Below are 144179 nucleotides of genomic sequence, written 5' to 3'. Positions count from 1 at the left end.
AATCAAAGCTGTTATGCAAACGTACAGGTTCAGTGGTCCTAGCAAGGCCACATTTGAGCTGGCATGCAATCACAGAGGATGTAGAATGAGTGGTTGGTAGTGTCTGGTGAGATTAAATCAATCCAGTGAGGGTTTCATTTTTGGATATTACAGACCTGCGATCTCAAATGCGAAGACGCCGTTTTCTGCATCCTCGAGCTGTTTGGATACTGTTGTGTTGGATAATGCCATTCTTCCCTGTGGAAGACAGGAAGGTACATGACAAACTGGTCTAAGGAAATCTGTCATGGATTCAAAAGTCTTGAACAGTTTGAGCAGCAGGTCCTGGGCCACTTCAGATGGCTGAACCCAGGGAAGGACCGGAGCACACAAAAAACGTTTTCAGACTTTAATGTTGGTGCAAGCGACTAATGTTTCAGTATCCTTCCCAAAGTCAACACCTTCAAAAGTCTTAAAAAGTTTGTCATGCATACTTTCTATTTGAACACTGCACTACCATGGCACTTTGTAGATGATTGGAGCGGACTATGGCTCTGACGAAGATGGCTAAAATTACCCAAGTGAAAATTTAGCACAAAATGTGTTAATCGTCAGCATAACGTTCGGAAATTACATGTTTTGGTGACAACTCCTCCTGTGACAAATCTTGATAAGTGTAAAAGCAATTTTATAAAATCTGTCCTGCTGTAAAATTAATTTTCACCACCACACCATACCATGCACCAGCAGTAGTGTCTGGCCTCTATTAACAGGAGGCTGGGACATGTGGAAGGAAGCGGTGAGAACAGTGGACAGCAGCTCGTTGGGGCCAGACCGGAGCTCCCAGCACGTCTGCCCTCTCGTCCCGGCTCTCACATCTCACACCAGGCTGGTGCTGGAGCCCAGCCAATCAGCTCACAGACCTCTCAAGGCAGCCATTAGGCCCTTTGTCTTCGAGTCTTCCTTCTTGAAACCTCAGTTTGAACTAAGCAGTAGGACTTTGCTACCGATGCGACAACTGTTCAAGCTCATTATGCTTCTAAATCATTGTCTGATTGACTTATTTACCTTATGATATTATATAACTGACATATTTTCAGGTCTTATTGTGAGCCAAATGCTCATTTTTAGCATGTATTTTGTAACGTTCCTACAAAATGGCCAGGTACAATATAAAGTATAAAGTAGTATACACAAGTGGATTTTGGTATAAATATAGAATAACCATCCAGAAATTGCATGTAATTGTGTGTAGTTGAGGTGCTTTGAATGATTGGAGTGGTCGTAGTCATATTTGGACAAAAGTGTATCCATAACCATAACCATTTGGTAGATGCTTCTCATGTAGGATGGCACTTCTCATGGTCATGGACCACAGGGTGCATGACAGACGGAGACTGGGTGTGTGGACACCCACCTGGTAGATGAAGCCACTCATGCGGGGGCTGGCGGAGAGCATGACCAACACGTTTGGGAAGAGCATGAAGTAGCGCTCGTCCTTGTCCTGCAGGACACAAGACAGCAAGAGCCTTCAGACTGGAGAAAAGCAGGTGCGTCAAGCCTCATCACAAAAGAGCACCACATGACCACAAGGAGCTTCAAGACGCATGTGGGAACACAGGTAGAATCACCGAAACCCACACACACACACACATTCCATGCACACACTCACATCAAACAAAGGTCAATGCACTTTCAAACGACGTCTGTGAAAAGTCAGGGCCACTTTGGTTGATGAAATATCCTACCTTTGCTTTCGAGTGAGTTTTTTTTTTTTTTAATGCAACCAAGTGAGAACTATTGGGTTGGGCAAAGAGAAACATAAAAGAGAGGGAACACATTTGAATAGAGTTGTCAGGAACACAAAGTTCCAAATTTGTGTCAGTACACAGCTATTAGCATGAACTGTAAGCATTCTTCCTTCTCTCGTGAGCTCCAATTCCAGTCAGACACAATCTGTAGTACCCCTACTCAGGACCACAGCTATAGGTGGTGAGGTTTCTGTTCTATATTTGACTGGCAGTAGGCTTCAGCCTGGTAAACGAGGAGCCTGACAGTCACTTTTTCCATTTTCTGTCAGGGGGACTTAATCATCTTCATTGTTTCAGTATGACAACATACGGCATATACTAGGACACTCTTGCTTGAAATTTCGGAGACTTCTTGTCTTGTCCAAATAAATTAAGCAGACTTTTTCAAATCTTGCCAAGAAAACTTCTATAAAAAATAACTGTTAGTTTCCTTGGCATGTTCCATTCACCTGAGCCTCAGTAGCACTTTCGGTGCCATGATAGGGCACAGAGCACAACTGCTGACTGTGTGAAAGTTAACAAGCACACACTGGTGGCAACCACGTGTCTGCAAAACAGCCTCTGTGGTCGGGTCACACCATGTTCCCCTCTCCCTGAGATTCTGGGGAGTGGGTGTGTGTGTAGGTGGGGGTGTTTGCACGATCGGCTCTCACCTCGCTGGTGCCACTCTGCACCTGCACCTGGGACATGTAGGACACCTGGCCCAGGGACTTCATGCTGTCGCCATCCCAGCCCCGCACCGGCTCCGACAGGATCTGCAGCTCCAGGTTCTTGCGCTTACGCAGGTCCTGACACTGCATCTGTGGGCCAAAGCAAGGGCATGAGCGGCAGGTGTTTCACATGAGCGATTAATCCTCTTACACCAATCACCACATCAAGCGCAAACAAAGACCAGGGAGTAAGGAAAATGATCAAACAGAATTCAGAACAAGTATACATTTCAGGGAGAATTTGCAACAAAACTGCAATACTGCAAAACCAATTAAATTGTTTGGTCATGTCTTGTTTGTTGTGTCGCTTTCCCTTGGAGCACATTGGGCCTGTGCTTGTCACATGAAATGTGCTACATAAATAAAGTTGACTTGATTTGATTTAAATTTTCAAATGTGCCAAATTAGTTGCCTATCTGGTTGTTAAATCGTGATGGCGATAATTCTTTCTCCGGATCCAACTGGTCCCAGAGTTGCTTGTTTTTTCCCATAGACAGTAAAAATTTCGCTCTGAATTGTAAAAAAAAAAATATATTTTTCGGGTGCCTGGACGTTACCTGTGATTATATCATCCAGCTGCATGGCTACACTAATGACTGTGTTACAGTATTACTATATTAGGGTTATGTGGCTTTTTGTTTTACGCTCACTAAAATGAAGGTGATGGTGAAAAGGTTTACAGGCTGTGAAAACCGGCTGGCTGTGCTAGTAAACCTTTTTGGACAAAAAAAAAAAAACTGTTGGGCCCGTGGCGTCAGACTTAACCGAATTATCAACTATTTACCTGACTGGAACCTGACTAACCAACTGTTTACCTGATGAACTACTGGATTTGAAAGCTACACAAAGTGCTCTCCATCAACCTTAAAGGGTTTTACAATGCAATACAAACAAAGTGATGGTCAAATGTTTCATATCACTCAACTGCTGAATACCAGATCAATTTTCCATTTGGTGGAATGGAATGTTTTTTTATTCAGTCATTTCATAGACCTACGCTGACCATGTTTAAATCCTAGTTTGAGATGTCCCATGAGTGTTCAGAGGGAGGGCGGGGTTCCCCCTCCTTGACAGGAAAATGCTGCAACAATGCAACCGCATTACAGTTAAAAGACAGAGAAAAGAAACTTAGGTAAGCAAAGGCGAATTTAAAGAAAATCCTTCCAGACACGTACAAACTTCCAAACAGCCCAGAGTCAGGTGATTCACGCTACCCTCTGTCTCACATACCCTTCTTCCAGCTGATGAAGAAAATGTGCAGTCCACACCTCCACTCCGTTCCATCTTGTATGGAACAGTCAATGAGGGAATCAGATGAACGTTTTGGACACAATTACTGTACGTCACAGTGTCTCATTTCTTCAGTGCATCATTTTTCAGTGTCTAATTTTTTCAGCGCATCATTTTTCAATGTCTCAAAAGGCTTACTGGCAATTCAACCTCTTGGCCTACTGTATCATTTGAACTCTACTAAAGTAGTACACGGTCATACTATACTGTTTGTGTTAAATCTGTAGACCTTAGTATACACCTACAGGTCAGACATAATCCATGTAGGTTTTATATGATGTGAAAATGACTGTCTTGTGCATTAAAGTGAATTCTCTCCAGTCAATAACTCAGGTGGACAGCCCACATATCCAGAGGATAATTAGGCACTGCTGTCTAGAGACAGGTCACTTAACACAGAGCTGCAGGAGATTAGCAGATTAGCAAAGGTGTCTGAATACTGAAACTATACGCACCACGAGGTTCTTGAAGGCAGCGTTTGCTTTCAGGATGTCACTGTAGTCAGGATGGGCTTCCTGAAGAACAGAAGAGCATCAGCCATTTGATACAATCACAACAGGATGTCCCTATATACAACTTGATTGACTGATAACTTGAACAACTCTCTTAAAAAAAGTTCCATGAGCAGGGGGTGGGGTTGGCCGGTCTTACCTCCACGTGTCTCTCCAACTCCTGCAGCAGGGTGGGGTACTTGTCCAGCCTCATGAAGGGCTTGCTGAGGCTGGTGGTCAGGGTCAGAATACCTGGGCTGCTGGCCCCCTGGCTCTCCATGAACTTGTCCAGCTCCTCACTGCCAACATGGGGAGTAGCCCATAAGGTCAAACCCATACGACAAGCAACACAGACAAAAGCTACTGATCTGATTTTTTATAGGGGACTGCATGGAGGCATAGATTGAAATCATGCAACTGTCACAGTCTTACTAAAAGACAATGAACTGCATACTGAAAAACCATGAGCTTGTCCCCTTACTCAGCGTGACAAATGACCCATGGCACTGGGATCACCATGGCACCATGCCCCTCACTTTATTTAGTTCTTTTTATCCCAAATGTTGCATGTAATGTAAGCATGCATTTAACAGATAAAAAAAAAAAAATCAAACTGAACATTACGCATTTTACTGTACTGGTTAGAAACGACCACTTCTTGGAACTGGTTCTTAAGATGTATGAAGAAATGTGCGGACATGTACTTAAACCACCATGACACACTTTCATGGCCCACTGACCCACCACAACGTATGCTAATTACAGAACAGCAGCAATAATGAAGACAGCTCCTCTCTAACTACAAATGAAGCTACTTAAATATAAGGTGTTAAAACATGCAAATTAAGATAACATAATTTCAAATGAGGTGCTACGGCTCAACTTTACATTAAGAATCAATTGGTGTGGCTGCAAATACTTCATGACTTCCTTGTATTAAAACATGCACATATAAGGTCCTCACTATAAGGGCTGAGGTTGCTACTGTTGCCCGACAAGTACATTGTTCTTTAAATCTACAGGCACTTCATCCACACTTGAGCAGCGCCATCTACTATGAGTATTAACAGAAAAACAGGCAAAACTAAAGGGAAAAGGAAAATTGCTTCACAAACCAAAGAAAATGCAGTTATGAACCCTACTGGTTAAATCAATCACCACATTTCCACAGATGTGAAAAAGTAAAAATGAAAGTCATGTGAAGGCATTAGCCCACAACTGCTTTGGCAGACACACTGCATCTTGCAACGTCATGTAATAAAGTGAACTCATGAAACGGGTGCTGATACCGGGTCATTTATCATGTGAGACCTCTGCAGAGAGTGAGGAGGAACGAGAGGCTGCAGAAAAGGTTGCGAGTGGGAGGTGCAAATGAGCATGCATAGAAATCACAAGTGCATCTTCCTTGCTTTGTTCAGCCTAAACCACAACTATAGATATCCTGCTCACTGAGCAGCGGCTTCCTGTGTGTGTGTGTGTGTTTCTGTGTGAATGTGTGTACGCTTGTGTTTGCATGCTTGTGTGTGTGTTTCTGTGTGAATGTGTGTATGCTTGTGTGTGTGTGTGTGTGTTTCTGTGTGAATGTGTGTATGCTTGTGTTTGCATGCTTGTGTGTGTGTGTGTGCGTGCGCATGTATATATGTATGTGCTTGCGTGAGTATGCTTGTGTGTGCTTCTGTGTGTGTGTGTGTGTGTGTGCATGTATATATGTATGTGCTTGCGTGAGTATGCTTGTGTGTGCTTCTGTGTGTGTGTGTGTGTGTGTGTGTGTGTGCATGTATATATGTATGTGCTTGCGTGAGTATGCTTGTGAGTATGCTTGTGTGTGCTTCTGTCTGTGTGTGTGTGTGTGTGTGTGTGTGTGTGTGTGTGTGTGCATATATATGTATGTGCTTGCGTGAGTATGCTTGTGTGTGCTTGTGTGTGTGTGTGTGTGTGTGTGTGTGTGTCTGCGCACTAATCTTCTAGCCTCTCCACTCCTCTCCCTTTCTGTAGCGAGGCTGTGCATTGCTACACGCAGACGGCCTGGGTAATGGGGAGAAGGAAGGGAGAGAGCAGCTTCATTATGACAGAACAAAAGCCCCATAGATGACACGCGGCCCCGGCGAGCATGGCAACCGCTGCCCAGGGGATGGCATGCTGGTGGCGAGCGCCAGCGGGCTTTAGAGTGAAAGAAGAACGATTCCACTTCAGCACTTCTTTGGAAAGGCACTGAGGGCGGTGTGGGATTCACACTGGTGACCACTGACCACTCAGATTAGAAGTGAACTGTGGCCGACTGCAGGCTTCTCAGAGCTCAGGGTTTCCGCTGCAGCTTTGGGACTCTACAGACTGGTAGAGGTGTTGGGCAAGAGCTGCCCTCGTGTAGTCTAGAACAGGATGCTGTTGATGTGACTAACAAAACATCTTCGGAGGAAAGAGGTGTGCACTCACACAGGTTATACTATGGGGAAATCCTGACACCTAGTGGACATCTAGCAGATTTCATTCTTTTTAGATAGATTACTTAATTTAAGAATTTTTTTTAAAACTTTTTTAATACAGTTCATCCGTCTTTTACATGTAGTGTCTACTTTCTGGTGAATGGCTGTCCCAGTAAAGAGATGAAGGTGGAGACTCTATATTCATTCTTTCACCACACTACAATAGACACATCTAAAATCAAGACCACAGAGTTACAGTGTGAACAGAGCCCTTGTGTAAAAGTGTGAGGCACTAGGGTGTAATATCGCAAGTGAAATCTTACAATCTCAGTCCATCTCAAATAAAAACTGAACTACTATACAGCAAAGCTCTTCACGCCACTGTGAAGCCATAAGCTGGTCATGGCCAGAGACACAATAAAGAGAAGACAAATCACGGGGGTCTGGAGAGTCTGTACAGCCATAGATGGCAGATCTGTGACAAAGTCCTGGTGTGCATTATAAAGAGATAATCAGTAAAGGCCTAAATGCCCTTTTGCCTCCCCTCAACATTAAGTTGGTATTATAGCAATTGCTGCACAGCGATAATGTCTCAATAATCTCTTTAAAAAGACCAAAACGTTGTTGTTTATATTAGTTTTAAATGGTGATTAAAGCTATTCGCGGATGTTTTAACATCTGTCTAAACATTCTATGGAGTCATATATCTCTCCCCATTCCATATAGACAGATAGCTGTCTGTAGACATTGCCAAGACATAGCTGTACAAGTACAAGTTAGGATGATCAGTACGAGTCGTCCCTGTGCTTATGTGACAGACTTGGTTGAGTGAGTGTTGGCCTGTGTGAGCACTGACCTGTGATCAGTGAGCACACAGACAGCGGAGGGGTGGCTGGAGCAGTAGGACAGGTAGAACGTGCGGATCTGGCACATGAGGTTGAGATAGCAGGCGCCCAGTCGTTGCTGGCCCTCTGGAACCCTGAAGGGATGGGAGAGGGTGGGGTGCGGAGGAGGTCAAAGGTTAGTTTTTATGTCAAACTGCCATCCAACAGCCAACAATCATCTTATCAATGACAATGCTGCTTTGCATTTTGGCATCGCTGTGAATCATGGTTATGTATGAAACACTACATTTAAGCATCACAGAACCACATAACAAATATCATCACATAATGAGCCAGAACACCAGTATTAACAGAAGAACAGCTAATGTATTTATAATGCAAGATGTAAATATATCATTTTTAGAGGTGCCGTTTCCATTTGAGTGCTGGGATGCATTTCCCTGGCTATAAATCTATAAATGACACGAACGTCTGTCTGTTTGTTATTCGACAGGCAGACAGAGCGACATGTCACTTGTGCTACCAAAGACTGTTTTTGAGTTACATCATTGCAAATTTCATACAATGATGCATCATTCCACAAAATGGTTTGTCGTTTCTATCAGGAAGTTATTCAGTAAGCTTAACAAAAAACATTAACTCAAATAGCTGTTAGGCTTATGTCATTTTGATCTTTAAAAATCTCACATGCAGCCATGCCTAAATTCTGTTTACTGTACATTAATTATAGGCTAATATATTATAATATAATATGCAGTATTCGTTATTGAATGCTTAGCTGGAATTATGTTATTCCTTGTCATCCTATTTTTAAAGCAGACATACCTGCGGGCATGTAATTGGGTTTTCTACAGGAATGGCATGTTTGAATGGGCACTGCACACTAGTTATTTTAATTTCATAAAAGGACGGATGGGTTTGACACAGTACCACACAGTACCTAGGAAACAAGCACACTGGCTTAGAATGTCCAAGCAAAGAGGGAAATGTCTTCTTTTGAAAAACTATTGATAATGATGTAGGACACAGCAAGAGGACAGATACCTGGCCAACAGGTAACATATGTTATTACACCTTTGTAAAAACACCTTTGTGCTTTTGTATGTGGTTTTGAAAGTTTATGCATTGGTTATCATCATTTCCCTAAATTCCTCCAACAATGTGCAAACACTAACAAGCAGTTCCCCATCTGGACCTCATGTAAACCAGCTGGCTGTGATGTCAAACTGTAAATGCTGTTTGTAAATGCTCTTACCGTTTCTTAGGGTTTTGGAGCTGAATCACCTATTGTAGCTACAACAATGCATGTTATTTCTCTTTTACATGACCATATCCTATGCTTTAACGTTTTTCCCCCCTTCTGATTTTTGGGCAACAATTCCCAAGACACTGAAACACCGGGGCTAGGGATGTAATGATTACCGATATAATGGTAAACCGCTATAAAATGTTGATTTTATTGATTATCGTTTTCATTTCAAATATCCTAATTATCACGGTTGATTACCATGGTATGGAAACCGTGTGTTTAATCCTTCCCAGCTTCATTTGAGCCTGCTTTTGACATACAGTAGGCCTGGTACAATGAAACAAAACTGGTACCCTACCATGTCTAATTGATGGATATAACTGAGATTCGGATTAGGCTACACCTGCTTTTAAAAGGCGGAACATTTTCACCACAAAAAGTGCACTGTATCATGTAGCCACAAAGTTCGTTTCGGCAGTCAGGATGTAGGCCTATGAATGTGAATGAAAATATGTCCTTCTCCAGTAGCAATAGGCCACCTTAAAATGCACCCGAATAAAGGGATCACATCTACTCAGTAACAACTATGAGCACTCCCAGGTGAAAATGAGTTCCAGCGTCCCCAATTAACTTTTGACACTTTTAAAAATACCGCGATAATACCGAAAACCGTGATAATTTTGGTCACTATAACCGTGAGGTTAAAATTTCATACCGTTACATCCCTAACCGGGGCACATGAAACTGTGTCTGCATGTAGCCCCACTAGACTGATGGTATATAAGGGGCTTCTATTCTATGTCAAGTAGGTGTACTTGTGCAATGCAAATACAGACGTACATTTAAGTGTCTTAGTGACGTAATGTAACACACACAAGTTAGTGAATATGACTGGAGTGAATAGGACTATGAATGTGGCTTTAGCACCCAAAGAGAGAGTTGTGGTTTACAGGAATTATATTATATATATATTAGATATATTATATATATTGGAGATTGGAGGGTATTGAACTGTCAGATTGGTTAGATAGGTCTATTTAATTAACGATCGTCACACATGTTGAGATTAGAGATTAGTTTGAATAATGACGTGAAACCTCTCTGAACTCCAAATATCAATTCAACACATTACTTTAATGACACAATGACATATTTATACTGTTTTGGACACCCTGCCATGATGTGTAAATGATAGGCTATTTGCAGCCAATATGGCCTCGGTATTTTGGCTATAGCCTACTGTCCTGCTTTGTTTTTCACATAGGACAGCGGAATGTCCCATTCCTACAATAAAGGGATGTTTGCATTTATTGGCCAATAGACAGATCAGAATTTAAGGCTGGTTGCACATGTGATTGGTTTCTTTAAATTCACTTTAACAGAGAGGTCTTGCACATTTTAGAGTCCCAGTCGAAGGCTTGACAAAGGCTACATTCCCGTTAGCGATACCGCTTCGCCGCGAAACGTGCACACAGAGAGTAAAATGTGAGAATAACGCATACTTGGTGCACTCTTCCAGGGCCACGCAGAGTCCTTGTTGAAAGCTGAGGATATCCTCCAGGTTCCCGATAAGGGTGGCACTGTCTGCACTGGACAGCCTGGAAGAGGACAAACACACATTCAGCCTCAGCGCCACCATTTATCACTGTGTCCGACTCAGCTGAATCTGACAGGGCTGCCTCACTTGTCGCTGGCCTGTAGGGGCCTCAGGTAGCAGCTGAGCACCGTCTGCAGCTCCTTCACAAACTCCCGCTCGTGCTCCAGGATGTCCTGCACCACCTGCCGCAGCGGAGGAGAAGAGGAGCAGCAGAAAGAGGAGGAGAAGAGGAGCAGCAGAAAGAGGAGGAGAAGGAGGACATTCATCAACTCCCATAAGGGCGTGGACCGCCACTCAGTCATATCACTCAGATCACATTGATTCTTGTGTTTCACAGCCCCGGGGACAGGGAGGGAGGGAGGGGGGGAGAGAGAGAGAGAGAGAGAGAGAGAGAGAGAGAGAGAGAGAGAGAGAGACTGACTCACCACGCTGTAGTAGTTCTTGGTTAGCTGAGGCACGTCAAACCCCTTTACAGCCTTGGGGGAGACTGGTTTGTCTGGAGAGAGCCAAGTGCAGAGGAGTAAATGAGCAGTAGTGGCAGTGGCACTCAAAGAAACTATTGTCTGCCTCCGAGCCCAGTCCATCAGCTTAATGCACTGCCCACACAGAGGGTGGCCTGGGCCATCCAATCCAGCTACACTCTGTTGTCAAGAGCATTCAAAGCTTTTACACAAGTTCACTTCAACAACTCCAAAGACATTCACCATTCATTAAGCAGGTGCCCTTATCCTCAGTGCACTGGAGGTTTTTAGGGCCTACTGGCTACATCAGCTACTGCGCACACTGCCCACTCAAAACAAGGCCACAGAGACAAAGCCAAGTGAGTAAAAGGGTAAGGGGGGAAAAGGAAATGACACAATGTCTACTGCCCAAATTTAGAGTCATAAACATTAGGTCTGGTCTAGACATCCCTCCGTCTGCGCCAACTCACCACAGGGCTTGATCTCGCGCACGTAGTTGCTGGGGAACCAGCCGGTCCTGCCGTTGAGGGTGCCCTCCCACCAGCCACCCTCCTCCTGCCGCGTCACGTGGATGAGCTCGCCCTTGTTGAACGACAGCTCGTCCTCGTTGTTCTGCTTGAAGTTGAAGCGGGCCTTCACCATCAGCTGACCATTTCCTCCACCTCCGCCTCCGCCGCCTCCTCCTCCTCCACTGCCCCCATTCTCAGCCATTTCCTACCCAATCATAGAGAGGACAGCCCTCAGGTCAAACACAGCCGTTTGGCTTCTTTTGGACACAGTTTTTCCTCATCCAGCCCAAGCAGGAAGGAAAGAAAAATGTGCATGCTTTACCAGAGCTTCACAACGCCTTATTCAGCAAGTTGTCTTCAGCTAATTGCATGTATAAGGAGATGTGACTGAAACAAGATGCCAAAAGGCTCCTCCGAAGAGTCATTCGCTCACCACTGCTGGCTTCGATTGTCTGCGCAGGGACCTGGACCTGGAGGCGGACTGTGTGTGTGTGGACGGGAACTGGCTGCTTGCTGATCCGCTAGACTGGGAACATGACCGCTCCGTGCCTCGATCTGTAAAAAAAAGAAAAGAAAAAAAAAGAAAAAAGAAATAAAAATAAACAACAACAAAAACAATACATGAATCCAGCAGACAGACATGACATGTCTATCCCCTCCCCCCGTGCTGCCCACTGTCAGGGTGAGGAGGCGGAGTGCAGTGCTGCTGACTATGGGTGCAGCTTTCCAGTTCACTGGGGTTTTCAACATTACTCCACGGGCTGTTATTTGCCAGATGTCCTCCTAGGGAAAGGCAGCCCAGATGTCGACAGTGCTTCGGTTTTCACCTCAGTTCCTCCAAAACCCCCTACCAACACCCCCCCCCCAGAAGTCAACTGCAGTGCTCACGCAACCTCAGCTTCTGGGAGCACCTGTTCTCTGGCCTACATCACTCAAGTTGAAGTGACCACAGTGCTAAGGGTTGATTGCTGGGTATCTGAGAACATTCCTCTCCTTAGAGCACTAAGTGAAGGACACATCCACACCGTGCCTTGGTGAGCATAAACTGAGCCCTGATTTAGTGGGACTGTTCTTCAAATACTATATAAAATGTTGTTTTTCTTAAAATGAGAAACACAAAAGTCAATCCACCCAACCGGCATCAGGCCATTTAAGTATTCCTTAACATTCATTATTCACTCAACTTTATACGTCGAATATCTCCAGAATTCAGTTTCACACTTCAATTTTTTTATTCTCGGGGATAAATAAAGTTTTTTTAATTTGAATTGAATTGAATTCAATGTCATGAGTGAAACAGACAGAGATCAAAAGGAGAGTAGTTTACTGAGCCTGGCTTATGGATTTCTTTCAAATCTACTGCGAAACAGATACATAAAAACTGATCACGGTAAGCACTCATGGTGCTCCATTTTGCATTTAAAACTTACATACTGATCTTTAAGTTAACCATTCTATCTTGGCTGCCCATGAACCTATAATTTAACATGGGTAATAATATGTGGTCACTAAGAATGGTATGTGAACCAACTGCCTGTTTGGATCTTGAGACCTGTTTTTCCCTCTCTCTCTATGTGTGTGCATGTGTGTGCATGTGTGTGTGTACGTGTCTACAGTCTGCTCCGTGCCCTGACAGAATGTTTTCTTGGGCGAGTCAGAGTGAGCCTCGTGCTGCCTCACTGCTCCATCACGCAGCATCAGCGCTGCCCGCTCTTGCCCGGTCCCGCCGGTCCTCTCCTGCCCAACACCGGGCCCTCGCTCATCCCCTCCACACCACCACAGCCACTCCGACAAGCTGGAGGGCTCTGACAGCACAGCGCTCACCCAGCTCCAGAAACGGACGGATAAACGGCCAACGACATCCCACTATGCAATTAGAGGCTGCCAGCGACAGCGGTTTCATCCTCTTCCAGTGACTCAGGCTCCGACTACAAAGGGAAACACGGACTAGGAGGAAAATGTATATCAAAATTTTTTTAAAAACCCAACCTAATACTCCAAATTAAATCTGCACCAGGGGCATTTAATCTGCTCTCACTGACAGGAAGGCGCTCCACTCTGACATCTCCGCTTAATCTCATTTCAATTAGGTGGGCAGGCAGTCAAGCTATTTATACATACGTTTTAATCGCCACCACATGGAAAGGAGGATTAGCATGATGTCCAATTAGAGAACAGGACACCGTCACCGTTTCAAAGGCAGCTGTTGTCCAGGGGTGCTCGGGGCGGTTCAGAAACTTCATGGTTATGGATGGGGGAGCCGAGTCGTGAGTCACCTAATCTCAAACAGCCAGGACTCAACTGACAGCGAGCTCGAGCTCGTGCACAATGCGCCCATTTTGTGTGGCTGAGCTGAATGGGCCACTTCAGCAAAACAGCCTAATTCAATTCTTCCTCAAGTCTCCTCATTCAGGCACTGGATGGAAATGCTTTTGGGAAAGCGGGTTGGGGTGTGGTTGTGGGGAGGTGGGGAGGCAGCACTCACAGATCTCACCTCAGCCAATGACGAGTGGTGGCTACGGGGCATGGTATTTTTTCCCTCCTGCGAGCAGCAGCTGGCTGCCTGGACAGGCCCTGATGGAACGGAGCTTCGTGGAGCCTGTGGCAGAGCTCACAGCTGCTGGATTAGAGCATCCAGTGCAGCACACGGTGTTATGCTGCGTCGCTCTCGACACAAATAAAAATAACAACACAACAGGCTGAGGTGGCTGCTTCGCAGTCAGCAGGGACATGTGACCGACATCACAGGGTTCAGAAGGGAGTTTGTACAACTTGATTAGTTTGTGTAGCTGCTTGGCTATTCCTCCAGGGAATAGTTTCAAGTGAAAACTTGCAAGAGGCCACGGCATGTGACTCTCGCCTGTGAATGCTTCCCGGAGGCTATGGGAGAATGATTAGGATCCTGATAAGGACCAAATGCGCAAAAACTAGTAATGAGCAATGAGTACAATGATTCACATTGCCATTTGAAAGCAAAATATAGTCACATAGTCACAACATCATATACTGTCACCTATATCTTTAACTAGCTGTTGATACTTGAATTCCCTCTAGTATCAACAGGTAGTTAAAGATATAGCCATTTAACACACTTTTCACATCTCATTGCTAGACACAAAGCACTCTTCTTATGTTGGCTGGGTAATATACAATGTACAGGACTGCGTACAATAGACAAAAACAGTCTGGGATTCATCACAGCAGTAAGAAACTTTCTGTAATAGATATTTCATTTTCGTATTACTAAGAGGCACCAAAAACAGGCCATGGACTGTAGAAATCTCATTTGTTGACTAATAAATAACAATGAGAGAAGTTAGGTGATATAAGGCCCTGAATGAAATTAAACATTTCACCAAATGAATTAGGTCACATGCATATGATATGAGCAGTACATTCTTCTTTCCCCCTGACAGTAACTGCATTTTTTAGCCCAGCATGTCTTGACAAGTAGCTGCACGATCACAAACTGCAGTCAAGGGCCAATAGGGAGCAGCTTGTATCTGAAGGGTCCTATTGGGAGTTTAGCTGCTCCCTGCAACCTTCCTGACAGTCACGGTCCATCCATCATCACACAAAAGTGCCAATGGACACCAGCCTAACGCACAAGACTCATTCAAACAAACACGCCGGGGCTTATTATGCTGTGATTTGATAGCAGTTCTGGACGACAGTTGAAGACCTACCCTGAGTGGCGATATTCACTGCCAAAAGTGTGTTCAGGACTTTGCCAAAATTCTCCCCTGTATACAGGTCCTCTGGATCAAAGCCCTAGGGATGAAATAAGATTAGTCAATATTTGAGCTGCGTCTGGAAAAAAGATGACTGCTGTTATGACTACACAAGTGAGGATAATGAAGCAGAACAAAAATCAGAAGGTCTTGTGGTGTTAAGTCCAAACAATCAAATTGGTCCAGATGAGAGGGAACTAATGAAATAGGAACCACTGAAGTAATACTGAGAAATACTCAGAAATACTGACGAAAGCCAAAACAAACCAAAACAAAGATGGCTGCCTTCAAATGACCCTAGTTTCACAATTTGTTTTATCCAAGTAATGAGTATGATTGGATGAACAGACCCCTTCTGGACAATTGGCACAGACAGCTATCCTCTTTCCTCTGGGGAATACGGTTTAACATTTTGAATAAAACATCTTAAATACAGAGTTATGCGAGCTGGCCACAGACAGCCCTGCCCCGGCACTATGTGAAAGCCACAGCTGTGGATTTGAATTTGGACTGAGAACAGTACAACACCACAATGACATAACTGTCAATGCATCATCTCTCAAGTCAAACTGGTCTTTGAAGCTTAGTGTCCATGCTGATAACTTCATTAACTCCACTTAAATGGAGCAATGTGGCATCTGACAGTTAAGGAAAGCCATCTAAATACCAGTTTTCGCTACAATCAAAATGTGATATTGCTAAAATGGCTGAAATGAGACATTGTTGTTGCTTGTTAGAGCTATGTATAGAGTAAATACTTGACTAGAAGCTTGTAGCCATTGCTAGGCTGCTTCCTGTTTCTGCTGAAATACAGCAGAAGTGAAAGTTGTGTGACTGAGTCTCTTTGTCTAGGCACATGACTCGTCTTCACCATGTGTTTGCCACAACTGGGAAGATTAAACATTATGCAAAACATGCTTCAGTTAGCCTAATCTGAATGGCCTCATCTTGAAGTTCTCAGCCAAATTCACCATTGCCAGTTAGCCTCTGTGATAACTGAGAAGCCCCCTCAGGAATGCTGCCTCAATCTGGCAACATAAAAACAACCACATGCCTCCTTGTCAATATGTCCAGTCAGATGTTCCTAGTAACAGTTTAGAAAGGTTTCCAAGGGTCCAATCTAAGAGTTCTCTACACTTCACTTGATTTCACAGAGAATGTGATTCTACTTTTAAATTCACTACTGGAAAATGCTTCAGTGTGGAACTGGATGCCATCTCTTCAGCCCTTCTTTCAAAGGGTGTCACCAAGCAGTGCCTAGCTGAGCACAGCTGTCTGAGAGGCAGATTTTCCAGCCCTGGTGTGTCTTCTGCCATTGACCACTTCTCTTATAAAACATCAGAAGAACCATGCCCACGGTCACTTACTGTTTTAAAAGATGCCTTTGGACTCCTAACTGCTACAGATTACAGCGCAACCACAAATTATGGGGGAGATCTGAAAACAGGAGCGAGAGCCCTGCCTCTCTCCTAACCAACCATCACCACCACATGTGCCCAGTTTCCCTTGCAGCAAGATGGGATCATGATTCAATAGCTTTTTATAATACTTGCATTTCCTCTGTGCCACAAGAAGTGAGGAAGGCCTTTCTGTGCTATGTATCTGTCCACGTCTAAAGCCTAGCCCATGGATTCAGGCAGGGAACACCAAGTTCACAATATTACTAGTTTACAGTGCAGAGTGGACACACTGAAGACATGTTCATGCATATTTGATCCAAGAAGATGGAGGGTTTATTAGTGTTCTATGTGAGGAGGGTGTGGCAGCACATGGTCCACTCCAGAGACTTATCAGGAAACAGTACTGTGCTTGAGAGATGCTGGAAATAACTCATTATAGGACTGCGTGAAATAAACGACTTCATCTGATACAACTCTGCCAACATAACAACTAAAGCTTACAGAAAACAACAGATGTTTACATATTGCAATAGGCATGTCTATGCAAAAAGTCTATATTTATAGCTGAGGTGAGTGATCTATGAAATACTAATAGTATAAACAAACAGAACAAGTACTATAAGCGCAGAAATCAGTGCACCATAGAGGGTTATTTTTCATGCTGAACAATGTGCTAAAAAGAAAAGTTAACAGAAAATGCAGTATTGCCTTTATAAATGTGAGGGCAAGTTTATATGAAGATTATTGGAATGAACCGTAAAGTATTGATCACGTCAGGAGCAATGTAAGAAAGTAAATAACACTGATATATTATAGGTCTATCAGCAAACCTCTACAGATTTAAACACAAGCAAACCTTTGACACTACATGTAAACGAGGGAAAATATACTCAAGGTCTTAACCATAGCCTTAGCCAGCTAACTGCTGGAGTTGGAGTTGTACAGCAGAAGAGCATCACTTACCTCAATTTTCAAAGTAGAACATCCTTTTAAAAACTCCCGAATGTTGGCAATACAGTCTGACTCGTTTCTGGGATCTGGGCAGTACTGAAAACAGCGTTATATAAATAAATAATAATAATAAAAACACAGCAGCTCACATAAACAAGAATTTAGGAGTCAAAGTCACCACTGGGACAGAGCGAACGATATACAATTGTGAGATGCATCCACCCGACATCTTTTAGAAATAATACGCTATGCGCAAACAAATCAAAATTATTTTGGATTGCCCCACTACATGTCCCGACCATACGGTTGTTTGGCTACTCTCTCCTGCATCTCCACCACTCGTATCGATGAACTGTCGCACCAGGAAGAAAAGGTTCAAGAGAGGAAGTGACGATAACTTCACCACCAGCACGCAAACTGAAACGTCTAACTTCTTCAGTATTTTAGCCAAACACAAAACTTTTTCATCAAGAAATTAGATCAAGACAAATACCTATTAATAATTAAGGACATTGTCATGTGTTCTAATTAGGTATCATTGGTTGGATTATAAAACTGCTGTGTTAATCTTCTAGAGCACTTATAGTGATATGCACATCCGTGTTAGGCCTCTTAAGTGCACAGAATTCACCACTATTATTGAATAAAATAATGATTAAGGCTCCACCAAAAGGACCCTTGGTTTAGCATTCAGGGTCGGCATGTTTTGATCTCTCTCAGAAGTAGCCTAGTGTAGACATAAAGAAAAAACAACGGGGCTTTGACTACACCCACGTGCAGATAAGACCGAAAATGATTCTTCTGTGCTTAACAGCACACGCACCACCTTTTTGTTTGTAATGTTTACACACAATCTTCTATGAAGTGCAACCCGCAAACAGCTCCACGAATACAGAGTACAAACTGATGCATCAGACACGTATATTTTTATGTAGGAACTTTGACAAGTAGCCTAAGTGAATTTGCTTCCTCTGCAGATTGCGGAACATATTTTTATCCTTGGGACAGGAAGCGTTATAGACATAGAAGTTAAACATTCCGGAGCGGAATGCATAGGCTACTCCTCTGTATTTGTTTTACCATTATGCAGTTAATGGAATCCCAATAAACAAAAAACGTAACAAACTATACCAGAGTTGTCGATCCTACTTTTTTCGCTAGGTATGAAAAAATGCAAGCTACATCACGTGCCAGTTATTACATAGGTTGATTAAGTTAATGTATAGGTCATCCCAGACATGCCAACGTATTCATTTTATGTAAAGAAATCTAGGTCACTAATAACTGCTTACCTTTGGGTTCGTTCCGGGTAGAAGCCGTTCTGTGAGCTTACACAAGACGACCCCATCTCTCAGACACGATTTCAGAAATTCTTCTGGATCGGCAATGTTCTTTTTAGGGGAATTCAGTACTCCTAATGATATTAGCCACGTTACGGTTTGCTCCTCGGGATTCATCGCTTCTGTAGGCCCGTCTGTTCATAAGATACAGCTGCCCAAGCAGCAACGAGTTTTGCGCGCAGTTAGGAGGCAAAGCACATCCGTGACACTTCTGCTTTTTTTTCCCCTTCACGAAGGGGTTGAGGGCTCACGCCCGCTTGACAGGCCACCCACATTCACGCGAGCATCCCAGCCGCCTCCTGTTGTCCAATGATGCAACAAGTGTTTCAGACACACCGACCTCACTAACGGCATACTTCTCTCGCATCCCTCACACCTGCATCATCTCCATAGCCGAAATGTACCTCAAAAGGATTAGGCCTGGGTAAAGATAAGAACCCCTGAAAATAGTTTGCTGCCTAATTTACAAGATTTACAAGATTGTGCATTAATGACAGCAGTCTAAATCACTTAAATGGAACTCAGAAATTTAACACCACAAGAAAACTCTTGTTAATGGCAACGATGTGAGTTTGCTAAATTTATAATGACGACAGACAGCGGTCAAAACATTAGTTGATTTGAAATCTTTATTTTAATATGAACACATCAATGTGTCCATGAAGATGATCGCCATCCTTGCCACACAGCAACACCCAAGGCAAAAAAACGCATACTACTCTTCCAAGCCCGGCCCTGGGATCTGAGGAAATAAACAGACATTGTATGCACATATTAGTTAATTGTAATGCATTAGTTGTATTGGCAAACAAATATGGCAGGCAAGTTGCACAAGTTCAGCCTACCTGTGAACATCTCCTGTGCATCAAGATCTCCTGCGCAACAAACATTTGCCAACAGGACACTGAGATGAGCCAATGATTCAGAGATCATTGCTCAGTCATCCTGCAAGAGATTTACATAACAATCAATGTCCATACATACATTCATCAATATGTAGCCCAAGAAATGAAGGTAGAATTTGTTTGAACTTTGCTCCGTTATTTTTCCCGTTTTCCTGGTTGGTGGCTTCTTTCCACAGAACTTCCAAGTGTCAGGGCATGCTTGCTGTGGGCTGGTTGGAATAAATGTAGTCTTATCGTGTCAAATGATTAGATCCTTCGGGATATGGGCATTACTGAGTATTTGAGTACTATTATGCAATAGGTCCATTCAAAATGTGGGCCAGATCTTCAAAATGTACCTTTTCAAAATTTCTGAAAATGTTCTTATGCTACAACAGATTATGGATCCATGACTTTTCTTACATTCTCAAGCGGCAGTGCAAATGCGTGGGGAACATTTACTGAACGGATCGCGCAGAGCCAGAAGAATTCCAGTTCTCCTTAGTGATAGTCAACTTGTTGCAAGGAAGGAGTTTTTGCTGAAACTATCAATTTCCTGAGGTTGATCTCTTAACAGTATAATTTCAGAATGGAGAATGGAAGGCACGCCAGACTGCCCCTGCAGAGCAAAAGGGGGTAACAATTGACGCCACTCATACCAACCTTTGGGTTGTACCTCATGTTTACTTTCCTCAGCTAATTCCATTAACGAGAAACAAGAAGGTTTGCTTTGCTTACCATCCCGTTGAGACTTTATCTGTGGTGCGGAAAGGTTCTTGCATTTTGGCTGTTGTCTTTGGGTAAGTCGTTGCAAGCCATCAAAGTTTTGACTTTTTGGTGGAGGATCCTTAAACACTGAGGAAAACTACACTGATTTGTTTGGGGGAAAAAAACATTTGCCTTCTCAAAAAGCAATGTGAACAATTCACTGTAGGACATTTTTCCACTTCATTTAGGATCTGTGCCTTTGGGTCACCAATGGAAGACTGAGAACAGCTGTACATGTGTTATTCGTTTTCTGATTGCTTTGGAATATCAGTGTTGCTCAGGATCTTAGTTTAAAAACTTTATTGATAGTTGAAAGCCACATTCCAGGGCATTACAAGGTTAACAGCACTATAATACAAAAACTAACACGCAAGTCAATTAAATTGGCAACAGTACCATTAAATGGGAAATGGGCAAGAAGAACGATAAAGATGTATCACTTAAACACATAGTCAAAATAAACTGACATTTTGAGGATTGCGCAGACCTGAAGCGTGGGTGTCCATAGAATGCAGTCTTTAAAAAGGGAAAAAGAAAAAAAATCCTCTTGAATGACACACGTCCTTTACACGTTTTGAGTAATTTTGAGCTTGAGGGCTTGAGCCCTTTCACTTTGTCATTTCCAAGTAGTCCCTTCTCAGTATCGGCTTCGAGCAATCCCTCTATCGGACCGGCTGCCTCCGCGGCCACCACCTCGAGGTGCCCCGCGGCTGGAACTGCTGTACTCCCGAGGAGGATAGCCTCTCTCGAGGGGGGGAGCTGGCCCCCGCTCCTGCCTGCCCATTCGCTCACTGCGGCTAGCGGAGTATGGGTCGCTCCGACTGCTGGGATAACTGTCGCGACTGCCATATCCGTCCCGGGAGCTGCTGCCATAGTCGTCATAGCGACTGCTTCCGCCACTCCCACCGTAGGATGGTGGGGGGCCCCTTGAGGGTGGGGCGCTGCGTGAGTTACCTGCAGGGTTAATGGGTCAGGTAATTGTCAAGTTTCACTCGTTAAACTTTTTTCCCTTGTTAATTTACTGACATGTGCCCATTTCCCTAGAATGAGGCCAGATAGTTTTCTAAATGTGTTGATTTATCATATTAGCATCTCCAACTGCAGACAAAAATGTGCTTGCTCAGAATCTTTGACGAGAATTAATTTCTAAGCTCAGTTTGACTGGAGGATGTTAACTGCAAATAGCATGCCCCTGTTCCTTGCAATTCCCTTTAGAATAGAACTCCAGTTGATAGAGAATGGCCACTTCAAGTTTGAGAGGTCTTGGTTGTGAATTCTGAATGGACTGAGGGTGGGGGGGAGGGAGACATTTGTCGGAGGTGTTTGACAGACATTGGTCCAGTTGACTGAAAGCGTTTTGACGGTGTCGCTGAATTTTTCTGAGTGTGATCACTCGGTCCAAGGAGCACACTTGAGCAGCTTGGGTGGAGCACTATAGCATCGGTTTCATTTAAACAAAAGAGATCTTACCGTAACCATCATAGGGGTCTCTGTAGGAACCTGTACTTGGTCGATCAACATAACTCCTGGGCTCTCGTCCGCCGCCATAACCATCACGATCGCTGGTGAGCAAGAACTGAGGTTAGATAGTAGTCTTAGAGAAACCAGTCACTTCTACAATAAATGCTGCATCATGTACCTGTAGCCTCTAGACATGGACCCATATTCATCTCTGGAGCTGGAATGGGGATAGTCGCGATAATCACGAGGTGGTGGAGCATAGTCACGGGGAGGGGGAGCATAGTCTCTGCTGTCCCTTGAGCTCATGTAGTCCCGACTGGAGTAACTAGAAAAACAAAGTAAGGCCATGGTTCAACCATATCTTGTACATCAAGCCACACCAAACGATTCAAGTTAGTCAAGTACATGGTTTGAAATGCAAGTATCTGTCCAGCACTTTTAGTATATAGTTTGTGGGTTATAATGTGTCTGATAGATCACATTCTTAGCGCTTCCTGGATTTCAGTTAGTCAAAAAGGCAAAACCTCTGGACGGTTTAATCCTTCATTAACAAAACTATATTAAGACAAATTGGGCAGGGTTATGGTTACTGCAAGTCACTCAAAAAAAAAAAACAAAAAAAAAAAAACACATTTGCTATGTAAGCTCAGGACTTCTTAGAGGTAGTACAGGTATTCTCATATCTGCATTCAAACCATCAGTGTCATCATTGCTTACAGTTCAACATCGAACCACTGGATAGGGAGTATGACCGTACCCAAGGATTAAGTCAGAATTCACCAAGTTGAGGTGTAACAACTTATGTTCTATTTAGGCAAAGCAACCTACAATTTATTCAAAAAATGAATGTAGGTATGTGGCATCAGAGCAGCCATTATCCTGCCAGTCAGTATGATGACTAATACATTCAGTGCAACATCTACACAAATCATTTCGGTGATAGATATTCTTAACCAAACTACTAGGCTATGGATGTGTAGCTCAACACAAACCTGTCTTTTGAAGAATAATGGTCATCCCGTGGCGAGGGGTAGTCGTCCCGCCGTGACATCATAGAATCCCGACGGGGTGGGGGTGGTCCATAAGGGTCTCGGTCACGGGACATGGGAGCTACAAAGCAAAAGCAACTGAAATTAGCATTTGTAGTACTAAGGAAAAAGAAGAACGAGAACCAAACTAGAGCAATCAACTTACGCCTGCCGATGGGTCCAGACGGGGCCTGTCTCTTAGGTGGTGGCCCTTCACTGCGCATTGGAGGTCCTCTTTTCAACGGAGGTGGGCCTCTGGATGACGCACCTTTGAAAAAGGGTTCTACATTCCTACGTTATCATGGCAATCGTTCACATGGTTCACAAACCATCATATCTACATGAGCTCAGGACTTCTTAGAGAAGATAATCAATTCTTTAAAGATCAATTCATAATGGATGTCATCACAGCATCATTTTTTTTTTTTTTATATCTACATAAGCAAAATGTAAGATGTGCTACCTCTGCTGGGTGGACCCCTCATTCCGCTTGGTGCTCCTCTAGAACCGCGAGGGCCTCTTGGTAGACCACGGCTTCGTGGATGCAAAGATGGTGGACCACGGCGTCCAGCAGATTCAAACTGTGGCTTTGTTGCTTGTTCTACTTTGATGGACTTACCATCCAGGGTCTGAATGACAGAAACGGTTGTTAATACAATGCCTCCAACTCAAGACATTAATGTCTAAGCTTTGAAAGCCAAGTGTACCATACCTTTCCATTCATTTCCCGGGCAGCATCCTTGGCATCTCCTGGATTTTCGTAAGTCACAAATGCAAAACCTCTGGACTTGTTTGTTTCACGATCTTTCATTAAGAGAACTATAAAAGACAAATAAGGCAGGGTTAGGGTTACTGCAATTCCAATACCATCTCAGAAAAAAAGAATCCGTTGTGTAAGCTCAGAACTTCTTAGAGGTAGTTACAGGTATTCTCATTTCTGTATTCAAACCATCATTTTCATCATTGCTTACAGTTCAACATCGAACCACTGCACAGGGAGTGTGGCAGTGCCCAAAGATGAAGTCAGAATTCACCAAGTTGAGGTGTAACAACCCAACGACTTCTAAGTACGATTTAGGCAAGCGACCTACAGTTAATTTTAAAATTACATGTAGGTAACGTGGCATCCGATTACCTTCCATTATCCTGCCATATTTGCTGAAGTACTGTTCAAGAGCCTTCTCGGTGGTCTCAGTATTTAGCCCACCAATAAAGAGTTTCCCTGGTCGGTCTGCCTCCGCCATATTGTGCGTTTAATCTAAAAGGAGGGAAAGAGTCCTTTTCTTAATGAAGATGGACAAATGCGTCAAAAATCCCTTTCCTTTGAATCATGCAAACCGTGCTCTCCTACCTACAGCCTATGTTAAAGCTATTGCGCACCGTGTTGCCCCTTGTTTTGTGTAAAGGAGCCAAGGATAGCTGACATCACAATGTCCTAAAACTTACTACAAGACAATTTTAAGCGGCTAACATTTGCTAGCATTAGCGCTCCTGCTGAAAAGCTAATTTTAAGCCAAGCTGACCAAGTCGAAACTTAGCATTTAAATAACTTGTTTAAAAGATAAAATGCCACGTCAACAAACACTTTGCATGCCATGATTAGCCACAACAACGACACATTACAAGAAAACAATACTTCTGAGCATGCTTCACAAAATGGCGGATGGATGCTGCAGAATCGGTTCTGTGTTTGAAGCTAAGAGGATAGCTAGCTAGCGCGTGCATGGTAGTGCCTAGCTAGGTTGCATTTATCCACGAGACAGGCCTAAGCTAAACATTAATTTTCGATCAAATACAGTGGTTCCACAACAGACTGACAACAGACCAAACGTTAATGTGAAATGTGGTTAACCTGTACATATTGGGAGGGAAATTGTGAGTTCAAAATGGCGTCTTTGTCCAGCATTAACTTATTTGACACACAGGTGGTAGAGGATATTGGCTAACATTAAGTTAGCTGACCTTAGCTAATATTCAACACTCGCTGCAAGACCTCATCACTAAAACTAACAATTCATGTTATAGCCATAGGGAGCTAAAGTTAGTTTAATTAGCCCATAACAGAGAACATATGTTAGCGTCAGACAACAAAGCGATCTTGTATGCCATCGTTTGCCATTTATTAACGTTACACCTGCTGTTAGCACGTTACGCTCGTCTGCTAACTTTAACATTACACAATCTATTGTTTTAACATTTAACTTCACAATAAGAGCTAATCAATAGTGGACACTGGTCGAATCAACAAGTTACGCCTAACTAACAAGTTTAGCAAAACAATTTGGTGTTCAGCCCGTCAGTTAACGTTCGCTTTGGTCTAATTTCACTAGCAGCTAACAGTTAACGTTACCGTTAGCGGTTACCATTCTAACTTAGCTAGGATGGCGATACTCAGATAACGTTAGCCATCAAATAATTTTCACCAGTTTGAATGTAATGCTATCCAAAACCTCACTTCAATACTTCACCAGCCCCTCAAACAAGGTCATATAACAAGAATTCAAAAGCAACAGTAAACAACTACAGCAACATTGCATGGTCTAGAAGTTATTAAAAGCCTCATTTTACCCATACCTCAGACACGCATTCAACAGGACAAGACCTCAAGACAAATACGCAACCGTATACAATGGATTATATCGATCACGTGTGAAATGAACACGCCCCCAGGAAGTTGCAATCAACTTTTCTTCTGTGGTATGCTTCTGTGGTGTGGTGTGCTGTTGATAGACTCTTCGCCATCTACTGACAATACTGTATATCGCCAGAGAAATAAAAGCTTTCCTTGTCTTGGTTCTTTTTTAATCTGACCATTGTTAACTGTAATGTCAATCCTACACTATGGTGATATACCCAGAGCCATATAAACGTAGAGTTGCGACAATGGGTGTTCAAAATGCCGTTGGTCACGTGGTTTGTGTAAACCTCAACTAGTTCCCGGAAGTGATTGACAATGGATTAGAATGCATTAAATAGGCTACTGTTGATAATGATAGACAGAGCCACGATTTGGGGTAATTGACAGTCAATAAATGCATTGATATACAATATAACACAGTGTAATTATTGTGTAAACTATGTAGTTATCCTACCATTACAACAATATTAAATTAAATTCCAGACCTTAGCCTGCTATATAAGGTGGCCTTTTCCCGCCCTTTTACGTGTCACTTAATATTAATTTCTGTACAAAATCAAGACGGGAGATTCTTTAGAAAACGCAATTGCACCCACCTCATAAGTGTATCTAAATTATCGCTATATAAAATAAATGACCTCGTACAGTGACTCAAAAAGCTGTAAACAGTGTTTTTGAGACTGCGTGTAGCCTACAAAAGCGCATGGAGCTCCTGTGAATTTTGATTTTGCAACGAGAAACTGTAACACAGCTAGTCTAACATTAGTTGTTTGAGTTTTCTACCCAGCGTTTCCTCTGGTAGTCACTGATTTGAGCTAATGAGCGAATTACCTAGCCAAGCCTAGCCTATCTTCGCGGGAGAATAAAAAAAAGTTTAAACGTTTTTTAACATCTCCAGTGTAATGGCGGGCATTCTAAGTTAACCGTAGCATTAGGCCTATCTATTTAGTAACCCCATGGTAATGCGAGTGATCATAATAAAATATAAAATGTGACATGTAAGTCCTTCGATAAATTACCAGGCTAGGAACTCATAAACATGAACAGCATTTTGTCATCGTTTGTCATTCACCGTGCTGTGAACAGCATTAAGAGCTTGAGATTCAGACAGGTGAGCACCTGGGAATGGTGTGCATCATGTCAGAAAATAGCAATTTGATCAGTGATCATGCATCATCAGCGCAAGCTTGGTTTGAAACTTTCTGGGAATGGGGATTTTACACGATCCTTCATCACTGGGCTAGCCATCACTGGGCTAGTGTGCCCTCCTGTGTTAATATGACCGTGCTGATGCTAACAGCTGCAGCTCCCTCAAATCTAGGTTCTCTCATGCATATTAGGCTAGCTTTTGCCAATGAAAATGAATGCAAAATAAAAAAACAGTCCTGCTCCTAACTGAAGAAACGTTTACGTTACCAACAATGTTAACAACAAACTCAGTTTCACTGCTGCAAGTACAAAGTTGGCTGTAAATATGCTTCGCCATATTTAACGAACCAGCTAGCTTTGTGATAACAAAATCTTACCTTTTATGTGTTTAGTCCACTGAAAGTTATCCACATAACGATTAAATCCACAGTTATGGAGGAATTGTTTTGGGGAAGCAGTTGCACTTTATCCCACTTTTGCTGCCCTTTTTAAAATTAAACCACTTAAATCCATAGCCTAGATGAGCATTGTGCACGTTACAACTATGTTGACATGATGGTAGCAGCTAAAGCTAAATTCCCAAGACACATCACGTCATAAAAGTTGTAGGCTACAAACATAGACATAATATACATAGACGCCGCATTGGCTGCTGGAAACAAGAAATGCGGCCGCCATCTTGGACCGGTCATACTCCTCATTGCGTTGCAGCAGAAAACACAAGATGACAGCACTGTGCAGCATGTTCCTGCTCAAATCGGCGGACCATACTCGGGGGATTTACTTTTCACAAGTAAGATTTAACATTACCGTACTATTGGTTGTATTTTGTATTTTCGAACAATGTGGCCTGTATCATAGCTACATGTATGACCTTTGCAGCAAAAAAAACCGCGTGAAAATCTGTTCGGTATTCAGTGAGATATGATTAATTAAGTGTGCTGACAGCTCATTGCACCGGCCAAACAGATTACACTGAGTGGAGTGGATGACCGGTCCAAGATGGCGGCTCCAAATCTCGTCAGCGCTAGTAGGGAGCAGCGGTCGATGCGGCGTCTATGTATATTATGTCTATGGCTACAAACGCAAAAACTTAATGACAGCTCGTTTGTGGTGTTGCCTAGTGCTGCCTAATTGAAATGGGATAGGCAAGGTTTATCTTATATTAGGTTATTATGTGTGGCACATTTATTGGGCTTTAGCCTCTTTTAATTTATTTGATAAGGAACTGATAAAAACTGAGCAGCAGAAAAGCTGTCAAAGTCGATACATAAATAGTTTATTATTATAATAAGGTTATTAATACTATTACTTTACTACTATTACTATTGTTACTGTTAATATTATTATTCGGATGAGCCAATAATGTAAATCTGAGTCTGAAATGTTGGCTACAAACAGTCTGTAACTGCACTGCTGCTATTATAAATTGTTAACTTTCGGGAACTATTTGAGGCTTCCATTAGCCGCCATTGTTGAAAAAAATGGAACATTAGCATCAATGGAGTTGTCGCAACTCTACCTTTATATGGCTCTGGATATACCTATATGCAGTCCCTTCCACACTTAAATAACTAAATTCAGTTTACTACAGTTCTCTACATTTTATTGCTAGAGATGGTTTTGGAAATTCATCATTTTAAACTTTACCAGAATGTATGGTCTACACTGTATCCTTTTTGTTTACAAAATGGTTACCTTTAGCTAGGCCTACTTTTCTTCTAAAAATTAAATTAATTTGTCACAATACACGCTCACAGGGATTTATATCATTTTGAAAGTCCTCAGAGTTTGGTAAATTAGCATTTCATTTTTCATACCCAACAAATGTAACAAATTCCAAGAGGTTGAATACCAGCCAATCAGAAAAAAATATAATGGAAAACATAATGTTCAGATATGGGACAACATTTTTATAGCCTATTTTATAGTTTTTTTTCTTTTCTTTTTCCTTCCAACTTGCTGTGGCCCCCCTGGCACTTCCTCACGGCCCCCACTTTGAAAACCACCTGGCTATGTGGTGATGTGCTGTGATGTGGGCAGTGCTTTAAAAGAGCTTGCTCAGTCAATCTTCCTAGTTGAGGTGTAAATGAATGATGGAGGCGTAATGTTGAGGATAGTAAAATTGTGTATCAGAATTATTGAGTGTGCTATGACACCCTTTTTTGTTTGCTGATATGAAAATAGAGATTGACAAGATAGTCTGAAAAGGTTTTTGATTTAAATGAAATATCCCATAAGGCATAGACAGAAGATACCCAGCAAACACACGACATTTGGGGAACATTCCCTAAAGGTTCGCCGAAGGTCACACATAATAAACCTTTAGTAGACATTCTGAGGACGTTCTCAAAAGGTATTGTTTTGTGTAGCCTTCAGCGAACGTTTCCAGAATGTCACTGTTTTGTGCAACCATCAGCGAACCTTCAGGGAACGTTCCCTGGCGGTTATATTAAGGATTACAGTAGAAAAAAACAGAGGCGCACTCAAGGATACAAGGAAGTTTATTGTCACATGCATATAGTTACTGGAAGTAAGAAATGCAGTGAAATTATGTCTGGTGTCAGCCTATTTGTGCATTTATGGGGGGGGGGGGGGGGGGGGTAAAAAGTGCAGTAGAAGAGGGGTTTAGTAGATTAAGTGGCAAGGGCTGCATAAGAAAGGTGGGGGAGGATTGGGATTGGGGGGGGGGGCACCAACAAGGAGCACCCAAGAGCAACAGGGGCAAGGAAAAACTCCCTTACCAAGGAAAAAATCATGAGTGCTGAGGAGTGAATGAGTGCAAATTCAGTATAGTGTAAATTCAGAGTTGGGAAATGTTTGAGAGTGCTGAGGAGTGAATGTGTGCAAAGTCAGTATAGTGTGAGTTCAGAGTTCGGATGGCCTGGGGATAAAAATTTCTCCTGAGTCTCTCAGTTCTGGCTTTGTGACTACATAGGCGTCTTCTTGATTTCAGCGGTAGGAATAATCCATTGTAAGGATGAGAAAAGTCCTTCAGAATCTTTTGGGCTCTTAGGAGTACTCTTCTGGAATAGATATCTTGTAGAGCAGGGAGTTGAGTTCTTATAGTACGTTCAGCTGAGCGCACTACTCTCTGCAGAGTACTACAATCTCTAACTGTGGAGTTCCCATACCAGGTGATGATGCTACCAGTTAGAACACTCTCAACCGCTGAAGTGTAGAAGGCCTTCATTATGGATGTAGAAACTTTGAATTTCCTTAGCTGACGAAGAAAGTAGAGTCATTGTCTGGACTTCTTCAGAACATATTGAGTGTTAACAGTCCATGTTAAGTCTTCAGTAATGTGGACACCAAGGTATTTAAAACTTGTGACTCTCTCTACAGGTTGCCCGCTGATCATTAGTGGGGTGTAACTGTAGTTCTGCTGCTTCCTTCTGTAATCCACTACCATTTCCTTGGTTTTATTGATATTCAGTGTCAAGCTGTTAGATTGACACCACTGTGCCACCTCATCAACCTGATCCAAGTAGAGCTGTTCATTGTTGTTACTAATCAGGCCCAAGATCACTGTGTCATCTGCAAACTTGATGATGGAGGTATGACTACTGTTGGCTTTGCAGTCATGTGTGTAGATGTTGTACAGCAGTGGACTCAAAACACAGCCTTGGGGAGCACCAGTGCTGATGGTTAATGAGTCAGATGTCAGACCTCAAGGGCTTGATACTAATAGAATTTGTATTGAGAGCCGAGGTTTTTACAATGAGTCTAAGGACAAAAAACTAGGAAACAAACGTTTCGGGCTTAGCCCATTATCAATGTCTCCATTATGAGATATAATATTAAGGATACATTTTTTATCCTTTAACGAACATCCCCGGAACATTCCCTTGAGGTCTTAATGCTTATTCGTTTGTCAAACCAGTGTTTCTCAAACTTTTTCAGACCAAGGACCACTTAAAAAAAAACAAAAAAACTCATGGACCACCTAGCTAAAAAAATAAATAAAAAAACAGTAGACCTACTAAACTAAACTAGATGTATTGCAATGTGGTACAAAATATGACCTCCCCTCAATCCTGCACATTCTCTCCGAAAAAATATCTCACACTTGCATCTATCTTGTATGTAAAAACATGTGTGTGCGCTTGCTTTTATGTATATGTGTGCCTCTCTGTGTGTGTTTTCACTTGTGTGTGTGTGGGGATGGTGTGTGTCCGCTTGCCTGCATGTGTGTGTGTTTTATGTGTCTGTGCGTCTGTTCGTTTGTGAGTGGGTGTGTAGGGGTAATGGTGTGTGTGTGTGTGTGTGTTTGTTGGTGTGTGTGTGTGTTTGTGCAGGTGTGCGTGTACACAGTGGTTAAAGTGGGATTTGGTAGGTGGGGGAACCCTGAAATCCAGTCTCGGTGCAATGGGGAAAAATGACTCACTATTGGACTCTTGACTCAATGACAAGAATTGCTAGTTTCCTTCCACATTCGACTTTAACTTCCCTCTAACATCTATGTGCTATGGCTAGAAAAGCAACTGTAAACACAGCAACTTCATCTGCATGCGTGGACCGACACATGTGCACTCAAATCAGACAGGAGACCCATGAGAACCTACATTGGGAGGGGACAGCAGGGGGGATAACGGGTGGTAGTGAAGGCGTGGCCAGGGGGTGATATTATATTTTGATTTGTTGAACACCGTGTTCCTGTAGAAGAGGCAGGCTGCAATTTGACGGTAGCCTACACACGAAAAATTAACTCACCATTTATTTTAACAATATCATCGCGCTATCGTTGGTATGACGCAATATATTTATTAATTAATTTATCTGAGGTGGGGGAACTGAGGGGGGAAACCAATTTAACCCCTGCGTGTACATGTTTGTGTTTATGTGTGTCTGTGCGTATGCCTGCATGTTTACTGTGTGTGTTTGTCTTTATTTGTGTGTGTCTTCATGCATGCGTGCATGTGTCAATGCAATCAATGTGGCTGTTCTATAGATCACTTTGACGCCTCCATTTGCACTTCATTCTTCCAAAGGCCTGCTCTACAATGACCCTCCCCCGGCTGATCTTCAAATTCTGCTGATGGTCTGCCACCATGAGAGCCCCATTATCGCGTTTCAGAGTTCTGATGAATGGGAAGGCCTGGCCAATAGGTACTGTCTCCAAGTAGACAGTGCTCCCCCATCTTCTCCTGTCATTGTGTGTAGAAGGTGGAGGCCCTCAGCATCCTGGCATCATGCACCCTGCCTGGTGGTCCAGCAAAGATGTTGGTGAAGCTGCCCCTCCCATCCACAATCCCCTGAAGAAGTACAGAGTAAAATGCCTTGTGGTTCATGTAATCCCCTCTTCTTATGAGTGGCCTCTGGACCCTGATGTGGCAGCCATCAATCGCCCCGATAACTCCATCAAGGCCACAGGAGCGGTGAAAGCAGTGAAAGGCAGCAGCAGAAGCAGCTTTCTCACAAGCATTTGGCCAGGAGATAAAAGTGCTCCCAATGCCTGACATGATGGTCAGCACTTGCCGGATGATTCTGTGCGCTGCTGACTGTGACAAATCAAACTTGCCTGACATCTCCCTGAAGCTGTTTTGATTAGCCATATACCAAAGGAACATTAGCCACTTCTTGGTCTCAGGCACAGGAGTCCTTCCTTGAGTGTGCTCACTGTATAGGCCGTTTTCCTGCAACTTTGTCAATAGATACTGAAACTGGTGTTTTGAGACCCTCAAATGACAAACAAAAGTGCTCATTCATGTTGAGCATGATTTGTTCCCGTCTTGAGGATGATTAATTAATGTTGTCTAAAATCTATTGATTTGTTATATTGTTTTGTTGAAGATTGATTGTTTATAATATCAATAGATCTTAAGACGTTTTCAGGATAGGCATTCTAAACAAACATGTTAGATATAAAGTGGGATATTCAATACGTGAGCCCCAGTCTGCTTTTTTTGTTAGCGTTACAAGATAACATTTGCTTCCTAGTACAGCCCTTTGCTTAGCTTAGAAAACATTTATTCAGAATAAAGTTCCACTATACTGAACATCTTATATCTAACAACATATATAGGTACATAAGCCCTGTTAGGCAAACAATAACAGTTAAATTAAGACTTAAATTAATTTGTTTACCAGGCTGTAACGTTAATGTTAGCTATGAAATGTGTAGGGCCCAGTTCCCCGAAAGCATCATAAGCCTAAGAGCGTCGTAAAGTCCCTCTTACGAACGTCTTAAGATTTGCCGACTGTTTCCCGAAACCATCGTAGCTTAAGAGCGTCGTGAAAACACTCGTAGATCTACGAGTGCTCCAGAGTACTCGTTACCGGCTAAGAGCGTCTTAACAGTACTTCTCACTGAGGTCACCAACAGGACATACAGAGGAATTACAACTTAGAATACATAATCCAATTTACGTTTCCACTCTTTATTGTGTTTAGCCTACCTGTGATGAATCAGATTTTAGCGTGCAAAAATAGCCTACATTTAATGGTCATAATAATGTGATGAAAAGCGGACAAAAATGCAATCAAGTTATGAAACGAGACGTTGCCAGAATAGTTTGACATTATCTTTGCTAAGTGAATATTTTATTAGGCCTATGAGGTAAAAAGCAGAGAACGCAACATGTGGTTTAGTCTGTAGCCTACTGCATAAAAATCTAAGCCTACACATTTCCTCTCTTTCTTACTCGACTTCTTTCTTATCTTCAAACGTGTTCTTAAGTGACACCGCGAAAAATTATTGCATGGTGCAACAATCTAATCTTAAAATAATTACAATTATTTATGTATCTGTGTGGTATATAACTATACGTGGGATGCTTACGTGCAGATGTCAAAGTGTTTCTATTTTCGTATTGATGTGAATTAATAGATCCGAAGTTTAAATGGTAGGCCTATAGCTGTGACGTGCAGTCACCTGACATCACCGTCAAATCAGAGGATATTTCAGAACTATTAACGTGGACAGCTCCCCTTAAGAGCATTTTAAGAGGAGTGCACGCGCGTTCACGCTACGAGCATGTTCGGGAAACAGTCGGAAAAACCAAACGAACGATCTTAAGATGAATCGTAGAAAACCCTCGTAAGACCGTGTCTCCGTCGTTATCGGGAAACTGGGCCCAGTTACGTAAACAGTGGTTAAAACATTATCAGACTATCAAATAAGCTGAAACATGAACTTACATTCTCTGCTTTCTATCATCTTCATCCAGATTTAGCTGATGAACCACACGCTTAGATTGTAGCTCTCTATACTCTTCAAAGGGGAACTATGCAGTTTGTTTAGCTTAATTTACTTCACAGCTTCGGAGTCATTGGAATATGAGTTTTTCTGGGGCAAATAGTGGCCGTCTCCCTTCACCCTAGCGTCTGTGAGCAGAAAAAACAGTCTGGCAACAATGGCGCGTAAAGGGGGAACTCAATGTCAAGCTGAAAGAGGCAAAGGAGAAATACAGAAGGAAGAGCAGCTGCAGGAGAACAGCATGATGCAGGTCTAGTCTGGGAGGGCAGGAAACCATCACAGGCTGCAAGAGGAGCAGTATCTCTGGGGGTATGCCAAGTTTCGTAGAAATTCATCCATGGGGGGGGGGGGGGGGGGGGGGGGGGTCTAAAAAAATTAGGTTATGTGTACATTTAGTGACTGTACACTCATTCGCCTGTAGATGGCGGTGCACACATATACACATGCACACACACACAGGCACCCACATACTATCGGTATTAGAACGGCCGATACATAATTACAAATTCAGTAGGATTAAAAGAAAGCCAAAATAAATATTCATCATCATCATCATGGCTGCATTTCCAGTATTGGCGATAAGTAGTCGTTTGTCCTCCATTATATGGCGCATCGTTGCAGTGAGACGTAATTTTGTTGGAAGTTAAAAGTGGGTTGGAAAAACAATGGACGCTTCCTACAAGGTCTGTAGTTTACCGCAGAGAACGTCTAATAAGGATAGGACGATGTTCACATGAAATGTAATTCCCATTTCTTCTTGAAGCCGAAATAAATCTGAGGATGTTTATCGGACAAGCTTGGTTTTTACTGCAGGTACGTTAATCTTATAATATCAATAAGGACCTAGTTAATGTTACCTTTAGTGTTGGTTGAGTGATGGAGGCCAATTTGATTGATTGCATTTGTAGAAAACTATAAATGCAGTTATACAAAGCAAATTGATAGCAGCACTGTAATTGTATCTTTTGACTGTCATTTGTTGCACGTGCTACAAAAATCATTCTGTGCAATGGAAGATTTACCAACTTTACGTTACACCGGTCTGATACAGTTTTGCCTATACATGCGTGAGACTGAGCGCCTGTTTATTTTGTTTTAAGTGCGTGCAGAATGTGAGAGGGAAATCGATGTGGTTTGATTTCTAGCTTGGTAGTTGTAGTCTGTGAAATTAAAAAGCACGTGTGTGTGAAGTATCCAAACAATGACACCTTCATTTCATTATGGCTGCTTTAGCAACACACCTTAAGCTACTGTGTAGGGGGTCCCATTTAGAAGTGGCAACTTCATTTGCGCTTTCCTTGACCCATGGAGCTGCGTGAATTTTATTACAACTTTTCGCCACGATATGGCAGTTTAAGTCCGCTTGATACTGTAAGGCGTAAGCTATTGGTTTCCAAAGGAGATTTTATTTGTGTCGCCAGCATAGCCTATTGACAATTTATGTTGTAAATATGCCTACCTTATAAGCCTACTTGTAGCTTAGGGAAGCTAACAGCTTTCTATTAGGATCTAGTTTGTTAGTTACAGTTTTGTCATAACTCCCTGATGCATTTTTGCATTTAGAATAGCCAGAGCGTGAATATCTCAATCGGAAAATTAAACAATATCGGATTCCTATATGGACTAGGCTGGGTAAACCCAGCCTGATCTGCCCGCTATTTATTTTTTGATTTCTTAAAAGATTGAGCTTGGTCTGGTGAAAGCCAGACTAGCCATGGACCTCAGTTACACAATGCAAGGGAACATGAATCAGCCTATATTTGCACGAACTATAACGGACAACAGCTCTTCAACTTTGGCGCGTTAAAATGTGAACAGTCTAGCGACGCATTTCATCAAGGCCCATTTGGACATGTCAGTTATTTGCACCACTGGTTAGATGTAAAACAGCATTTCGTTTCAGACTACTGTTACTTAATTTGTGCATTAACAATAACGTTTCAGACTACTGTTACTTAATTTGTGCATTGACAATAAAGTATTACATAAACTAAAGATGACTAAAATCTTATGCAGAAGAAGAAATATTCACAAAAAATCCATCCATACAAAAATGACCTTTGTTTTTGATAGCTGTTGAAAACGGCATGGAACTGACAGAGATGTTTTTGTTTATAAATAAATAAATAAATAAATAAATAAATAAATAAATAAATAAATAAACATTATGCTGATACCTTTTGCTTTTCCCAAATACAATGTACAGGTGTAAGTGACCTTTCATCAATCCAGTTACAATGGATGAACTGTGATGAACTGCCCTACTTGTGATTGTTTAGAGATTTTAAAGGTTTTATAACAATGCTACATCTTTTTTGGCTTTTCTACAATCTATTCACCTTTTTAGCACCAGTAGGCTACTTTCTGTGCAGCCGCACACACACACTCAGGCATGCCAAACAAGCATACACAAAAGTTTCAAGAGTGGGGGATGGAGTAAAATATGGAGACAAATTGAAGTGAGATTTATTTTCGCGGAACGGATGTACAGGACTGAGCGGCGGTCATATTTTGTACCGCTATGCGGTACATCTAGTTTATTAATTTATTAAACACTGCATATTAAATAAATAACCAGCTTCTCAAAATAACAGTTAACAAAGTAATAACACCAAACAAACTATACAACAGTATACAAATATTTTAAAATATTTGTGTAATTTGTGCAATTTTAACAAAGACTATTACAAAAAACTATAGAACAAGTGCAAAAGAAAGTGCAAAACAACAAAATGTGCAAATGTGATCAGTCACTACTTATGGCAGAGCTGACAACTAGCATCGCTACAAGCCATCCTCCTTGGCTTTAAAAAAACATTTCAAGGGCCCTTTGGTAATTGCACTGAGAATACAAGAGTATATACTTATACTGTTTTACTATTGGACCATTAATACCTATCTTCATGCAGGCTGTCAGACTGTTGCCCTGCAGCCTGTTCCGCAAGTATGTCCTGATCTATACACCGAGAGTGAATGAAGTTTAGATTATTTTACAGTTTTGTGTAATATGGATGGAATTTGAGCGCTGAGCGCTTTTAAATTTAGAGGCTGGAGCGACCGCTCTGTTCTGCTCTAATACCGCTCACACCACGAGTCTGAGGCTTGCCCAAAACCCACCCAGAATCCATGTCTTCCTAATAAAACCAAGACCGTTAAATTTCAAAGATATTGGCCATAGTAGCCTAAGTTCGTGGTTGGGGATGGAGTTAGCTAAATAATTTAGAAAGCATATTCGTAGCCACAGTCTTGCCCGTCCGATTAGAGGGCTTGCCTTCGTTTAAACTCACCATCTTAAAAAGACGCTCAAGTCAACACTGCCCTGAGAGACGGTGGCTGTTACTCGGCCGCTCCTCCTCTCAAATTCGCGTCAGGTCACTCTGCTCAATTTTGTTCCCTGCTCCACTTAAAAATCATCCTGCTCTAGTGAAATCACTCCATGCTCGCTCCAATTTAAGAGGGAGAAATAATCTACAAGATGAATTGTCACCTTAAACAGAAAACTTAAATCCCAAAGAACTAAGAGCAACGGCAATATATTTCACTCAGAACATTTATTTTAAAAGATAGTGCAACACAGATAGTGCAACAACAAACACGCTTGACAACGTTAATACACATAAGCCTAAAACTAAAGGGGTCAGTGGGATTAATTGCCTAAAGAATACAGGCTTAGCATCCAAGTTTTACTTTAGCCTACTTGATAAATTGCTCACGTTTCTCTTTGCTCCGTTGCACACTCTCATGTTTCCGTGAAATGTGTCCTCTTAGATTCCAAAACGAATCTTTACTCACTGAAACTGTGTCACCACATGGTTAGTCTTGCTCTACATTGTTAGTATCTAGTTGTTTGTAGGAATAGTACACTTATGACTTATCACTTTCTTTTCTAACAGTAGCGTAGCCAGAAATGTTCAAACGGGTGGGCAAAGCGAATCTGATTGAACATAAGAGAGGCCTAGATTAGATACTCCTGACCATACAAGCATCAATCATGGGCATGTTATATTTCTGACATAAAAGAGGAATTTATTGAACGCATTATCACAGCTGACAAATTACGCAGAAACATTTTCAACTGGAGCAAAACAGTGCATGAATGTAGCTTCTGCGCATCACATGAAACACAATTGAGACAATAGATTGACCATATTGGACAACTGCAAAGCCTTATCATAGGCATGTTACATTACATTCATGACATGAAAAGTGAAACTTATAGAACGAAAATGACAAATTACGCGGTCGGCTAAATATTTTAAACGTGCGCAAAACTGATGAACCCAGCATCGGTGCGTCACATAAATTAAAACACAAATTGAAGCAACAACTTGACCATTGGACAATCCTACCACAAAACCTAGGCCTGCAACGTTTATGACATAAAAAGTGGAATATGAACGCATTTCATCACACCTGACAATTAAACGGAGCTGTGGCTGTTCGCGATTTAACTGATTCTTGAGAGCGAGGAGCGGGATATTTTGCGCTGCTCAGCTCCGCTCACTAGCTCTGATTCGGAGGCATATCACTTATGTAAAGATTTTAAAAACTGATTATTTTTCGATTCATGGCAGGTTTCTTATTATTTTCTTAATGCGTTCTGTGGAGAAGGGAGACTGGCGTTGGTCACGGTTTGGAATGAAAGGGAGAAATCAGGACAGAGTAACACGGTGGACTAGTTTTTTTTTTTTTGACGATGTAGTTAAAGCGGCAGGCATGTTTTGCCAAGGCGGCCGTCTTGACTGCAAAGTGCTGCGGGAAACCCTGTTAGGTTTCTGCAGACTGCATCAAATCGACGGCGTACCCCCCACAGACCCCTCTGCCTCTCCCATCATCACGGCGTATCAGGTCAGAGGAGAGCTGAGGAGACTTCGCGCCAGGATAGCAGCCGGCCCAGACCGAGTGTGTCCTAGACCAGGGGTTCCCAACCTTTTTCATTACACGGACAACAGTTGACATATTTCTGATGGACCGGTGGCAGGGAAGTTGGTAGTATTTTGTGAGAGGTGGTGCTGATCATATTACCGGGAACATTTTAAAATTCTGCCTGTTAAATACACCCTTTTACTGTAATGTAGTTTGGAAGGGGCAGAAATACCCTAATAGAGCAAGCAGGGCCCGTCTTCTGACTCAGGTGACGTGAACATTGGCTACCTGCATAAGGTTATCACTTCATTGCTGCTTGACACTACCCAGCATGCAGACATATTTCACGTTAACAGTGGAAATGTTAGCAATAGCGTTTGGTAAATGGAGACGTAGATCATCTCCCTAATTCATTTCAAAGCAATAGCCCACATTATGCACTCACTTCAGTGAGAGGAGTGAAATAAATGTATTTTAAATCTGTCATTGCCGTAGGCTATTTGGTATGATATGCTACTGTTAGGCCTACAAGTCGCGATTTCCATATTTTAGTGCAGTGAATTAGGGCTATCCAATCACTATGCTGTTTTCATGAACATTACAGGAGTCCACTTCATTCATTGTTTTAAATATCGTTGCTTCTAGCCTACCCACGAGTGGTTCAGTTAAGTCAGTTTCACTTGCGCAGACGCGCATACACATTGAATGAGCACCCATAGCCTACCACTACCACCTAATGTTATGCCTCTACATTTTATGAATTAAGAACTATTTATTGATCAGGGAAACACTTAGTTTTTTTTTCTTTCAGTCCATGTGTTCCATAACACCATTCAGTTGTGCTGCAAATTAACAGAAATAAGCACCGGGCATAATCTAGCCTAAATTCGTGGCTCAGTGGACCAGTAATCTACAGTACTCATCAAGAAGGCTGATAGTTTGAAGATCATAGACCATATGTCATAGACAGAGAAAGCCTATGCGGTTGCTTCGTAAAGTACGTTTTTTTTTTGCGGACCGGATAGGTCCAGCCCACGGCACGTCACCCCCGTCTACTCAAAGGCTGTGCTGTAGAACGGGGGGAGCCTCTGCAGCATGTCTTCAACCTGAACCACCGACTGGGAAAGGTACCAGCATTGTGGAAGACATCATGTCTCATCATAGTTCCTAAGAAGCCACATCCCAGTGAGCTAAATGACTTCAGGCCAGTCGCTCTAACATGATGAAGACGATGGAACGACTGCTACTTCACATCCTCAGACCACAGGTCAGCCACTCACTCAACTGGATCCAGTTTGCATACCAGGAGAAGGTGGGCCGTGGAGGATGCCATCATATACCTACTGCACGAGTGCTGTATCCGAAAGGGCAGAGTCAGCTTTTATTTCCTGAGGAGGCTGCGGTCATTCAATGTCCGCTTACGGTGCCCCTTCCGCTTACGGTCACCCTCGATATTGGCAGCCTTTTCTGTAGCTTGTCTGTTACATGTCTGTTTTTTTTTTTTACTTCTTTCTTTTTTAGCTTTTTTACGCCTTGCATATATATCTTCTATCCTATGGATACAGCTACGATTAAACTGGATCACCGCAGTAAAAACCTTGTTTATTCAAGGGAACAACTGCTTGGACTAGGACAATGGGACATGCCGGCATTGTGCACTCCATCCCAGAGAAATTGAGCCATAAGCGGAGGCAGAGCCGGAGCTAGCGTGAGGGCTAGGCTACTCAGTGCCTGGTTTCTTCCACATACGCCGTTGGGAATTGTGGCCAAATAGTTCAGTCTTTGTTTCATCAGACCAGATGATTTTACTTCTCATGGTCTGAAAGTTGTTCAGGTGCTTTTTGGCAAACTCCCGGCAAAAAATGGCTTCCATTTGGCCACTCTACCATAAAGGCCTGATTGGTGGAGTGCTGCACTGATGGTTGTCGTTCTTTACACTTCTCTTATCTTCTCAAATGAACTCTGGATCTCATTCATAGTGACCATTGGGTCCTTGGTTACCTGTCTGACTAAGGCCCTTCGTCCCGGATTACTCAGTTTGGCTGAGCGGACAGATCTAGGAAGACAGTTGGTTGTTCCAAACTTCTCCATTTGAGAATGATGGAGGCTACTGTGCTCTTGCACTTTCAATGCTGCAGAAGTGTTCTTGCATCCTTCCCCAGATCTGTGTCTTCACACAACCCTGTCTCGCAGGCCTACGGACAATTCTCTCGACCTTGTGGCTTGGTTTTCACTCTGACATACACCATCAACTGTGAGACCTTATAAAGAGATGTGTGCCTCTCCTAATAATGTCCAGTGAATTCATTAGGCACAGGTGGACTCCAATCAAGTTTTAGAAGCATCACAAGGACCATTGATAGAAGTAGGACGCACCAGAGCAAGTGTCATAACAAAGGGTCTGTGGCCGGTTGCACAAAGCACCTTAAGTTTTTTCCCTTAAGTATGACCCTTAAGGCTTAATTTCTCCTTAGGTAAGGGATTTACTTAAGGGTGTTGCACAGAATACCTTAAAATGTTTCCTTAGTTAAGGAGAAACGTTAAGCGATTTACTGCATTGAAAGGGATTTTCCGTCACGAAAATTCTATAGTTTCCACGGAGATTGTACTATAATAATAATAATAATAATAATAATACGTTTTATTTGTATAGCACCTTTCATACACAGAATGCAGCTCAAAGTGCTTTACATTTGAAGCATGTAACACAATAATAGTCGGTCAGTCATTATCAATCACTTTTCTTCATTGCTAGGGGCCGTTTATGATCAACTCAGCAACATATCAAAAATATAGAAAATGACTTGTCATAAGACTGGCAGCCTTAACCCTCTTACCCCCCACAAGCACGCCATATGGCAACTGTGGCAAGGAAAAACTCCCATATTCCAGGAAGAAACCTTGAGCAGAACCTGACTTAATAGGGGGAGCCCATCTGCTTCTGGCTGGCTGCGCCCTCCAATAGCAGCAGATGTAGAATAATCTGAAAAAGTAGTACTAGCTGCCTTTGCCACGATGCCGTTATCTGTGTCCAGGGGTTCATAATCCATCCATGCCATGTCTATGTCCATCAAAAGTTTGGAATAACCTAATTGACTGACCTAACTAACGACTTGTTTGTGATTTTTAATAATATTTTTGCATGAAATGTATTGAAATTCTGTTTGGGGGTCCCTCAGACCCCACCACAGATTTGGTCCCCCCCAATGTTGACAAAATGACTATGGTAGTCTTTTAACTATGCCCCCCGTTCAAGCTTTACTCAAAAGACTCCAATCTTTCAAGAATCTTTCCCAAATCTTGTCAGTTGTTTGGTGTAAGGAGGCCATTAGTTGCCATAGGTAGTTAGCTTCAATTACAGTTTTTTCTGAATGCTTAAACACAACCGTGATTCTTATAGCGCAATTTGTAAAACTATTAATACTTATAGCAAAACCACTCACTGAGTTCGCAAAACTAAAAGCACAAACACTGCTTTGCACTCAGTTTGCAATTTTGTAACACACTTTGCACAACTGCATGTACTGTAGGCATAATCCACTGCTTTACACTCAATTTCCAAATGATCAACACACTCCTAGCAAATCTATACACATGTATGGCTATTATTTACACTATTTTGCCAACTCTCTGGCACACTTTCTCATGTGAAAACTGTTTTAGATAATTAGTTCACTTTGCAATCAGCCTAAGCACTATAAATAAGCCACAAGTAATGTGGGTACAATGGAGGGAGCAGGAAGAGTGAGAAGAGTAAGAATTAGAGGAGGCTGAAGAATAGGATGTGGAGGTGAAGAGGAGGAGGAAGAGGACACGGAGGTGAAGAAGTGAGAGGGAGAGGATGACAAGGACAAGGAGGTGAAGTTAGAGGAAGAGGATGACAAGGACAAGGAGGTGAAGTTAGAGGAAGAGGACAAGAAGGAGCAAGAGGAGGACGAGGAGGGGGAATAGGAGGAGTAAGAAGAGAAAGAAATAGCCCTTGTGGGGATATTGCCATGTCAGGCCTGGATACGTCATATATTTCCCCCGGTGCCTTGGACTAGGACATTGCATGTGATGTAGACAAAGTTTTGAGAGAGATGACACAATGTAGACTGATTTTTTTTGTCTAAGTGAAATTGCAATTTTGTGTTTTGACTTGGGAAAGCACCTTTGTGTTTGTTTTGATGTGTGTAAATAAACACCAATACTTGAAGTTTGGATCCCTGTATTTTTACAGATCATGACATTAAACTGACATAGTCTACCTTGTACACAGAGAAAGCAAAAGCCAGATGTGTTTTTTATTCATACCATCAGTGTGTAGTTGGCACATTGTGTGCTTATTATTGTGATGGCTTGTGTTTACTGTTTGATACAAAAACACAATTTTTACAAAGGTGTGAAGAGTTACAAAGGTGTGAAGAGTCCTGTAGCACTCACGCCCATAATCATGAAGTGCTTCGAACGGCTAGTCATGTCACACATCAAAGCCACCCTACCCCCCACCCTGGACCCCTTCCAGTTTGCATACCGAGCCAAACGATCCACGGAGGATGCAATCTGCTCTGCCCTCCATCCAGCCCTCACCCACTTAGACAATAAAGACTCATATGTGAGAATGCTGTTCATAGACTTCAGTTCAGCATTCAATACCATAATACCACAACAACTCATCAGCAAACTGGACAAGCTAGGAGTCAGTACCTCCCTCTGCAACTGGCTGTTGGATTTCCTGTTGCAGAGACCACAAGCAGTACGCAAGTGCCACGCCTCCTGTCATGACTACATTCTATGATCACAGATCAGAACAGGAAGACCCTCCAGCGCACTGTTAAAGGCTTCTACATACCTGACGCACCCGACCGGTAGCGCGACAATGTGACGTCAAAATGACGTAGATCTCTCTGGCGCGCCAGGGTTTTGGCCGTGTAGCGCGAGGTAGCGCACCACTCATTTTTTTTCAGACGAGCGCGACAAGGCGGAAACAGGAAGATGGACTAGTTCGAGGGCAAGCGAGTTGCAGTGTTTTGTTACAGTCGTGAATTTTTAATAGTTTGCTGGATAAGTTAACAAAGTTACCAGTGAGAGTTGCAACACATGGAATTAAGAGGAAAGAATAGAAACGATTTATTTTCAAACAAAGGATATCTATTAAGGCCTGAACAAAATCTCTTTCCACTTCAGGAAATTACACAAACTCAGCCAGCTGCTAGCTAGCTAGCTAGCTAACTAAACTGTTTAAATTATTAAAATTTCCCTCGGGATGACTAAAGTACCTATCTATATATCCATCTATCTATCTATCTATCTACCTGTGCACACACCTTGGAAACTACATGATAATGATGATGGTAGTTGTGAATAGTAGCAACCAAAGTCTGAAGTACCATCACAGAGGCTAGCTACTGGTGTTTCTTACTGCAGCTTCTTCTGCTGTTTAAGTAGTTAATGTTAGTCTTTTCACAACAGCGACACCTCTGTTCAGGAGAATATTGCAACTAGTGTTGCGACCACCACGCGCGAGTATAAATGGTTACGGTGCTTCTGTGACGTCACATTGTCGCGCTACTGGTCGGGTGCGTCGAGTATGTGGGACGTTTAACACCGCTAAGAGGATCATTGGAGCACCACTCCCCTCCCTGCAGGACATTTACACCACCCGCCTCACCCGCAAAGCACTAATGATTGTTAAGGATACAACCCACCCTGCACACAAACTGTTCAGCCTCCTGCCCTCTGGAAAGCGGTACAGGAGCCTCCGCTCCCGCACCACCAGACTGGCAAGTAGCTTCATCCACCAAGCAATCAGGATGCTGAACACTCTACCCACTCTCCCATCACTGACAGCCCCCCCCCACCCACCAGCCAACCAGGAACCTAGGAAACTAGGATCCTGTCTACCAAACCCCCCCCCCACACCGCCATGTGGAACTGCACTGTGACTGCGCAGCCAAACGTGTTGCTGCTTCACATCAAGCCTGATATACTTGAAATTACTGCATACTATACTGCATATCAATGTACATATACAGGTCACACAAGCACAAGTTTAAACTTCATGTAACTGTTAAGACTATATAAATATACAACACAACTACCTCTATTTTTTTTTTATATATATGTCCTATATTTCTATTTTGATACATACATGTTCTATATTTCAGTCTTGCACTTTAATTTAATGTTTATTGTCTATGGCTATGTCTATAGTATGTCTATGTCTGCATGGGAAAATAAGAAACGAAATTTCAATTCTTTGTATGACCAGTGCATGTAAAGAAATTGACAATAAAAGCCGACTTGACTTGAAGAGTTGAGAAAGGTGTGTTAGCTTTTGCAAGAGAACTACAATGTTTTGCTGATTGGGTGAAAGGTTTTCCTATTTGTGTGTAGAGTTTTGCAAAAATAGTACATAAAATGTGCTTAAGCAATCAGAAAAAACTGTAACACCTGGATGATCCTTATATGGGAAAAGATGGCCGTTTTGGTTCTTTTTTGTAGGCGAACTTCAGAGGTCTAATCCCCCATATTAGAAAGCTAGATACCAGCCCCAGCAGTGGTGCGACTGGCTGGGGCACCTGCACCGTACGCCGGCGACCCGGGTTCGATTCCCGCCCCGTAGTCTTTTCCGGATCCCACCCCGACTCTCTCTCACTCACTTCCTGTCAATCTCCACTATCCTGCCTAATTAGATTAGATACCACATTGTCTGTAGAGTTCTATTAGGTGACATCGTAAACGTGGCCGCCATATTGCTGGGGGCAGCACCTTTATTGTCTATGGGCAACACTTGCAGCCAATCACAGACACCTGTCTGATTTCACATGCTCCTCCATTGGCCTCCAGTGATTGTTGCCCCCACCAAGATGGCGTCGCTATTTACGTACGTTCTGGAGCCAAATGTGGTATAGTTTCTAATATCTATGTATTCACCTTATTCACCCGGCGGCCAGAACGAGGCTACAGGGTACACTTGCCATCACACTTCAGTCCAGCAGATGGTGGCAGTTAACTACCAAAGTCCAGCAGATGGTGGCAGCTAACTACCAAAAACACAGTTATCGCTATCACAGGCATGAGGTAAGTAGGCTACAAACGATTAATATTACACGCAAAGTGCAGGATGAATATTAATAATGAATGAATGACAAATAGATTTGATATGGACTTGATCTCTCTCCCAGGGGCGTTATTATGGGGTAGACAGGGGGGACGTGTCACCCTAAACTCCCTAAACACCCTAAACGGTGGTGTTTGCCCCTACCCTGGAAATCCAGAGTTCTCGCGAGAACACAATGGAATTGTCTCTGCGAGACACTCTGGCAATGAGCAATGATGCACGTTACTTTTACCCCGATATCCCGGGGAACCAGCTAAACTGATGAAGACAGCGCTGCAACGTTGGGGGACAGTACACATTAGTCGTAGTGTTATCCGATTGCGTCGAAGTCCGAAATCATTCAGAGTAAACATGGTCTAGTGTTGGCATCCAATGGCATGCAGTGAGATTTTTAAATGCATGCTTGTTGCCGCCCCTCGAGTTGGGCCATTACATTGTTCGTGGCCAGACCCTTAATCTTTCTAGATTACCAGGGTCTGGATTTTCCAGGCTAGTTTGCCCCCCCCCCCCCCCCCCCCCCCCCGCTTGTATGTATCGCGGTGATACTATTATTTTATTAGGGATATATAATGTTGTTAATAATGGTGAAATGTATGTTGCTTTATTGTTTCTACTGTATGTATGTGTATGATAAGTGTTTGATTGTACATGTGCTGAGCAGATTCCCCCGTATAGTGGTATCAACCAATTGGCCCCTAATTGGTTGGCTTTATTTAAAGCAAGGCTTTTCTGCCTTGGTGGGAGAGTCTTGTGAGAGAGTCTGAGGGGTGTTAGGTTGTATACGGAGTGTTGAATTCATTGCGCTATTGGAAGTAAGAAACCGGTTGGTTGATATTGATTTTGTCTTTTTTGTTGCAATTGTGCCGGAACACGTATTTTTTTAGCACTGTAAATAAACCTGCACTTCTCACCACAATCCACGGTTGCTGTTTGCGGTGTCTTCACCCCATCACCACCCAACCTCAGTGTGTCCTTGTCGCCACCATCCTGTGTGGATGTGGGCTGCAAGGCCCAAATTTTCACAGGCAGAGACAAATCAGAGGGGTATTCCAGAAAGGAGGTTTAACAAACACTGAGATAAAACTTAACCTCTGGGTTGTCTGAACCTGTGGCGACTAAACCCGAGCTGTCGGTTCCAAAACACGGGTTACCAGTTAGTTAAATCAACCCTGTGTTAGATAACCTAGAGTTGTGCGCCTTCACGGCGAACTTATAAAGGCATCATCTATTGAGAGTCGAAACCATGAGTGAAACCGGCAAAAGGAAGAGCACCGTATTTTTCAGAGGCGGAGTAGTCGAGGCTTACGAGGAGGAGAGAACTGTAATAACAAAAAAAGAGCAATACTTAAGCGCCTGTGTCGGAGACCTTGCTTGGCAGAGAATAGCCTAACTGACCGTGTAAATGCGCATATTTAAGATAGCCTATTTAATGTCAAAAGAACAATTAAATAATTCACTGGACATCACGTATTGTATTGACTGCTTTGAATGATGCTTTCTTAAACTAGCCTAGTTGTAACAGATTGAGTGGGCCATAGAATTCTTTGAGAATCCCAAGTGTAATTTTCTATTTCTATATATCCTTTCTATATATCCTGCAGCTGTGGGCCAAGTTAAACTTTTGCGCTCCATCATCGGAAGGGTGAATGTCGGAAGGCATGGTATTGGACACATTTCGGTGCACATTTGGAAAATGTAATAAGTGATGCTGACCTGCCAGTTGGTGAAACTACACTGTAATGATCCTCGTGGGTTTGTGTCCAGGAACTGCTTTAGCGCAAGACAAACTTTACGTACCGACCGGCAGCTTGCCGATATGCTCTGCGTCTCCAACACTACAAAAACTCCCAGTCGGAGAGCGTGTGTAGCCTATTAAAAAAATATTTTATCCCAAATGCCATCAGCATTCTTAACCAAACTTAGTGACAACATGCATACCCGACTGAGCTGTACAGCTATATTTAAACTTATTTATTCATTTTCTAGGCTATGTTTCCCCTTTTTTGTACTGTACTTGTTTTAATTATATCTTCAATGTGTCTGAGATGTTTGTCCATCTGTTTGGTGAGCCAAACACAAATGTCCACTATGGTGTAGGCTAGCTAGCCTACATTAAAGATTTATTTTATTCTATTCTAATCCACCATGTGTAATGTAGGGATGGAGAATGCTTTTCAAGTAGAACCTAGCCTATATTAGGATTCAGCTGAAAAACTCTAGCGCTCTTGAAAAACTCGTTTGGAAAAGAATGGATAGGCATGTGATGTCGTGGTCTTATCGCCCTCTAACGGTGAATTGCACGGATGAAAATTACATTATTTTGTGCTTCTTTGTCAATCGGACCTTCGTCAAAATGAAAGGCCATTGTGTGACAAGTGTAAAAATATCGGCCTGATTGAACATGCACTGAAATAACCGAACATATTTGAACATAACCTGAACAAAACCTACCCCCTACCAGGTTAAGTTCAGAGCCTATGTTACCATAGTTACTTACATAGCGTGATCATTTTTGAGCTTTCTGGAACTGAAATCCCAGGTTTATCGTTTTCTCTGGGTTTACATACCCAGTTCAGTTCAGAGCCTATGTTACCATAGTTACTTACATAGCCTGATCATTTTTGAGCTTTCTGGAACTGAAATCCCAGGTTTACCGCTAACTCTGGGTTAACATACCCAGTTAAGCCAGTAAACCTGCTTTCTGGAATACCCCTCAGTTCTAACTACTGACCAATGATTCTAGCGGTGGGCTCCTCAAGCAAGATAGCCTAAACAAAAACGAGATTGCAAATTGAAAGCAGATAGAAAGTAGCCTACTGAAACAAATATACTACGCACAGTTTTCAGGTGCACAAGGTCTTACATGATTGTTGGCTTCTGGGGCCTGTACTATGAAGGGAGCTTAACCTACCCAGATGTAACCCAGGGTTACTTTGTTAAACCGGGTTTGACAAAACCTGGTTATCTTAAGTGGTGTTAATCGGTACTACGACGCTGATTATGAGGTTGATTTGTTGAGCCGGGGTTAACCTAATTGGAGTTTGTGCGCGTTCACATAAAAGGGGCGGGTTGCAGCGCAAGTCACCACTTTCAATGGTGACGCGATCACCTTATGTTAAGGATGAGGAATGCACAATTATTATGACAAGTTATGAGGAATTGAAACCCACTCTGACAAAAATCAAATACGTCGGCATTGAACAAAGCAACGCTGTTGGCAACGTATTGCAGATCGGGTAGCCTAAATGCCTAAAAGTAAGGTTTTATTCCCACATGTTCTTCAAATATGTGTTACGGAGGATTAGTAGCTTGCGGAATGTCTGAAATTAGTTGAAATAATTAAATAGCCTATTTTGAGTTCATAGAAAGGCCTACAGATGCAACCCAATTCAGAAGTGGGCATATAGATCAGTGTTTCCCAAAGTCTGGGTCGTGACCCACGGGTGGGTCGCAGGAGATTTTATTTGGGTCGCCAGCACAATTTATGTTGTGCTATGCCTAACTGATACCATTTGTCATTTGATACCAGGAAAGCTAACAGTTTTCTATTAGGATGTAGTTTGTTCAGTCACGGTTTTGTCATAAAAGCTCATGAAACTGGCGCATGAAACTGGGGGACGAACGCATCGCAGAGAGGGTGCCAGAGCATGGATATCTACCTCTCAAAATGAAACCGTTCTGTGGGGCGCCTGCCATGTACCTCCCCAGATAGCAAAATTATTATGGCTCAGATTTGGCCCAAAACTGGCTTGCCATTTTGGTAAAGCTCTGGGTGGATGTATGGGCCCTAAATGGCCCAAATTTGGCATGCCAAAATCAACCAAAAGTAGGCCAAAGCTCACCCAAAACCAATTTTGGATTTCCAAACTATAGCCTTAAATGTCCCAAAAAGAATCCTAAATCCCATAATCCAGCCAAAATGTAGCCATAACTGACCCTAAATGATACCATAATTGTGCCACATGTTTGCTTTTACATAGAAATTATGTATTTATTATTATTTTTTTATTATTATTTATTTGTATTATTTATTTTAATTTATTCAGCTGTCTGTATGACTTTATTGCTGGTAATTGTGACTTAATTGCTGATAATGTAATGGTTAGTCTAGGTTCACTATATACTTAAATTATGTTGTACATTATATATGCGTATGTATCTGTTAAAAAACACAGGAAAATTAAATACATTTCATTATGCTTTATTATATGTTTTGGTAGGGTGCTGGATGGCTGGGTAGCTGGGGTGCTGGATGGCTGGGTGCCTGTGGCTGGACAGCTGGGTGGCTGGCTGGGTATCTGGGTGCTGGATGGCTGGTGCCTGTGGCTGGACAGTTGGGCGGCTGGGTAGCTGTGAAACTGAGAAGCCTCTGGCTGCAGCCTGCGGGACGGGGCGGGGACATCCACATCCACATCCATGTGCTACGTCACATTTGTTCTGCGCATGTGCGGAACTTCTCATTAGACATTCGCTGGTAGCGCTTGTAGTAAATTACTTTTAGCAGTAGTTTGCAGAGGTGTCAAGTAACGAAGTACAAATCCTTCGTTACATTACTTAAGTAGACATTTTGGGTATCTATACTTTACTGGAGTAATTATTTTTGAGCCGACTTTTTACTTCTACTCTACATTTTCAAGCAAGTATTTGTACTTTCTACTCCTTCATTTTAAAAATAGCCTCCTCGTCACTCCTAATTCATTTCGGCTTGTTTTCATTCCGACTCATTGTTGAATCCAGATAGAGAGAATTTGATTGTGGTTGGACGAGAAGTATAAACATATCCCATTCTGACACTATTGGTTTGTACGCGATCCGTCACACCACCTGAACGTGACACAAATCATTACTCTCCAACAAGGACATAGCAAACGTAGCAAAGTAGCCTACAAAGATGTCCATGGCAGAGAAGAGAACCTGAGCGAAATGTCCCAACCAAGCACTAGCGAAGAGGTTGGTAGTCAGGAAGACCTAGGCAATCCTTGTAGGCTACATCCCTGGAAGAACTTTTCGAAAATGGTTGGATGGAAAAACAACTCCAGTCCTTTCGGATGCACTGCTGCAAGCTCTGCGCACCCAAGTACCACGAGCTAAGGCTTTCAAAAACTCGCCGTGAAAAACCATATTGAGGTAAGCCGAGAGTTTCTTATTATCAGTCGATTACTGACAAAATATTGTAATAACCTAACGTACTAATGGTAAATTTGCAATGTATGCTATGGCTAGGTACATGCCAAGACATGCCATGGTTGCTTGCTAGTTATCTGAGCTTATGTTATAGCTATATGCAATATTTGTAAGTTAATTGTGCAAGCTATTCTACAGCTAGTTGATAAAGCATACTAAGGGCAGGCATGATCCTGTCTGTGTATGAGAGTGCGTGCGCCTGAATGGGGCCCAACTACCAACTATCAGCCAAATGCTGTTTAAAATTAATATAGTTGGTGTTGGACTATATCATCAATAATGTTACTTTTCAGTCATGCCAGCAGCTGCTTGTGGTCTTAAAACAGCTTTAAGTGGCAATATTCTGGTCTGCTCAACATAATAGACCACCAGTGAAGCTCCCTAACTTGTAGTTTGACCTTAATTCATAACCTTCAAGTATGCTATTTAACACAGCGAAAGTCCTAGATAGTCTGAGCTTCTAGTTTGAGAGAAATATTAATCTCAATCTCTGCCTGTGCATTCATTTTCTCCACAGAAGAAACACCCAACCAGTCTATAGAGGTACACACAACTTACTTCAGCAGCCCTTAAAAGGAAGTCATCCTCTGAAGGTTCTTTGGCCCCTCCCTCCAAACAAACCAATCATTTTTTAATCACCTGGATTAATAATTCATTTTGACAGCACTAATGTATACTTGTATAGACAACCATATAGGGTTATTGTCACTAAGCCTGCCCTATCTCATGAAATATGTGCTCATTTGCTTACAAACAAAATCAGATTGTGTGATAAAACCAGGCTCAAAATGATTTTTATATTTTTATATTATTTATATACTGGGGGGTCTGAGTTGGTGAAAACCTTTAAGGGGCTCTATTTTGACGGTGTAAAATGCATGGTACATTGGCGAATAGCTTAGGGGTTTGTCCAGTCCACATTGGGAGTGGTTTTGTTATCAAACATCGGGCGCCTGACACAAAGTCAAGTCAAGTTTATTTATATAGCACATTTCATACACAGAGGTCATTCAATGTGCTTTACATAAACAAAACCAAACGATAATAACAAATAAAAGCATAGAAGGGCAATATAGTCAAAGAATAGTTAAAAGGTAAAGATCATAATAAAAGGAAAACATAAAACACAAGGTAAAATCATTTAAAAATAAAGAATAATTAGTAAGCAAAAACAAAGGCAAAAGTAGTAAAAAAAGTAATAAAAGACAAAGTAGAATAATTATCGAGGCAGATTCAGAATTTGTAACTCGGCACAGTTAGCAGAAAGCGTCTGAGAACAGTTTGGTCTTAAGTCTAGATTTAAAACTGGCTACAGTTGGGGCCTTTTTAATGTCATCCGAAAGTTGGTTCCACAGCTGAGCCGCATAGCAGCTAAAAGCTGCTTCACCATGTTTAGTTCTAACTGTAGGTTTTACTAGCAGGTTTTTCACCTGGGACCTGAGAGGACGAGAAGGTGTGTACTGCTGAAGCATGTCTGACAAGTATTTAGGTCCTGCTCCATTTACTGATTTATAAACAAGCAATAGTGCTTTAAAGTCAATTCTGTGACTTACTGGAAGCCAGTGCAAGGACTTAAGAATTGGAGTAATGTGGTCAGTTCTTTTAGTTTTTGTTAGAGTCCTAGCTGCTGCATTTTGTATCACCTGAAGCTGTTTAATAGTCTTTTTAGGAAGGCCTGTGAACAGTCCATTGCAGTAATCAACCCTGCTGGAGATAAATGCATGAATGAGTTTTTCTAAGTCATGTTTTGACATCAGCCCTCTGAGTTTGAAAATATTTTTGAGGTGGTAAAAAGCTGATTTAGTTATCGCTTTCATGTGGCTGTTGAAATTTAGATCACTGTCAATTAATACACCAAGGTTTTTAACAGTATCCTTTGCCTTCAACCCTTTTGTGTCAAGGAGAGTGGCAACCCTAAGTCTTTCCTCATTTTTACCAAATATAATTACTTCAGTTTTTTCTTTGTTCAGCTGAAGAAAATTTTGAGACATCCAGGTGTTGATTTGTTCTATACACTGACACATAGATTCAAGAGGACCATAGTTGTTTGGTGATAGAGCTAAGTAAATTTGTGTGTCATCTGCATAGCTATGATATGAAATCAAATTATTATGCAGTTACTTTTACTATTGACTGACAATGGGTTACCACCGAAAACATAGGCTGGAAAAAGCAACACTTACCCTATTGCTCAAATGACCGAATAAAACAACATTTATCCTGCAGAGGAGTTGCTTATATCTCGTGACGGTGCGTCTTCAGCTGTGCTCCATACGTGTCTCTCGCCTCTCCCCTAATCAGTTTTAACAGTCATTACCAATTTGCAAATGATGGTGAATAACTACTCATCATGAGATGTACAGTATTTCGTAATATCTTTATTCTAATTATGTTTCCCATTGTAATCGTGCAATTTGTAATGCTTTGCATGGACGTGCGCTGGTGTGAATGATAAAGGATGGTGCGTGCACCTGCCAATATGACTGTTGACATGCGCTCTTAAAATAGCATATGAACAACTCGCCATTGACTTCTGACCAGGTTTAGGTGGTGTACGATAGTGATTTTTAGACAACGCGCCAGGCCCCTCCCTAGGTTGTTAATTGGCACACCCCTGGGCGCAATGTTTAAAAAATAAACGTGCAAAATACCGAATTAAACTTTGCGTGGGTGAAAAATGAGTTTTACGCCATGCGCTGGTGTCCAAAATACAGCCCGGGGTCTAATTTGAACTCATTGTTGTGTTCCTCAAACTATTCCGTAAACTTTATTTGCCTGGTGGTAGGGTGCATTATCCTGTTGAAAAAGGCCAATGCCATCAGAGAAAACCATTTCCATGCAAGGGTGTACACGGTCTGTAACAATGCTTTAGCAGGTAGTGCATCCTGGTGCCTTAAGCTCCCCCAGGTAAACGCACACACTTCCAGCCATCTACATGATGTAAAAGAAAACGTGCATCAGACCTAGGCCACCTTCCTCCATTGCTTAGTGGAGTTCTATCAGTGGTTATAATGTTATTGTTGATTGGTATACATGTAGAAAGTGAAGAGGAGTAAGGTGTCTGGAAATTATTGCAATAATATTTGTCATGTTTGTGTGACTTCTTTGCCAGATGAATATGCTTGCAGTGATGGGTGGGAAAACACCCATCAAGCGTATAATGGGGAGGCTATTGAGCAAATCCTTGGCTTTGCAATTGAATTGGACAGGTCAAGGGGGAAAGGTGTCTTTCAAGACACTACAAATGAAAACGGTGTTGCACAGTAAGTTGATTTAAAACAGAAAATAATGTTTGAAAATAATAACGATTCATCCCATTGAATATCTTCCCTTTTATTGATTTGATAAATTAAATCAAGGTCAATATAATTTACCTTTACAAGCCTTTATATTCCTTACTGATGGATTGAGTTGCTTTTCTTTTGTCTTCATGGTGGGATTGTAGCCTTGAATACTGATTAACTAGTGACTGGACCTTCCAGACTCGGGTGTCTTTGTACTACTACTGAACAAGGCAATCTTCATTTCACTAATTACTGTATGAGACAAATGGGCAGGACTATTAAGTTAGGTCAGTCACTTTAAGGGGGTGAATATGCAACCACTTATTCTACAGGATACATTTTTATTAGTTAACATTACTTTCTAGAAATCTGCCCATGTCTATCTACCTATCCAAGCCAAGGGCATGAATGTTTTTATAGGCACTGTGTGTTGTAAAAGTTAGTAATGACATGGTCAAAATTTGGATGTAACTGTTTAAGATGAGCTTGTTGTAAGAGCCATTATATTGACATTGCAAACACTCAAAATTCTGGTAAGGAAACAAATATTAACACTGTTCATATTCTGTTATTAGGTGTACACCAAATGGTGGTATGACTTTGACCTTCCTTTGAGATAATAGAGGCGCATATTGAATAAAGAAAATGGTGTTGAGTAGCAGGCACAGGGTGGTTTCACATAATGGCCTGGTTATCCACAAAATCCTACTAATTCTAATCAGTGTTTTGAACATGTGAAACAATACGACATGGCTACTATAACATGATAAAGTAAACTATGAGAGACGTTTTGTAAAATGACAATCTTACAACTTTGTAACATCTAAATGTTCAGCAATAAAGCTTTATTTATTCTGTTGACACTCCCATCCCCCATAACCCCCTGTTCAGGAGCTGGACGCAAGAATCCACCAACCCCGGGATGTCAGAGAAGACATCATTCAGAAGGAGGTGTCCGTGTTTTTAAAAGGGGCAGCCGACCTAGAGGGGGGGGGGTGACAGGAAAGGCAGAGAAGGAAGGAGAGTTTGGCCAATAATGAGCAGTAATATATGAATGTTATATGTTGTTGTTGTAGGCTTATGCATTTTATATATATTGTGCTATAAAGCTGTGCTATAATATATATGTATATTATTAATGTTATCTGTTGTGTTTAAATTAGCATATTGTATTTATATTATCAATGCTGTTTAAATATTTCATGTAATGGCTGGTCTAGCCATAACATACGTAATATTATTAACATTGTTGGTCTTATTGTTATTTAATATATTTATATTACCAATGTTATTTATATATTGCTGTTTAAATGTTATTTATAGCCTACTGCTAAAATATTAAAATCATTATTCTATTTAACGGTGTCATGTATTTAATAGGCTACCAAGACTAATTGTTGATATTGTTCAAGTTGTGTAGGCTATGTCACTTTGTAACTAAGCCGTCAATTTCTTAGACTGTCCTAGCCTACTTTAATGCAGTAGGTCTAAAGTTGTTAGTGTTTAGTGTATGAGGTTAGAGAGAAAGAGATATGCTACAAGCAGAAGGTGCAAACAGCGGTTTCGTTTTACTGCAAGCATTAATGCTGGCATTAGCGAAGCGAATGTTTACTCTGGAACCTCCGGAAAACACTGACGCTCAATGTCGATACGTAATGAAGTAGCATGTGACGTCGCACTTGGATGTGGATGTGGATGTCTCCGCCCCGTCGAGAAGCCTCTGGCTGCAGCCTGCGGGACGGGGCGGGGACATCCACATCCACATCCATGTGCTACGTCACATTTGTTCTGCGCATGTGCGGAACTTCTCATTAGACATTCGCTGGTAGCGCTTGTAGTAAATTACTTTTAGCAGTAGTTTGCAGAGGTGTCAAGTAACGAAGTACAAATCCTTCGTTACATTACTTAAGTAGACATTTTGGGTATCTATACTTTACTGGAGTAATTATTTTTGAGCCGACTTTTTACTTCTACTCTACATTTTCAAGCAAGTATTTGTACTTTCTACTCCTTCATTTTAAAAATAGCCTCCTCGTCACTCCTAATTCATTTCGGCTTGTTTTCATTCCGACTCATTGTTGAATCCAGATAGAGAGAATTTGATTGTGGTTGGACGAGAAGTATAAACATATCCCATTCTGACACTATTGGTTTGTACGCGATCCGTCACACCACCTGAACGTGACACAAATCATTACTCTCCAACAAGGACATAGCAAACGTAGCAAAGTAGCCTACAAAGATGTCCATGGCAGAGAAGAGAACCTGAGCGAAATGTCCCAACCAAGCACTAGCGAAGAGGTTGGTAGTCAGGAAGACCTAGGCAATCCTTGTAGGCTACATCCCTGGAAGAACTTTTCGAAAATGGTTGGATGGAAAAACAACTCCAGTCCTTTCGGATGCACTGCTGCAAGCTCTGCGCACCCAAGTACCACGAGCTAAGGCTTTCAAAAACTCGCCGTGAAAAACCATATTGAGGTAAGCCGAGAGTTTCTTATTATCAGTCGATTACTGACAAAATATTGTAATAACCTAACGTACTAATGGTAAATTTGCAATGTATGCTATGGCTAGGTACATGCCAAGACATGCCATGGTTGCTTGCTAGTTATCTGAGCTTATGTTATAGCTATATGCAATATTTGTAAGTTAATTGTGCAAGCTATTCTACAGCTAGTTGATAAAGCATACTAAGGGCAGGCATGATCCTGTCTGTGTATGAGAGTGCGTGCGCCTGAATGGGGCCCAACTACCAACTATCAGCCAAATGCTGTTTAAAATTAATATAGTTGGTGTTGGACTATATCATCAATAATGTTACTTTTCAGTCATGCCAGCAGCTGCTTGTGGTCTTAAAACAGCTTTAAGTGGCAATATTCTGGTCTGCTCAACATAATAGACCACCAGTGAAGCTCCCTAACTTGTAGTTTGACCTTAATTCATAACCTTCAAGTATGCTATTTAACACAGCGAAAGTCCTAGATAGTCTGAGCTTCTAGTTTGAGAGAAATATTAATCTCAATCTCTGCCTGTGCATTCATTTTCTCCACAGAAGAAACACCCAACCAGTCTATAGAGGTACACACAACTTACTTCAGCAGCCCTTAAAAGGAAGTCATCCTCTGAAGGTTCTTTGGCCCCTCCCTCCAAACAAACCAATCATTTTTTAATCACCTGGATTAATAATTCATTTTGACAGCACTAATGTATACTTGTATAGACAACCATATAGGGTTATTGTCACTAAGCCTGCCCTATCTCATGAAATATGTGCTCATTTGCTTACAAACAAAATCAGATTGTGTGATAAAACCAGGCTCAAAATGATTTTTATATTTTTATATTATTTATATACTGGGGGGTCTGAGTTGGTGAAAACCTTTAAGGGGCTCTATTTTGACGGTGTAAAATGCATGGTACATTGGCGAATAGCTTAGGGGTTTGTCCAGTCCACATTGGGAGTGGTTTTGTTATCAAACATCGGGCGCCTGACACAAAGTCAAGTCAAGTTTATTTATATAGCACATTTCATACACAGAGGTCATTCAATGTGCTTTACATAAACAAAACCAAACGATAATAACAAATAAAAGCATAGAAGGGCAATATAGTCAAAGAATAGTTAAAAGGTAAAGATCATAATAAAAGGAAAACATAAAACACAAGGTAAAATCATTTAAAAATAAAGAATAATTAGTAAGCAAAAACAAAGGCAAAAGTAGTAAAAAAAGTAATAAAAGACAAAGTAGAATAATTATCGAGGCAGATTCAGAATTTGTAACTCGGCACAGTTAGCAGAAAGCGTCTGAGAACAGTTTGGTCTTAAGTCTAGATTTAAAACTGGCTACAGTTGGGGCCTTTTTAATGTCATCCGAAAGTTGGTTCCACAGCTGAGCCGCATAGCAGCTAAAAGCTGCTTCACCATGTTTAGTTCTAACTGTAGGTTTTACTAGCAGGTTTTTCACCTGGGACCTGAGAGGACGAGAAGGTGTGTACTGCTGAAGCATGTCTGACAAGTATTTAGGTCCTGCTCCATTTACTGATTTATAAACAAGCAATAGTGCTTTAAAGTCAATTCTGTGACTTACTGGAAGCCAGTGCAAGGACTTAAGAATTGGAGTAATGTGGTCAGTTCTTTTAGTTTTTGTTAGAGTCCTAGCTGCTGCATTTTGTATCACCTGAAGCTGTTTAATAGTCTTTTTAGGAAGGCCTGTGAACAGTCCATTGCAGTAATCAACCCTGCTGGAGATAAATGCATGAATGAGTTTTTCTAAGTCATGTTTTGACATCAGCCCTCTGAGTTTGAAAATATTTTTGAGGTGGTAAAAAGCTGATTTAGTTATCGCTTTCATGTGGCTGTTGAAATTTAGATCACTGTCAATTAATACACCAAGGTTTTTAACAGTATCCTTTGCCTTCAACCCTTTTGTGTCAAGGAGAGTGGCAACCCTAAGTCTTTCCTCATTTTTACCAAATATAATTACTTCAGTTTTTTCTTTGTTCAGCTGAAGAAAATTTTGAGACATCCAGGTGTTGATTTGTTCTATACACTGACACATAGATTCAAGAGGACCATAGTTGTTTGGTGATAGAGCTAAGTAAATTTGTGTGTCATCTGCATAGCTATGATATGAAATCAAATTATTATGCAGTTACTTTTACTATTGACTGACAATGGGTTACCACCGAAAACATAGGCTGGAAAAAGCAACACTTACCCTATTGCTCAAATGACCGAATAAAACAACATTTATCCTGCAGAGGAGTTGCTTATATCTCGTGACGGTGCGTCTTCAGCTGTGCTCCATACGTGTCTCTCGCCTCTCCCCTAATCAGTTTTAACAGTCATTACCAATTTGCAAATGATGGTGAATAACTACTCATCATGAGATGTACAGTATTTCGTAATATCTTTATTCTAATTATGTTTCCCATTGTAATCGTGCAATTTGTAATGCTTTGCATGGACGTGCGCTGGTGTGAATGATAAAGGATGGTGCGTGCACCTGCCAATATGACTGTTGACATGCGCTCTTAAAATAGCATATGAACAACTCGCCATTGACTTCTGACCAGGTTTAGGTGGTGTACGATAGTGATTTTTAGACAACGCGCCAGGCCCCTCCCTAGGTTGTTAATTGGCACACCCCTGGGCGCAATGTTTAAAAAATAAACGTGCAAAATACCGAATTAAACTTTGCGTGGGTGAAAAATGAGTTTTACGCCATGCGCTGGTGTCCAAAATACAGCCCGGGGTCTAATTTGAACTCATTGTTGTGTTCCTCAAACTATTCCGTAAACTTTATTTGCCTGGTGGTAGGGTGCATTATCCTGTTGAAAAAGGCCAATGCCATCAGAGAAAACCATTTCCATGCAAGGGTGTACACGGTCTGTAACAATGCTTTAGCAGGTAGTGCATCCTGGTGCCTTAAGCTCCCCCAGGTAAACGCACACACTTCCAGCCATCTACATGATGTAAAAGAAAACGTGCATCAGACCTAGGCCACCTTCCTCCATTGCTTAGTGGAGTTCTATCAGTGGTTATAATGTTATTGTTGATTGGTATACATGTAGAAAGTGAAGAGGAGTAAGGTGTCTGGAAATTATTGCAATAATATTTGTCATGTTTGTGTGACTTCTTTGCCAGATGAATATGCTTGCAGTGATGGGTGGGAAAACACCCATCAAGCGTATAATGGGGAGGCTATTGAGCAAATCCTTGGCTTTGCAATTGAATTGGACAGGTCAAGGGGGAAAGGTGTCTTTCAAGACACTACAAATGAAAACGGTGTTGCACAGTAAGTTGATTTAAAACAGAAAATAATGTTTGAAAATAATAACGATTCATCCCATTGAATATCTTCCCTTTTATTGATTTGATAAATTAAATCAAGGTCAATATAATTTACCTTTACAAGCCTTTATATTCCTTACTGATGGATTGAGTTGCTTTTCTTTTGTCTTCATGGTGGGATTGTAGCCTTGAATACTGATTAACTAGTGACTGGACCTTCCAGACTCGGGTGTCTTTGTACTACTACTGAACAAGGCAATCTTCATTTCACTAATTACTGTATGAGACAAATGGGCAGGACTATTAAGTTAGGTCAGTCACTTTAAGGGGGTGAATATGCAACCACTTATTCTACAGGATACATTTTTATTAGTTAACATTACTTTCTAGAAATCTGCCCATGTCTATCTACCTATCCAAGCCAAGGGCATGAATGTTTTTATAGGCACTGTGTGTTGTAAAAGTTAGTAATGACATGGTCAAAATTTGGATGTAACTGTTTAAGATGAGCTTGTTGTAAGAGCCATTATATTGACATTGCAAACACTCAAAATTCTGGTAAGGAAACAAATATTAACACTGTTCATATTCTGTTATTAGGTGTACACCAAATGGTGGTATGACTTTGACCTTCCTTTGAGATAATAGAGGCGCATATTGAATAAAGAAAATGGTGTTGAGTAGCAGGCACAGGGTGGTTTCACATAATGGCCTGGTTATCCACAAAATCCTACTAATTCTAATCAGTGTTTTGAACATGTGAAACAATACGACATGGCTACTATAACATGATAAAGTAAACTATGAGAGACGTTTTGTAAAATGACAATCTTACAACTTTGTAACATCTAAATGTTCAGCAATAAAGCTTTATTTATTCTGTTGACACTCCCATCCCCCATAACCCCCTGTTCAGGAGCTGGACGCAAGAATCCACCAACCCCGGGATGTCAGAGAAGACATCATTCAGAAGGAGGTGTCCGTGTTTTTAAAAGGGGCAGCCGACCTAGAGGGGGGGGGGTGACAGGAAAGGCAGAGAAGGAAGGAGAGTTTGGCCAATAATGAGCAGTAATATATGAATGTTATATGTTGTTGTTGTAGGCTTATGCATTTTATATATATTGTGCTATAAAGCTGTGCTATAATATATATGTATATTATTAATGTTATCTGTTGTGTTTAAATTAGCATATTGTATTTATATTATCAATGCTGTTTAAATATTTCATGTAATGGCTGGTCTAGCCATAACATACGTAATATTATTAACATTGTTGGTCTTATTGTTATTTAATATATTTATATTACCAATGTTATTTATATATTGCTGTTTAAATGTTATTTATAGCCTACTGCTAAAATATTAAAATCATTATTCTATTTAACGGTGTCATGTATTTAATAGGCTACACGGAGTTAATAGGCTACCAAGACTAATTGTTGATATTGTTCAAGTTGTGTAGGCTATGTCACTTTGTAACTAAGCCGTCAATTTCTTAGACTGTCCTAGCCTACTTTAATGCAGTAGGTCTAAAGTTGTTAGTGTTTAGTGTATGAGGTTAGAGAGAAAGAGATATGCTACAAGCAGAAGGTGCAAACAGCGGTTTCGTTTTACTGCAAGCATTAATGCTGGCATTAGCGAAGCGAATGTTTACTCTGGAACCTCCGGAAAACACTGACGCTCAATGTCGATACGTAATGAAGTAGCATGTGACGTCGCACTTGGATGTGGATGTGGATGTCTCCGCCCCGTCCCGCAGGCTGCATCCAGTCATTATTGGTGAAACTGGGTGCTGGGCGGCTGGATGGCTGGGGGGCTGGGTGCTGACTGCACTAAGAACAAAACAGAAAACAACCGGAAACCATGATTAGTTTAACTGCAGTGAAAGGGGGGTACAAAAACGACGTTTTAGGGGCATGATCTGGAGTGTCTTTGTGCCTCTTAACAGAGGTGCAACATGAACAGGGCCTTACGTGACAACAAGATGCGTTTTTAACTCATGAATACATTGCGAAGAAACATTTAACTCAATGAATACATTGCGAAGAAACCATAGGAACATAGGTCGGTGACAGTACAAACTTTGAATTTAAACGATTTCTTCGCAATGTATGAGATAAAAATAGATAGATAGATATACAGTATAGATAGATAGATATATACTTTATTGATCCCTAGGGGTTCAACGTTAAATGCATCTTGTTGTTCATGTTGCACCGAAATTTCAATTGCATTTTGTGTCTGTAAGAGGCCCACAAAACTGGCAATATAGCTAACTGGGAGCTCCCCGCTAACCCTGGCTATCGGCTCAATTACCTCTCTAAACCACAATCTTGTTTCGTAATAGGCAGGTATTTGCTATTTCTTGTTCTAATTATCTAATCCTTATTAACCATAACAGGCTACAAGAGCTGCAGGAATATCGTTGTGGGAACATCTAACGTTAACAGTATCATGGGAACGGCTAACGTTAGCTTCTAACTGTCTCACAACAATAACAGCAAATCCAATGTTACTACGAGTAAATTAATAACATGTAAATGTGTTTAACATGTTTAAAAAGTAGGCTGTACAGTTGCTTGACCAAGGTTATTGAATACATTTTCCTGAATTTAAAAGTTAAAAGATGAATGGAGACATAATACATACCTCAACTGCGATCGCTGGTCGAACTGGGGGCTAGGCTGGGTCTTGTCCGAGTAGAAAGTTTGAAAATTCCCGGTCTTTGCTGAGTCTTTTGGTTAGCCAGAAACATGCCAAAACTCTGTCCCGCTCTTCGCCCATCTTCTGGCTGTCCATAAACATGCCTAACAGCCCGTATGCGTCATCAGATGCTGTCCCCGCTCTTATAGTCCAGGCAAAGTAAGGTCTGACCCAAAACTAATTGCAACAGAATTTATTTTCACATTTTTATATTTCAATTGGTGATCTAAACACCATAGTAAAAGTCCATGAAAATCCAGTTGGTGGAAATATGTTAAAATGAGGGCTGTTTTATGCATTATCCTTCAGCAAATACTGACAAAACTGTAATTAGAATGTTATAGAATAAGCATTCTAAAGAATATCTGACCCCATCTAACTTAACATGGGATTTTAGAATATTGCATTGTTGAGGAACATTCTTTTATTTTCAAAGAGTTAGTACATTTCTCAGGCTTATTTCAGACTGGTTTGTTGCTAATTGGTGTCTATTTTTACATTTTGGCCCTTTGAATCAATGGAAATGGTTGTTGCGTCTTTAAATAGAGCCAGTGTGTTTTTGCATGTAAGTGTTCCACAATGTTAAAGTTGTACAAACACATAGTTAAGCATTATTTAGCCTAGGAAAGTGTTTTTGGTGGTCTGATTTAGAGGCCACTGAATCATATACAGTAGGCCTATCACACGAAAGTATCAGTCCATCATTTTCCAAGACTTATAGACTTATAGTAATTGACCTCTTGCCCGGGGGTTGACTGAGAGACTGTCTATCCAGTCAGAGGGGCCTGTATGATGCCTCTTTACTTTGCACAATTTTGGCTAAAACAGTAATCAGACAGCACAGTATGTTTATGTAAGTGAATGAATAAAGGAAAATTATAAAGGCAAAGTTGAAGATGGACATGATAATGTCCAAATTCGACAGAAAGGTGCAGATAACTGCAGCTAGCCTCCAAAGAGGTGACTGTTGTGACGTCTGGCAAAAGGTGCATGCTATACTAATAAATATAGTTTAAGCTTAATAATTAAAATGCATGCCTATGCATGGGCCATGGTTTTACCAAAATAATAGAACAGCCAAAACTATACATATTCTAAAAGCATATGCCCTGTACATGAAATATAGCATTAATCAACTTATGTCCCATCTTCCTTCATGCATAATACATACTCCTCTATTCTGTATAGGCGAATCAAGTGAACAGCTGATACATTTTGGCCTGCACTATTAAGGGAAACAAATTAAACATCATAAACTACATATTTTCTAAAAGCATATAACCTCTAGAAGTGATGTGACACCAATTAGGACATGTCCCATCTTCCTCCATGCAATGCACAATACATTGCCATTCTGTATAGGCGAATCTAGTGTAAAGCGGACACATTTTAACATATACTGTCTAGGGAAAGCAAATTAAACACCCTAAACTATATATTTTCTGAAAGCATAAACCCTCCAGAGGAGATATAACACCATTTAAGATATTTCCCATCTTCCTCCATGCCATGCACATACATTGCCCTATATTCTGTATAGGTGAATCTAGTGTAAAGCGGATACATTTTAGCCTATACTGTCTATGAAAAACAGAATTAATACCCTAAACTATATATTTTCTGAAAGCATATTACTTGTAGATGAGATATAACACCAGTTAAGACATGTCTCATCTTCCTCCATGCCATGCACAACATATTGCCCTCTATTCTGCAAAGGTGAATCTAGTGTACAGTAGATACATTTTGGCATGTACAGTCAAGGGAAAACAAATTAAACACCCTAAACTATATATTTTCTGAAAGCATATACCCTCTAGAAGAGATATTACACAATTTCAGACATTTCCCATCTTCCTCCATGCCATGCACAATACATTGCCCTGTATTCTGTAAAGCTGAATCTAGTGTAAAGTGGATACATTTTTGCCTATAATGTCCAGGGAAAACAGATTAACCACCCTAAACTATATATTTTCTAAAAGCATATGCCCTCTAGATGAGATATAATACCAGTTAAGTATTATCTTCCTCCATGCCTTGGACATGGTACATATTCCTATATTGCATTTACTCTGTATTAAAACACATTGATTTTAATATATCGCTGAAAAAGCTAGAGCAAAAATGTTCAATGTTAACATTTAAAATCATATTATTGTTTAATTTGACCATCATTTGTCCTCAGATTCACCCCTGTGGGCTGAATAGTAATTGAGATATAGGGCTATATTTGTCTAATATGCATGGTCACTAGCAAATAGCTTAGGGGTTTGTCCAGTCCACATTGGGTGTGGTTTTGTTTTCAAAAGTCCGGCAAAAAGGTGGATCTTATGTTTCTTAATTAGTCATGGGCGTGTTTTGGGCTTAACATCCTTTAAACTAATGAGAGTGACATCTGTCATTCCCTTTAACAGCAAGCAGTGCGCCTTCAAAAAGTGCATCGATATTTTGATAGTCAGCGGCGTTATGTTCCCCATTGTAATCGTGTAATTGGTAATGTTTTACATGGATGTGCGCTGGTGCACGTTCCTGTGGACGAGAAAAGCAGGGTGTAATTGTGCACTCGCCCATCACTGTTGATAATGCACTCTTAAAGGGACACCAGGCAACGTTTAATTACTCATCTACGTAAGTCGGTATATGGTTAAATGACTCATTACAGGGCGAATGAAGACTCTCTCACCCGCCCCTACTGCCTGTAGGAAAAATATCCCGCTTGCAAGTTCAGTGTATCGTACCCGCCGACCGAAGCAGGATCAGTTTACATCCTGCATTCACAGCACAGGGGCAGGCTAACGAAACGCGATTGTTGCAAACGTGTGTATAATGGCAGAGCCGCCGAAGAAGCAGCGAAAACCCTTGACGGAAGATGCAAACAAAAAGGAAAAGAGCTTCAGACCGAGCGAGGGGGAGTTTTGTAGAGAAAAGGCATCAGGCTTGCCTGGTGTCTCTTTAAAATAACATATAAACAACTCGCCATGGATTTCTGACCAGGTATTTCTTGGTCAGTGGCGTAATGCGTTTTAGGTAGTGTACGATAGCGATTTTTAGATAATGCGCTAGACCCCTCCTTAGGTCGTTAATTGCCACACCCCTTGGTGCGTTGCTCAATAAAAGAGACGGGCATAACGATATTGTACGATATTGTACAATAGTGTACAATATTCTAAAGTAGAATAGTGTTGCATCGTGATAATTATACGCTTTGCGCCGTGCTCTTGACTGTCATGATAGGGCCCATAGCTATTGTAACCTCTTGGCAGCCATTTTGGTGACCATCTTGAAAATGACCCCTTTCTCAAAGTCAGATTTTACTAGATTTTTAGTATGTTATTTAGCATGTCTAACAGTACCAGAATCCATAAAAAAACCTTTTGTATCATTTTTTTTGATGTTGAACCCTATATTGACCCACCTAAAGTTACTCAACTTGCACTGGATCATCTTCCTGAATGTCAATATTATCACAATAAGTCAGCACCAGTCAGAGGCTACATTCAATGTTTTGCACTTTTATGTCATCACATAACCAAAAGTATTGGTTTTACCAAAAATAGTTGTCAATATTTTAAACTACAAAAATACATACCTATAAAGTATTTTGATACAAATTATTCAACCCACTCAAATACAAATTACGAATATACGATATATTTTGTATTTGAAATATGGAATACATAAATACTATAAATACTGCTCATCCCTGTTGGCATCACTTGTTCTGAGATACCATGTTTGGTTCAGGAGATATAATGAAGAATATAGGTGTAATTCAGTTATAGTGGAACATTTAATAGTTGCCACAACGACCATTAGGGTTTTTTGATAATTGTTTTATATCTGAAAATGTTCAGGGCTCCAAACTGTACAGGTTCACCAAGTTTCATGCTTATATGAAAGAATTTGACCTAATTTTCACATATCCCCTGTACTATAAAAGTTCAATAAAACTGCCAAAGGTGCAGCTTTTCGCCATTGACCTATGCACACATAATTCCAATTTTGACAATGTTCCACCACTTTTTTCATGGACTTTTGGTATGTGATTTGGGAAGGTTTCATGAACTGAATACAACACAAATCATTTCTGTTGCAATTAGTTTTGGGTTGGGTGATTTTTTCACATAGATTGCCTGGACTATTAATCTAACGCTACGGTTGGCCAGAAATATGCCATAATTCAGCCATACACTACTGGCGCCTTCTTATCTGTTATGGCTGCCCATAATCATGCCAAATTGAAGCCAAAAGTTTTGGTCTGCCAAAACAAATCCCAAAATCGCCAGATGTATGCCAAAGTGCTGCCAGAAAGTCTGCTATCTGGGTCGCAGTTGCAAACTACAAGGGACATGAATCCGCCCATTTGCACGAACATTAACAGATACCAGCTCCTCAACTTTACCGGTTAAAATCTAGTGACCGTGCTGTCAAAAAGCAGACATCCATAGACCGGACATAAGGCCATTCAATTTGCATGTAGGCCTAGATAGTTTCGATTGTAGATGCAATCTTTAAAGTTAATATAGCAACCTCCTCACATTCTTATTTCTGGTTTAAAATGCACAACAGTGCATTATATAGGCTACAATTTAAATGGACATGTTAAACACCATGCCTCTCGTTTTCTACCTAGCTAACTCGAAAGTAAAGGCGCATTCTTCCGGCTATTGCGCAAAAGCCTCTTGTTCTAATATAACGACTATACAATATAATATAATACAACAATCATGGGCGTCGGAGCCATTATACCACTTTTTAAAATTGTTAGTTTGGACCCCCCCACTTTTGCCGTGCGAAATACCAGTGCTGTTTTCAGCATCTGTTTAGTGCTTCATTGTCATTTTCATTGGATTCTCCCATTTGTGCATAAATCGCTCGTAAGCTTTTTTTTTGTTACACGCATTCTCCCATTCCGCTTCCGTCACACACGCAGCGACAAGCGCCAAATCCCCCGCATTGTTGAAGAGATCAGTCGTACCCCTCACTTTTGATAAGGAAAAAAAGCCTTATAGGTACGTCCAATAAATAATAACCTATTTACGCTAGGCTATGTAAAACTCCCCCATTAACAGCATCACGTCACTAACCACAGCTAAGACTGCACAATCTCGTATTCACTCTGTTGGATATCTGAAGCCAGTTTGTCTACTTAGATACTGTAAATCGTCAAATTATGGCCGGGGTCTTAAGACAAAGTACAGGCCTTTAGGGGCAGGATTGTATTCGAGACAGCCCTTTATTTCTTATGCGAGTTTTATTTTGAGACATGCGTTTCTTGGAGGGCATACTGGTAGGCCTTCAAAAGCATGACATTTTCGGTTTAGTTTGATATTTAATTTACTTTTGGACTGTTTAATTATTTTGTTAAATGTTGGGACTGATGGGCACTGAAATCTGGGGAGGTATTTGATGATCACTATTACGTTCCATGTAGTTGAAAGAGTGTCGGGATTTCAAACAAACCATCCGCTTTCATGCATTCATTGAACGTCCACGGTGCTGTAATGGAAACCTTATTACGTAGCCAAGTAGCCTATTGAGTTATTTTTAAATTATGCATAATTTACTTTTTATTAATTTCGTAGGCTGGAATGCCTCGAGTCGCGGCAACAATTGTGTTTAAATGTAGTAGCGTGTTTCAGCCTCTGGCAAGCTCTGGCAAGGCGGCAAGCGACTGAGCTTGAGAGCGACATGTTGGAGACCCAGCTGGAAAGTCAGTGGCCGAATGCACGCAAGAGTTGTATACATAAGAAACACCCAGAGTTTGGGGGTGCCAAAACGCGTAACTCCCTCTATCGCGCGTAAATGACACGGGAGAATTCTGGCAGGGTGAAATATGCGTAGTTACGCGTTTTTTGACTTTACACACGCACTTGGGTTAATTCCCAGCTTAGTGTTTTGTTGTGCCTATACAGTGTTGGGAGTAACGCTGTTGTAAAAATAGCATAATGTAGGCCTAATGGGCCTAATTTGCTGTAACGTGGTAGGCTAATGTAAGGCATTACAAAAAAAATTGGTACATATTTTACTCGGGAGTCGGGACAAACTTCAGTAACGCGCGTTAATGCATTTTAACCCGAAATTAAGTGGTATTTTGTTTTTATAAGCATATACAAATTAGCCAACAACGTCGCGAGATCAACAGAGGAGAACAAATCCGTGTAAATTGTAGAATGTTATCTCCTGTCAGGCCTAGGCTAGGCTACTTTCAAGATGATTGTGGCTGCAGCAAGTCGGACATTTGCGACATGGACATAAAGGACTGCTTGAGCATATGAAGGCAGAACATTCATTCATATCACAGAGGGTAGGCCTCTGACAGACTCGGACTGGGTGGAATGCCGCCTAGATTAAAACAAGTTAAAGCAGATAGGCTACACACCTTCCAAAATCGCCTGTTTTCCACTGGACGGTGGAAGAATAACGATTTCTTTTAACTCTCAATTACTGTAACTGTGTGTCACCCTGGCGTTCGTTAGGACCGTACCACTGGAGGAGGGACATAAACTCCCCTTAATTGTTGCAAATATAAACTAGGTATAGTTGCGACTTCCGAACAGTTTTTGTGAGTGCTAGGGGAGACCGGGGACAGTTGCAACGGGATGGTTGCAACATGTCAATTTTCTCCAATCAGAAACAAGGTAGAGTGATGACACTCACACTGCATATGCTCAGTTGGATGCCCCCCTTAGCAGAGAAAAAGCAAGGAGATTCCTGAACTGCTCCAGGATTTATTGTAAAAAAACTGTTTTTTAGGTATGAAAGTATTTATTTTCTTGAGCTTTGTTTCTGTTAAACTGCTGTCACTGTTTTGGTGATTCAGCTCAAACTTATACGATTTAAATGAGTGATATGTTAACTTTAAGCTACTATAGCATGTGTCAAGGTCCCCTTGTTTAGCTAGCACATGAGGTTTTATCATGGCTGACAGGAAAGGGGACAACTGAAAGGGGACAGTAAGGGGACAACTGTCCCCGTACAGTCCCGTACAATGCATAAATGTGATCATATAAAATATATATTTTAAAAAACATGTTTTACATGACAATAGTCTAAATAAAAGTGAATTGCCTCCCAAATTGTTCCATTCTTCCTATGTCACTAAAGTCCTACTGTATTTTATATCAATTTCAATATTTGACATCTGCACATAAGGCCTACTCATCTAGACAAATCTATAATTGTCATCTAATCAAAGCTGGTGAATAAATAACACTGTAATATTATTATAACTTACATAACTTGTATTTACATACAAAAATAATAATTTTGCTGCACTGACATATATTGTAATATATTGTATTTTTAACATGTTGCAACCATCCCCAAACAATGTTGCAACCATAGACTGTATATATAGAACTGGACAGTGTGCCGTCTGTTAAGAGTGATGCGAGCGCTAGTCCAGAGCCCCCTGGTGGCTGGCTGCAGTACAATGTGTAACTCCGCCCATCCCCATGTATTTCAATGGCCAAGTAGCCAACTTTCCGTGTCACTTTTCTCATCTAAAACTATTTTTGTATCAACAACTTTTTATTAACTATAGAATCTTTGGGTAAAGTAAAAGGGCTCTGCTATATTGATCCGAAGTGACGTTAACCATAGTCACCATCATTTACAGTCCTACTTGTTTCAAATGGTTTAACGTAACCAGTGATTGCCGCCATCATCGTTGCAACTTCATTTGAATATACTTTGTCACTGGAGAAGGCGATGTAAAGTTTCATTAACGTTAACTCTTGCTTAGTTTTGCGAATGGCAAAAAACGCCACCTAGCCTGCTAGGTCGACAACCTCGGTATGCCCATTTATGAATCAGCCCGACAAATAACGTTACTTGTGTTTTAGTGAACACATTATTGGACCATAGCTTAACGTGAGGAGGGATTCAAAGTTACAAATGGCCAATTTGCTTAGTATGCTCAGAACAGCGGTATCTGAAAATGCGTTAAGGTATCGTTGTTACCTGCGATTGCACTGCTGGAGAAGCATTTCGACTACACCACTAGTTAAATGGCGCATTGCAATTTACAATTTGTGTGAGTTCAGGGGCATACAGAAAGTTGAAGTTTGGGTGACATCAATAAAGAAAATAGAAACAAAGAGATGTGTACAGCCTCAAGTATAAATGATGTCACATTAACAGAAGGTTCAGAGCAGAGGCAGACCTTTCTTGGTGCCATGCAAGTTATTGAAAGTCATGTGTTTTCAGAACGTAGTGGTGCTGTGCCATGTCCCATGTATAAGGGGCTTCAGGTTGATCCAGTGACGGTGGGTGATGATGTCAGGGAGATGGATGTCAGGGTACTTGGAGAAAGGGGGAGGACATGCCACCTCAGACCACCCCAGCCAAACATCTTCACGTAGGCATTCCCTTGCTTGCAGACTAATGTAGACCATGGAGACCACCTTGCCGCCACCTCCAGTACATTCAAAAAGGAAAGTTACAATAAAGTTAGTCAGACAATTTTACAACATTACAAAGCATCTAATCAGGCACTCAACACCACTAGTAATACCAATTAATTAAATATATGTGTGCAATAAACTTCACAGCCTACCTATAACTACACATTTAAATATGCGGTGTGAATGTTACTAACTTGCGTCAGCTTGAAAAATAACGTTATCAGTATGACTGATCATGGACGTTAGATGACAAACTATGGTCTTTCTCAAATGTTCACCGATATCCCTGGGAAGTGACTGGTTCTTGGCGTAGCAGCTAGTGTTTAATGCAGGCGTTTCATTTATCGATCATTCACTTATGCGGTCTACAACTACTGACCTACCGATCTATTTTTTACAGTCTATGCTACCGACCTACCATCACAGAAGTAGCTCTAACAGAGGTGTCGTTAACGTTAGAAAAAATGGCTAGTAGTTACATTAACACGAGGTTGATGAGGTCCATGCTTCACATTACGTTAACGTTAACTTGCGTTGCTTTATCACATCATACCGTTGCTTTATCACATCATATACTGTACTGACTGTCTAGTGTTATTAATCCCCATGTACAGTCAATGGTTACTCCATGTTGAGATGGCATACATGATATTTGAAAACAGCAACAACTAATAAAACCAAGTATATCATGCATCGACTGTTAAGGGAGCTGTGTGCTAATCTTCACTTCAATGACTAACTTAGCCTCCCGGTAACGTTAATGTAGCTGCTAACGTTAGCATGTAATTCGCTGTCCGCATTTCTGTTGTTAGCTCATTAGTATTCACCATACTAAATTGTCACAGTCTATAATCAACATAATAAGCTCTCTTAGACGTATTTAAGAACACCAATAGACAAAAAAAAACGTTTCAGTTGATACGCAACACTTACCAGACAAGAACAAACCGATTGTTGTTTGTACTGTTTAGCTAACTCAGTCACAGCCGTAAAATTCATCCAGCCAGCTAGCCTTCGGTGCCGAGTCTACCTGCGTTGTGGAAAGGAGAAGGGGGCGGGTTTCACTTGACAAGGGGCGTGTTTAACTCGCTGAGTGGCAACTGAGTGGGCGTGCCTGACCGCGACTCCTCTTCACTGCGCATGCTTCAACTTTTGCTGCGCAGCCGCACTTCAAATTGGCTCCAAATTTTCCAAGATGGCGTCGCCTCGGCGGCTTCAATTCCATAGAACACTGTAGAATGCAGCCACACTGTCCAGTTCTATATATACAGTCTATGGTTGCAACTGTCCCCGGGCCCGGGGTCAGTTGCAACATCTGACTCCTTACATTCAAATGCAAATTGTGAAAAATGTAGATCCTGTAATTATCTTTAAATGGTTTAGACTATTAACAGGCATATGTAAGTGTATTGTATAAAAAATTGGTTTGTCTAATCCAAACCGTCTCTGAGTAACAGAGCCAAATGCAAAAAGCGTTGCAACTGTCCCCGGTCTCCCCTACTTTGTTAATATTTGGGGAAATTGCGAGTAAGGGGCTGCGACCGTTCTACATGTAGGCTGCTGAAGTGCCGTGAGGGTGCAGCAAATGAACTTCAGAAACAATATATTTAAGCTCACGACATTCAGACTGGCATAAAAAGTTAACGGCCCACCGGGAATCCTCCCGAAGCTCCCGATAGCCACTCCGGGGTTGCATTCAAAGCATTAAATAACTTAATTTAACAGATATTGCAACTGCATGGTTAACTATACCATGAGGTTAATAAAGCTGGTTCCGAATTAGTCATTGAATTAATAGCTTTATTTTGTTATATAGAAGTATCTAAATAACCTGTTAAAATGTACCAGAATTCAGGAAATTGCATCTAGTCCAAAACATTTTTTCTGGGGGAGGACCCCCCATACCCCCCGCTGAAATGTCCCACCCACTTTCAGAATGCCTCCGACGCCCATGACAACAATACAATATAACGACTTGAGTTATTTGCTGTTTACATAGGAATTGACGTCCACAGTGTTATGGACCCATTTGTCTGCAACGCAACGTAGCCTACAACATTTTATTTTAGAAATGCAGGAACAGCTTACTATGCTGACGAATGACGACTGCGCAACAAGCGAGAATTTCCCCAAACTCTCGGGTGCGCATTAAAACGTGTCTTTTCAGTAGTCATTTTCAACTTTTCACGCTGATTGTGCTCAAAATGCAACACAGCCGTGTTCAAAGCAGGATCTATCTATCTAGATCCTATAGCAATGTATGGTTGGGGAAGGCATAGAAAATATTCCTGTGGCCTAAAACAATAGGTTGCAGGGTAGATTTGAGGTGTAATGGGTCGCGATGGTCTGTCATTTTTAAAAAGTGGGTCCCAGAAAAAAAGTTTGGGAAACACTGATATAGATTACAGTAATAAGGATAATTGAATGTTTAAGTAGCCCCCATTGACTGATTTAGTGTATGCCTAATCCTGTGAACATTTCAGATGCAACACCATTGCCAAACGCACATGGCAGCAGGTGAAAATGAAACACAAAAACATTATTCAGAATAGTAGGTTTATAGCCAGATAGCAAACATACACTGGGACGGAACTGGGCCACACCTACCACAACGTCCGGCACGGATCTGCATAATGGACCTGATCCGGCGTCCAAACGCACATCGGTCCAAAACTGGTCTGGATCCGTTTGACGAATCTGGTTCCAATAAGGGCTAAGACTGGCCCAGTTCCGTATGATAGTCTGTGTTACACTGACGTGTTCCAGATCTGCTTATCATATGCAATACGGGTCCGCTTATTGTGTGTGGTACGGACCCGTTTATCAGCTGGCTTTATTTGACATGTGAAATGTGATTGGTAATTAATTATCCTGAAAAATCTGTTTGCTACACATTTGCTAACAGGTTCGTTATAGGTTCACCCAGGCTAAAGTTCGTAACGTTTTCCCAACAGCTCAACTAATAAACATAAGCTAGGCTACAAACACAATAGGGGGGTAAAAAAAACTTTACAAATAAGTGTCTTATTAGCCTATTTTTTTATTCAACAACCTGGCTGTAGTTAGCTTGCATCAATATTTCTTAATTATGAAAACATGTAGGCCTAGCTTATAGCCTTAACTTGGCCTCTGTTTTACAGCTAACAAGAAAAAGGTGTCTTTGAACACTAGGGGAGACCGGGTATGGTTGTAACATGGGGGGAGTCTCCCCCCATGTTACAACCATACCCGGTCTGATCACCAATTCCACCAATCAGGGATAAGATATGTGACAGTTTCTGACTCCTCAGACTTCCTTAACGATCACACATGGACATTTTCAAGTTGTTAGTGCCATTTATCCCAGAGTAAGGAGAAAAATTCAACATCTGAGGTAAGAAAGCAACTTTTTTTTTTTAGATTTATTTTTTTCTAGTGCTTTTACCATTGTAGATACAGTTGTATGAGTTACATCAGGTCAAACTATAGTTTCTCTAGTAAAGAATGGTGTAGCTCTCTCTTGCTAATGTCAAAGCACCATGCTAATACAGCTAGCTAAACAATGGATGACAGTGGTGGGGTAGGTTGTAACACATTTTTTTTAATATGTTACAACCTGTGGAATGGGGCTAGTAGACCCATTTAATGTCTGTTTAATTTCATCTTTGTGTGTGTGACTGTTCAGCCCTCTCTCTCTTTCCATGAGAGACACAAATACATACACACACAAAAGTATAAACGTTGTGGTTTTTATATTTAGTTTAAAACGTTAATATGATCTCCATTCTCTATGTGAAGAACGGATTGTATGGTATACAATATGTTGGTGAATCTATTTTCACACCCTGTGTACCCTGTTTATGCAAAAAATCAGTATATCAAATGGAATTCCATTGTTTTTCTGCATTTTTTTTACCTGTTACAATCTACCCCAATAGGTGTTACAATCTACCCCAGTATTGGGGTAGGTTGTAACAAGGTACACACTGTATTTGTCATAATCTCACAAATTCTGTAATATAGTTGAAGAGATTTAAATGGTTGCCACTTGTAGTAGACAAATGTGGGTACTTTGCCAAAAAGTTCCAGAACTGTAGCTTTAAAAGAAATGGTAGTTTTAGGTGCTGAAGAAAAATGTGTTACAACCATACCCGGTCTCCCCTACTGTAGGAGGAAAGGCACTAGAGTGTTTTACAGTAGCAGAGGAGTTGGCCATCGCAAATAATAGTGGAAGGCCGATTATGGAGGGGGTTGAGGCGGGAGGCATTCGGTCGGATTCTGGTGCTGTGGAAATGTGTAGCCTTTATGTGCAGGTTACAGCAATATGACATTCAATTCAACATTGTTAAAATGGTGATTTTTATTTATTAGGCCTACTGTAGGCTATGTCCGATTTATTGGGGGCCAAGCAGCGAAGCTGTGAGGACCTCATTGTGTTTCTACGTTTTCCTATTATTATTATTATATGCAATGGAAGTCAATGGCAGCCCATAGAACCGTCTGGTAAAAAGTTGGGAAATTTGGCACACTAATTGGGGACGGTCCCATGATTCATGTCACCAAGTTTCATGTCGGCAACTCGAACCCTCTAGCGCCACCAACAGGCCAAAGTTGGAAGTGTGTTCACTCACGTAACTTTTGACCCGTAGGTCCGATTTTCAAAAGTCAGGTATCGTTGGAATCCTTGGACCAAGCCGAGTTCAACGCACCCTATGGCGTCATTTTCCGCCATTTTGGATTTCATCAAAAACACTTAAAATGTATCAGGGGTCACATACTTTCTCTGATTCCCACCAATCATCTTCAGACCAAGCCTCACAAAAGTTATCACTTTTCGTCTTCGGAAGTATTACCGTTCGCCCGTAACAGCCAATCAAAATTTGCGGCGAAGCCGCCAAACAGGAAGTGAGCTCATATCTCAGCAACCCTTGCAGTCATCAAATCCAAACTTGGTATATGGACTCATGACCCCATCAGGAGGACGCTCTAGAAATTTGGTGACCTTTGACCTCTAGGGGGCGCTGTAAATCAGTAACATGCCTTTTGGACTGTAGCTGCTGTTGTGCCTAGAATTACAATGTACTAGTGGTGTCTGGTAATACTGTGGAAGATCCTTATGTCGACACATGGCAATTCATGACATCAACATAATTGATTTGGCCGCCATATTGGATTTAATCAAAACCACTATCAAATTTCCCTAGGTCACAAATTTCATCGGATCCTCACCAAAATTGGCACAGACCATCTTTAGACCATGCCTTATCAGTGCTTTGATTTCCATAACAATTAACGGAAGCGTTTGCCCGTAGCAGCCAATAGAAATTGGTGGCGAAGCCGCCAAACAGGAAGTGACCTCATATCTCAGCATCCGTAGCATCTATCAAAACCAATTGGTGAGCAAACTAAGTACATTGACTCCTGACCTAATTGGGAGAACACACAACCAATCTGGTAACCTTTGACCGCTAGGGGGCGCTGTAATTAGCAAAACCTTTTTTTGCCCGTAGCTGCTGAAGTGTATTATTCTGCCATGGAAGTCTATGGCAGCCCATAGAACCGTCTGGTAAAAAGTTGTGAAGTTTGGCACACTGATTAGAGACAGTCCTGTGATAAATTTCATCAAGTTTTAAGTCGGCACCTCATACACTCTAGCACCACCAACAGGTCAAAGTTGGATGTGCGTTCACGCACCTAACCTTTGACCTGTCGCTCTGAGTTTTCAAAAACCAGGTGTTGTTGGTGTCCTTGGACTAAGCTGAATTCAATACACCCTATGATGTCAATTTCCGCCATGATGGATTTTCCGCTATATTGAATTTTATCAAAAACACTTAAAAGTTTTCATAGGTCACAAATTTTGTCCGATTGACTCCAAACTTGATGCACATCATCTTCAGAGCATGTCTCACAAATGCATTGCTTTTTGTCTTTCGAACTAAAACCATTTGGCCATAATAGCCAATCGAAATTGGTGGCGAAGCCGCCAAACAGGAAATTACCTTGTAACTCAGCCAATCTTGGGTTGTTTGGCATGGAACTTGCTGTGACTGCTTAATGCTATATATCTGATGCAACCGCATTGAGTTACATGACAAATTTGGACTGCTGAACTGACTGCTTGGCCCCCTCATTGCTGCTTGCAGCTATATTTTCAGGCTATTCTTGCTCAGTTCAGCATACTGTAGGCCTATGTCCGATTTATTTTCGGACATACAGTATTCTTGCATCACCGATGGAATACATGAATGTCCACGTACGGGCATTGCTATGAGACGTCTTTCCTAGATCATCTGACAAAGATAACGAATTCCCTCGGCTGGACATAGAGAATGTCGTCCGGGTAAGCTATATATATTTTCTGGCGGTCTCTAAAACCTCTCGCCCTGCGAAGAGAGTCTCTCACGATTTGCGCTCCAATGTCGTATGGATCATCCATTTACGCCGACATGTCTTGGGAGAAATTGTTAGTGGAGGGGTGGTACTTATAAAGGGTGTGGTTAACGGAAACCTCGGGTTAACCAAGAACATAACCAGGGCCCAGTTCCCCGAAAGCATCTTAAGCCTAAGAGCGTCGTAAAGTCCCTCTTACGAACGTCTTAAGATTTGCCGACTGTTTCCCGAAACCATCGTAGCTTAAGAGCGTTGTGAAAACACTCGTAGATAGAGTGCTCCAGAGTACTCGTTACCGGCTAAGAGCGTCTTAACAGTACTTCTCACTGAGGTCACCAACAGGACATACAGAGGAATTACAACTTAGAATACATAATCCAATTTACGTTCCCATTCTTTATTGTGTTTACCTACGCGCAAGATGGATTACTGGCTGGAAAATACGTTGAATATGTTGAAGTACGTTCTATGACTCTATGGGCGCCATTTTAATAAGCTCAGGTGTCGTCACAGACGCTGGCTACCGTAGGAATCCTATGGCGCTGATCCTAAAATGTTATCAATATTTGTTCTTTAAAGCTGTATGTTGAAATTACGAGAAACCCAATAGACCACACCATGTCTAGACCAGTTAAATATATTGTATAAAGACAATGTCGAATTATTTCTGAGGGTAAATTAGGCTAGGGCACTGACATCTGTCCATCATCCACCAAAACTAAGTTCAATAGGCCTATGTTTGGGATATAGCGTCATTAATGTAATTTCGTTACTTTGTTGGGAAACGAAGTAGTCTAAAGGTAGCCTACATTTAAATTTCATTAATTCGTTACAGTTACTGAATAACTGTAATGTCCATTCCTGCATTAGGCCTAGGCCTATTCATATAGCCTATTTTTGTCTCCATGATTGCTTATTTAAAATATGGATTAGCCTTGACAGGCTACATTATTTCATAGAGATGTGCTAGTGTAGGCCTACAGCACGCATTCTCTCCCTGCGCCTCTCTCCCTCAAACGGGTTCAGCCTGCATCTCCCCTAAGCAAATCAAAACGGTGGCTTGTGCAATAACTGTTTATGCAGACTTCAACTGGCGCGGTAGCCTACACAACTTTGCAAAGTCAACTTGAATGTATCAATTTGGAACAAAGTTAGTATTACCCTATTTAACAACGTTGTCTGTCGCGTTGTTAATCGCAAACGGGTGGTTGACATGACATGGCCTTTTTTTGGTCCAATGTGTCAAAGATAGGTAAATTATAAAAAATATATCAAAAACTATGGTGATATTGTTCAGAAAATGCTGTTTTATATGAACATACAGAGCATTCATGGGATTAATCTTCCATTTTTTCACAATTTTCAGCCAAACCAGAAAAAGCTCATATGGCATGACTGTCCCAGTCACATTTTACAAATTTTGATTTTGAATAAAAACAAGAAAATTAATTCATTTTCTGTTTATTCAATCATATATTGATAACCCAGATGCCTACTTGTGAGTCTGCTTGACTAAAAGTTCAGGCATAATATTGTGAAGCCACCCTTAACTAAAACACTTTGTCCCAGAAATGGATATCATATGGTGTGATATTACTTTTTTTAAACGGGCAATTGTTTGGAGACCTTTGGGGAGTAGGGGTCCTCCTTCTTTCAGGAGAAAGAACAACACCTCAGAAGGACACTGAAAGTTACAAGGTGAGTTTTCTCTCTTCATGTTTTCAAAAAAATCAAGTATATCCGGCACTCCTGCTTCAGTTCCCTTTTGCACTGTCTTCTGGTGTGACGCATTTTACGCAAAAATGCCCAAATAAAATTACTTTTCAGTCAATATTACCTTTAAAACTATATTGTCATATTGCAGTTAGCATGTTTTTAGGATGTTAGCATAAAAGCACATTGTTTAATGTCATGCTAAGTACATGAAACCTCATATGGTGTGACCCTATATCATATAGTAGATTCCAAAAATAATTCAGTGGAAATGCATGGATTCCAGTTGCTGCTACTGGAAGAAACTGGAATCCATGCATTTCCACTGAATTATTTTTGGAATCTGATCCCTTATCATACCTGTTCATTCTTACTCGTTGCTCGACTTATCGTGACTAAATTCAAGATGGCTGTAAACGCTAAACTTCGTGAAGATACTGTCTGTATAAATCGTCTTGTAAGTAAACTACCAGTGCTTTTTCAAAGTTCTCAATGTCTCGTTTTAAATGTCAGGGCCCTCGGAAGTCTACCAATGAAGTGTGGAGATACATTGAGCCTCGTAAATGGGTGTAAAACAGTGATTTATTTGCATGGCTAGCTCGATGCCGAAGCACCACTATTGAAAAAGCTGTTGGTAGTATCGGCTAACTAGCGCCAGATTTTGGAGTGCATGGGACAAGCCGAGATGGGCTATGAGACATACGTTCACACTCGGTATCATGTTTCAATACACTTTAGGTCAATATCACACCGGAATTCTCCTTTAAGATGTGCAACTATTGCATGTATTGCGAATCACACACACATAAAACACAGAAATCACCCCCACACACACTCACTCACTCACTCTACAGCCTTGGATACAAAAGATACATATTTGACATTCTAAATATCAATAGTAGTCTGAGAAAATAAATTCTGGTGTTAAAGAAAACAGTAATATTAATGTTGTCTTTAGCACTATAAGTAATTGCAACAATTGAATCTGATTATAATGCAGTAAAACGTTTTAAATTATCTGAATAAATTGTTGAATTTGTTAACAGATAACAAATTTACAGATATAAAGAGAATAAACTCAAAGGGGAACTACAAACATTCAGATTGAAGCCCACCATTGAGAAGAGAAAAACTCAGGGAACCCAAGAGCTATACAATATTTGGTGGCATTCTGTTTTGCATAGTTGTGATTTCTAAAAGTGAACCTTTACATGATATACCTCTCTTAAACTGTCTTTTGTTGCTTGTGAAATACATATAATACACATTTTTGTATTAACAGATTGTTTTGTGGTGTTATTTATCATATGGCGTGACACCATATCATTTGGTGTGACATCAAGAAATTATGAAAATAAAAAGGCTTTTGGGGTCTATATCATACAAATCTCAATGGAACAGATAGAAAATAGGGTCAGCAAAAGTCACAAGCATTTTCTTTCTTTTATATCAAGGTATGTCAAAATGAATATGACGTTTATTGAAAGATTGAGGACATATGCCTTACTCTGTGTATTGATGAAATATACTGTAAAATGTAATAAATTTGCACAAGGAAATGCTAGATCTTGATGAAGTGATAATAGAAGATTATAATACATTGCTCACATTAAAAACAAAATACCCCATTATAATTTTACAAACAATAACTTTCATGTCACACCATATGACAATTTTAGTCACTACCACAACTAATTAGTGAATAAATATGAATTTCAACACAAAATCTAAAAGACCATACATATTTTTGGGAATGGAAGGGTCAGTACAACAGGACTAAGTGATTTCTATGCCTAATATCTGAATTTTTTTTGGCCTAAAACGTCAACCACCCAAACGCAAATTTAGGCTATTCAAACGGCTGAGGAATTAGCTTAATTTGTGGAGATCGAAGAGAAAGCATCTGTTTGACATAGGCCTACGCGTAGCCACGGACTGCACGGTTTACTTGTCAGTCTTGCCCGTCCGATTAGAGGGCTTTCCTTCGTTTACGCTCACCATCTTAAAAAGACGCGCATGCAAGTCAACACTGCGCTGAAACCTCAAGAATCAGTCAAATCGCGAAAAGCCACAGCTCCGTTTAATTGTCAGGTGTGATGAAATGCGTTCATAATTCACTTCTTATGTCATAAACGTTGAATGCCTATGGAAAGGTTTTGTGGTAGGATTGTCCAATGGTCAGTGTTGCTTCAATTTGTGTTTTGATTTATGCGACGAACCGATGCTGGGTTCATCAGTTTTGCGCAAGTTTAAAACGTTTAGCCAACTGCCTAATTTGTCATTTTCGTTCTATAATTTCCATTTCTCATGTCATTAATGTATACATGCCTATGATAAGGCTTTGCAGTTGTACAAGATGGTCAATCTATTGTCTCAATTGTGATTCATGTGATGCGCACACCAATGCTGGGTTCATGCACTTGATCAGCATAGAACAGGAACATTTTGGAGAGGGAATGAGAGAATGAACGCACGCAAGAAACACTTTTTAATTAAACGTAGGCCTAACAAAGACATCGTAAAACACTGAAAGTTAATATTTACACCAAGGGTCTCACGTCGCTCTCAAGATCAGTCGCGTGCTGCCCTCTTTTGAGCTTGCGAGAGGCTTAAGATGCACAATTGCGCAGCCTATAATAAAAAGTAAATAATGCTTAATTAAATAAAGGCATGTGCAGCCTATAAGTAAAGAAAAGACCCCTGCCATAATTTGAGGATTTACAGTAGGCCTAGATGAGATAGCAAAATGTATTTGGCCCGGATCCGGCCCAGATCCACCTTCAGATCTGGGCCGGATTCGCAAAACGGACCTGGGCCGGTGTCTTTTGGCACAACGGGCCAATACCGTTCCGCATCCGTTTTCATGATCTGGCCCAGCTCTGGGACGGCTCTGAACCGGATGTGTTTTTTATTTGGCGGATCCGGGCCAAATGTGCAAATTATCGTCATGATCTGGGCCAGATCCGGACCAGATAAGTGTTCGATAGTGGCGATTGCAGCCCTTATTTGGGCCAAATGTGCACTTTATCATAATGATCTGGGCCAGATCCGGACCAGATGAGTGTTCGATAGTGGCGATTGCGGCCCTTATTTGGGCCAAATGTGTACTTTATCATAATGATCTGGGCCAGATCCAGACCAGATGAGTATTCGATAGTGCCGATTGCGGCCCTTATTTGGGCCAAATGCGGACCAGCTCATTTTACGTCTGGCACCCATTTGTACTATATAGTCAATGTCACTAACAAATCAAGGAGTTACAGTATTTGTTCAGAATTTCAAGCTTTTCTTTAAAAAGTTAAGATTGTCAAATGTATAAAGGATTACTAATAAAGCTTTTTAAACAGTAACATCCAATACCCCTTAGTTGAACTCAGTAGCCAGTAGTTTGATCATGTATATTGAGTGTTAAATTATCAACATCTTGGAATAAATTATCTAAAAATCAAAACCTTGTACTAATGTATTTCAGAAAAGAAGCACAAATTCAAAATGTTACTTACTTTATTAAATTTCATTTATCACACACACTTTCCCTCTCAATTTATTACACACACATATGTAGCATGCACTGGGTGGTGGGTGGATCTTGTCCTTACTGCCCCTGTTGAGACAAGAAAGGCAAATCAGCACACATGACAATCCTTGGCTAATGCTTCCTTTACAAAAATGACATTACTCAACATTATCAAGATAGTTAATGATTTGAGTTGAATTTGAGAATGAATGATTTGTGATGCAGTGTGTAATGCTTCCACTAGATTGGAAATGTAAAAATCTTGTTTGAGAAAGATGACAAGTCTTAGTCTTGGAACAAGAAAATTTGAAAAATGTGAAAATGGAGGGTACAAATTAGAAATCAAAGTGGAACGTCTATTTCTATCCCTGTTCAAACAATTTAACCCTTTCGTGCCCGTGCCGAACATTCCATTTTTGGTGCTGGATGACCTCCTTACACAAAAAACCTTATTTCTTGAGTATAATACATACCATCAATGGGATATACATACCATTGTAATCAGAAGGGTCAGTTCTATCAAATGATGTAAAATACATATGGTAATGTTGATATAGTAATGAACAGTCTTTGAAAATCCTCTCCAAATGTATACCGAAATTCGTTAAAATTGAATTTCATTCGCATAAAAATGAATTTTCATCATATTTCTATATGAGATAGAGAAAAATATAGAGTGTATGACATGTGCAGCAAGTTGTGGGCTATTTAACAAAAAAGACTGAATTGGAATATCATTAACCTTTCAAAAGTTATGATAAATTAAGTGATAAGTGTAAAAAAATGCAGGAAACGGGATTTAGAATGTTGACAGAATTCACATTCTCTTTCTCACCAAAAACATCAAAGTATGCATAAAAACTAATAATGAAGTCAGACACAATGGTTTAGATTTATTTGGTCCATAAGAATAAACCATTTATTTGTATATAAGCAAATGCTAGTCAACAATAATGATATATAAAAGAAAAACATGTACCTTACCAGTAATACAGGAAGTAAGTATACTGTATATTTATTGAAGATCAATTCTGAAGAGACATAGAATACATTTGATTCAACAGATACAACTTCCTTATATAAATTAGTGTAATATGAAAATGATATACATCTATAAAATGTATTATTTATGAAAAGCTAGGAATACAATCAACTTCAACATCACTCAAAAATCAATGTGTCTAAACATTTGAAAGTGGATTACATAGAACAAGCCTGTTGAGAATAAACACATACACATATAAACACAAACACACACACAGAGGAGGATAGGGAAAGGTGGGGTGGGGAACCTGAAGGTTAAACACAGAGGACCTATGACTCATAACGAAACGCATCCCCTTCTGTAGAATGCCAAATCTGACAGCAATTTTGTTTACCAAAAAAGCAGTCACCTACCGCTAAACTCCAGGCCATACAAGCTACTTTAGTGTTATTATGTATTGTTTTTATAACAAAGCCAACCATTTTTCTTTGGCTCCTGCTGTACAGGAATATGTACTTGATGAAAAGATGACAGAGTAGTAGTTGGAGCAGCTGAAGGCGAGGCTGAAATTTTGACGGAAATGCCTGCCAGCTGTTGTGATAGATTTTCGCCAAAATCTTTCTGGCTGTAGCTACCGAACCTAGGTTCAACACCAGATTCTGCATTGCCAAACTTGAAATAATAAGAAACTACTGAAACAGCAATGTCAATGGAGAAAAAGTGTACACAATATGTATTTCTCATTTGGTCAACGCTCCCTGATCCCTTCAGAGACTTGGTTCCCCAGTAGCAATGGATATTAGGGAGGGAAGTGAAGTCCCATGTCAATGATCAATCCCAGAAAACTGTGAAACTCTTCTGGGGTCTCTTCGTCCCATGCCCCTGCACTGTGTGTTTGCATACAACGGCCTACTAAGCACAACCTCCCACCCGTTCCGGTTGGTAAAACCACATATGCCTGGGACAACAACATAAAAATCAACATAACAAGTCTATTTCAGTGTTTTAGTGGCAGTCTACACCACCCTACGCACGCCACCTAAATCTATACCTTCTTCCTCCATCCTCACATGGTCTTCAACATTGTGAGCGCAAGCTCATCAGCAGTCAGCCACCTCTTCAGGCCTGCAAGGAGGTCTGTGTAGGTCTTGTCATCCTCCATCTGAAACAACAGTAAAATCATACAAATGTAATACATTTATTAATTAAAAAAATAAAATCACAAAACTACATATGTGTGCACATACATACACAAGAAGAGGTAGCCTAAACTATTGAAGCATTTTGAGTAACTCAAAAATATTTAGAAGTATGAAAAGTCATTTTTATTACACATGGGTTTAGCTACCCTAAATCTGATTGCCTGGCTGGCATTAAGATAAAGACAGATTACATTTCACCTAGTAACTAACTGCTTAAATGCAATAATGACATTTCTGACATAATATGTGATTTCACATCATGTTTTCTATAAAACTACATATTGAGAAGAGTAGAATATCAAGTCATGCCATCTTAGAAAATGTTGAGACAAGCACGTCTGATGTTTGGCATTTAGAAGCAAGGTAAAACAGTTCACTACAAACTGCCTAGCGAGGTAACAACCCGATGAGAGGCAATACGTTAATTAGCACTACATTTCTGACAGAATCCGTGATTTCACATCTTGTTTTCTACAACTACATATTGAGAGGAGTAAAAATATCGCTCAACTTATTTCATGTAAGAGAACGCAACTTAGAAACGCGGCGCCCATTGATTTATTCAGCTTTGGTATGCTATACTGACTTACCAATATAATGCTTACCTAACAAGCAAATTGGTACTAGAAAACAAACTTACTTACAGGTTATATACTAACAGGTTTTTAAATGAAATTGTCAAATGAAAATAACTGATATAAAAAGCAAACGAGAATACTGCAAGCAGTTCAGAGTAATGCAGCTAGCTAAAGTTACATGACGATGCACTTAGCCCCCGCTATGCCATAATGTTGACGCTGATGAGAAAGCATATTACTGTCAAATAACATGATTTTATGACTACAAATTAAGATTAACCATAACTAGAAACGATGTAAAATATATATTACCTCAGTTTATCCAGCTGTGTGGTTTCCAGTCGAGGTAAACTCCAACGAAGTGCAGGTGGCATCTGGCGGTCCATGTTAAAATGTACGACTGAAGTGAAAAGTTTTTTTCACGACTCATCTTCAAGTATCCAAAACATTTCGCGCCATAAACCCCTTAACCAATCATATCAAATTGAAGCTTATGTTGTCAGCATTACGGGGAAGATCTCAGAAATAAAATCAGTCATTGGACAGCTGAGATATTAGATGATTGGTCATCGTTAAAATTTTAACGAAATTAGAATGGTCGGGCTTGTAAGGGTTAAGCAAAAAAACAGCGTTCCACATTCAGCTTTTAGAGAGACAGTTATCTTTGATTATGAGTGCATCACCGGGGACTCGAATTTCCAAATGACGATTGTCCGTCATACGAACGAGAATTTTAATCCTGATAACACCTTTATGTAATATATTTTGGTTTTTGAGTTTTAAATGTCAGAAACATAGGCTAAACAGTGCTACAAGACTTACCTTACTGAAAGGCAGGATTGCAGACAGGGCATGCCGAATTCACGCCAGTCACGCCACCTCAACGCCTCGGTCCTGGGGCTGAAGACAGACATTTTATTAAATATCTTTTATTTTATATCCTTTATATTTTTCTGAATGACTGATATTTATGACAGCACACTTTATGCAGATTGGCCTATAGCCTAGGCCTACTATTTTTTATTACAACTCTACCTCTTTAATTCAGCTGTCTGGTTGAAGCCTGGAAATGTTGTAAACAAAGTAGCATAGTTGGCTAGTTTAGCCTATCATAGTCTACTGATTGGACTGTTCAGTTTCCCCATGTGTGTTGAAGTTTCAAGATAATACTTGTTCTCCTTGGGACAGGCCCTTTTGGGAAACGTTGGTATTGAGATGATCAGTCAACTTCAATGCAAGAGTTTTAAACAAATATGTGCAGCAATGATAGCTAATGATGCTAAGCGGATTTAATAGTAATTTAGCTAGTCGTCTTCTATGCGTCCTTGCTTTCACGATTGTGAATGTTTTATTTAAGTCGCGCGTGTTCATTGAGCAGTTGAGGGAGGGAGAGGGAGGGAGCGCGAGAGAGAACGGGGCAAGGAGAGGGGGTTTACTTATATAATGTTTGGTAAAGTTGCACACATAGTCTACAATGAAAGCAAGGAGAGGTATGAAATTATTATTTATTTATTTGTTTTTGGACAACGTAGACTACCGATAAGTAAAGCGGGAGATGTGGGTTGCTTTTGCGCCGCGTAAGCTGCAAAGCAGTGCGTGAAACACTAGAAAGGGTGTGTCGCGATTCTGCCTTTTCACACTGCGACACAGTATCGTGGATATGAATGTCGCGATTTCGGGCTCGAATCATATATCGTTACAGCCCTACTGATAACACCTTCATGTAATATATTTTGTTTTTTGAGGAAATATCAGAAACATAGGCTAAACAGTGTTACAAGACTTACACTTACCTTACTGAAAGGCAGGATTGCAGACAGGGCACGCCGAATTCACGCCACCTCAACGCCTCGGTCCTGGGGCTGAAGAGACTGGGGAGGAGGGAGAAGGCATGATTCATTCGATACTTGAATACCCGTCTGACAGTATAAAATCGTTATTTTAACATACTAACACGTATCTCACAACATAAATAACTCGCCAACATCCCAATTCGTTCCATTGTTAGGGACCTGAAACCGGTCTATACGGCTCTGTAAATTTTCATGGTGGAATACGTCGAATAAGTCGACTAATCGCTGCAGCACTACAAAGAATCTGTCACTGTTTATGTTATAACTAGATTGTAACTCTGTAAAGTGTTTTCCATTGCTGCTGCTTCAGTTTTCTCAACCACGATTACCACGAGTTTGAAAATGCTCCCTCCCGCTATGTAGTCAAGATGGCGCACGCTGAGGGCGAAAGATTCTAGAGTGAAATATGTATCCAGCGTTCCACGTTCAGCTTTTAGAGAGACCGTTATCTTTGATTACGAGTGCACCACCGGGGATTCGAATTTCCAAATGACGATTGTCCGTCGTACAAACGAGAATTTTAATCCCTGATAACACCTTTATGTAATATATTTTGGTTTTTGAATTTTAAATGTCAGAAACATAGGCTAAACAGTGCTACAAGACTTATCACTTACCTTACTGAAAGGGAGGATTGCAGACAGGGCACGCCAGTCACGCCACCTGAACGCCTCAGTCCTGGGGCTGAAGAGACGGGGGCGGAGGGAGAAGGCATGATTCATTTGATACTTGGATACACGCCTAGACTGCTAACTGTATAAAATCATTATTTTAACATACAAACACGTATCTCACTACATAGAACACATCTCAATTATTTTCTGGCTTACAGAGGATGCGGTAGCGTTAAGGAATCAGGCTAGCATGCTAGCCTGGAAATTGTGAGTTAAAATCTCAGCCTAAGTTGCTCTAAGGGAGACTAGCCCTGAAGTAACAAGTAAATTGACCAAATTAAGTCGCTTCGGATAAAAAGCGTTGCTAAATTAATTTGTACATGGCTAAAATTAACATTTCATTAACCCTTGCTTACCCCAAAAGCTAACGTTAGCTAATTGTCCAAGATCAGTTTAAAGTAGCGTAAACGTCAACAGGATCCATTAAAATTATATGAAAGCAAAAATAATGTATTTCATTCTAATATAGTTGAAGCAAATAGGCTTACCTGAAACAAATCAAACGAACTCTTCTTTTCACTAGCTCTCGTGTTCACCAACCGCCTCCGTTAATGTCTAACTCAGCTCTGGCTGCAGTAAGGCAGTCGACGAAATCGTAGAACTAAAAATTCGCGCTTGCGTTTCACGACGGCTGGCCGTATCAGTTGTGACTGTGCTTCCCGCCCCCTGTACGGTGTTCATTTTAGGACATCCTCAGACTCAGGTGTCAGACTCAGAAAAACATCTGTCATCTTCAGACAAAACTGCCTCAGCGTCAGAAAAACCAGACTCAGGTGTCAGACTCAGAAAAACATCTGTCATCTTCAGGCAAAACTGCCTCAGCTTCAGAAAAACCTCTGTCATCTTCAGACAAAACTGCCTCAGCGTCAGAAAACCCTCTGTCATCCTCAGATAAAACTGCTTCAAACCAAACGGCCTAAGAAAAACATCTCAAAGGACTCAGGTCTCAGAAAAAACGCTGTCGGAAAAAGTGGAGTCAGGTCTCAGAAAAAACGCTGTCGGAAAAAGTGGAGTCAGGTCTCAGAAAAAACGCAGTCAGAAAAAACAGAGTCAGACGAACAAGTCTCGGATAAAAAGTTATCAGAGTCAGGTATCAGACATCAGATGAAAATGAGTCGGGTCTCAGGAAAACAGCTGTCCGAAAAAGTGGAGTCAGACGAAAACGTCTCAAATGAAAAGTTATCAGAAGCTGAAAAATATCACGCATCATAGCGAAATGATACGTCATCAAAATGCGACCGCCATACAACGTAGCCTCATGCTTACTAGCCAGTGTAAGAGTGCGGGGAAAGAACAACGACGGCTACAGAACGGTGAGTTTAATATTATGTTTAATACTTTATTCTGTCAATGGCATGTTATATTTGGCGCTTGGTTAGATGTAGAAATTATAAGTAAAGGTAGAAAGTGATCCAATGGTGTAGGCTACACATTGTAGGCAATCGATGTATGTATCTTAGCCAACCTTACTTGGCTAGTAGGCTAACATTAGCAGCTGCTGTAAGGCACATACAGGAGTATGCTATGTACTACATACAGCAAAATAATTTGTTTTTCGTAGGACTACGGTACGTTCAATGAGCTAGGGAAAAGTGGGTTAAACATGTTTCCACCACAAAAGTCCAGAACGATACCTGAACGATTATTTCCTACTTTTGCTAACCGTTTCCCAGTTGTACACTGTCTACCAGTAAGAAACCTGCAATCATCATCATTGGGAATGTTCCCATTATTCCCAGACCCCCATAAAGACAAATATGATATGCCATGTAATGCCATATAATACCATTATAATAATACCATTACATGAAATAGCAGGTAGTAACAACACGGCACATTTCTCTAAATAAGTTAAGATAACATTTCATATAAAATTAATTCAACAACACTGCAGTTATTGTCCTCTGGGGATTACATTTCAATTACGTGTCTATCTGTATGCCTGTCTATTATTGTTGTGCAATGACAATGACAACTGCTAACGTTAGCTTGAGCAATGGATAACAAATGTACATTAATTTAGGGTTTTCTTTAATTCACCTTTTTTTTTCTATAACCCTCAGACAATGGACAGAGTTAGAGAGTACGACAACTTAAAACAACAACTTGAAAATGGTAAGTTTTAGGGGGTCATATTTTCAGTTTCCGTAAATCCTCAAATTATGGCCGGGATTCTATAGCCGGGGACATTGTCGATTCAGACAAATAAAGGCCGGTCCCCAAATATAAGCCAGGGTAATAATTGCCTATATCATACCCCTATTCCACCGACACAGCTCTAGTGCTGGTTCGGAGTCAGTTAACCCAATTCCACCAACGCAGGTCTGGTGCTGGTTCGGAGTCACTTTTACCCATCGCCCCAGAAAGACAGAGAAATGATTAATATTTTGCAAATATTTTGAAAATTATTTTCTAGGAGAGCTGACTCAAAAAGGGTTTGACACACGAGTAAAAAAGCTTCTGGTGGCAAAGGAAACCGGTAGGATAGTATTGCTGCATATTTTCAGTATTAACATCAGATATTCGTAGTATAATGTTATGTATATAATAGCCAACATTTGAAGATTGCATATGAATTCAATGTGAGTAATTCTTTGATTTCACTGAGTACTTATTTGTGCCTTGTCATACCACCGCCATTTCTATTGTAGGGCAGAGTGAAGGGAGTTCCAGTTCTAGCAATGATTATTTGAGTAAGCAAGCTCCATATTATGTGTATTCACAATAATATGAATGAGATGTTGGGTTGCTTGGATTTGGCACAGTTGCTCAAATAAATATCTGTGTTCATTTCAGCTGCAGCTGAGGCTTTTGCCAAAGCAAAACATCTTGTACAGCCGCAAGTTGTGAAGAAGAAGCAATATCCACTGGCAGTTAAACCATCAAAGTCGTCACTTCTAAAGGTTAGAAAAGTCTGACCCTAAATAAACACAATATTGCATTAAGAAACAAAAGATGCCTCAGTGAAAAGATTTTACTGTATTTTCCGGACTATATGTCACACTTTTTCATAGTTTGGATGGTCCTGCAACTCAGGTGCAACATATATATTTATATATATGGTTTTTTCCTCTTCATGACACATTTTTGACTGATGCAGCTTATACTCTGGTGCGGCTTATAGTCCGGAAAATACGGTAGTTAGATAGATTGTATTTCTTTTCTTTAAACTTAGGTTAAAATGGCTCCCATGGAGTGGAGGCCACGGACTACAAAGAGGTCAGGGAAATATCAAAAAATTATTTTGGAAGAGATCCCTCCCCGTGTTGTCCTGCAGGGAGATGAGACCTATGACGACCTGCTAAAAATAGGACAAGAAATGTTCTGGCCTGACAAGCACGATCAAAGTGAATTCACCCTTTGCCATGGAGACGGTAGTAGGTGGACCAAGGTGGAATTCTCTGCAGAGTTCAAAACTGTTTCTGATATGACCACTCCTTGGAAAAGGACTCTTTATGTTGGACGAAGAGAATTGGATAATTTGGGTAATGCTAATTATCAATACCAATAATATCATAAGTGTAGAAGTTATTTAGTACAAAACATCTGTTATTTTTGCAGAAGTTATCTGCGTAGATGATGAAACTACAGCACCAGGTATGTTCATGTCAGCCAAAACTAATTGCCATAGTAGAAACATTTAAGTGTCTATATGTGTGGTTACATGTTCTAGTTATGAAGTAATCTGTATATTGTACTGTATGTTCCAATGGAATTTCACTGTGACTGTCATTTTTTGTTTCTGCTGTTGTGTTTTGTAGATGAGGAGGATGAAGGGGATATGGATCAAAGTATGTTTGATGAGGTAATGGCATGATCTGGTCTGATCTTGCACCCACAAATCCTCAGACATCATTAGTGTGATTGTTAGAAGTGTGCCAAGTGGAAAAGAGGATACTTTCACTGTTTGTGTTTGTAGGATTCCAGTGCCGAGTCAGCTAGAGGCAGTAGTGCAGGGACAGCTGTAGCTCAACACATTTCAAATCTCAGGGTCAACAGTGAGTCAACTGCAGAGGCAGCGGTAGGTGAGAATTGGACATCAGAGAGTGCAGTGGAGGGAAATGAGAGTGTGAAGGCTTCACACGATCCCATCCTGCCCTCTTGTAAGTATTTTGTTTTCTATCCAGATAGTGTCTTTTTCCACAAATTATTTAAGGAAAAATTAACATCTCATGTATTAAGGGAAGGGACCACTGCTCCTCAAAACATACATTTCAATCAGTAGGCCTGTTTGATGTCTGAAGTGCTGTATGTAGAACAAAGAACAGGACAATTTTGTACAACATCACAGTGGATCAGCAGATAAAACTAACCAAGGGTAGCGAGTTCACTCTATTTCAGTTTAAGTTTGCCCTATAGGTTAGCTTCAGCTGTCAGTCCACCATTACATCAATCCTCCATATGTACCATATATTTTCTTACTGACCACACTCAATGTTGAGGTCTCAGCTTAAGGTCCCCTTTAAAAGCTTGACTAGTCTGGGACTTGTTTCACCAGAAGCTACACATATTTAAACTTGTGACAAATAAAGAAATGCTGTGAGTCTATTTGTGTCACTGTTGGTTAATATTTTCTGAGGTTGAATAGCATTTCTATGCCATGTTGTATTGCTTACTACCAATATGTGAATGATGCTGAACATTGTTTGGAATGGGCTCCAATAACAAATCCAATTACAATGTAGGAAACATTGCGCTTGATGTGTGTTTGTATCCCTTAGTGTATCTTCCACGTGTCCCATATGTGGACAGCTCCTTAATCAAATACGATGAAAGGCTTCTCCTTGGAGAAGGAACGTTTGGTCAGGTGTACGGAGGCTCGTACCAGGGTACACCTGCGGCTGTAAAAAGAATAGTGTTAGGAAGTGCCAAAGCAGAAGAGCAGGACATCCACCATGAAATAAATGTGTCTCTGTAAGAATATTTTATTTAAATGATTTTTTCTGTGCTCTGTGTAGCTTTGTAATGTGTTACATTTGATAACTTAAAGTGATTTATAATGCTAAGTAATTTCTAATACTGTTACAAATGTGTGCAAGAAACCATTTATTTATTTTTAACTTTTAAGACAGAATGGGGTAGGCAACCTGAGATTACTTTTCTTTAGTTCTGAAAGAATAAGATTGGGTTCTTTTCATTATTCACAGGAGACTGTCACATCCCAACATTGTGAGACTTCTGGCGGCAGCTCGCAGTGACACCTGCTTTTTGTTGGCTACAGAGTATATCCATGGAGCTCCTCTTGATGTCGTCATTAACTCTGACAGCTGCATTGTAAAGGTATTTTTGCTACTGTTCTTTCAGTTGCCTGCTGATATTCTTTAATGTGTCACTGCACATAATTTGTTAGGGAAATAAGCAAAGTCTTATGACTAATTATCTTTGTTAATTATAATTGTCTTCTAAGCTGGAAGGACACGATGACGAATTCATCGCTCTCGATCTAGCAATGGCGACAGAGTATATCCATGCACAGCAGGTTATTCATCAGGACCTTAAGCCAGCCAATGTTATGGTAAGTTATTTTTCCTTCAGAAATACTGGGCATGACAATGGAAGCGCTTCTTTTGAACAATCTCTGAAGTGAAAACATTTTAGAGATGAGTAACGTCTTGGAAATGTGCATAAAGTGACAGTGTACCAGCAGACTTTAGTGTCAAAATGCAGAACTTGTAGATCACAATGAATATGTAGCTTTACAGATGACAAACTGAGCCAACAATATCAATCATTTGGTTGCTTTGCTTTTTATACGTGTAAATATATCTTCCCTGGTAAATACAGTACTTTCATACAACATTCATAATGTTTTCTGTATCTTTCAGATTCAATTACAGTCGAAGAGGGCAGTCCTAACAGACTGGGGTTTGGCCAATATTAGAGACACTGTCCAGCTTCGCCAAGGTAGCCGTGCACAAGGACAGGCTGTAGGGCCCATGGGCGGGACATTCCTGTACATGGCACCTGAGTGCATCCTGCACTTTCAGGATGCCTCCTGGTACACTGACATGTGGTCCCTGGGGGCCACCTATCTGGAATTGTTCACAAGGTCATCCCCATGGCTCATCAGAAAACAACGAGAGCTGGCTGCTCTCATGGCATCGAAGACCCCTCCACACGCTCTCCAAAGTCTCAACGAGAAGTACCACTTTTTGGGTACATTGCTCAACTATGAGCCGCAATCCCGACCCAACGCCTCAGGAGTAGTAGAATTTCTCAAGTCAGGGCTTGGCCTGGATTTAGAGAGCCGATATGGGTATAAGTGGTAGAGAAATGCTGACAGTGTGAGGAAGTGTTTTTGTGTTCTGATAGTTCTAGTGAAGTCATAGTTTAAATAATTGAAAGCTTCCAATTTGTTCTACATTGATGTCCAGTGTGTGTTCAGCTGCAAAAGTATCCACATTAAAATAAAGAGCATGTCATGATTACTACCCAGCCCCCCACCCCCTCCTTTTTTCACTCTCTTTCCCTTAGCATAATTTTATATAATTCGTTTGCCTCTGCAAATGTAGAGGGTGTTTGCAGCATATTTCTATTCATACAATTGGTTATTTCTTCAAATAACTTAAGGTAGGCAGCAAAGCAACCATTTAGGGTGTGTGGAAACCTGCTGTTGGCTAAAATGGCCCCACACAGGTCTTGAAATTCCTCGTTTGCAACACGCAAGTGTTCATTTTCTTCACTGACAATTTGTTGTGAAAAGTCAAGAAGGTCATCATCAACTGGGCACAGCATATCAGCAAAGCCTGTATATAAGGGAGAAAAAGACAAATGGTGGTCTTTCAGGACATTTTCTTCAGAAGGAGGAAACATAATTGAGCATTAATGGCGAGTATGCATTCATAGAAATGTATTAAATAAATCAACCAAATTTTCTAATACCAGGAGGTGGGGAGTTGTACATGACATCTGGCTTCCCGAATGGACCTGGAGCATGCCGTTGTTTTCTAATGTCGTGACTGTTCCAAACTGTCCGCTCAATGTTCAAGTCCTCCTGAAGCATCTCAAGATGTGTATACTGCAGGCAATTTCTATTGAAAAAGAAATAGAATATGTAAAGAGTGTCCGATGAATTAGAGCATGTTTATGCAACCTTCAAAAATATATGCCATTTTCACTTGAAAGAAACTTTGACCTACATGTGTACAGGGTTGTCCAGTTCGAGGATGCCAGACTCCATCATGCCCTAAGCATGTGATAAGAAAAGGACATAAGGTTACTCTATTTTGTCATTTAATGAGTTTATGGTAGCAGCTAAGAAATTATAAATGAACATGATCAGAGGGTAACTTCAGAGTGGAAAACTAACATTTCAGCAATTATGTTAACCAAAGCAAACACATAAACCATGTTAACCATGTGCAAACACATAAAACACCAATTTCAGATATAGAGGTGTTAGATTTCTTGTGCTGTAGGTAGGGGATTTCCCCACAATAGGCAATCAAAAACCATTGTGGTCCAAAAAAATTGCCATCAGCAATGCACTCCTTTTGCTAAATTATACATTTATGGCCGTAGACATAGTTAAGATCACTTCAAAATGGCTTTAACCTCTCAACTGCAGCAATGAAATCATTCTTTGGTTACTGGTTTTAAATGCAGTTAAGAAAATATAGGTATATTTAAGGTCAGTCATCAGCGCAGCCATTGATGGTTGTCCTAGGCTAGTAGTACCTCAAATCTTGTCAGCCATTTCTTGATCCACGTCCGCTTTAACATGCTGTTGAAGCATTCGGCTCTCTTAACAGAACAATAATGAAATACATTTTTTCAACAAAACAATAATGAAATACATTTCAAAATATTTCACCAGACATAATTTCACTGCATTTCTTACTTCCAGTAACTATATGCATGTGACAATAAACTTCCTTTTATCCATTTCATCTACATCCACCAAAAAAGAAAAACCTGGGGAGTTGTGTAAAATACTAATAACAACTGAATGTGATAATCTACAAATGTTGAATGCCATATTTAGTTGGAAAAGGGACATAAGACAAAATATAAATCTTGAAAAAGACATTTGGTATATATGTACTTTTTCAATTTTGATGCTGGCAACATGTTTTAAAAAAGGGTTGGGACAGTGGCATGTTTACCACTGTGCTGCTTCACCTCTTCATTTAAAAACTTGCCTGGTTGTGAACTGATGTGCCCATCCTGAAGCACTGCCATGCCTGGTCCCCAAGTTGTCGAACGTGAAATGCCGTCTGCATTTCACCAACAACAAGGTTCTCCTTTCCCCTGTCACTCCGGATCAATCGGGGACATCCTTAGCATATAAAAAGAACATTTTTTGTGTATGTGACCTGACAAGCTTTGCCACAGACTCAATACCTCCAATTGACAATGCATACCTCCTAGTTCCACAACAACATCAAAGAAGTATCTTGCCACAAATTTTTGCTTGCGGTTCGAAGTGCCAACCTTCAGCCACAGAACCCTTCGAGAAAACCTGAGAGAGGAAAAAAAGATATGCACACATCCATGCACATAAAGAAAGCCAGCTTAGACAGAATGTTGCCCATGGTAACCAGCTAGCTTCACCATACTCTTACAATATCACTTCAGATGTGAAAAAGTTATTAACGTAATGTACCTTATGACACAGCACAAGCGATGCTTTTGTACAATTTACCTACCCATCAATGCATAAATGTACCCAGATCCCAAAGAACTTCAGCTTATCATTACCTGTAGGACAAAATATAGGGATATCTATAACGCATACTATTGTCGCATTGTAAAACTTAATCCCTTTCATTAAGATGATCAAATGTTTACCATCTATGTGCCAGGTGTCATTTGGTCCAGAGCTGTGGTAGTTCCTCCTTTGTATTTTTTTTTTGCCTGGACTCCTTCTCTGCAGACCACTTGCATCCACTTCACGCATAATTTCAGCAACATCAGTCCTACATTCATTGACAGGTACTTATAAGTGACACTCGAAGGTAACATGACAAAGTGCTTGGTGACATTTACATCACTAACCTGTAGCAAGGCCGCACTCCTCTGACATCGCGAACACGTTTTAACATGGCTCTGATGCCTTGGTCAGGTGACCAGTGTCTCATCTCGCTCTGGAAATCGAACATATCAAGTAATTATAACCATTGCATGGACAAGCAGAACAACATTTTTGCACAATGCACAAACATTTTTTTTTTTAATTGTTTGGGGGCTATAGGCTATCTATGCTAAGCTAGGCTAATGGAAGGGTGCATCAGACCGAGTAACTGCATGCACAGATAAGAGAAGGGTATGGGTCATATTATCTAATTTAGTACTGCTAATTATCCAGTAAAGGTTCCACTGTGCAACAGAAGCCATTGTCCAGTCAACCTTTACATAAAGTGTGCACACTGAAGAAAGCACACGCCAAAACGCGTATGTGCAAATAAAAGAGTATATGCATAGTGCGGCCTCTCTCCTACTTTCCTTTATGTATAACTATCCAGGCCAGCACTGATAAAGTTTAAAAAGTAGACAAATTGAGTGAAGCCTGCTCCTATCCTCACTGACCATTCAACTTTTACAAAATTCTGTCCACAGGCCACAGGCTTTATACAGAACAGTCAGAATGAATGAAAGCAGCTGCCTTGTCTTGCAATAAACAAACAGCGGGTGGAAATCCTGATACTCTTTCAACTACATGAAAGTTAATCAAATACCGCCCAGATTTCAGTGCCCATCAGCCCCAACATTTAGCAATATAATCCACTCTGAATGAAACACGTCTCACAATAAATTGCATGTTAGAAAACTTGCTGTTATCTACAATAATTTGTTATTGTTCATGAAGGCGTGTATGGCAAGTTGTTATTTTATGAGTAGCCTTTTACTTTATTTCTAAGAATAAAATTGCAATTAGGCTTAAATTAACAAAAAAAGAAGCCTAATAAGAATAAAGGTCTGCCTCGAATACCAGCCCACCCAAATAAAGGCCTGTGCTTTGCGTAGCCTAAGTAAATAAAAGATCCCAGCCACAATTTCAGGATTTATGATAAGGTAATGTCACTGCGCTGTTTTACCTGCACAGCTTCACGGATTTCTCGAAGTGGTCTCTGTGGGCTTCTCCTCCTCAGCCCAAGCAACTTCAATAGTCTCCTTAAGTGTCGGTCACTGTTAGGTCACAGAACAACCACAATATACATAAGAGCACACTCTTTAGCAATAGACTGTACTTAAGTTGTGAGAGCCCATCAGAAACAGCAATAATATGCAAGGAAGCAACACACCTTATTTTATGTCCATTTGAAGCCAACATAAGGCAAATTTCCTTCTGTTTGAACCCATTACAGAATAGAAACTGTATCATTGCATCTACCAAAAGGTTAAGTGACAAACACAAGATGACTGGTCATGTACCAACTCCATCTGTACTAATGGCACACACACAAACATATACATATACTGTATATAGTCTTATTAGCTGTGTGATATCATGAAACACAATCCTGGAAACAAGACCAACAACATTAAACTAGTAAGAAGAGTAAGAAGTTATCCCCAACTTAGTTGGGCCTCATTAGAACATGGTTATTTATGGATACTTCTTTCATTGTTGTTGTCAGTGGACATCTTGAAACTGAAAAAAAAAAAGCAAATGTCATTGCACAACAATAATAGATAGACAGGAACTTGAAATGTAATCCCCAGAGGACAATAACTGCAGCGTTGTTGAATTAATTTGATATGAAATGTTATCTTAACTTACTTAGAGAAATGTGCCGTGTTGTTACTACCTGCTATTTCATGTAATGGTATTATTATAATGGTATTATATGGCATTACATGGCATATCACATTTGTCTTTATGGGGGTCTGGGAATAATGGGAACATTCCCAGTGATGATGATGACTGCAGGTTTCTTACTGGTAGACAGTGTACAACTGGGAAACGGTTAGCAAAAGTAGGAAATAATCGTTCAGGTATCGTTCTGGACTTTTGTGGTGGAAACATGTTTAACCCACTTTTCCCTAGCTCATTGAACGTACCGTAGTCCTACGAAAAACAAATTATTTTGCTGTATGTAGTACGTAGCATACTCCTGTATGTGCCTTACAGCAGCTGCTAATGTTAGCCTACTAGCCAAGTAAGGTTGGCTAAGATACATACATCGATTGCCTACAATGTGTAGCCTACACCATTGGATCACTTTCTACCTTTACTTATAATTTCTACATCTAACCAAGCGCCAAATATAACATGCCAGTGACAGAATAAAGTATTAAACATAATATTAAACTCACCGTTCTGTAGCCGTCGTTGTTCTTTCCCCGCACTCTTACACTGGCTAGTAAGCATGAGGCTACGTTGTATGGCGGTCGCATTTTGATGACGTATCATTTCGCTATGATGCGTGATATTTTTCAGCTTCTGATAACTTTTCATTTGAGACGTTTTCGTCTGACTCCACTTTTTCGGACAGCTGTTTTCCTGAGACCCGACTCATTTTCATCTGATGTATGATACCTGACTCTGATAACATTTTATCTGAGACTTGGTTCGTCTGACTCTGTTTTTTCTGACCGCGTTTTTTCTGAGACCTGACTCCACTTTTTCCGACAGCGTTTTTTCTGAGACCTGAGTCCTTTGAGATGTTTTTCTTAGGCCGTTTGGTTTGAAGCAGTTTTATCTGAGGATGACAGAGGGTTTTCTGACGCTGAGGCAGTTTTGTCTGAAGATGACAGAGGTTTTTCTGAAGCTGAGGCAGTTTTGCCTGAAGATGACAGATGTTTTTCTGAGTCTGACACCTGAGTCTGTTTTTTCTGACGCTGAGGCAGTTTTCTCTGAAGATGACAGAGGTTTTTCTGACGCTGAGACAGTTTTGTCTGAAGATGACAGAGGTTTTTCTGACGCTGAGGCAGTTTTGTCTGAAGATGACAGATGTTTTTCTGAGTCTGACACCTGAGTCTGAGGATGTCCTAAAATGAACACCGTACCCCTGGTGTCTGATCCGGGTCAATGTCTCCATCACGACAGTAAAACAGAGGTGACAGTTACACGGATTTGCCAGTTTGAAGGCGGAGTCTGTCCGGAGCATAGACTGTATATATAGAACTGGACAGTGTGGCTGCATTCTACAGTGTTCTATGGAATTGAAGCCGCCGAGGCGACGCCATCTTGGAAAATTTGGAGCCAATTTGAAGTGCGGCTGCGCAGCAAAAGTTGAAGCATGCGCAGTGAAGAGGAGTCGCGGTCAGGCACGCCCACTCAGTTGCCACTCAGCGAGTTAAACACGCCCCCTTCTCCTTTCCACAACGCAGGTCGACTCGGCGCAGAAGGCTAGCTGGCTGGATGAATTTTGCGGCTGTGAGTTAGCTAAACAGTACAAACAACAATCGGTTTGTTCTTGTCTGGTAAGTGTTGCGTATCAATTGAAAAGTTTTTTTTTGTCTATTGGTGTTCTTAAATACGTCTAAGAGAGCTTATTATGTTGATTATAGACTGTGACAATTTAGTATGGTGAATACTAATGAGCTAACAACAGAAATACGGACAGCGAATTAGATGCTAACGTTAGCAGCTACATTAACGTTACCGTTAACGGGAGGCTAAGTTAGTCGTTGAAGTGAAGATTAGCACACAGCTCCCGTAACAGTCGATGCATGATATACTTGGTTTTATTAGTTGTTGCTGTTTTCAAATATCTCAATCTTGATGTATGCCATCTCAACATGGAGTAACCATTGACTGTACATGGGGATTAATAACACTAGACAGTCAGTACAGTATATGATGTGATAAAGCAACGGTATGATGTGATAAAGCAACGCAAGTTAACGTTAACGTAATGTGAAGCATGGACCTCATCAACCCGTCATGTTAATGTAACTACTAGCCAGTTTGCCAGCGTTGCATTTTTTCTAACGTTAACGACAGACACCTGTTAGAGCTACTTCTGTGATGGTAGGTCGGTAGCATAGACTGTAAAAAAAATAGATCGGTAGGTCGGTAGCATAGACTGTAAAAAAAATAGATCGGTAGGTCGGTAGTTGTAGACCGCATAAGTGAATGATCGATAAATGAAACGCCTGCATTAAACACTACGCCAAGAACCAGTGCCCAGGGATATCGGTGAACATTTGAGAAAGACCTTAGTTTGTCATCTAACGTCCATGATCAGTCATACTGATAACGTTATTTTTCAAGCTGACGCAAGTTAATAACATTCACACCGCATATTTAAATGTGTAGTTAACATTAGGTAGGCTGTAAAGTTTATTGCACACACATATTTAATTAATTGGTATTACTAGTGGTGTTGAGTGCCTGATTAGATGCTTTGTAATGTTGTAAAATTGTCTGACTAACTTTATTGTAACTTTCCTTTTTGCAGGTAAGATATGGGTGATGGCTGAATGTACTGGAGGTGGCGACAAGGTGGTCTCCATGATCTACATTAGTCTGCAAGCAAGGGAATGCCTACGTGAAGTGGTTTGGCTGGAGTGGTCTGAGGTGGCATGTCCTCCCCCTTTCTCCAAGTCCCCTGACATCCATCTCCCTGACATCATCACCCACCGTCACTGGATCAACATGAAGCCCCTTATACATGGGACATGGCACAGCACCACTACGTTCTGAAAACACATGACTTTCAATAACTTGCGTGGCACCGAGAAAAGTCTCTGCTGCTGCTCTGAACCTTCTGTTAATGTGACATCATTCATACTTGAGTCTGTACACATCCCTTTGTTTCTATTTTCTTTATTGATGTCACCCAAACTTCAACTTTCTGTATGCCCCTGAACTCACACAAATTGTAAATTGCAATGCGCCATTTAACCAGTGGTGTAGTCTAGTTAGTTAGTTGTAGTGGTGGGTATACTGTGAGCAACCCCAAATGTTATTAAATATGTATCCTTGCCTATTTTAAATGGGTATACTGAGATGATTATGCTTTTTAAATGGGTTTACTGTGTAGTCCTGTGTATCATGTAGACTATACCATACCACGGTCATTTAACTGCCTTGGTATTTAAGTCAGAGGCCATTGCTTAGTATTTAACTGTAGCCTACACAAAGATGTAGACGTTACTAAAATAATAATTATTTGTTGATACTAAATCAATATTGAATGTTTTTTTTTATTTCTTTTGTGCGATATATCATTCAGAATGCTGTAACATGACTGGTCTTCAATCAGCCAAAGAGGACACATCGTAACTCCTCTCCTAGTTACTCTCCATTGGCTCCCTACAGTAGCCAGAATTAAATTTAAATCTCTCACTTTGGCCTATAGGACACTGACTGGATCTGCTCCTTGTTATTTTAATTCAATGATCAAGATATACATCCCCAACCGCCCACTGCGGTCTTCTGATGAGCTTCAGTCTTAAACGCTAGGTCAAATTCAAGACTCTTTTCCTCAGTGGTTCCATGTTGGTGGAATGAGTTGCCCAGTGCTCTTCGTTCTTGTGATAGTTTTTGGTCTTTTAAGCACTTCTTATACATTATGGTTTGTATGCAGTAGTACTGTTTTATTTTCATTATAGGCTGTTGATTAATTTTACATTTTTTTATTATTGATATTCTCTTTAATGTAGTCTTACCATGTTTTTGATATTATTGATTGAATGGGCATTATTATTTATTATTGCTTTCCCCCCTCATTGTTTATTTCATTAGGCTATTGATTGATCCCTGTTTTAAGTATTATATTGTTTTGTATTTGTTAAGGGTAACCATAACCATCATCATCATAATGTGGTATTTTCTTATGCACTTGAAACAAAGAATAAAAATGTTTCTTTAAACGTAGTACCACTTTAAACACATCACACACTGAACAGCAAAGTAGCTTCCTTATTATGTGTAAAATGTTTACAGAGTATCCTGATGTAGTAGGTCCATGTTCTCATATTTTTACAGCTGACATGAAGACTGCAGCATTACATTTTTTATTTATAATGGAGCACCCTCTCTGGTGAAAGACTAGCAAGCCTGTGGTAGAGGCATACGATTACAGACATATTGAGAGAGCCTATCAATGAGTTGTCACAGTTTTCAATTTAGACGTATTATTTTGAAATGGGATACGTCTATGGGAGGATTTACACATCACTGGGAATACCTGATCAAATCGTACCAATGCAAAATGCTTCTCCGGCAGTGCAATCGCAGGTAACAACGATACCTTAACTCAGCATTTTCAGATACCGCTGTTATGAGCATACTAAGCAAATTGTCCATTTGTAACTTTGAATCCTACCTCACGTTAAGCTATGGTCCAATAATGTGTTCACTAAAACACAAGTAAAGTTATTTGTCGGGGTGATTCATAAATGGGCATACCGAGGTTGTCGACCTAGCAGGCTAGGTGGCGTTTATTCCCATTCGCAAAACTAAGCAAGAGTTAACGTTAATGAAACTTAACATCGCCTTCTCCAGTGACAAAGTGTATTCAAATGAAGTTGCAACGATGATGGCGGCAATCACTGGTTACGTTAAACCATTTGAAACAAGTAGGACTGTAAATTATGGGGACTATGGCTAACGTCACTTCGGATCAATATAGCAGAGCCCTCTTACTTTACCTATCAACTGGCTAATGCTAGCATGATGTAGCATGCTATGAGCTAATATACTTAGCATCTACGAAAGAACAGCACATATCTTTTTTCACAAAGAATCTGTAACAACTAACAACGATGTCTCTTACAAACAACTACACAATGTATGACTATCAATATGTATTTAGTCAGACTGTGATAAGATATAGCCTAATGATAATGACAGCAACACTTATTTAGGTTAGATTATGTGTCGAAATCAGGTGTCGTTAAAATAAGTGAGCGATGGCGTGGTAGTGTCTGCAGCCTAGACGGTAAAACATAATGGACAAAGCGTCGTGTCTGCAGCCAGCCAGCTGTCAATCATAGGTGTAAACACGCCCTTTTTAGATTTGTTAATATAACATAAAAAAAATAATTTCAGCGAGAAAAGAAAAATTGTGTGTATTGAAGCATCTTGAAAACTATTTTTTCGAATAAAAAGTTGTTGATACAAAAATAGTTTTAGGTGAGAAAAGTGACACGGAAAGTTGGCTACTTGGCCATTGAAATACATGGGGATGGGCGGAGTTACACATTGTACTGCAGCCAGCCACCAGGGGGCTCTGGACTAACGCTCGCATCACTCTTAAAAGACGGCACACTGTCCAGTTCTATATATACAGTCTATGGTCCGGAGTCTACTGCTATCTGGGGTAGGCCTAAATAATAGGACTACAGCTATTTTATAACTCAAGCAAATTGTTTTATTAATTGCACGAATTAAGTCCAACGGTTAGATTCATCTGGACGTGTTTTAAGTTGGCTGCAGCCTGTAAATAGGCTAATGATTTTTGAAAACGAATTCTGTGGTCATATGCATTTTACATAGGCAAGCAGGACAATTTGGGAGTTTTTTACTGCATGGAAACGATACAATAGCCTAGTGTCAAGCACGGTTGTGTTTAGCCTAGGCCTACCATTTGCATTTATTTAAGTTATGAACATCAGACGCTTGAGTGAAATCTCGACCTTATTAGTGGTTGATATAGCCTATCTTATGCGTTGTGTTTAAGCAGGCCGTGAACAAAGGGTTAACTTATAGCCTACAGGTAGAAAAAAGAAAAATGGTGATAATATAACTAACGCTAGCTAAGTTAGTTTGCCTGCTAGCTAGCTTATCAGTAGGCTATACAGTCTCTCAATGGGAATTATAATAGGCCTATTTACCTCTCCTTATTATTCAGTGTAACCTTGGAAAAAGATCAATCGGGCCTTTCACACTGTCAGTTCTTGCAGTTCATTACCGAGGAAGAAAAAAAAAAACAGCTGGTAACGTTAAAAACAGCTGTTCAGGTGGGCTCATAGAATTGGAACTGTATACATTTTGCGCTGAGCTTATTAAAATGGCGCCCTGTCAGGCTCAGAAGGTACTTCATGCCTATGACGTAACTGATCTATCTTGCTCCGCTCTAGAATCTTTGATCTAAACTAACGAGTTAGAAAAAAATTCACCCCCTCACAGTTGTCAGGCACTCGGGAACTACCAACAAATACAATAAAAGTCCATGGGACCAACCTGTAAAAGCATGAATTTATGCTGTGAAAACGGACATTTTAACATGGGGGTCTATGGACATTTGCTCCCTTTTGGGACCTGCCCCTAGCGGATTTTCGATGTATTGCAATTTTTTGCATTTCCGGGTAGGCTTCATTGTTCAAATTAGAATGTTGCCGCTTGGTTAAAACCAGAGCCATATATACCTTTATATGGCTCTGGTTAAAACCTATCCACCTTTCGTAGTACGGGTTAATCGGGAAGTTACGCCACACGTGATCAAGTATAGACAGAGAATGTCTAATAAGGGGAGAACTGCCACTCTCGGAAAACTTTCGGTTTCTGAACTGGTTGCAGTTCCTTCTGTGGCTCTACATGAGGGCGCTCGTCCACGAGTGCAGAATGCATGGAGGTCTATGGAGCTGTACCCCTCAAAATCCACTTTTCTCGGGATATAATTTTTTTTCAAGTAATTTGAATATTGTATTCGAAAGGGGAGGCAAAGAAAATACACTTGGTTGAGTATTATATTTTTTAAAGTTACTTAATTGTTCTAAAAAGCCTTTCAAATGTGTCAATGACGTCATTCATTAGCACAATGCTAGCGTGTTATGTGCAACAACGACCCAACCTGTAAGAAATCAAAAGGACATAAGTACTCGTTCATTCAACTTTTGACCTATAACCCATGTTGAAGTTATACAAACTACAATCAAATCTGAGATTTGTCAACGATAATCAGGTGAAAGAGACAAATTTAGCGGTCTAGCTCCATTGACTCCCATTCATTCTGCACTCATGGCGATCGCCCCCAGTGGAACTCTGGTGGAACTGCAACCAAAATTCGTTACAATGGGACTTACTACGGAGTGGCCAGGCTCTCCGTAGAAGGGCTCTGGTATAGAGCTGGTAAGTCCCGCCCTTTCCGCTATCCCCGCTGGACCTCTAGATTGAAAAATCGTTAATGCAAGTGAATGTGAGAAAATAATTATTTTCTGGCCCCTTTTGAATTTTGCCATGAATGTGAACATATGTTGTCTGTGAATTTTTAATATAAATTTTCGTGTAAAGATTGCTACAATTGAGCGGGTAGAGGTTTGATGCGGTTAAAAGTATAAGTATAAGTATATATACTTTTTTGATCCCGTGAGGGAAATTTGGTCTCTGCATTTAACCCAATCGGTGAATTAGTGAAACACAAACAGCACACAGTGTACACACAGTGAGGTGAAGCACACACTAATCCCGGCGCAGTGAGCTGCCTGCTACAACGGCGGCGCTCGGGGAGCAGTGAGGGGTTAGGTGCCTTGCTCAAGGGCACTTCAGCCACGGCCCACTGGTCGGGGCTCGAACCGGCAACCCTCCAGTTACAAGTCCAGAGTGCTAACCAGTGGGCCACGGCTAAACTTTGTGTGAGAGCACTTTGTGGACTACAACTTTCCGCTAGACGGCAGCTAACTAGTTTCCCATAACAACCATCAGTTGGTCGAGATGTAGAGGGTTATTAAGATCGACTTTGAACACAGTGAACCATACAATTTTACAATCACACTGTATCATAGTGTTAATGTGTTGAGTGAAGCTAGACATGTTTCGAATATTTTTGTTACCATGTGTGTTTATTCCTGCCGTTACAAAAACTAGCATCTCAGTTAATGTTAGCGATTAGAGCTAGCTCACGTCACAGGCGACATGTAGTCTTTCTCGTTATGTCTTTTCCACAACTGATAGCCGAAGAATCATATAATATACTGTCAAACTCGTAACATGAAAAATTATATTAAAAATTCACAGACAACATATGTTCACATTCATGGCACAATTCCACGGAGCCCTAGAGGGGTCATCGCAAAATGTTTTGCATGTTGAGAGAATGTGCGCTCGTTTTACTACATTGTGCGCTCGTTTTACTAAATTGTGCTCTTGTTTAACTAAATTGTGCCCTCGTTTAACTATATTGTGCACTCATTTTACTAAATCGTACGCTCGTTTTACTAAATTGTGCACTCGGTTTACTAAATCGTGTGCACAATTTACTATATTGTGCTCTCCTTTTACTATAGTGTGAGCTTATTTTACTAAATTGAGCTCTCATTTTAAGCATAGTAAAACGAGGGCACAATTTATTAAACGAGTGCACTATTTACTAAAACGAGCGCACGATTTACTAAAACGAGGGCACGATTTATTAAAACGAGAGCACAATTTGTGAACATGGTTATAGAACATTGTGTGCACGATCTACTTAAACGTGGCCACAATTTGTAAAACGTGCACTCAATATTGTCTTGACACATGTAAACATGAGCACGTTATAGTATATTCGAGATCTCGATCTACTAAAACGCACCCACGAATAATTAAAACGTGGGCTCGAAGAAATTAAATTGTGTGCACAAAAACATAGTGTCAAGGGGTATCCCCGGGAATGACGTCGGGAGGTGTGTCGCTTGTAGTGACGTAGAGGGAATCTCATTGATTGCAGTGCACCTGGTTATAGCCCCGTTAGGTAGGCTGTAGGTGGGAGAGCAGATGATTGTGTGTGTTTGTACAGGCCCCTTGCCAACATCGTCCAGCTGAATGTTTGGCGAAGTTTTGAGTGTTTGTTGAGGTCCAAGTGTATGCAGAGCTGTGGTGTTTATCGCGAACGGTGTGAGCTGGGCTACATAGCCTGAGAAGCTGAGCATCGTGAACGACACTGTTTATGTCTCCCGTTTCATAGTCCGTATCAAAGCTTACCTCGTTGTGTGCATCATTGGTGTGCGCGTGGGTTATATGGTGAGGCCCATCGGGCGCTAGAGGGAACCTTATTGTATTGGGTGGGTATTAGGCGATACTACTAATACGCAGTAGCCTATTTGTACCAACAGTAGGTCTACGTGTTGTAATTGTTTGGGAGCTTGTCGCTGTGATGTGCTTCGATTGACTTCTAGACCTCACAGTTAAGTCAACAATCCAGGAGATAGTGGAAACCAGTCATTAGGCTACAACAGAGCCCGCGAGTAGCCTTTGTAGTAGAATTTCCCCATTATGGGTCTCCATAGCTGGCGGTTGACACCACAGTGCCCCTGCTACAAAGAGTAGAAGTCCGCTATAAAACATGACCACCTAAAGTCTTTAATTAGCTGCTTACAGTTATCATCACATTACCAATATGAACTGTTACAGACAGCTGTAGGCCTAGTCCATGTCAAGGTAACACGAAGTTGCCACCACAGCACAGCGAGCGGTGAGAAAATGTCGGGAATTACTAAATGTGAGCACGAAATACATATTTCGAGAGCTCAATTTAGGCCTACAACGGGGCCACGTTGTATTAATTCGAGGGCTCAATTAAAGGAAAACGTGCTCACGTTTTATTAATTCGAGGGATTAATTAAAGGAAAACGTGCTCACAAATTATCACAACCAGAAAAAATATCACTTAAAGTGAGCTCTCCCGGGCTCCGTACAATTCAAACGGGACCAGAAAATAATTATTTTCTCACATTCACTTGCATTGACGATTTTTCAATCTAGAGGTCCACTGGGGGTTTAGCGGATGGGCGGGACTTACCAGCTCTATAGACCTCTCCAGAATAAGTCCCGCCTCCGTAACTTCCGTATCCATCCAACTTCCGGGCGTCGATTGTCTATGGGAAATAACATGGCGTTTCGAAATATCATACCGGTAAAACATCTGTAGGTAGTGAAGTACAAAAAGCTGGTGGGCAGATTGGCCTACACACTTCTGCCATCTAGTTTCCACTGGATTTTTTGATTGTCGGTGCCGTTTAAGTAGTATATTATAGACTATACTACTTAAATGGCACCGAAAATAAAAAAATAGACCGAAGGTTGGATGGATATGGAAGTTAGGAGGCGGGACTTATTCTGGAGAGGTCTATACTCTCGAAGTTACCCAGATAAGCCAGTAACCCCGCTTCGTAGTAGGCCTACAGGGCCCTGGTGATAGCCTTCTAATTACTGAAGAAAGGCCTAACAAACATTCTGAAAACGAAAGGCACAGCATGCTACTCAGAAGGTAGCCTACAGCAAAGAAAAATATTCAAACAGCAATATCATGCGCTTTTCAGCACAGAGTAATCAACCAGGCCCTAAAACACCAGCAGGAAACCGGAAATTTGTGAATTCTCGATTATCACTCCGCTTTGATCAAGGCAATGAGGATAGCGAAACATGGCTGCCACCATACGGGCGACTCGGCCATATTCTGAATGGCAGATTCTACACTTACAAGAATATTTTGATTTGTTGGTGGAAGTACCACACATGAATGAGCACATGTGTTTGGAAGAAGAAAAATGTGTTTTTGCTAAGAATCAACCCAAAAAATTACACAATGTAAATTTAAAGGTTATATCAGTGATGGCGGGGTAACGTCACTTCTGTTGACATTCAAACAAAACAGAGAGCTAGCTCGCTACTCCCTCCCGTGCAATTGAAACTCTCCTGAACGCGCATCTCGTTGGTTATTGGTTGGAACCAGAGCATTATAGATAGGGCTCTGGTTGGAACACTTTTGAGTGTTCGCAACACGTGTTGTAGATGCTTCAAAATAGCTCGATGGTGTTATATGGCCCCAACGTTGTCTTCCAGGCAGCGCTGCCACCATCAGCTTAAAGGCACCTTATCCTAAACCTAGCCCTAACCTATGCCTAACCAGGCAGCGCTGCCTTGAAGACAACGTTGGGGGCATAAAACACCAAGAAACCTTCAAAATATATCTGGCTGAGCTTGATTGGGCTTTCATAAAAAAAATCCCCTGAAGGTTTTGACTGCCTCATTATTACTCGCGTTACTTAAAAAGTTGTAGGAAATCCTGCTTGTCGGCTTCTCGTTGACCCCTGAAAAATCAATCCGGAATGAAACCGGTTATTCAGGCTGGTCAAACAAATTCCGCCTGTGTCACCGCCTTCGCTTCAACGTCACTTGCTAGCTAAGCGACTTGCAGTCGTCGGGAGGTCCGTAGCTAACCAAGCTGTATTTATAAAGCAGGGCTAGCGAGCTAGCCCCCTTCCCCCCTCTCCCTATTAACAACATTTTTTTTACAGTAGACAACGCACAATTAATATATTTTTACATCAAGACATCAACTTTACAATGAAGAAGCAAAGGAACACAGTTTTTGGACTTGCGGTCAGTTTAATTGCGATCTGTTCCTGTTCAGGATTCTACCTTCCGGGTTTGGCTCCTGTTAGTTTCTGCGAAAAGAGCACAGATGAATGTCAGGTAAGAATTTACGGATATTGTCTTATTTCATACTTAGAAATCGTGTGCATTAGAAAATGTGATCGAAGTTGGTTAGTATGTTGAGCACATGTCCAGGAAATCCAATGTTGAAGTGAAATGTACCTATTGCTAGCAAGCCAGCTAGGATAGCTAACGTCATCTGATGATAGCTAACATAACAGCTAGAAGCTACCTGACGGTTTTGTAGTGACTATTTCAGGTGGACACTGGACAGCCAGTGATGCTTGAGTCATGAATGAGGTTAGGCCGTAGGGCAGGTATCAGCAACTACGCCAAATACCATATGAATCAATCACGGATGAATAGAGCTGTTCTGGGAAGTGCGATTAAATGCCAAAACCTGGTCCAATGTATACCAGCTAACTGGCTATAGCATCATAAGAAGATCCCATTAACATTAACGTTACTTAGCACTTAGGTAACTTTAGCTTAATATCAACATTTCCCCGCATATTTTAATGCAATGCCAGGTAACGTATGCAAAATGGCATTAACGTTGAGGCAAAATAGTGTACGCAAAATTCACGTGAGATGACTATATCCGTTTTCTCATCTCTAGTATTTCTAATGCTACTAACGTTACATTACCTGCTCGAACAGCATCAACAGTTTTGGTGGATGTAACCCACTGATCTATAATGTATCTTGTGTCTAACTTATGTCTTTCACCATACGATTTTCGAGCGATTTCAAAGCCGGCGACTAATTTTTCAGTCTAAATGAAATCATGGGAGTTTTACAGGAGTCGCGTCGCGCTCCGGCCAATTTTTCTCAAACTTCACGGACCACCTAGCTAAAAAAACAACACCAAAAAAAAAAACAGTTTATCTACTTCAACAGTATATTACACAATAGGCCTACTCACTGAACCACCTTGATTATTGTCTTTGCACCTTGCTTATTGTGTCAGAGATTCATATGATTTAAATCGGCAGAGTTGCAGAACTGTTTGGATTTATATACAAGTTGGTTCAATATTACAAACAACTCATGTTATTTTTTACCACTTCTGCTCGCGGACCACTTGAGATCCCGGACCACACTTTGAGAAACTCAATCAGATCTTTTTTTTTTGTGTGTAAATTAAGCTGCCAATCTCGGCGGTTTTAAGTCAGTCCGAGTCAGTCTTTTTCTAGTCTTGGCGTTACGACAATATCATCGTAAGTCTTCAAGTCGTGGATAATATAAGAAATAATAGTTACCTCTCTTCAACACCAAACAGGAAGGGGCAAAGTAGACGACAGTTGTAGATTTGATTATTTGTTATTTCGTGTCTTATAAATTATTAGTCGGCTATTCCACGTGACAGACAAAAATATGACTTTGATATGAGTAGGCTATCGTGGAAATAATAATAATAGTTGCAGTCTTGTAAATAGTGACCCTGCAAAATCCCTAGTCGTTGCAAAATCGCCTGTGACTTAAACACTCTGACTTGTCTTTAGATGTGAAATTGAAAGGGTCTGAGACTGTAGTCTTTCAAAAATATTTTCCAAATCTTTGCAAAGTCTCGGTGTAAGGATGGCATTAGACAAATTATGTAATTGTCTATGTAGGCTACAATTGTACAGAAATGATAACAAGTTGTGGTAGGCTACGACCCTGATGGTCATTATATTTGCCTCCTTGTTTTTCTCCTCAGACAATAATTCAGCTCTTCGTAAACCGTTTGGATTCGGTGGAGTCAGTGTTGCCCTATGAATATGATGTGTAAGTTGGCATGATGTGTAGTAAGCTGCTTGGATAACTCATTTTCTGTAAACTTCGACCTGCATCACATCAAAAACATGTTAATTCCCACCAGGTTTGATTTCTGCACAGATGAGAAGGAGAAAAGACCATCTGAGAACCTTGGCCAGGTCTTATTTGGAGAAAGAATTGAGACCTCTCCTTACAAGGTGAGAGGTGACTGTCGAGATCATAGGGAATTGACAACTCTCCTTTCTCTATGTTGTAACTATTTAATGGAGTATCTACACAATGGTCGGCTTGTGTTTATTTTCCGTCTTATTATTGATCCATGGTTTGTTTAAGACCTACACTACTTTCCATATAATTATTATTACAATGATCTATCAGAAATAAATTCTCCCACTTCTTGTCGTTTTTGGAAAGACCTCTTTGGAAGATCACATACAACTTGACAGTGTTATCAAGAGTGTTAGGCAGTATGAGGCAGCACAGTCATATTTCAGCATATATGTCTAATATTACATTTACATTACATTACATTTAGCAGACACTTCTTGACCAAAGTGACTTTCATATGTCAGCTATATTACAAGGGATCACATTGTCCCCGGGGCAACTTGGGGTTAGGTGCCTTGCTCAAGGGCACAATGGTGGAAGCCGGGATTTGAACCGACAATTTTCAGGCTACTGCATGCTAGCCCAGCTCCTTAGCCACTACACTACCACCGCCCCGGAGTGTAGCCGCTGAGCCAGCCAGGAGTCGAACCTAGAATCTTCTGATCCATAGTCAGACGCGGTATCCATTGCGCATACGCAAATACATTAATGCAATAGTTCAAATGTGCTGTGATTAGACCCATGTAGCCATTGCCTACTTTTTAATCATTTGTATGAAGTCCATGTTTGTTATTTTTGGTCCGTTTGAATTGGTTGATGATGTAAGTTTCATTTGAAGAAACATGACTAACGTGATTTATTTCATTTCAGTTGTCATTTAAGAAAGATGAGTCCTGTGTCAAGGTTTGTACAAAATCGTATGCCGTCAACAATAAAGACGACAAGAAAAAACTTGATTTCATCAAAAGTGGAATGCAACTCAATTACCAGCACCATTGGTGAGTTTGAATCAGACCCCATGCTCAGGTCTGCCACCTGGTTGTATGTCTGTATTCTTTATACAATTCAGGTAGTTTTGTAGCTGTTTTTAGCAATTTGCAACATGAAGATAAACCTTTGTTGTGGTTGCTTGGCACAGATGTCGATTTACTCATGACCTTTGTGATTAAAAAGTTATAGGAAAGTGTTTTGGAGATGTATTAACAGTGTTTTTGTTAACTGAAGGATTGTTGACAACATGCCAGTGACCTGGTGTTATGATGTGGAGGACAGTCAGAAGTACTGCAATCCTGGCTTCCCCATTGGCTGTCTAGTCACTCCAGATGGACGAGCCAAGGATGCCTGCGTCATCAATGTGAGTTTCTTCTGTGCTTTATAATGACTTAATTGTAGCCTGACGTAACCACACTCAATTCTATACAGACCTCAAATTTTGTGGGCAATGTTAAATTTGGGCTGGCCTCCAGGCTAACTTGATTGTATAATCAGACCAACTTGTTGGCAGTTTTAAGGTCATTATAAGCTGGAGCAATACCAGGTCTGAGGCTATTGTATGTTATGCATTGTTCCTTAGGCCGAGTTCAACAAGAAGAACACGTTCTATGTCTTCAACCATGTTGACATTACCATTACCTACCACAGTGGAGAAAATGAAGGCTGGACAGGTGCCAGATTGGTAGCTGCTACGCTGGAACCCAAGAGGTAGAGAAGTTAATAGCTTGCTCTTCTGTCGGTTGTACTCTTTTTGACAGTCATATGGACTTCCCCATTTGTCTTGAGAAATGTAACCGTTCTGTTCATCTTTTGTTTGATTGTTCTGTTTGTTTTATGACAGTTATAAAAATGATAAAGACAAGCCTACTTGTGATGGTCCACCCATGGAAGTCCCAGGCGATTTAACCAGCAACCTTGATTTAACATACACATATTCCATCAAATTTGAGGTTAGTGATTGAATCACTTTATCAAAATAAGTCAATTATATTTGTGGTTTACATGGACTTCCATGTTCTTGATTTGCTGTGTTTGTAGTACAGACTTTTTAATCTGATAAACCCCTTCCATTTTAGCAAAATAATGCCATTAAGTGGGCCTCCAGATGGGACTATATTCTGGTGTCTATGCCACATACCAACATCCAGTGGTTCAGGTAATGGCCAGTGATCTGGTTTAATCTGTATTTGTTTTTTGTATTGTTAGTGTTGTGCAGTCTGCTCCCTTGTCAGAGTGAATGATTGGCTGTTCTGTGTTTTCTGCAGCATCATGAACTCCCTGGTTATCGTGCTGTTCCTGTCAGGCATGGTGGCAATGATCATGCTGCGGACGCTTCACAAAGACATTGCCAGGTACAACCAGGTGGATCAGGTAAGTTCTCCACAAACCCCAGTCGTATTCCACACAGCACATGGGCTGAGCCTTGGCTTTGCTTACTGTGTGTTGCTAAAATAAATGCATGCTTATTAATGTGTAGAAATCATGTTGAGTTGGCCCAAGCAGAACATTTCCCTGCAGTCTCTTTGTATACTGGCTGCTGTTTTATAAAATGCATGCATGTGTTTAAAGCTTTTTGAAGTATTTGCTGTATGTGCAGATAGCCAAGCAATAACCTTTGAAGGAGAAATCCGACGAGTTTTCACATAGATCTCCGTTTCTCAAGGTCACTGAGTCGGTACGAAAATGGGGGCTCACAGACATGGGGGCTCACAGACACGGGGGCTCACAGACACGGGGGCTCACAGACATGTCCCCACAGTGTAGCGCTGTAGCTGCCTGGCTACTTGCAACTTGAGCTAGATAAAACAGATTTTCGTTTTTTTTTCCGTACCGATAGTACTCGGTGACTCGGTATACCCGAGAAATGGAGATATACTGTATGTGAAAAACGCTGGATTTCTCTTTTGGGCAGAGCACAGAACATTCCCTGCACTTTACCTTTATTCTGGATTGTGTAAACATAACATAGGCCTAATTCCACTGCTATATGTTGTAATATTCACAGGACATGGTAAAGATTTCACCGGCAAGAAATACCTCTATGTCTTATGTAAGCATGCGCTCAGATATTGGTTTTGAGCTGGAGATGGGCTTTGGGGGTGTCTATGGACATTTTCCCTGCTGTGCTGTCAAACTGAGAGGAGAAACATGGTGTCTGATGCAGACATTACATCTAATCCTTCAGAATGTGATGCAGGGTGGGAACTCCCCCCCCCAAACTCTTTAATGCTTCCATTGTCAGATCAAATATACACAGTATACTGTAACTACACCATGTTGTCTCATCTCAAATGCATGCACCTGCACCTGGAGCTTGAAATTCCCTCTTACATTACTTAATGCATCCTGTGTTTTTAATGTGATGAATAAAAAGGCTTGGGTTGGTGCAGCGTGCTGATTGGTCGACTGCTGTGTTTGATGGACAGGAGGACGCTCAGGAGGAGTCGGGGTGGAAGCAGGTGCACGGGGACGTGTTCAGGCCTCCCAGGAAAGGCATGCTGCTCTCCGTGTTCCTCGGTCAAGGCGCTCAGATTTTCATCATGACCTTCATTACCCTTTGTGAGTACTTTCTAATCAGAGTAACACAGACATTACAGACTTAACTCCAGCAAGCCACTACATTCTATGTCACAGCATTGCTGCCTTGATGTAGATAACCTCATTTAGGCTGTCTCGGATTTGCTATGTTGCGCTACGGTGTCTTAGGCTGTCTAGGTTTTGCTATAGTCAAGTCAAGTCAGTTTATTTGTACAGCACATTTCACATGCAGAGTGCAAACCAAAGCGCTTCACACATAAGACATTGACACAAAAGACAAAATATGTCGGACGGAGCGGCGTAGTCGCCAGCGTATCGGCGACACCAAAACATAAACAAACAAATTTATAAAATAACAAATGACACACAAGACAAAATATGCCGGACGGAGCGGTGTAGTCGCCAGCGTACCCGAGACACCGGTAGACACATCACTGGAAGCAGTCTGAAATCGTGGGAAATCTTACAGATCAGCAACTCCGTGGACTGTTGACAGCGACAGTTTGTTGCTCCATGAGAATGCAGAGTTCTGCTCTATCCAGACTTCAGTGGGGTATTCCAGAAAGCAGGTTTACTGGCTTAACTGGGTACGTATGTTAACCTGGGATTTCAGTTCCAGAATGCTCAAATATGATCAGGCTATGTAAGTAACTATGGTAACATAGGCTCTGAAGTTAACTGGGTATGTAAACCCAGAGTAAACGGTAAACCTGGGATTTCAGTTCCAGAAAGCTCAAAAATGATCAGGCAATGTAAGTAACTATGGTAACATAGGCTCTGAACTTAACCTGAACAAAACCTACCCCCTACCAGGTTATGTTCAATTATGTTCGGTTATTTCAGTGCATGTTCAACCAGGCCGCTATTTTTACACTTGTCACACAATGACGTTTCATCTTGAAGAGGTCCGATTGACAAAGAAGCACAAAATCATGTAATATTTATCCGTGGAATTAGCCGTGAGAGGGCGATAAGACCACGACATCACATGATGGCCCATCCTTTCTTTTCCAAACGAGTTTTTCAAGAGCGCTATAGTTTTTCCGCTGAATCCTAAATTGGGCTAGGCTACTTGAAAAGCATTCTCGACTCCATCCCTACATTAGGCTACGCATGGATTAGAATAGAATAAAATAAATCTTAGCTAGCCAACAGCATAGGACATTTGCCTTTGGCTCACCAGACATCGGATGGACAAAAAACATCTCAGACACACTGAAGATATAATTACAGTGCAGTAGGCTACAAAAAAGGGAAAACATATAGAAAATGAATAAATAAGTTTAAATATAGACTACATAACAGCTTAGCCAGGTATGTGTGTCACTAGTTTGGTTAAGAATGCCGATGGCATTTGGGATAAAATAGTTTTTCAATAGGCTACACTTTTTGCCTCTCTCCAAATACTTGAAATTATGTGCATCGATGATCGCTCTCCGACTGGGAGTTTTTGTAACGTTAGTATTGGAGACGCATAGCATATCGGCAAGCTGTCGGTCGGTGCGTAAAGTTTGCCTTGCGCTAAAGCAGTTCCTGCGCAACTTCATTCGTTTTCCTGGACACAAACCCACGAGGATCATTACAGTGTAATTTCACCAATTGGCAGGTCAGCATCACTTAGGCTATTAAATTTTCCAAATGTGCACCGAAATGTGTCCAATAGGCTACCCATGCCTTCCGACATTCTTCACCCTTCCGATGATGGAGGCGCAAAAGTTTAACTTGGCCCACAGCTGCAGAACCCGCGTTAAAATAGAAAATTACATTTGGGATTCTCAAAGAATTCTATGGCCCACTCAATCTGTGAAAAGGTAGGCTAGTTTAAGAAGGCATCATTTAAAGCAGTCAATACAATAGCCTACGTGATGTCCACTGAATTATTTAATTGTGCTTTTGACATTAAATAAGCTATCCTAAACGTAGGCCTACGCATTTCAGTGGTCAGTTAGGCTATTCTCTGCCAAGCAAGGTCTCGGACGCAGACGATTAAGTAGGCCTATTGCTCTTTTTTTGTTATTACAGTTCTCTCCTCCTCGTAAGCCTCGACTACTCCGCCTCTGAAAAATACGGTGCTCTTCGTTTCGCCGGTTTCACTCATGGTTTAGACTCTCAATAGATGATGCCTTTATAAGTTCGCCGTGAACGCACACAACTCTAGGTTATCTAACACAGGGTTGATTGAACTAACTGGTAACTGGTGTTTTGGAACCGACAGCTCGGGTTTAGTCGCCACAGGTTCAGACAACCCAGAGGTTACGTTTTATCTAGTATTAGTGTTTGTTAAAGGTCTCATCTCATCGTTTTTTCATTAATTTTGCAGTGGTCTGTAGTGTTGATGAATGCCCTGTGAGCCGGTTTTGGTGAAAAAAATGCTGTCCTGCGTCTGTTTCATGCTGTTCTAGTTTGGTGGGGAAGGTGGGCGGGGAGGAACGACTGGATTTCGCCTCTAGTCATGAATATTAATGACATGCTAATGAATTCACCTCTGATTGGCTAACAGTACTGTGACGCTTCCTCCAGTGCGTCCTCATCCGATTCTGCCTGTGCTATGCTCCATATTCAACTTTACAGTGCTAAAACCTGGCTAAAACTCGAGTCAGAACTGTTGCACAAAATGTCTTCGGAGATACAACTTCATGTGTTTGATCCTAGTGTTCGAGTAGGAAGAAGAACCGCTTCCTGATCGTTTGTCGGTGAACGTTGGTTTAATAGAATGGTAACAATTGCCTGTCAGCTTAAAATTTCTCCTAAAAGGTAAACGTTTGTGACAATCGTCTTCTTGCTTTCAAGTAATAAACAGTTGGAAACGTTTTAAAATAAAGACCTATTTCTTTACACAGTCAAAAGTCTTTGCAATCTTCCTAGTAGATATTTTACTTCACAACACAGGTAAGCACCCTAAATGCAGTTCAGCCACTGACCTAGCCTGCTAATGCTATCAGAATAGCTAGATAGTTATGGTTTGAATTCCATGATACTATCATTGAAAGACCACTTGGTCATAGCCCAATATATATATAGATCTAAATGCAAACACGCCTACCTAGCTATATTTTGCTGGAATTGTACCAGAATGCCTACAGAAGCAGAGAATGTGTGCTGCAAGACTTCTCCGGTAATGAGAACTATGATAGCCTGACATTGGCAGAGGTTAGCCTACTCAAGTTGTTTTCTGTCACGTATGACAGAAAAAGTAGCCTACTATAGGAATCTTATAGTATTTTGGGACTAAATATTACAGTAATCTTATAGGAATACTATAGTATTTGGACATACTATAGGTACTATAAGACTACTATAGAAAAACTATAGCGGTTACAGGATATTATAGTTATTAGTAGTACTACTACAGTATGTCCCAATTATTCCTATAAGATTACTATAATATTTTGCCCCAAATACTATAAGATTCCTATACTACTTTTTCGTAAGGGGATTGCTCATGTGGTTAGAAAAATGGGCAACACCAGTACCCCTGTTGTCTGTATGACCCTGTACCCAGGATTAGAACCAGTCTGCCTTAGCATAATGTACTCCCTTCAAAATGCACTAAACATTCGACTATGGCCCTCTGTGAGACAGAAGATATGAAAGGTAAGATAAACCTTTAGCTTAAAAGGGACAAAAACTGATGAAACTTCTAAAACAAATATACAAAACAGGTCAATTTTCTATAAAGAACTTTATTATATTTACATACAGCAGTGGTACTCAAAGTGTGGTCCACAAGCTAGCTCAAGTGTTCCACAAGTAGATGTGGTAAAATATAATAGACGAGTTGTTTGCAATATTGAACCAACAGTTCTGCAACACTGATGTAACCTATGCCAGTTTAAATCATATGAATCCTCTGACACCATAAGCAAGGTGCAAAGACAATAAGCAAGGTGGTTCAGTAAGAAGGCCTATTGTGTAATATACTGTTGAAGTAGGTCTACTGTTTTTTTTGCTAGGTGGTCCGTGAAACACTGACAAATAGTAATATTGCAGTCTATTAAAATAATGCAAACACAAAACAAGAACATCCAAACTATGCACAGAATTAACAATGTCCTCTTTGCCAGACGATGCAGACATCTGGCCTACAGATCCTTTGTAAGATGGTGCTGGGATTATTTAGGGAAAAGTTTGTCTGAGTTGGTCTGAGTTGTTGTTTCGGCTTGTATTGTCCTGGGGATCCGAAGGGACAACACACAAAACACATTCGTTGGCTGTGATGATTTTATTACATTGCTCTTTAATTGCGCTGGGCCATAGGTGGAGCCATCAGGTGTTATTGTGGAGATGTCGCTTTCATCCTCCTCCTCCTCTTGATCAACCCGAGGTCTTCTAGCTGGCCTTGGATGAACAGGCTTGATGGCAGTAGAGGTAGCAGGCCCCCATCCCCATGGTGTATCCGAAGTGCTTGTATCAATACTCATACTTTTCATGAAGTATTCTGTTTGGGTACCTAAAGTAAATAAATGTGTATTACTGTCAAGTTACAAGATACTAATAGTACACAGGACATTCACTATCTCACAAAACTTTACTGGCACAATGGAAACAAAAATATTTTAGTGACTGTGGTAAGGTGTATGATGTACTAAGTAGCATACCCACAAGAAGACATTCGGTAATATCAATTCTATCTGTTATGCAATTCATGGGTTTCATCAGGTCCATTTACACAGGTGTATTAATCAAGCATCATGCAGTCTGCATTCATAATCGAGGTGCTTGATTTTATACACCTGTGGAAAGTGACCTGAAGAAACCCATGAATTGACTTTCCAAAACATTGACGAGCACATAAGAACCTGTATTAGCCTACTAGAAAAAGACTTCTAGAAACTAACTAGCACAACAATAAAAGTTAGATCACAAACCTTTGCTTCTAACGTGATGACCTAATGTAGGCTAGAAAGCTGTGTAGCCTGACATGAGGATGTGCTCTGGAAGACATACAAAACACTAAGTAAACAGCAAGTAATCAAACAAAACATCATTGTATGTCAATGTAATAATGGCAAGAAGACATAAATTAGACTGAAGTGTAAATACCTGAGCTCTAGTGATAATAACTTAGCCTAATAGTGCAGGGGTATTGTGTTTTTGATTTTCCCTGTTTAGACTAGAACAATACCCGTACTTAGTTGAGCATAAAATATTGTTGCTAATATTATTATTTGTGGTTTAACGCTTAGGTTAGAAGATTATAGGTTCAACAAGCTAAATCTCTGGGTAGTGTGGTCAGTTTCTTATGAGTGTAGCTACACCAGGCACGTAACTGAAGCATTCCGTTCGCGTTCTGCAACAATTAGCTTCCAATAGGCCTAATCAATGGAAGTAGCTACACCTGGCGTGTTAGTGGCCTGTAGGCTACGTTCGGGAAAATAGACCATTCCTCTAATGGATTTTACCAGAGCCCTTCCTATTAGGCATTCTCTGATTTTACACGTCGCGAACAGAACACTTCAGTTACGTGCCTGGTGTAGCTTCCTGTAATATAGGCTAGCCTAAGCCTAGCTTGTACCCTTTTCATGCATGTTAACGTGAAGAATATGAACATGCTATTTTGTAACAGACGTTAGGTGGAAAAGTTTGTTTGTACTTACAGCCTGTGAGCTGGTGGTCGATCGTCATGATGGTACAGAACCAGGTTTTCAGAACATCGATGCAAAACCACTTTCTAAGGCAGTGAGTGTTGTCGAAATGATTGGAACACAGAACTAATGTTGCACTACTTCGGTGGTGGTGTTCCAACGATAAATCCAAACAATTTCTTCCTCAACTCATGTTTCTAAGGCAAGACATGCAACATTGATGTGTTATTGCCAGAAATAAAACAGGCACGATTTTTTTTCTGCCATGTTGGCAACTTGCTGTTAGCTCCTACTAGCTGCAGAGAGACAATCCCCTAGCCGCAAAATCTTCCAGTCTTCCTGTAGGCGGTCACAAGCCAAGGTGGGCGAGGCCATGAATAGTCAGTTTCCCTTCGGCGTCATTGGGAAGGGCTCTTTCTGATTCGCTTGTTTTTCCGTGTATTTTCTTTCATTGGCTAATGCGGGCAATGGGGGTAGAAGATCATTTTCACGTGCAGCATGCATATGCAACTTGGAGTGAGCTATAGTATTTCGAAAGTAACAAGTATTAAACGGTTTCTCAGTGAATGTGACCTTTAAACCCCCTTTCTGGAATACCCCTCAGGCAGTTGACACAGCAGCTCGCAGGTCAGCAGCAACAGCTCGGCGGTTGCGGCAGATCTTTTGCAGAGTAGCCTTGGTCCAGCTGTCCCGAGAAATCCCCTCGACCAAGTGCATGTCAAAGGATGTCAGGATTTCAGAGGTCCAGCTAGCCATAGCAAGCTCCCAGTGGACTAACGTTAACGACATCGGCCAACAAGAAAACTTTTGAAAATAACGTAAATAAAGAGAAAATACATTTAACTAGACAAATCAATACAAAAAATGTACATGACATTAAATAAAACTACGAACATTACATAAAAACAAACAAAAACATGAAGCCAGACGGAGCGGCGTGTGTCGCCAGCATCCCCGTAACCTAGCTATGTTGTGCTACGGTGTCGTAGGCTGTCTAGGTTTTGATATGTTGTGCTACGGTGTCGTTAGTGTAAATGGAGCTCATCAGTCTGCTGTTTTTCTTTTTTTGTTCCTCAGTCTTGGCCTGCCTCGGATTCCTGTCTCCTGCCAATCGGGGTGCTCTGATGACGTGCGCCGTGGTGTTGTGGGTGCTGCTGGGAACGCCGGCGGGTTACGTATCCGCTCGCTTCTATAAGAGTGAGTTCTCTGGGCCCAGACACCGGCCTCCCAAGTCACCCGGCTCAGGTTTCTGTCCCTGTGGCAGGCTCACTGCACACACATCTCTTAAGGGGGTGTAATCCTGCTCCGGAGACTTGGCTATGGCCTCGCACTCAGTTGGATTGTTTTCAGATAAACCTGTCAAGCCCAATTCTCCCTCCATTACTCAGTCAATACTTGTGTTTCCCCCCACAGCCTTTGGTGGCGAGAAATGGAAAACCAATGTTCTCCTGACAGCACTTTTGTGTCCCGGGTAGGTTCCCAACATTTCTTCGGTTTCACTTGGTTCTGTGGAATTCCGTAGCTCTGTGGTAGTAAGACTCTTTTTGATCTCCCCAGGATCGTGTTTGCTGATTTCTTCCTGATGAACCTGATCCTGTGGGTGGAGGGCTCCTCAGCTGCTGTACCCTTCGGCACCCTGGTGGCCATCTTGGCCCTGTGGTTCGGCATCTCCGTCCCCCTCACATTCATGGGTGCATACTTTGGCTTCAAAAAACCTGTAAGTCTGTGAGGCACTTACTCTGCATATCTTAAATCTATATTGTGCTGTGTTATATGTGCAACCATGCATTTTGTGATGTATACATGCAGTATCTGACACATTCCATACATTATGTGATGTATACATGCAGTATCTGACACATTCCATACATTTTGTGATGTATACATGCAGTATCTGACACATTCCATACATTATGTGATGTATACATGCAGTATCTGACACATTCCATACATTATGTGATGTATACATGCAGTATCTGACACATTCCATACATTATGCGATGTATACATGCAGTATCTGACACATTCCATATGAATACTAAATGGCTGATTTGGCTGGGTTGGCTTGTGCACATTTTGGAATTAGTTTTATACTACAGCATTCATTGCTAAGCCTTATCTAGACTGTCAAAACATATTGATAATCCTATCTTTGTTTATCATTAGTTTATGTAGTATGTCAGGCTGACTCAAATGATTTGATGACCTGGCCTTGATGGAGGCTATGTGACAATGTTGTAGAATCGGCAATATCATGCCAACTTTACAAGACTGCAACAGTTGAGGTTTTCAATATCATGTCAACTTTACAACAGCGGAACAGTTGAGATTTGCAGTGTTTTAAACAGGCCATTTTTATGATGTGGTGTAATAATTAACTCTGCTTCTCTGATCATGCTCAAGGCTAGATTAATAAAACATACACATTCTCAGCTTAACCCACTTCCTACTCTCAGATCTTCCTCAAGGCCTTTAGTTACCGGCACCTATGTACACTGTGCTGTAGGAATGCAAATGAGTGCGTTGATGACGAAAAGCATGTTTATAATGACACATTACTCACTCTTGGAGCAATATCTGGAACAGGCCTTGGTTTCTGAATGTGTTTCAAAAGGTGGCTTTGTAATCCTTTGTAGTATGCCTATACTGTTTCTATATTTTACATTTACTCACATTACATGTGATGAATGATGATGTAGTGGATGTTACATGCATGACTATTTTGAAATTTGACTTTGACTTTGACTTTTAAATTCAATGTTTATGCTCTGCCCAGGTAATGGAGCAGCCAGTACGAACAAATCAGATTCCCAGACAGATCCCAGAGCAGTCGTTCTTCACCAAACCCCTCCCTGGAATCATCATGGGAGGCATCCTGCCTTTTGGCTGCATCTTCATTCAGCTCTTCTTCATCCTCAACAGTATATGGTAGGCGCAGTGAACAAACCCATGAAGTTCATAGAAAAAACTATGAATGGGAATAATTATTGTCTTAAGCAGACACACACCCACACACACACACTCACACACACACTTATGTACATACCTCCTTGCTTAACACTTCTTGTAGTGTTATGCTACATGAAACTAGCAATGAAACTTCTAGGGCCAAGAAGTCCAGAGCACTTAACTAGGTAGACACAACTTTCTGCCTCAAAATTGTTGGTTATGTTTGTATATTTGGACTTCTATGTAGCTGTTATACCTTACTGAAACAACAGCTTTACTGCCAGCCTTTGACCCATAGCAGTTTTAGTGTTTTTGTTTTATTACTAGTTGCATTAGAACTGAACAGTAAGATATAAAGTAATAAACTTTATTCAAAGCCTCACACTGAATATTTGAACTTGTTTATCAGCGCTGTATTTCGCAGCCTCAGCCGTACAGCGTCCAACACACCATGCAGCTCAACCGTTGTTTTGTTGTTGTTGTTGTTGTTGTTTTTTTTTTTTTTTTTTTGCCATTTGCCGGCACTAATTGTCCCTTTTCTCCGCAGGTCTCATCAGATGTACTACATGTTTGGCTTCCTGTTCCTGGTCTTCATCATCCTCCTCATCACCTGCTCCGAGGCCACCATCCTGCTGTGCTACTTCCACCTGTGTGCTGAGGTCAGACATCGACTGCCTTCTTACGCTGCCATGTTTAGGATGAAACTCTGCCTTCTCCTTACGCTGCCATGTTTAGGATGAAACTCTGCCTTCTTCTTACGCTGCCATGTTTAGGATGAAACTCTTGACGCGGGTGAACAGCCTAGAGGAGCAGATTGTACAATGTGTCTGTAGCTGATGAAACTATAGCTGCTCTTAAATGAGTCATCTTGATCCAAGGCCACGTAGTGGAATGTGCTATTAGCAAACACCTACAGTTCTAAGTGTACCAGAGTGAAAACTACTTGTCATGTGTCTAATCAGAGATATTGAGCCCCTTGTCACTTAGTTAGGTGTAGGCAGCCTCATTGAGTGCTGGAATATACATTTCTGAAGACTCCTAGTGGATGTTTGTGTGAGCTCACATTTTGCCATGTTTCTTCACAGGATTACCACTGGTGGTGGCGTTCATTCCTGACCAGCGGCTTCACCGCAGCTTACCTGTTCGTCTACGCTGTGCACTACTTCTTCTCCAAACTACAGATCGTTGGTGCTGCTAGCACTATATTGTACTTTGGTTACACTCTGATTATGGTCCTCATATTCTTCCTTTTCACAGGTGAGTGAATTGCACCATCCCCGTCCCACCCCTGTGTGTGTGTGCGCTGGATTGTGCTGCCAGTGAGCAAGTGCAGCGCAGGGGATTGCATTATTACGGCATTGAGATGATCTCTGTGGCTGTACATAGCTCAGAGTGTGGGCCGTCTCCCAGAGACAGCGCTGTGTAGGAGGAGAGCCAGAGGTCGGGGTGTGTTTACAGAACACGTCACGCTCACTCCCACTCACTCCCGCTCACTCCCGCTCACTCCCGCTCATTCCCGTGGGCAGATTCCTGCAGGAAGTGTTGACGCTACACACCTTGTCCAGATTGTATGCCAAGCCAGAGGGGGTTATTGGTTGACCGTCACCAGTACCTTGTGTACTGATAGTAATTTTGGTACCATAGATTTAATAGAGGCCAATAGTATGAAAAATCAGGAACAGAGTTTATTTACAATGATGCGCATCAAGGGAGAAACAGCATGACTTCACCTAAAGATCCATCAGCTGCTCTAACTAGACAAGGAAATAGTTAGGGTTTAAAGGAGAATTCCGGTGTGATATTGACCTAAAGTGTATTGAAACATGATACCGAGTGTGAACGTATGTCTCATAGCCCATCTCGGCTTGTCCCCTGCACTCCAAAATCTGGCGCTAGTTAGCCGATGCTACCAACAGCTTAATAATTCAGTAGGAAATAATTCAGTGGAAATGCATGGATTCCAGTTGCTGCTACTGGAAGAAACTGGAATCCATGCATTTCCACTGAATTATTTTTGGAATCTGATCCCTTATCATACCTGTTCATTCTTACTCGTTGCTCGACTTATCGTGACTAAATTCAAGATGGCTGCAAACGCTAAACTTCGTGAAGATACTGTCTGTATAAATCGTCTTGTAAGTAAACTACCAGTGCTTTTTCAAAGTTCTCAATGTCTCGTTTTAAATGTCAGGGCCCTCGGAAGTCTCTACCAATGAAGTGTGGAGATACATTGAGCCTCCTAAATGGGTGTAAAACAGTGATTTATTTGCATGGCTAGCCCGATGCCGAAGCACCACTATTGAAAAAGCTGTTGGTAGCATCAGCTAACTAGCGCCAGATTTTGGAGTGCAGGGGACAAGCCGAGATGGGCTATGAGAAATACGTTCACACTCGGTATCATGTTTCAATACACTTTAGGTCAATATCACACCGGAATTCTCCTTTAAGTATCCTTCCAGGCTGACGGGAGATGGCGTTGGTCATCCCATCTCACGTGGACTACACTGAATCAGACCCTGAATAGTGGCAGCCTGGCAATCCGGAGCAGATAGCTACTGACGCAGCCATGCAGAACAGTTATTGACTATGTGGGCGGTCTTAAGAGGGCTTGGGGGAATGTAGTGAAATATCAATTGAGAGGAGGTGAGCCTTTGACAAAAGGTATTCTAGACAAGAGTATTCTGTGCTGAAAGGTTTGCAGCCATGCAGGTGAGGTGGCCCATACCAAAAAAACAAGCTTGACTTGCACTGCGACTGTCACATTTCAACTCGCTCTAGCTGTAATCAAATCCCTGGCTGAGTGCGTGTGTTGTGTTCTCGGTGTTGTATTCATGAGGCAAGACGGGGAGGGGCCAGTGTGGACCTGCAGCTTTGTCAGGAGCGTTCAGAAGGCAGGAAGTGGTGGCTTCAAAGAGCCTCTGCTAAGCACTTCAGACAGCGCTAGCCTTTTTCTCCCCATTCACAAGGCACCGCTGCGCTCTCCGATGAGCAGTATGCAGGGTTTCCTGTCCGCCTGAAACGTGGAATGTCCACACTGTGGCCTCTCTCCCTGGACCCACGCCAGCGGCCTCCCACACTCACACCTCGTCTGCCATCCTGTGTCCTCATGCTTGTCAGAAGCCATAAAGCAGCTTGTTACAACCCGCTCACGGCCCAGTCTCATTTCAGGCCACTCTCACCTTTTATAACACCTGGCCGTATGATTTGGAGGTTTCTATTGAGCAACTGAATAAATGTTGCCCCCCCCCCCTCCCCCCCATGACCAACCCATCCTCTCTTTCTGCCTGTTTCTGCTCGATTACGTCCATGTCAGTGCTGTGACTTCATAGGTAGTTGCAAGAGTAAGCTGACCGCTGCATGCACTGCCTCGGCCACATATGCACCCCCTTCCAAGTTTTCCAGTTTTGCTTATTGCCATCTATTGGATTAGTGGCTGGCTGGTATGAGGGGATGTTGTGGTGGGTGGCATGGAAGCAGCTTGTGCACCCCCCCCCCCCCCCCCCCCAATCCCCACGCTCTCCAGCTTTCCTTTATGGAGGCAGACAGGGCTGAAGTTGACATGGTAACTGCCAGCTTCAGTCCTGCTCGTTATTAAACCACCCACACAAGAGTTAGTGCTTGGATTTGTGCTTGGCTTGCTCGGTTCCATTGGTCTTGGCCTCTATCTATTTCTCTTTCCTCCATGAGCACCCCCCCCCCCCCCCCCCAACTCTCTCTCTCTCTTTTTCTCTCTCCCTCTCTCTCTCTCTCGTGTTCTGACCAGTAACAGCATTATGAAAGAAAGGCTACCGTATTGGCTGGTTGAGTGCAGAGAGCGCCATGGTCTGTCATTGTTGTAGGCTCGAAATTCTAATCTGGCTGATTGCGTTTCTTTTAATGTTTTTGTATGTTTCTGTCTCATCCACTTCAATGCCTACTTTGATCAGAGTGTGATTTGTCGGTCTGCCCTAAGAATTAATTTCTGGAGTCAAATGGTTCTTCCCCATGAGTCAGCTCTCAGAAAGCACTTAAAGCTCCCAACAGAATTCAGTTCAGTAATCTGAACATCGTTTTCCCACTGGGAAGGTTTTTTTCCCCTTTCGTTTCAAATCTGGTGTTGAGTGTAATTAATTGTGTCACCAAGACAAACTTGTGGAGGAGCTTCTCTCCATGCCTTCTATTGGTGCATTGAGGCTCATTTTGTAAGGCATCTGGCCAGTAAGCCATATCTGTACATTTTGGACATATTTTCTTAGATGTGACTGCACCAGTATTTCAGTGTGTGCCTGGTCAAGCCTCTCTTCTCTTCTAATTTAGGATTTGTCTCTCATTAGGAGGGGTCTTTTAAAAAGTAGACAAATGTAATCTGATTGAAATGCTTAATACTACATGGTGTTGCCATACTCATAGACTGTTGCATGGACTTGACATGAGGCTAATTTGGTGTTCCGTCTCTCTCCTCAGGCACCATTGGGTTCTTCGCCTGCTTCTGGTTTGTAAATAAGATCTACAGTGTAGTGAAAGTGGACTAAGTGGTGGGACCCTACGAGAATCTCCACCACAGCCACCCAACCCAGCCCTCCCCACCAAGACTCACTCGACCAGACCAAGGCAACGCATGTTACTCAAAGCTCTCTCTATGGACGTACCTGCCAAAGCCAGGACTGAAACTTTGATGGAAACCATCCGATCGCTTAAGGGAACAGCAGCACAGCACTGCACAAGGACTGGGGAACTTCCCTTTTTTGTGTTTTAATGCTCTGAAGAGTGTCTTCACCTTCTCCGTTTGCTTCTGCTGTCCACTCTGTTCACTAGCGGCATTGATTTTGACTCGCAGATTGACCCCAAGTGAGTTTCTGTGTGAACTCCCAAAGACGTGTCTTTGGCTGCTGTTCAGAAGAACGAGGGCATTTGGACCCTTGTTCAGAATGGTACCAAGAGCTGAAGGATTCTTTTTTAATTTCCTCCATTATAATGTATAAAAATGCATCTGATCTTGTTTTTTTTATATATATTTTGAAACCCTAATGTCCATTTGATTTTTAAAAATATTATTATTTTAGCACCTTTTTCTGCTGTATGTGAAAGAATTTGAACGTGCGAATACAAAGAATGTCATATTTTCTTTGAAAACTGTCCTGTAGAGCAGATACTGGTTTCTATGTGGTGTTGTTTTTCTCTATCTCTCTTTTTCTTTTTTTACTCTAAATCTGTCGTTGGAGGTGATTTGAGAGTAAGAATCCGAACCATTTTTTTGCCATTAGGTGTGGTTCAGCAGTGAACATCATTGACCATTATCTTGCTGTACTGATATTGTGTCGGTCATATTGTTGCTTTATGGTTATCTTACTGAAGGTTGTTTATATGAACATATAAAAAAAGATTTAATCGGTTATGAAGCACATCTTTATGGTAGATTGCTTTTCTATAAATAAAAGAGGAAACATTCATTCATGGTGTGATTTAATAGTTTCTTATTTCAGCATAAAAACAGTTCCACACCATCATCAATGAAACACAAATAATATATTTATTAATAAAGTCAAAATTGGTGTTAACCTTTGAAATCATTGGGGAGATTGAATTGTAATATTCAAAAATATTTTCAAACATTCAAGTTACTGGTTGGGCATAGACTGAAACCTGACTTATTCTTCCATAGACTCCTAAACACATAGTGTAAATACTCTCACGGTGAGCACACAGCCTCGTACAGTTATCACACAAAACTAGTCAACTGTCTTCATTATTTCACAAAAAACACAGCAATAAATAAGCAGTCCTGTGTTTTTGTATCTGTGACCTGCTGATTGTCAGTAATGTACAGATATAACCTTTGCAGGTGTGTTTATCAAATTCTGTGCATTCTGCGAGTGCTTGCTATTACTGTGGTTTAGGAAGTGAATTCTTCAGCTAGACAATGTTGAAACTTCAGCCACAGATTACAGCGCATTGGGGATTCCTGCAGCATCTTTTTCTGTGAAAGCTGGCACAATCATGAACGACAGACTTAATCTAACTCCAATCATAGCTCTAACGTTGTGTCACAAAGCCTGGGAGAAGAGTACAGTGTCATGAATGTAATTTGTTCAGTTAGTTTGTTACGGGTCAGACCGCGTGTGGAACCTTATGAGGACACTGAAGGTTAGCTGTGTCCGCAGAGCCTACAGTATGAGCTCCTCTCTGTCCTAGCGTTTCTAAAAGGGAGAGAAGGCAAGGACAAAGAGGACAATAAGAAAGGGGCTCTCAGCAGTTGGCCAATCATGAAACCCACATGCTGGGCAGAGGCTGGGCAGATTCTCCCTGTGAACATCTGATAAGTGGGTAGGCACATGGACTGAGCTTTGCCAATTTTCACAGAGTACCTCTCTGGCAATGGACTTGGCAGTGTTGAGGTGGTGAGGGTTTTAACACAAACAGCATCAGAGAGTTTTACTAGAGGAGGCACTTGAACCCAGTGCAGGATAGGCTACTCCCAACTCAACTCCTAACATCCTTGGCCAGGAACGAACCCAATGGCTCGCAACATTAACCTTCATGATTTACAATTCATAATATGGCCATATGTTTGTGAAATGAAATGAGATCATAAAATGATTTGCTTTGGGAGAGGAGATTCTCATGGGACCTTTTGGGAATGTGTGTTTTTCAACAGTACTGTCAATAGTTTCAGCTACTTCCACATTGTTCTTTACCAGAGTATCAAAACGATGCTTTACCAATATCCAACATGTACAGAACTAAAAAAACTCCTTAAAAATCTCTGAGCAGCATTTCCCTTCATCTCAGCCCCTCGAGACTCAATCTGAATGGCCAGAGGTGATAAGTCTATACACATACGTATCCAAAACAGTGAACTGACATGTCTACAAAAAGAAGTACAAAACATCTGAACAGCCATTCCTCTCCTTGGTGCTCTACATCAAGACAACACTGCAACACTTTACATTCATTTGCTAAGTTGGCTAACATCTGCTCAAATGTAATTCTTGCTTCTCGCTAAGATAAAGGTTTCACTTTTTATTATACATCAGCTATGCTTAAAACGTGAATGCATACATCACAAACATATACCCAACAGAATTCCTCAGAACACAATCACATGGCAGTCAGGCACTGTGGAGGGGACAACAGAATGTTAAGGACAGGAATCACAATAGAGGTATGCCTGGGTTTACCTTGGTATCATCTGGACGGTTTCATGTCCACACTGCAGAGAGGATGTTTATCCCAGCTGACCCCGGGCCTCATATTAATCTACAGACTCGCAGCAGTGGTCCATTTACAACCTGTGCTGCTGAGGTCACTTACTGTGGACGGTCAGCTCTTTCTCTGAGCTCAGGCTGATGGAGGTGGTCTCCTTGCGGCTGTCCCTGGACCTCCTCTCCGTTGGCGAGGAGGACACCGTGCCCTCCTCCCAGGTGCGCAGAGGGCAGACGCGGGCCGCCTGGCTGGGGTGTCCCACCGGTCCCGCTTGCCCCAGCCGCCCGTCCGTCACCGTGAAGCAGCTGTCGACGGCCGAGCCCCTCCCCGGCCGGCCGGGCCGGCAGAGCGAGCCGCAGAGCAGCGCCAGGAACTCCTTGCGCACGCTGCGGTGCATGTAGCCGTAGATGTAGGGGTGCAGGCAGCACTGCAGGAAGAAGAGGATGAGCGCCAGCGAGGCCAGCCAGGGCGGCACAGGCCGGCGCGAGCACATGGCCACCGTGCTCAGCACGCTGTACGGCCCCATGCTCACGATGTACGACGCCATGATCACGAAGACCACGCGCGCCGCCTTGCAGTGGTAGTGGAAGCGTCTGTGGCGCGCGCGGGTCGGGTAGCCGGACGAGGGCGCGTCGGGGTGAGGCGTCTGGGGCTGCTGCTGCTGCTGCTGCTGAGATCTCTGTGGGCTGGAGCAGGACGCCTGGGTGGACTCGGGCGGCTGCAGGTGGCTGTTGGCCTGGATGGGGTGCACCAGGGCGTTCTGGCGCCGGGCGGCCCGGAACACCATCCAGTAGCAGCCCAGCATGATGAGCACGGGCAGCCAGAAGGAGAGCGCCGACACCAGGGCCGAGTAGGAGTAGCTGGAGGACCACACCACCGTGCAGGCGTTGTGGTGCCGGTCGAACTCGATGGCGCCCCAGCCGTAGAGCGGCGGCGTGCTCTGCAGCACGCTCAGCAGCCAGGTGAGCGCGATGAGGTTGGTGCCCAGGTGCGGCGTCATGCGCGTCGGGTAGGAGAGCGGGTGGATGATGGCCAGGTAGCGGTCCACGGACACCACCATGATGGTGTTGACGCCCGCGAAGGCGAACAGGTGCATGAGCACCACCAGGGCCTGGCAGAGGCGGGCGTCCAGCGGCCAGACCCCCGGGGCGGCCGCCGCGATGGCGAAGGGCATGACCAGCACCGTCTGCAGCAGGTCGGCCAGCAGAAGGTTGAGCACGAAGCGGTTGGCCACGTGCAGCAGCTGCGGCTTGCGCTGGAACACCAGCAGCACCACCACGTTGCCGAAGAGCGACGTGCACACGATGGCCGAGATCAGCACCATCTTCACCGTGCTGTTGATCACCGACGGGCCCCCGGCGCCCGGGCCCCAGGGCAGGCTGGCGTTGGCAAAGCCCTCTCTGGGCGCCTCCAAGGTGGGCATGCTGACGGCAAGGACTGCAAGTGAGGAGACAGATGCATGTGTGGCGCTCGGGCTCTGATTCGTACTCTGTCCACACGTTTTTTTTTTGTTGTTCTTTTTTCTTTAGATCAGCCACTGGGTTTACCTTGAGGGAGGAGGATGTCAGAGAAATGTCAGTGAGGCACAGCAGGTGGAAAGAAATGTGTTTGCCTGTACTTAAACATGGCAAGCCTGCTGCATCAGTGTGCGTCTACCAAAATCCCTTCCTTGAATACAGCATAAGCTGCTTTATGGAACAATAGCTAATTTGAGACACAATGTGAAAACAAATCAGAGAAAGATGTGAGGGTGCTGCCAACGCAAGCTTTAACGTGAGAGAAAGATTCCCGGCTCCTCTTCATCAATCAAAACGTTATGCTATTTGTCATTTAACTGAAAAAGACCCTCTAACAGGGGCCTTTTGCCATGTAGCGACCACTCACACATGAAAATAGATGCCAAAAGGAAACACGCTCTTTAATTTGATTGTTCGCTTAACACCAGATGTTCAGACATTTGATGACTCGATTGTCGCTTTCGTTTTTCAACAAATGACAACGCTTCTCAGTGATAATTACCTAACGTTATTACCTTTACGTTGTCATCGAGGACAGAAGAATCCTTTTACGGGGATTGTGATTGTCATTATCAATGAGTCTTTGTCGGAGGTATTTGGTGATTGGTATCCCGTTGCTCTTTCCCATTGATGCCGCTTCGCTCTGATCACAACACCGCTCTCCCATTTTGGTCACCGCTGTACAATCAATGGCAGTGGCAGCAGCCCCTTGAGTCCGACGCAGCACATACCACCAAGCATCAGTCAGAAGAGCGTCCAATTCAGTCGTGAAAACCTGATAGACAGTGTTCACTTGTGAGCCATCGTTGCATTTTTTAGATTTGATCAACTAGTCAGTGATGCTTTAGCAAAGAATTGAGAGTGAGTCGTTCCACCACACCATAAACATGACGACATAGCCTATAGCCTACGCGGTAGCCTATAATTTACTGTCCGTCTGTCACCTGCTATAGGCTACAAAATCCAAGCATCACATAGCCTACATACAGACCGTTCGTCACGCTTTTATCATGACCCAAAACACAATTTAGGCTATTTTACGTCGTTATCATAGATTAGCCTATGATGAGGAGTCAGTGTGGTCTTCTTAAGGGCATTTGATGCAAACAATTATTTTATTCCATACCCTAACAGAAGTCCAATTACGTCATTGGTCCAAACATACGTGATATGGCTACAAGGAAATGCACCTTGTAAGCAAAATACATGGATGCAAGACACATGAATAAATAAATTAAAAACAAATAAAATTAGTTCTTATTCATCGTACAGACATTTCCATGTTGGCATAGTTCAATTCAATGTTCATTGGCTAATCAATACAGCACAAACATAGGCCTGTAGCTTTACCAACCAGTACCAACCAGTAATAGGGGCAAATGTCTAATAATTGCAGAGCAATTTTATAATTGAGGTGGTGCCATATGTATGATAGGACAAAAGTGAGCCAGCAATGCAACTTAGATTTACTCAAATTGTTCCCTATCCTGCCAGTCAGACTCTATTTCCACCCAACACTTTAGTTATTTCCCCTGCCAACCTGTGAGCAGTGTGCACAGGGTAATCTCAGCACTGTCATTTGTACTATAACTTTAGGTTAGAAAAGATAACCTGTTTCATCACAGATTAATCTGTTAAAAAACAGCATTGCATAGGCCTATACAAAGCCGTAGCCATTGAGTTTACATGGGGGCAGGGGGTGGGGTGGGAGACCAAACAACCTATACATTGATAAACAGATGGAGTGATATGTTTGTATACATTTTATTTTTACAATAGTGTCAATAGTGTCACATGAAATAGAGTAATAGTGTCTAATAGTAACCTATACTTGGCCCTGTTCTTCCCCTATTTGTGTCATATAGGTTTAGTCAGATTTTTTTTTTTTTTTTTCTGAACCGTAGGGTTTAGAAGGACCATTTTTTTGTATGTTGATCTCAAGGGGCCATGTCAACCCATTCCATAACCACTCATTTCATGTATAGCGCCACCTAGTTAAACACAAAAAAGTAAAAATGAGGTGTTGTAATCGCAGGTATCTGTGACCTAACATAGTCAAAACTGCACGAAATTGGAAGTGTAGGATCATTATGACACCCTCTGAATGCACGCCAAGTTTCGTGGAATTCCGTTCATGGGGGGCCACACAATAAATTAATTTATGTTACTATACACCAACTGGCCTGTAGGTAGCCGGAGACAGTTTTCTGTGAATATCTCGAGAACCGTAGGGCCTAGGAGGTCCACCTTTTTTTTGTATGTTGGTCTTAAGGGGGCAGGTCAACCCATCCCATTACCACTTATTTCATGTATAGCGCCACCTAGTTAAAAATTAAAAAGCAAAAAAGTAGGTGTTTTCATCACAATATCTCTGGCTGACATGGTCAAAACTGCACGAAATTGAAAGTGTAGGATCATTATGACACCTTCCGAATGCATGCCAAGTTTTGTGAACTTTCGTTCATGGGGGGCCTTACAATAAAATAATTTATGTGTACATTTAGTGACCGTACACAAACAAGGATTCCTGGGACACTGAAAGACCGGGGTACACAAAACTTAGTGGGCATGTAACCCCACATGGATATCATGGAACCATCGTTTTTCGTTTTGATCTGTAGCCCCCCCGATGGACTGGACCACCGAAAGGAGGGTAGGGCAGACACAGTTTTCTGTGAATATCTTGAGAACCGTAGGGCCTAGGATGACCAATTTTTTCCGTATGTTTGCCTCCAGGGGTCATGTTAACCCATTCCATGTGCACACATGTGCATAAACAGATACACACGCACACACATACATTCACAGTAATCATACGTATGACACATACTCACACAGTAGACATATGTACGCATGCATGCACATGCACATGCACAAACACACATACGCAGACAAACACACACACACACACACACACACACACACCCACACACATAAACATAAATGTGTGCGCGCACACATGCACACAATTCAAGAATTTCTCAGAATTATGAACAGGCAAGATGGGGGTGGGGTTGTATAAAATCAATTTTACATGTGAAATCTATGAACTAATCATGTTTTGGTACTTGTTGTCTAGCAGATACCAGTGAGAATTGAGTGTGGATAATGCAATTTAGTGAGACAGTTAGAATCATATAGGCCTTTCAGCGTGACTTATTTTTTGTGGAAAAAATGTGCTGGACTGGGCGGCGGTCATATTTTGTACCGCTCTGCGGTACATCTAGTTCTATCTTATGGTATTCCATAATAGGACAATAAGTTCAGATATAGTGGCCCAACTTGAGCAACTTGTATTTTTTTTTCTCCAAAAAGTGTGCACGCAACATTTGCATGCTCTGCTTTCTTCTAAAGAGTGCAATGACTGGTTGGGTTATGCACTCTGACTGCCATACCAACGAACCTGGCTCTTATGGCATTGCAGTCAAGCTGCAGGTCTGACATTTCAGCTGGATTACCTGGGGTTATTTGAACAGGCAAAATGACGACCCATCATCTTGGTCACACCTTTCACGTGCTTCCTTAGCTGCAATGATCTCTAATTATCTCATGACCTCCACTCTCATCTCATCTCATCTCATCTCACAACTGCACTCTTATGTCTTATGTTGTGCTCTTTTTCTCCATCTTTATATAGAATATGTAGCATTTGTTATAGTTACAATTATTACCTTTAGCTTGTGATTACATCTGCAAGAGTAATTATTTTGGACAGCAGTGACCGATAGGCTATTGTAATATAATAATTTATGTCTGTATATTGGTGTGTGTGTGTGTGTGTGTGGGGGGGGGTATATTATAATTATGGCTTTGGGTCTATGCCAGTCTCAAGGGATAAGATGTTGTGTCTCATTGCCTTTCTGTGTTTCTGCTTGGCCTCTTACTTTATGAGCTAAGTATTGATGTGAGCACTGAACTGATCTAACAACTAACGAATATAATTTGGTTCAGTGCTTACTACCCAGATAGAATCCAATGGGATTCCTCCAGTCCACAAAGAATCAAGCACGATTAAAAGATATCAGGAGAAGAGTCCTTTGATGGTGCGAGTTTCTTGACCAACTCAAAGTGCTGTGCTATGTTGAAACAGTGAACTACTTTCAGCATTACTGTAAGTCCTTGCTGACTTTGTTTCTTAATGTATTTGAGCAAATTAATCGTACAATACTATATACTAAAGTGAGCTACAGTATGCAGACCCAGACTTATACAGTTACAGTTCTCTGTCTGTTGTCATGGGACATGACAATAAAAATGTCTCTTTTCAGAGTGACAGGGGAACGCAGGGCACAGGTGTGGCTTTAGGTTTTGTTTTCACTGCAAATTTGCCCAAGGCATTATTGGGCTTTGTGGTTATCACTCATGGGTGTAAATGGGACCCACACTGAAAAGAACTGGAATTGCTTGTAGGTCCTGCAATTATGACATCTTAAGATTTTGTCATAGGCTAAAACCTGGCAACCCAAAACCCAAATAAGGAAGCGGGTGCCAACTGCGCAGCCTGAGTCTCGTCGTAAGCAATCGGGCTAGTTGAATGGCCTACTCCAGAACTAGATGTTGGGGACACATCCACAACTCCTGTTGTCACGATACCAAGATTATTGTTTCAATACCAACAGCAAGTGAAGAATCTCGATTTCGATACTATTGCAATTTTTTCAAATTTGATTTGGTTTGTGTGATTTGTGAGATCATTCACATCAGTTAGCCTGGCTAGCGCCACCACTTCTCAATGAGACGTGGTCTGGGAACCAAACGTTCATTTTCTCGTATTTGAAAAAAATACCCAGATCCGTTTATTGGGTGCCACGGATGTCTATCAAATGCGTCTGTGCATAGCTCACCATCATCTTGCTTTCCCCCCGTTCTGTGATTGGTTCCCTATCTGAGGCAAAAATGAGGGCGGTAGTTTCCAGGCTGCCTTAGCAGCGTGAATCAAATCGCGCGCAAGGCAGCATGGGAACACCCAGGCTACACATCAGTGGTAATAGAATAGAATTTGATTGACCCTCCACACACACACACACACACACACACACACATAGAAAGTGATGGTTGTCAGGTTTCTTTTTCATATTTTGGAATTCATATAAACTATAAATGTATATTGATCATTATTTATAGTATTTTAGGATCTGCATGATTACTAATAGCTAAACATATTTAGTAATTTGATTACATCATATTGATATTTAAATTATTAGGCTACACTTGTCTATATCATCACATTTGGTGTGTAAATCTAATTGATTGCCTGTCACTTTAAGAGGAACGTGAATGCTGAAAAATAGTTTCGCAAGTGCAAGGATATGTTGATTCAATTCATCATATTTGCTATGTCATTAGATAAAATAAATGTTCAAAAAACTAACAAATCAAAGAAAATCTTTCTGGGATGAGATCATAGAGCAGATAAGTGTTTCGCAATGTTCATTTATAGGCTATGGAAATGCACCATTTGCATTGTGCAGGCTACATTCACAAATACATTAGCCTACATAAACAGAATATAGGAACAGGAAAATGTCACGGATCCACTGTTTATTGCGACTGCAAGATTGGTAGCCCATTAAGCCTAACAGTCAGTGATGGTAACTTATAGCCTATGTGACTGTCCGTGCAGCAGCTAAAAAAACAGTTAATGCTATTTTACACAGTAAAATCCGCATTTGAAAGCCTGGTCACCAGTTGCCAGTTTGTATGGCTAATTATTTTGCCTAGACTGCAATGAAAAAGCTTCGTATTTTTGGGTGGCATAGCTGATCTACAAACCACAAAAAGGGACAAACATGTACAGGTTGAAGGGCAAAGGGAATATCACAATGTTTTACTCTGGCCTTTTTTGGGTATGTATTGGCAGACAGCCCTAACTTACTGTTGTCGTTGACACACCCGCTCGCTTGACTGCCGGTGCAAACAAGTACAGTAGTGTGCTTTGACACTCTCCGTGCGTGTAGGCCTACTGTAGCGTGCATGTCAGATAACCCTTCCCTCTCGTCTTCTGTTTTTCAGCAAATCATATGACGACGTTTCACTGTCGGAATGTCGGAATGATCAGCAGCACAAATAAAATATTGGTGGTGACAATTTTGTCATCTTAAAATATTGATTAGGACTAGTCCTTAGCGTCCCACCCTAAATCTACGCCCATGGTCTACATTACACAAAGCTCTATAAGCAACACTGCATCATCATAACACTATTGTAATATTGCACACTGTCCTATTCTAAAAACTGCACCAATGTAGACAGTTCATGATAATCAATAAACAGATAGCTACCCCCCTTACACACCCACCCACTCAATATCTATACTAAGACTTACTGTTAAGTAGTTTGATTGACCAAGGGACCATGGAGTGTTTATACCTTTGTTTTGTGGTTTGGTGGGTACCAAGATGCCAATATACCAATACTGCAATACAGCAATAACATAATAAACACAAGGCAATGCAATAACGGCAATAACAAAAATACAATATAAAGGTCCACACAACAATTGCAAAGTAAAACACAAAGAAAACGAAACATACAGGGAAAAGAAATCACCATTGCAGTATTTGACAGATACATGCTTTAAAATAAGTTAACAAGAAAAAAAGAAGTTGAATACATTGCAGATCATTTGTGCAATGTCACAGAATGCATCACAAAACAAATATACTCAAATGTAATATCATTATACGGTTCATACATTTTATGGTTCTATATGGTATCTATAGTGGCAACCAAATTATAAAACAGAAGTGAAAGAATGTACTTAAATGGCATCAGCTCCATAATCCTCCATAAATGTCAAAGGTTTCATGAAAACGAGTCCTGGAGCCATACAATAGCAATCATGTTCAGTCTGCAGTGATGGCGGATCCTGCTCTACTCCATACTCCACACCATCCTGTACAAGTACAGAGACAAATTTATACCCATGTATCATACTCTATGATTGGACCATCCACTTATGCACTATAATACACTATGAATAATCACCATGGAGTTATTCACCAGCCTATAGTGCACTATGAATAATCACCATGGAGTTATTCACCAACCTATAGTGCACTATGAATAATCACCATGGAGTTATTCACCAACCTATAGTGCACTATGAATAATCAGCATAATCAAACCCCTGCACACTCTACACTTATCTCACACAGTTTTATTTGTCTTCTTCTGTATGTGTTTTATACTGTAGATGTAATTCCTCTCTTTGCCATGTTAACTCTTGGCACGTGTGTGTGCTGCTCTTGGCTCATTTCTCGATATTTTTGGAAAATATCTTTGAGGATGTGCTTAAAAATGAAATGTGTTATTATTATTATTATTATTATTGGATGTCATAAATCACAACATAGCGGGTTGAACATGTGGGACATGTCTGGCATGCATGATGGATGCTTGTTCTGCCCGTTTGGAAATTTGGGGCTGAAAAATAAAGCTGACTGTCAAATCAATAACACCATAACCAGTGATCACATGGAATTTTCTGTCTCTTGCCCGGACCCGGATTTCATGCCTCAAAACCACTGCTTGCCCATTTGTAGCCATTGTTTTAAAATGTCTTTAGCGGCAGTATTCTGGGTTTATTTAGGGGTGGCACATCTATCTTAGGGCCTGTCTGACTCCATGCCAATGTGTATTACAGGATCTTAATTAATCTCCATCATCTGCAGAAGGTAGGCCTAATCCAATCAGGTGCTTGATGTGGTAAGGGTTTTAAGGCTTTGCATGGCATGTGAGTCAAGTGGCATGTGGCTAGATCATGCTCAGGCTTGGCACCAGACGACCAGCCAAAGCTGTGACCCAATCACGCACAGGCCCAAGGCCATTAGCAAGACAAAAGTTAATTTGCAGGTTCCTTGGATAGTCCTTCAGCTCTGTGATATCTCACTGGACCCAGGCTCTGTGTTTGCTTATTTGTAATACTGTCCCACTAGTGACTCGTCTCAATCTGGCAGGGATGTACATTTCAGATAACCAAGGGCATTTTTGCTACCCATTAGCTCTTCTCCAAGAATCAATGGGTAAAATCCTGATAAGATAGATAGATAGATAGATACTTTATTGATCCTCAAGGGGAAATTCAAGGGTCTCAGTAGCATACAGACATCACACACAACATGCACTTACAGCAGAAATGGTAAACATAAGTATAAGTATAAACATATAACTAAACTCCACTGTACAATAAAGACAGTAGAAGATAAGAAAGATAAGAAAACTAACAAAACTAAATACTAAATACACTATATAAATTAAATTAAGAAAGTCCAATGTGCTTGAGGGTGATCAAGCATAAGACGCTTGTAGTGACAGGGCCGGGACTGGTAAGGTGCTAAAGGGAGTGAGTTTCATGGTGAAGGTGCAAACAGTAGTCCAACCATAGTCCTTAGTTATGCGTGCCTGGCAAGGTGCTCAAGAGAGTGAGTGTCATGGTGAAGGTGCAAAAAGTAGTCCAACATTAGTCCAACAGTGCAACAGTGCAAGAGTAAGGTCTAGAGACCAGCATAAATAATATGGACAAATAGGAGAGTAAAGTATAATGTAGACAAGGTAATATCTAATTTGCAGAAATCGCCTGTGGCGTTCATCAGGAGACAGGTTACTTAGCAAATGTTTCTTGACATGACTTGAAAGCAGTGACAATAATCTTTGTTTGCACTTTACGGATACACACTCACCTGCTGTGTACTGTAAATTCAGAATAACATGACTCAGTGTTCTGATTACTACTCCTGATTGATGGTGTTCTGAGAAATAACTGTGTTCTGGTTATCACATACTGTACTACAGCCACACCCCTGACGGGCAGTAAGGGTGGGATTGTGATGACGCCTTGATTCAGGGAGCTGACTGAAGTGATTGTAAATAGTTTGCGAAAAGCCCATTGCCCCACACCTGCAAGCAGCCACTCCTATCTGTTTGAAAATGGTTCCTGCTTGTCATCCTGTTCTAGCGAGAGAGAGAGAGAGAGAGGGTGTGAGAGAGTAAACATATCCTGTCTCCTGCTATAGCTGCACTGAACACAATGTTCATTTGATCCATATCAGGATGACAATTTGATGTTTTTCAATGAAGAACTAACACAATTAGTGTATCTCCATGTTGATTCCTATCATTTTCATTCAAAATCATTTCACATAAGTTCAACACTATGTGGTTTTCTATAATTGTAATGAACTCTTTTTGACTGTTAATGGCCAAGTGTGTTGATGTTCAACGTTTGACTGTTTTCTCATTAATTGTGCATAACAAAAGCAGATAAAAGACAGCGCATAGGGTATGCAATATTTATATACATTCCGACTAATGAACAATCTTACAGTAATGCCATACAGATGGTGGAGCCTCGGCAAACCTTTGAAGTGTAGGCAGAGCAGCAGAGCAGCGCCTTTTCCATTACAGCAGCCATTACACGCTAGTAGCTTTTAGCGCAACTCTCTTCCTCATCCTAGCAGATGGACCCCCAGTTCAAAGGCAGCCCCCCGAGCCTCGCGCCTGGGCGGGGGGATTAGAACCTGTCCTGCAGGCTTCTGCAAGGACAGCCCAGGGGACTTGAGTTAAAGGAATAAGGAGTAGGACCTGCTCTCTGTTCACCCCCCCACCCCCCCGCCCTGCCTTCACTCAGGTAGAAGACTCTAGAGGGTGGGGTTGGGGGTGCAGGGGCCCATGGGGGCCCATGGGGGCTGAGAAGATGGATCAAAAGGAAAAGGCTGCTTCGCAGGAGAGAGAGAACATGCAGATTATTGTGAAATAGAGTTCCCTCGTACCACACAACTGCAGCCCAAAATAGTTATGCACCCCACATTCATACAGCCTTCGAACAAGCACCCCGCCTCACCCACTATCCAAACAAGTCCCACTATCCAAACAAGTCCCTCAGAAAATTGCTTGGAATCTGTATTGCACTGTGTGAATTACAATATGAATATGTAGCTATCTGTGCTGGATATTTTGGGACTGGGGAAAGAAAGGCTGTTGATAGGGAAGTTTGCAGAGGTTAAATCAAATGAGATGAAGCACATAGCTGATTGGATCAAATTATAGTTCCATCAAAAGACTAAACATTTCATGATGGTTACTGAACACTCCACTGCACACATTGTAGACACATTCATTACATTTATCATCTCATTATTATGAACTGATAACTCCAAGCTCACACTGTAAATGATTGGTGTCAGTAATACCAATTGTGTGTGGTTATGCATAGTTCAAGTCCAATCCAAGTTGCCTGTTTAGCACCATCTAGTGTTCAGGCAGAGGTATTGCGTTTACTCCCATGGTGCAAACTGGGAGGATCTTGTTTTATATCAAAGGAAACCCTGTTTGTCACATGTAGACAAGATACAAGATGCTTCCATGTTCCACCCTCACCTTAAGCAGAGTGTGCCTCGTCTCTAGTGAGGAAGATGCAGTTTGATGACACGAACCCCCACAGCACTCATCCGGTGGCGCTGGAGTCTGTTTGTTTCTCCTGAGTGTGGAACGTCAAAGCTGAGGTGGGGCGTTTTAAGAGACTTAAGACAGGAGGGCCCAGCTGAATGCTGTGAAACAACTGATAACACAGCAACCTCAGAGGCTGTGAAATAAGATGCTTCCCCGAAGATAATTGAACCCAACTGTCAAAGAGGTGCTGCACAGCGTGACGTGGAGGCCTAAAGATAGTGCTGAAACGAGCATGTGTGTCAGCACTCTTTCTGCCATGCACCAGTTTTTCAAAACTTACTTCTGTCTGAAAACCACACGGGCAACGCAACCCACATATCCAAAATCCAGAGTTTTCACCAACTGAGGAACCTCCACGGTGACAGTGACCAAAGTTCGAAAAACGTGACATCTATGTTGTGTGTACCTCTTGCACTTACGTGAATTGACAGTAAGAAGCTTTGTCTCATTCTTCTCTTCACATTTTAAGCATGTGCCAGGAGATGTAAACACAAACACACTTGCTGTCAGAGACAACACCCCCCTCCTGTAAACAACCTCCTGCCCGGCCAACTCAGAGGGGCAGTAGTGGAACGAGGTTCTCCGTCTCATCCTCTGCAGATAAACAAACAGACAAACAAGATGCCAGATTCACCAGGAAAACAACACCGGCACTTGAAAAAGGCCTCCTATTCATGACAGAGGCTCGACATG

General features: G+C 41.4%; 6 protein-coding genes, 3 long non-coding RNA genes and 3 other non-coding genes across 27 annotated transcripts in view; 4 read left to right on the top strand and 8 right to left on the bottom strand.

Annotated features, from left to right (window-relative positions):
• arhgef6 (Rac/Cdc42 guanine nucleotide exchange factor (GEF) 6) overlaps positions 1–19020 on the bottom strand; it is a 26323-nt gene extending 7303 nt beyond the window's left edge. For 2 of the 6 annotated variants that reach the window (XM_042074309.1, XM_042074311.1), the window contains exons 1-14: positions 18740–19016; positions 17460–17543; positions 15052–15136; positions 11799–11920; positions 11327–11570; positions 10821–10891; positions 10483–10577; positions 10301–10396; positions 7561–7683; positions 4442–4580; positions 4246–4305; positions 2444–2590; positions 1397–1483; positions 156–237 (exon numbers count right to left, since the gene is read on the bottom strand). In XM_042074309.1, coding sequence (XP_041930243.1) covers positions 156–237; positions 1397–1483; positions 2444–2590; positions 4246–4305; positions 4442–4580; positions 7561–7683; positions 10301–10396; positions 10483–10577; positions 10821–10891; positions 11327–11570; positions 11799–11920; positions 15052–15136; positions 17460–17543; positions 18740–18904 — 1600 coding nt within the window. In that variant the 5' untranslated portion in view covers positions 18905–19016. Of the gene's footprint in view, positions 1–155; positions 238–1396; positions 1484–2443; positions 2591–4245; positions 4306–4441; positions 4581–7560; positions 7684–10300; positions 10397–10482; positions 10578–10820; positions 10892–11326; positions 11571–11798; positions 11921–13859; positions 14407–15051; positions 15137–17459; positions 17544–17625; positions 17806–18739 lie in introns of those variants that run through there. The other 4 variants (XM_042074314.1, XM_042074312.1, XM_042074313.1 and 1 more) reach the window with 4 other exon arrangements.
• A 378-nt stretch (positions 19021–19398) lies between these two features.
• rbmx (RNA binding motif protein X-linked) lies at positions 19399–25656 on the bottom strand. Of its 5 annotated transcripts, none has more exons than XR_006025797.1 (10): positions 25503–25653; positions 24064–24186; positions 23641–23747; positions 23392–23557; positions 23095–23211; positions 22893–23010; positions 22079–22225; positions 21910–22001; positions 19633–19732; positions 19399–19529 (listed from the first exon to the last, which is right to left on the bottom strand). XR_006025797.1 is itself a non-coding variant. In XM_042074716.1 (10 exons), exons 2-10 carry the CDS (start codon positions 24170–24172, stop codon positions 20256–20258), a joined length of 1008 nt encoding a protein of 335 aa, XP_041930650.1. In that variant the 5' UTR covers positions 24173–24186; positions 25503–25654; the 3' UTR covers positions 19739–20255. The 5 variants fall into 5 exon arrangements, 4 of the variants coding, with proteins under 4 accessions (XP_041930650.1, XP_041930647.1, XP_041930649.1 ...); XM_042074716.1 differs by lacking the exons at positions 19399–19529; positions 19633–19732 and adding exons at positions 19739–20290; positions 20410–20526 and having other exon boundaries at positions 25503–25654; XM_042074713.1 differs by lacking the exons at positions 19399–19529; positions 19633–19732 and adding an exon at positions 19739–20526 and having other exon boundaries at positions 25503–25655.
• LOC121695099 lies at positions 22543–22613 on the bottom strand. The gene has a single exon (XR_006026017.1). It is a non-coding gene; the product is annotated as a small nucleolar RNA SNORD61 (small nucleolar RNA).
• On the bottom strand, positions 23272–23340 carry LOC121695100. The gene has a single exon (XR_006026018.1). It is a non-coding gene; the product is annotated as a small nucleolar RNA SNORD61 (small nucleolar RNA).
• Positions 23824–23895, bottom strand: LOC121695098. The gene has a single exon (XR_006026016.1). It is a non-coding gene; the product is annotated as a small nucleolar RNA SNORD61 (small nucleolar RNA).
• A 24596-nt stretch (positions 25657–50252) lies between the features above and the next one.
• On the top strand, positions 50253–55523 carry LOC121695066. Its single transcript, XR_006025994.1, has 4 exons — positions 50253–51008; positions 51583–51608; positions 54178–54328; positions 55241–55523. It is a non-coding gene; the product is annotated as an uncharacterized LOC121695066 (long non-coding RNA).
• Positions 55524–56065: 542 nt separating this feature from the next.
• On the top strand, positions 56066–61342 carry LOC121695047. Its single transcript, XR_006025983.1, has 4 exons — positions 56066–56827; positions 57402–57427; positions 59997–60147; positions 61060–61342. It is a non-coding gene; the product is annotated as an uncharacterized LOC121695047 (long non-coding RNA).
• A 21487-nt stretch (positions 61343–82829) lies between these two features.
• LOC121694760 lies at positions 82830–88809 on the bottom strand. 4 transcript variants are annotated; one of them, XR_006025885.1, is made up of 5 exons: positions 88641–88809; positions 88096–88162; positions 87413–87496; positions 86448–86525; positions 82830–82947 (listed from the first exon to the last, which is right to left on the bottom strand). It is a non-coding gene; the product is annotated as an uncharacterized LOC121694760 (long non-coding RNA). The 4 variants fall into 4 exon arrangements; XR_006025882.1 differs by having other exon boundaries at positions 87419–87496; XR_006025883.1 differs by having other exon boundaries at positions 87424–87496.
• A 134-nt stretch (positions 88810–88943) lies between these two features.
• LOC121694758 (mitogen-activated protein kinase kinase kinase 3-like) lies at positions 88944–94421 on the top strand. Of its 2 annotated transcripts, none has more exons than XM_042075083.1 (13): positions 88944–89465; positions 90216–90267; positions 90569–90631; positions 90804–90845; positions 90949–91055; positions 91430–91637; positions 91714–91749; positions 91914–91957; positions 92072–92255; positions 92874–93066; positions 93300–93432; positions 93560–93667; positions 93978–94421. In XM_042075083.1, exons 1-13 carry the CDS (start codon positions 89385–89387, stop codon positions 94419–94421), a joined length of 1695 nt encoding a protein of 564 aa, XP_041931017.1. In that variant the 5' UTR covers positions 88944–89384. The 2 variants fall into 2 exon arrangements, with proteins under 2 accessions (XP_041931017.1, XP_041931016.1); XM_042075082.1 differs by having other exon boundaries at positions 91328–91637.
• Positions 94422–94546: 125 nt separating this feature from the next.
• On the bottom strand, positions 94547–99890 carry LOC121694759. The gene is made up of 13 exons (XM_042075084.1): positions 99412–99890; positions 98712–98746; positions 98397–98481; positions 98190–98280; positions 97150–97238; positions 96943–97070; positions 96801–96852; positions 96516–96613; positions 96294–96430; positions 95830–95895; positions 95292–95338; positions 95035–95183; positions 94547–94898 (listed from the first exon to the last, which is right to left on the bottom strand). The coding sequence occupies exons 2-13, from the start codon at positions 98737–98739 to the stop codon at positions 94609–94611; spliced, it is 1260 nt and encodes a 419-aa protein (XP_041931018.1). The 5' UTR covers positions 98740–98746; positions 99412–99890; the 3' UTR covers positions 94547–94608.
• Positions 99891–110148: 10258 nt separating this feature from the next.
• Positions 110149–129767, top strand: LOC121694385 (transmembrane 9 superfamily member 2). Of its 2 annotated transcripts, XM_042074536.1 has the most exons (18): positions 110149–110443; positions 112107–112174; positions 112269–112362; positions 113144–113271; positions 113498–113627; positions 113847–113974; positions 114108–114216; positions 114343–114422; positions 114532–114637; positions 115272–115316; positions 115693–115825; positions 122467–122586; positions 122803–122860; positions 122947–123106; positions 124166–124317; positions 124886–124997; positions 125424–125595; positions 128782–129767. In XM_042074536.1, exons 1-18 carry the CDS (start codon positions 110315–110317, stop codon positions 128847–128849), a joined length of 1992 nt encoding a protein of 663 aa, XP_041930470.1. In that variant the 5' UTR covers positions 110149–110314; the 3' UTR covers positions 128850–129767. The 2 variants fall into 2 exon arrangements, with proteins under 2 accessions (XP_041930470.1, XP_041930471.1); XM_042074537.1 differs by lacking the exon at positions 115272–115316 and having other exon boundaries at positions 110150–110443.
• Positions 129768–131009: 1242 nt separating this feature from the next.
• gpr101 (G protein-coupled receptor 101) lies at positions 131010–133957 on the bottom strand. Of its 2 annotated transcripts, none has more exons than XM_042074539.1 (2): positions 133540–133957; positions 131010–133067 (listed from the first exon to the last, which is right to left on the bottom strand). In XM_042074539.1, the coding sequence occupies exon 2, from the start codon at positions 132941–132943 to the stop codon at positions 131621–131623; it is 1323 nt and encodes a 440-aa protein (XP_041930473.1). In that variant the 5' UTR covers positions 132944–133067; positions 133540–133957; the 3' UTR covers positions 131010–131620. The 2 variants fall into 2 exon arrangements, with proteins under 2 accessions (XP_041930473.1, XP_041930472.1); XM_042074538.1 differs by having other exon boundaries at positions 133553–133957.
• Positions 133958–144179: the final 10222 nt, after the last annotated feature.

The sequence above is a fragment of the Alosa sapidissima genome, chromosome 20 (genome assembly GCF_018492685.1).
Source record: "Alosa sapidissima isolate fAloSap1 chromosome 20, fAloSap1.pri, whole genome shotgun sequence".
Taxonomy (NCBI): domain Eukaryota; kingdom Metazoa; phylum Chordata; class Actinopteri; order Clupeiformes; family Clupeidae; genus Alosa; species Alosa sapidissima.
This window is presented reverse-complemented; position numbering and strand designations above follow the sequence as displayed.

Coding starts and splice junctions, on each gene's coding strand:
- LOC121694759 (XM_042075084.1), bottom strand. CDS start 98,739: ATGTCCACTGACAACAACAATGAAAGAA. Junction 98,482..98,711: donor TGACAACAACAATGAAAGAA/GTATCCATAAAT, acceptor ACCTTTTGGTAG/ATGCAATGATACAGTTTCTA. Junction 95,184..95,291: donor CTGGACAACCCTGTACACAT/GTAGGTCAAAGT, acceptor CTTTTTCAATAG/AAATTGCCTGCAGTATACAC.
- LOC121694758 (XM_042075082.1), top strand. CDS start 89,385: ATGCGACCGCCATACAACGTAGCCTCATGCTTACTAGCCAGTGTAAGA. Junction 89,466..90,215: donor ACAACGACGGCTACAGAACG/GTGAGTTTAATA, acceptor TATAACCCTCAG/ACAATGGACAGAGTTAGAGA. Junction 93,668..93,977: donor TTAAGCCAGCCAATGTTATG/GTAAGTTATTTT, acceptor TGTATCTTTCAG/ATTCAATTACAGTCGAAGAG.
- gpr101 (XM_042074539.1), bottom strand. CDS start 132,943: ATGCCCACCTTGGAGGCGCCCAGAGAGGGCTTTGCCAACGCCAGCCTG.
- rbmx (XM_042074713.1), bottom strand. CDS start 24,172: ATGGCGGAGGCAGACCGACCAGGGAAACTCTTTATTGGTGGGCTAAAT. Junction 22,226..22,892: donor CATTATTCTTCAAAAGACAG/GTTTGTGTTGAG, acceptor TTGTTTTTCTAG/TTACTCCAGTCGGGACTACA. Junction 20,527..21,909: donor AGACCCCTATGATGGTTACG/GTAAGATCTCTT, acceptor AGTTTTCCTCAG/TGTTTAAGGATCCTCCACCA.
- LOC121694385 (XM_042074536.1), top strand. CDS start 110,315: ATGAAGAAGCAAAGGAACACAGTTTTTGGACTTGCGGTCAGTTTAATT. Junction 123,107..124,165: donor ACTTTGGCTTCAAAAAACCT/GTAAGTCTGTGA, acceptor TGCTCTGCCCAG/GTAATGGAGCAGCCAGTACG. Junction 125,596..128,781: donor CATATTCTTCCTTTTCACAG/GTGAGTGAATTG, acceptor CTCTCTCCTCAG/GCACCATTGGGTTCTTCGCC.